General features: G+C 36.1%; 11 protein-coding genes, 2 long non-coding RNA genes and 2 other non-coding genes across 19 annotated transcripts; 7 read left to right on the plus strand and 8 right to left on the minus strand.

Annotated features, from left to right (window-relative positions):
- Nucleotides 1-2,499: 2,499 nt before the first annotated feature.
- On the plus strand, nucleotides 2,500-3,443 carry LOC149650938 (uncharacterized). Its single transcript, XR_016370860.1, has 3 exons — nucleotides 2,500-2,586; nucleotides 2,771-2,919; nucleotides 3,015-3,443. It is a non-coding gene; the product is annotated as an uncharacterized LOC149650938 (long non-coding RNA).
- Nucleotides 3,444-19,476: 16,033 nt separating this feature from the next.
- Nucleotides 19,477-20,223, plus strand: LOC149650939 (uncharacterized). Its single transcript, XR_016370861.1, has 4 exons — nucleotides 19,477-19,637; nucleotides 19,756-19,953; nucleotides 20,019-20,066; nucleotides 20,147-20,223. It is a non-coding gene; the product is annotated as an uncharacterized LOC149650939 (long non-coding RNA).
- Nucleotides 20,224-20,254: 31 nt separating this feature from the next.
- Nucleotides 20,255-21,877, minus strand: LOC149650940 (uncharacterized). The gene is made up of 6 exons (XM_089847081.1): nucleotides 21,414-21,877; nucleotides 21,242-21,348; nucleotides 20,841-20,897; nucleotides 20,738-20,770; nucleotides 20,530-20,574; nucleotides 20,255-20,458 (listed from the first exon to the last, which is right to left on the minus strand). The coding sequence occupies exons 1-6, from the start codon at nucleotides 21,496-21,498 to the stop codon at nucleotides 20,438-20,440; spliced, it is 348 nt and encodes a 115-aa protein (XP_089703207.1). The 5' UTR covers nucleotides 21,499-21,877; the 3' UTR covers nucleotides 20,255-20,437.
- A 7,139-nt stretch (nucleotides 21,878-29,016) lies between these two features.
- LOC149650941 (neuroguidin) lies at nucleotides 29,017-30,887 on the minus strand. Its single transcript, XM_089847676.1, has 9 exons — nucleotides 30,730-30,887; nucleotides 30,440-30,568; nucleotides 30,132-30,354; nucleotides 29,869-30,057; nucleotides 29,671-29,795; nucleotides 29,520-29,575; nucleotides 29,393-29,441; nucleotides 29,180-29,305; nucleotides 29,017-29,118 (listed from the first exon to the last, which is right to left on the minus strand). Exons 1-9 carry the CDS (start codon nucleotides 30,748-30,750, stop codon nucleotides 29,068-29,070), a joined length of 969 nt encoding a protein of 322 aa, XP_089703802.1. The 5' UTR covers nucleotides 30,751-30,887; the 3' UTR covers nucleotides 29,017-29,067.
- A 195-nt stretch (nucleotides 30,888-31,082) lies between these two features.
- On the minus strand, nucleotides 31,083-31,922 carry LOC149650942 (trafficking protein particle complex subunit 2-like protein). Its single transcript, XM_089847680.1, has 6 exons — nucleotides 31,904-31,922; nucleotides 31,760-31,826; nucleotides 31,521-31,693; nucleotides 31,365-31,452; nucleotides 31,228-31,307; nucleotides 31,083-31,173 (listed from the first exon to the last, which is right to left on the minus strand). The coding sequence occupies exons 2-6, from the start codon at nucleotides 31,790-31,792 to the stop codon at nucleotides 31,131-31,133; spliced, it is 417 nt and encodes a 138-aa protein (XP_089703806.1). The 5' UTR covers nucleotides 31,793-31,826; nucleotides 31,904-31,922; the 3' UTR covers nucleotides 31,083-31,130.
- Nucleotides 31,923-32,222: 300 nt separating this feature from the next.
- Nucleotides 32,223-33,655, plus strand: LOC149650943 (twisted gastrulation protein homolog 1-A-like). 2 transcript variants are annotated; one of them, XM_089847678.1, is made up of 4 exons: nucleotides 32,223-32,356; nucleotides 32,601-32,801; nucleotides 32,903-33,101; nucleotides 33,187-33,655. In XM_089847678.1, the coding sequence occupies exons 2-4, from the start codon at nucleotides 32,603-32,605 to the stop codon at nucleotides 33,368-33,370; spliced, it is 582 nt and encodes a 193-aa protein (XP_089703804.1). In that variant the 5' UTR covers nucleotides 32,223-32,356; nucleotides 32,601-32,602; the 3' UTR covers nucleotides 33,371-33,655. The 2 variants fall into 2 exon arrangements, with proteins under 2 accessions (XP_089703804.1, XP_089703803.1); XM_089847677.1 differs by having other exon boundaries at nucleotides 32,290-32,515.
- On the minus strand, nucleotides 33,639-53,919 carry LOC149650944 (uncharacterized). Of its 2 annotated transcripts, none has more exons than XM_089847672.1 (8): nucleotides 53,781-53,919; nucleotides 39,674-39,917; nucleotides 39,331-39,600; nucleotides 38,726-39,254; nucleotides 38,171-38,669; nucleotides 37,954-38,100; nucleotides 37,085-37,181; nucleotides 33,639-37,012 (listed from the first exon to the last, which is right to left on the minus strand). In XM_089847672.1, the coding sequence occupies exons 2-8, from the start codon at nucleotides 39,854-39,856 to the stop codon at nucleotides 36,698-36,700; spliced, it is 2,040 nt and encodes a 679-aa protein (XP_089703798.1). In that variant the 5' UTR covers nucleotides 39,857-39,917; nucleotides 53,781-53,919; the 3' UTR covers nucleotides 33,639-36,697. The 2 variants fall into 2 exon arrangements, with proteins under 2 accessions (XP_089703798.1, XP_089703797.1); XM_089847671.1 differs by lacking the exon at nucleotides 53,781-53,919 and adding an exon at nucleotides 40,147-40,397.
- LOC149650945 (cadherin-23-like) lies at nucleotides 45,416-53,672 on the plus strand. The gene is made up of 30 exons (XM_089847670.1): nucleotides 45,416-45,735; nucleotides 45,801-45,897; nucleotides 46,153-46,265; nucleotides 46,323-46,532; nucleotides 46,610-46,789; nucleotides 46,849-47,007; nucleotides 47,062-47,141; nucleotides 47,207-47,462; nucleotides 47,526-47,801; nucleotides 47,874-47,946; nucleotides 48,012-48,411; nucleotides 48,476-48,690; nucleotides 48,764-49,009; nucleotides 49,074-49,396; nucleotides 49,481-49,597; nucleotides 49,672-49,852; nucleotides 49,912-50,044; nucleotides 50,103-50,394; nucleotides 50,446-50,562; nucleotides 50,627-51,049; nucleotides 51,116-51,352; nucleotides 51,411-51,592; nucleotides 51,671-51,739; nucleotides 51,799-51,868; nucleotides 51,939-52,072; nucleotides 52,145-52,185; nucleotides 52,253-52,325; nucleotides 52,847-52,912; nucleotides 52,995-53,253; nucleotides 53,318-53,672. Exons 1-30 carry the CDS (start codon nucleotides 45,706-45,708, stop codon nucleotides 53,435-53,437), a joined length of 5,172 nt encoding a protein of 1,723 aa, XP_089703796.1. The 5' UTR covers nucleotides 45,416-45,705; the 3' UTR covers nucleotides 53,438-53,672.
- Nucleotides 53,920-54,383: 464 nt separating the features above from the next.
- CkIIalpha (casein kinase II subunit alpha) lies at nucleotides 54,384-61,259 on the minus strand. 3 transcript variants are annotated; one of them, XM_089847674.1, is made up of 10 exons: nucleotides 61,110-61,259; nucleotides 60,179-60,381; nucleotides 59,961-60,072; nucleotides 59,726-59,878; nucleotides 58,621-58,680; nucleotides 58,258-58,554; nucleotides 58,087-58,187; nucleotides 57,842-57,990; nucleotides 57,663-57,758; nucleotides 54,384-56,263 (listed from the first exon to the last, which is right to left on the minus strand). In XM_089847674.1, exons 2-10 carry the CDS (start codon nucleotides 60,274-60,276, stop codon nucleotides 56,151-56,153), a joined length of 1,179 nt encoding a protein of 392 aa, XP_089703800.1. In that variant the 5' UTR covers nucleotides 60,277-60,381; nucleotides 61,110-61,259; the 3' UTR covers nucleotides 54,384-56,150. The 3 variants fall into 3 exon arrangements, with proteins under 3 accessions (XP_089703800.1, XP_089703799.1, XP_089703801.1); XM_089847673.1 differs by having other exon boundaries at nucleotides 61,028-61,195; XM_089847675.1 differs by having other exon boundaries at nucleotides 54,384-56,254; nucleotides 61,028-61,191.
- Nucleotides 61,260-61,461: 202 nt separating this feature from the next.
- On the plus strand, nucleotides 61,462-62,711 carry LOC149650947 (mitotic spindle assembly checkpoint protein MAD2A-like). Its single transcript, XM_089847679.1, has 5 exons — nucleotides 61,462-61,588; nucleotides 61,659-61,803; nucleotides 61,880-62,026; nucleotides 62,088-62,309; nucleotides 62,378-62,711. The coding sequence occupies exons 2-5, from the start codon at nucleotides 61,734-61,736 to the stop codon at nucleotides 62,542-62,544; spliced, it is 606 nt and encodes a 201-aa protein (XP_089703805.1). The 5' UTR covers nucleotides 61,462-61,588; nucleotides 61,659-61,733; the 3' UTR covers nucleotides 62,545-62,711.
- Nucleotides 62,712-65,828: 3,117 nt separating this feature from the next.
- On the minus strand, nucleotides 65,829-66,761 carry LOC149650948 (uncharacterized). Its single transcript, XM_089847082.1, has one exon. It carries the CDS (start codon nucleotides 66,559-66,561, stop codon nucleotides 65,938-65,940), a length of 624 nt encoding a protein of 207 aa, XP_089703208.1. The 5' UTR covers nucleotides 66,562-66,761; the 3' UTR covers nucleotides 65,829-65,937.
- A 7,398-nt stretch (nucleotides 66,762-74,159) lies between these two features.
- Nucleotides 74,160-74,231, minus strand: TRNAW-CCA (transfer RNA tryptophan (anticodon CCA)). Its single transcript has one exon. It is a non-coding gene; the product is annotated as a tRNA-Trp (tRNA).
- A 286-nt stretch (nucleotides 74,232-74,517) lies between these two features.
- TRNAW-CCA (transfer RNA tryptophan (anticodon CCA)) lies at nucleotides 74,518-74,589 on the plus strand. Its single transcript has one exon. It is a non-coding gene; the product is annotated as a tRNA-Trp (tRNA).
- Nucleotides 74,590-82,848: 8,259 nt separating this feature from the next.
- On the minus strand, nucleotides 82,849-84,946 carry LOC149650951 (uncharacterized). Its single transcript, XM_089847083.1, has 2 exons — nucleotides 84,076-84,946; nucleotides 82,849-83,861 (listed from the first exon to the last, which is right to left on the minus strand). Exon 2 carries the CDS (start codon nucleotides 83,827-83,829, stop codon nucleotides 83,248-83,250), a length of 582 nt encoding a protein of 193 aa, XP_089703209.1. The 5' UTR covers nucleotides 83,830-83,861; nucleotides 84,076-84,946; the 3' UTR covers nucleotides 82,849-83,247.
- Nucleotides 84,947-114,208: 29,262 nt separating this feature from the next.
- Nucleotides 114,209-115,725, plus strand: LOC149650952 (uncharacterized). Its single transcript, XM_089847681.1, has one exon. It carries the CDS (start codon nucleotides 114,519-114,521, stop codon nucleotides 115,293-115,295), a length of 777 nt encoding a protein of 258 aa, XP_089703807.1. The 5' UTR covers nucleotides 114,209-114,518; the 3' UTR covers nucleotides 115,296-115,725.
- The last annotated feature ends 3,549 nt before the right edge of the window (nucleotides 115,726-119,274 follow it).

Raw genomic sequence — 119,274 nt, forward strand, 5'->3', positions numbered from 1 at the left:
TCTTCCCCGTCTAGGTGAGGCAATGATAAAAAAAATTCAAAAACTGGATTCTTTATATACATAATGTTGTAAAGATCTTTCAAGATCCGTTATATTGTCGTAGGTCTCTTTTGTGCGCGGTCCGGTTCTTGCACCTAAACGTTTTCAAGTACCGTTAGGATGTTTAGTATCATAGGATGTCCATTTTTTTGGGATGTGTCAATGACTTTACAAGGTTTTTATATTTTCTTTAAGAAAAGAGTTATCTAATACTATTTCAATTGCTCGAGGAGGTTTTTTATGCAAATTAATAATTATAGTGGGTTGACGCTATAACTGGCTATGAAGATTAAAATATACAACTCAAAATCTAATTAATTCGTTTGATTATTTGAAATAGTATTGATTGTTGTGTGATGTGATATTAAGGGATATAATTAGTATCAATGAAGTTAGAACAACCCGAAATTTCACATCCTCAAGTCCATATCTGTTTGTTAATATGTAAAAGTTGTCCTTACAAAATTTGTCAATGAAATTGAGCACTTTTCTGTTTACAACTTTCCTGAATAGTTTTAGATAATACCACTAGAAAGTTCAACTTAAAATATAGTTAAACTAGAGCAACCCTTTACCATGCACCGATGGAAAGTTTTCGAAATTATTTGGCTATAGCATAGGCATATTGACAAAGGTTAATTTGTTATCAGTCTGCAAAATGTTGGGATATTCCCGTTCCTCAACGCTATAAGTATAAACCCATTGTTAAACTCAAAACCAATCGAAATAGCGCATGGAGCCCGCGATCAAAACGACTGTTCCTGTGTACTGTACAACCCTATTCTTCTCAAAAGCAGTCTAGCTAGGCCTTTGCATCCACATCTCTTATCAGGATGGAACACTACAGCACTCCATATACCATCGTCGGCGGCCGCAGCGGTTTATACTTTCCAACAAACTACACTCTCTCTCTCTCTCGCTCGCTCTCTTTTGGGGTCTAGCTCGAGGTTCGGTTCGGAGCTTCGATATTGGGGTCCCCACCCCCACGTTATAGAGAGAAATTTCGATCTAATAGGTAAGGGTCAAAATGGGCTTTTTTTATATCATCGCAGATGTGGATTAAAAGAGACCTTCCTCGCGCAACTGTCGTACTAGGGCAGATGCCAAACCAGCTGTAGAAAATGCCCCCTAGCTCCGACACGACCCCGGTGAAACCCAGTCTCCCTCGCACCCCTCTCTCTAGACCCGGAAAGCTACGCGACAATCGAAACGAAATGAAACGTCAGAAAGACGAAAGTTCGACTGAAAGTTTTCATTTTTTTAATCGGGGAAACCCCCTGTTCATATCCCAGATTAGAGGGGTACAATCTCACCGCCAGTGTTCAGTAGGTTTAAAGGTAACTTAAGCGATACTCGAAACCTAAGGCGTATAGCCTTCCTTCTGATGAATTTTCAAACTGCGTCCTGATTGTGAATTTCGATACAGATCAATGTTATTCCGAGGGAGTATAAATATTTCTATTGAATTCTCATACTGACTGGGATGCCCTCAGACGTTCCGCGCCTGGTTTTCCTCTCTTTGTACTTACGGTTGGTTGTTGTAGTTCATTGTTAAATCGTCTTAAGTTGTAACGCGTGTTTTTACGCTGTAATGAAAGCCATCTCGTGTTAAATAACGCAGCTGAGACGTACGTACTTCAAAATTCAATAATGTGGAATATGATTATGCATGAATTTTTGTGTATAAATCAATATACCCAAGCGTATTTTTTTTTTAAAAAAATCATTTTCCTATAGATAAATTTGCATAAATTAAGTGAAGTTTAAAGATATATTCTGAAAATAGACATTTAGACCTACTTAATTACAAGTAAACTTATTTTTATATAATTTAGGGACTTTTAGCTATTGCTATTTCTGCATAATAACATTGTACTCTTTATTACAAAGAAAAAGTTAAATTAAAGCATAATTTTAAAGTTTTTTCAGCCCTGCTTTTAATATCCAACATACGAAAAAGTTTAGAGCACCCGTATCCAACTCAAAATTATTTTCATTTTCATAAAAAATTTCAGGATTCCAATATTAGAAATCATCCACATATACATAGTCTGATATACATATAACAAAGACTGATTCGATTTTCCTTATATATATATATTAAGAATCCAGGCCTGAAAAACTTTTTCTGTTTTTCCAATTTCACATATACATATATTTATATATAGTTTTTTTTTCATTTTAGACTTTAGTGTAGGAGTACCTAAATTTTCTAGCGTCAGATAATTTTTTTCTTTGGCATGCGGCTAAGCTATTCTCTCATCTCGGCACGAGGGGTTCGTTTCAAAACTCATCTGTCAGCCACATGTGGTGCATTTTCTAAAAAAAAGTTGAGTGACAAAAGTCTCCTAACCATGGACAGCCGACTGACACACAAAAAGTATACTACATCAAACATCATACGCTTCTGCGTTTAAAAACTGTATGTATATATATATTTCAGATTGATGATATTTGCAGTATATATATATATAGTTATATTTAATGTGTAAAAACGCTAGACCGTATGACTGTATAGAGAACAGTAGGTCACGTGAGAAATTGCGGGTAAGTGCACGTGTTTCTAATGTTTTGAAATCTTATACGCGTCTTTTTCTTGATTCATTTCATATACGAGAAGACTGCTACGCTCGTTATTTATTCCATTTGAACATATGTTCATTTAGAACTTGGTTAGATCATGCGCAATGTAATATCTCTTAAAATAATTTTGTTATCATTATATTATTAGGTAACCAATTCCACCCTAATCTTATTGAAATATCTCGCGAAAAAAGGTGGCAAATTCTCAATAGAAAACTATAATACGACGGAAGGTCAGAGGTCATCCAGGGCTCTGTATCTGACAGGCTGTAACACCATTAACGACATGGCGTTATGGTACAACTCCTCCATTTATCTCCTACAAGATCAGTTAAAAGACCATCCCCATCCGGGAATATTAACTCGATATAAAACAATCTTCGTTTGACCAGGACCAAGGAACGACCCACGCCGGACAATTTAGAAGAGGATATGTGATGACAAAAACAGTAGTAGTCGATGAATCTCGGTCCGCGTGGACGCGAATCATCTTGATCTCGTTTGACCTTCTGAGCTTCAGTTACCCATGGATACCCAAGCGATCGAGTTGGGCTATAGTTTAGGGGGGGAATTGGGAATTAGTTGCAGATGAGAGCCATGCCATGGAGAAGGGAAAAAGCCAGACCAGTAATCACTGACAAAAACAGGCGACTCTGGTTAAAGGTTTTGACAACAGAAAGGGGGTAATTTGGTACAGACAAAAATGACGTTGCGAAAAAACAAAATTTTTATATTATTAATGAATAGCATTAAATTAATCGGTTTCGTAGTTAATTATACCAACATATTATTTAGAAGTTAATTCTACTGTATCGTAATTTGTCCCACATGTATTTAATGAATCTAAATTGCAATTAAACATTATGTACTAAAATCGGTTATAAATAATCCGATTTTTGATTAAAAAAATATATATATATAACTTTAAAGTGTACTTTAAGTATCTAAAACTTAATTTTAATTTGATTAAAAAATTAATTACTTGCGATTAAAAATTATTCGAAAACAAAATTTCATTTTAAGCAGTACGTTTGGTTCTCCTTGACTATTATTGCGCAGCAGTTGAGAAACTTATACAGGGGCTACTAGCTCACCTCGTTTCTAGGCCTATATGGGACCTTAGAAAACAGTTCTTTTGTATTTTAGTAGCTACTTACGTCGCAAATACGTTTTCCTATAATGAAATTAGGATCACGAAGACTCTAATCAGTCTTAGACTAACAAAACCAGCCAATTTTCTTTAAGAAAAGAAAAAAAAACCACCTAAGATAATTTAAATGACACGGGATAAAAAAATCTTGGCAAAAAATCGTCCCATCATACATTATTCTTTTGGGTGCGTTTCTTTCTGGCGACATTGGGTTAATATTAGCGCGGGAGCGAGCTGCTCGCGGAGGAGCTTTACTGGGAAGCTGTCAGCTGCCAAAGGCGGCCCTCCTAAGGGGCCGTTAAGCGATTGAAGACTATTGCAGCAGCGAGGCTTAAGACGTTACAGAAAAGAGAAGGGAAGAGAAGATAGAAAATATCTATGGAAGACGTTAAGTGGCAAAAGAAGAGTTTCAGAGAAACAGGTGCCTCTTTCTCATTGCTAGTAACGTTCAACCGAAACCTTTTCTCCATCTTCGATATACACTTTTAAAGGGATAATAAAACGCCCGCTCATAACGTCCCGCTCAAAGTAAAGGGTCAGTTTAGAACTGTGCATATCCAACATTAAATAAGACAGGTCAGGTATTATACCATAGGTTTAAAATATATGTTCCCTAAGTATGACACACTTACTGAGAGCTATGACTACACTCGGTTTTGCAGTCCATCTAGTCCTATTTAGTCTGTAGTAAGCCTTTGACAGCGCCTCACCAGGCGTCTTCGCTTTACCTCAAATCTATAACGTACGTTGTCACTTCATGACAAGCTCCAGTTTGTAACCAGTGACAAACTTATGGTGAACATATCTTATGAACTTATAGGTAGTCGTCAAATATAATTTTATACCCCAACGTCATTTGCCTAATTCACAAATAGGCCTAATGGGCCACAACTTTTAATATTGTAGTTATCACCGTTTAAATATTCAATATTTTAATCCGTTTCGTATAAACAACTTCAGTACGACCCTTAAATTTCTTTCCCAGACAACCATGAGCTGAACTTCCCTCAAAGTTTTCTATATTGTGAAAAGATGCAGTTTTGTAACATGGCCGTTGACTTACTGAGTCAACCCACCTCCCAACTTCACGCTCTCTTTAAACAAAGCAATGTTATTACGGACGGCTTCAGTTTAAGTTATTCCAAGCGCCTGTAAGAAAGCACAGCCTCAAATACAGGCTCATCCTCGCTAGATCCAACCTGAATTTCTTATCGACAATGATCAATTCGCGCCCGCGCTTGGGTCAGTACGTATTCTACCACGTATATGCGTTGTATAGCGAAAGTGCGATGCAGTTCCAAAGACCAAACCATTAAATGTTCCGTTACGGAAGTGGTGGGAATGTTAACAGCTTCGCGTCGTTAGAAGCACACGCCCAGGGCTAACCTCCTCAAACACTTCAAGGCCTAACTACAATTTTTTGGACAGGGTGAATTCCCAGCGGGAAAGAGAAAAACAACGGGGAAAACTTCAAAAAAAACCTGCTTAGTTTTAGAGAAAGTAGATTTACGGATAAAAATTCGAACTTGGAGTTGAATAATAATTATAATACCAACAATTTTGTACGTAAATTGTAATTTTAATGATAGTTGAAGTAACTCCCTGACTGTCTTGTTTCGCTTGTGCTGTTTAGTTCAAGGTGCGTAATAGATTGAACCAATAGTTTACAAGAATAAATTCAAGACCTACGTTCTGAATACCACCACAATTTAATTCACAAGGTTCACTATCGTAGACAGTTAACTTCCTCTACTTCCTAACTAAGTATATCCTCCTTGTATCTCTCAAAGTTTCTAAATAATTGCTGAGAGGGTGTGTAGGTTTTTAGGTCCATGCAATTTGGTCCATCCTATCCTCCTAACATCAAACCGTTCCTCCTGTCCCCTACTCCTCTTATTTCTTCTGGTAATACGTTAAGATGTGTACCCAAGGATTATAGAAACTAAAGTCTTGGGTATGTCTCTCGAAAGCGTCGAGAGGTTATTTGTTTTAGCCTTTAAAAAAGGGGGCTAACCGGAGAAGCGAAAACCAAAAAGGAAAAAAAGAGGAAGACAGGAATAAGAGGTACGTGGGGAGATAGAGGAGAATGGAGGGGATGGGGTGTTAATCGCTTCTAGTTTCTCCTCAGTTTCCAGAGAACCACTTATTTTCATCCGTAGGACAAGTGGCAATATTCCCATAGAAGTATTAGGTACAAACGTGGTAGAAATTTTACTTTTTTTCCTCTCTCTCAACCTCCCTCTCTCTACATCAACCTCTTCCCTCAGTGGCCTTGTTCTAAAGCTTCAGGATAAATAGGAAATTTTCTTAAAAACTAACATAACGAAGATAAAAGTTCCAATTTTTCTTATTCACGTATTGGTTGACAAGTTTAGCGGTTTGCAATAAATTGTTAATGAATGTTAAGTGTGTTATTTAAGGTTCCTAATTATGTTTATAGTGTTTTTAACGTTGCGAATAACCAAAGGTCCGTACCATAGATTTGTTGTAATTGTCAACCCATGGAAGTCGGTATAGGTACCACCATAAGTTTATAAGATATGTTTTATAAGTTTGTCACTGGTTACAAACTGGAGCTTGTCATGAAGTGAGTGAGGTAGGTCATAGATTCGAGGTAAAGCGATGCCTGGTGAGGGGCTGACAAAGGCTTAGTACAGACTAAGTTGGAGGATGGACTAGTGTAGCTCTCTGTAAGGCTCTAGCATTACAAAGAATAGGTATTGTCATACTTTTGGAACATATCTAATAAACTTATGGTCCGATTTAAATTTAAACGTAGGAGTTTTCACAGCTAGCATATGTTCGTAAAAATCCAATTACTATATGTCACAATTTGCGACACCTACCACGGTGTACAAAATATTATTTTGTCAATATTGGTGTCACACAAAAAGGACTCGAAAAATTATAAAAAAAAAATATGAAATTTCATTTGCATTTTTTCTTTATCAATACTGATTAGAGATAAAACTAAAAAAATAAAAAATAAACTTAGTAATGGTCCAAGTTTATAATTTCCCAAGAGGAGTGAAATGATTCTGGGATAAATATACTGTATACAGTATACACGAGGAATGAATTTGCTAAATTATAGAAGAAATGTGTTAGGAAGTCCTCAGGAACTAGTTGTCGGAATGGCAGATGTCAATATACATGAGAACCTCCCCCTGTTGCGGAAAAAAGGGGTCTGGTGATAAGGAAATACATACACACGTCCCGCGCTATGAGGCCACACAACAACATAATGAACATAATGCGATGAGAGAGAGAGAGAGAGAGAGAGAGAGAGAGAGAGAGAGAGAGAGAGAGAGAGAGAGAGAGACCGAGGGAGAGAAAAAAATCAGAGCATTGATAACTAAAGACAGACAGCAGCCTGAACATCTTTTACTACTTCCTCTATTGGAACCTAAATATTTTGTTTTTTTGGTGTTTCTCCTAACTTCTTTATCTTGGAAACATTTCCTACTTGTAATTATTCAGGTGGAATTTAAACGTTTGATAATTTATGTTTATAACAATGTTTTTTTTTTAAATTGTTTATTATTTTTTTCTCTAATACTTAATTATCAAAATTTATAGGGACTATTTGAGGTATTTAGAAAAATCCGTAGTTATTGTATCTTGACAAGATATTGTTATTAATAATTTAAGTATTTTCTTTTTGAGCCCAAACCCGACCCAGAAATTATAGAAGTGACACATAGGAACCTTATTATGATAATCTTGTAATATTTCCCTTTATTTAAGTCAACAAAACCCAATTTTTGCGCATGGCTATTATATGGAATGGCAGCTCGCATAGCAAAAAAATTTTTAGGCATCAGTGAAGTATTGGGGAAGATTTTCCACTGTCACCTCTATAGTTATGGGTTTAAAACTTAACTACAAAATTAAAACCATTCCATTCAATATTGAACCGATGTTAAAAGAATAACATTCAATTCGTGTAAATAAAATTGTGTTGATTCGGACGTATACGATCAAAAACATGTCTCGTAAACATAAACAAGAACCCATAAAAGACTAGAGAACCTATGAATACATAATCAAGTTTTCCATGAGCTTATACTTTTAAGTTTTACAACTATGTAATTAATTATTTTTTATTTTCAACTTGCTCAGATTTCATATCGGTTTTTGACATTAACTTATTTTAAATGTTAATTTTTGAAGTGTATATATGTTTTTTCCATACGTTATTGACGCCTGGCATGTGAGATAAAAAGAGTGTATATACCGTGTACATGAAAACGTGACCAATTTTGATTCAAGATAGAAAAGTTGAACGAAATTGTGTCATATACCTATTCCACTACGGTATAATATAAAAGCTGGTGTCGCACCTGTTAATTCTACGTATAAAAGTTAATACAGTATTCAGAACGTGATATAGGTGTAGAATTGCAACGACGAAAAACCCACCTATAGAAACACAAAATTGGAAATGGAAAAATGTATTTCGTTTATAACTAAAATATCAAAGTTCACGTGATGTACATTTACACAATTGATGCGTAACGCCATGATCAAAGGCTTATAAATGCACAATTATACAGAGTGTTTCTGATAATTCTGCTATAAACTAACTAACGAATTTGAGTCTAAAATGTAATTTCTATCTCCATTTTGATTGTCCTAAGTGACACAGTTTTCGAGTTAAGATTGTCCAAAGTATTTTACGGATGACCCCTTAAATTTAATTAAGAAACTGATTAAGACAACGATTTTCAATTTAACTAATTAAGGGGTCATCCCTAAAACACCCATCAAATCATAGCTCGAAAACAGTGTCCCCTTAGGGCAAACAAAATGGAGATAGAAGTTACATTTTCGACTCGAAATCGATTTCCCAAAGAACATCCCCCTTAATTTATCAAACACACCCTGTATGTTTTTATAAAAACAAGAGACACGTAATATAAAAGGATATTTTTTCTAGCATTTTAAAAAGAAAGCCTCAATTCTTACTAAGAAATAAAATTAAACCAAATGAAGCGATTTAATTGTAAAATTTGCACCCATTTGCAATGCAACGTTGCATTGCCCACCACCCATTTGTGTTTTTGGAGCCTCTTTGAGGAGATACCACTTAATTTACTAACGATCTTAATGCAAGGCCCCCAGTTTAACCTCGCGATAAATTCTTCCTATCTCTTTAAAGAAATAAATAAAAAGAAAATCGACTCAGAAAGATCGTTCTAAGATCTTTTTGTACTTTTTTTTCAGTTTCCCTGAGTGAAAAGATGCACCTGCGAGTTCGACTAACTAGCCATACATCAGAGACAAAGGTTGAAGAGCTAGAAGAGAAAACGGAAAAGTACTTTGGCGCTTAGTTCTCCTTTCTCTGTAATTTGCTTATTGCGGAAAAGATAAAAAAGCTCGAATTTTATACGCTACGTCAATTTTGCTAACTCTAGACCCCCCCCTAAAACAAATTACATTATCTAGATGCTAGATTTTTTTTCTTTGGTTTCTGAATAAGGTGTACAAATTAAAACTTTCGATTACTTTTAATTGAGATTTTCACGTGTTTCGATGTTATGATCATCTTTTATCTTTTTAATTTTTTTGGAGTGCAAAAAATTATTACTCTGGTACTAAATGGCTGGCTGGCAGTCAGTTTTTTTAGAGTAAAAATTGTTATAATATCTATGAAGGTTTTGGTAATAGGTTCTGGTCCTACTTATCCCAATTAATATTTCAGTTATTCTAAAAAGAATTTATACGTAAAGGCATCTAAACTATATACACGCTATGAAAAGGTTTAAATCTATACCAACTACCCATCCAATTTCATCATTCCAAACAATCCTTTTGATACGTGCTACGAAATTTAAACACCCAAAAATTTGTCGATAATAAAAAAGTTAAAAACCCCGATTGGTATTACGGAAATGAAAAGTACCACCACGGACGGAGACTTTAGAAAAATAAGAGGGTAAAAAGCTAGAGGGAGACGTAAGCCTATTATGAAAAGTCGTCCATGTATCGCCCCTCTCCTCTCTCCTCTCTCAGCTATCGTTTTGTACGTAGTCTCGCGGAATAGTTGAGGTTGGCTCTAGGACTGTACGAAAGGTTTTGACTGAGAGAGAGAGAGAGAGAACCGCGATAGATGGGAGCTCTAGAGTTAGGAGAAAGGCGGGAAGCCCAATGAGCGGGAGAGACTGAACTGAAGGGGGCTCCCAAAAGAGGCACAGCTGGTCTGGCCTAGTGTTGCCTAATATACATGTAGAATAAAACAAGCTAACACCAGCTGGGGTTTGCGCCCTACCATCCCCCATCTCTCCATCTTTTCCAATCTTAAAGGGCCCGTTAACCCCCTATACCCCCCTCTCTCTATTACTAGATTTCTCCGCTGGTATTGAAGAATTCTTGCCTAGATTCTACACGCACTTCTACGGCCCGTTTCTCTTAAAATGTCCGTGAAGCGTTTCTGGGCTCCATGCTAGATGTTATAGGCGCGTGCGTCGAGACCTCTACCCCTCACCCCTCATTGCATGAGTTAATTTGATTCTTCGACGAATATGGAAGCGTTAACCCCTGAAGACCCATTGCTTTTCCATCGTTCCATCGTCTAACGCCGACCCATCCATTGTCTCTCTGTACAGTTTGACCATTTCTTGCAGTTATTAGTCCGTTATCGTCAAAATCTGTGTAATCTAGTCGACTTTTGTTCTATTCACACTCAGCTAACAGTCAAGAAATTAATAAATAATGCATCAGCTTAAATGGGTATCGTACAACATTCCTGGTCAAATTTTATAAGCTCTTGATCATGGTATGGTATAAGGCAGAGGTCTCGAAAGGGGAAACTTTGGGGAACACCTTGACTGAGGCGAAATTAATCCGATCTGGGGATAAGGGGGAGTGGGGAAACAGCCCCCTATAAATAGAGCTACACAACGTTTATTTCAAAAGTACCCCTTTTGCAAACCCTGTTTAGGTATTGGTCTACTTCATATCCTTTTGTAGCACTCCAGTGGAAGAAACCGTGCAGGAACGGGGTGAAATGATTGAATTAGGCTTAACCACTCTTATACTATACCGTTATTACTCTATTTGGTTACATATCGGTAAGAGCTTCTCAACGTTAAGGTATTAATGTTCGAGGGAACATTACGGGGGGAAGAAATGGTCGCTCCAACGGTTTCTGCGCATTAAAGACGTTAAGAAGATTTGTAATACGGATAAGTTCAAGTTCCCCTATAACTTCCTGACAGGCGGGTTCTTTTTTTAAAAGCGAAAAACTGGGTGTCCAGGTCACGAGTTCAAGCCTTAAGCCTACTTTTTCATAGAGGATGATGAAAAAACCTTGATGATATCATAAAGGTTCCGGTTGGTCCCGGAGGAAGGGATAACATTGAGGAAGAGGTACAGTTAAATCTGCTTTTACAAGTTCAATGTTCGATGTCAGGGTCAAAAAAGGGTTGTAGACAACTGGTGCGCCCTGAAATGCGAATTTCTACTGAACTCTACGTAAATTATTCTCTAAATGTTTTAGGCCTAATTATTGATCCAACACCACCCTGAAACATTAGGCCTACGAAAAACTAAAGAATTTTTTTAATAAAAAACGATTAAGAACCAAAATGTGTCAAAAACGTCACGGTGTTCGCGTCAAAAATCCCTTTCGATGGCTCTCTCTCTCTCTCTCGCTCCTCTCGTTTTGAAATATAAATTAAAGGTATGAGATGAAGGAAATTAATCAGTTGGAAGGCGGACGGGAATATAGGGTATATCCTGAACCCAAAGCAATGGGAAGAGACAGCGGCTAGTTGAAGGGAGAGAGAAAAAATCAATTTATCAAGTTAGGGATTGTCGCGCACCTGAGCTATAATTATAAGAGATTGAAGTATAGAGGGCAGAGGAGAGAAGCGAGGATGCAGACTGCGGAGAGTGCATGGCCGGATAAGGGACGCTGAGGAGTAAGATTGGGCCTGCCGAGGAAAAGAGAGAGTATAGGAGAAGCGAGCGGGCTTAAGTGGGGGTAGAAGTCCATGGAAGTGTTAACACACGGATGAGAGAATAGGCGAGAGTGGTGATTACTGCCACCTGTCGTCAGCACACGCGGTTATAGGTATAGCTAGCGAAAAAGCATACACCTCGATACACCCGCACTCTCTAGATGCTGACACCCCTTTTTCTCTGAACTAAAGACATAGCCTAAACTGAACCAAAATGTAGCCTGGATTTTTCAACTGTTCAACGGCTTTGAATTACCCGGAAAACTGTCCAATATGTGGAATTTTTATATTTACCACTACATATTTTATAAGTATTTGTGACCCACGTATCAAACCTATTTTATTTAATATTTAGAAACGAATTTAACGATTTAAATATGAAAATTTAAATAATTACGTCAAAGTAAAGGTAATATATTGATATTAATTAACTGTAATGGTTTGGTATTGGAAAATATGTTCCAGTTTACCCAACCAATCCAATAGAGACTTGGCAGTATTACATCATGCAACCTCACTCTAGCTTATACTGTAATTAGAAAAGATACCAAGTTGGGGATCGGAATGGGGCTGAAATACCTTCTACCCTACAAATTACAAAAATAGGAATACCAAAATCGTGGCAAGAGGCGGAGCTACGCTCGAACTTCCAAGTATTAATGGTAAAATCAAATGCTCATTCACGTTACTAAGAATATGAGACCTTAGTTTAAGCTTCTAGAAAATTTAGATGGTTAATCACAAAGTAAAGTAAATATATATGGAACATATAACAATAATTTCTTAAATTAAAATAAACTTACGAGCTTTACTCAAGGGCACCTTAAAGTAATTCAGCCATTTGTTAACTATCTCGCTATCTTTCGAACTAATCATATTTTAGCCGCAAATAATTTCAAAACAGTATATACGCGTATACAGAGCGAAACACACTGGTTTCTGTATGGAACAAAACACATGAATTTTCAAACCACTACCAGAAATTAAACCAACGCTTGATGAAATTATATTAAAGCGGGAAAACTCACGTGGATAAAGCGTTTTGTACAGTTGAAAGCACCTGCAAAATCGCGGTTTCAACGTGTGTACTAAACTTGCTAAGAGAAAATAGTAAACAAGACAACTAACTATACAGACAGCTGCAGCGAAAGAGAACTGCAAAAGTATATTTTAACACGAGACGGTATGCTCCTTTTACACCTGCTTTACGCGATAAAGTTGAATTAACAGGTGAAATCACCTATTTTCTATATTTATCTATTTATTTATATATATATGTATAGGAAAACTTAACAAGAGCGAAGAAATATCAGATCCTTCTTGTTAAGTTTATCAAATATTTAACAACCTTTACCTATTTTATTGGCTAAATAAATTATTCACAAAGCTACCTACAATTAGAGGCATATAATACTTCTCTTCGAGGGAAGTGTATACAACCACAAAGCGGCGTGGTAATTGTATCATGATTCTTTCCAACATCATTTTACATTTATTATAGCAATGTTACTAAACCGAATCACATACGCGATAAATAATTTCCTATCATTACTCTATAAGCGCTTAACTATTTGCCAAGGCGCTTAGAAAAATGAAATTTGAAGTGCACGTCAAAAGTTTTTTCGCCCATTCATCTCTTTAGTTTTAAATTTAATTAAAATACAGTTTAAGGACAAATAATATAGATCTAGTACAGATTTGTTGTATTACGCATTTGATTCATCATTAGAATCAATATTAAATTAGTCTAGATGTCAAAACAAATTGCATCCTACTTTGATTCGTATAAATTATTCCGGAGAAATGTCAAATTTACTTTGACAAGTTAATATGGAACAGATTGCGATCGAAAACAACAATTCATTAAATAAGCCGGCGACGAGAGTATCAGATTACCTACGAACCTGGAGCGAGCAATACGTATTTGAATATGTACGCTCTCAAACCCATAACAGCGGTCCTAATCTTCTTTGGTTTAAGAAACAACCTTGAAAAAGGATTACCAAAGAGGCTATGGATGCTTATAGCATTTCTTCACGTGTATTTTATCCACTGCTTTTCATACACGATGTATAATGTCGTTGTGTCCTTGCAAGTCAAGACAATTTACGTATCGGTCGTAACCGTAGTGTACCATTTCACTTGCTTATGTACTTTGGACTATTTCGTACTTAAAAAGCAAACCATCTTCAAAATCATAGAGGAAATAAACAATTTCGGTGGCGCAAATCATCCGAGATTATATTTACCCCAATTAAAACGCGAGAAAATAATTAGTTTGATCCTGGTCACCTTGTGCATTCTGGTTTGTATCTATCGTGTATTATTTGTTCAATTTTTTTTGAACTTTGACATGAATGAGGCCAAGGAATTTCTAAAAGTGTACGTATATGGTTGCGAATATCTTATGAACAGCGGAATCTTGCGATTGGTCAGTGTGGTTGACGAACTAGCTAGGACTCTATCTACCCTATTGAAAGTAAACATCACGTGGCTACTCGTTCTCGCAACTCGACTTTTGAAAATCAGGATCGACTTATTTATCGACACCATTCCCACGGCTAGTTTATCCAAAATTCGTCACATTCACACTGAGTTGTTCTACCTAACTAGACGCCTGGAAACTCACGTTGACTTTTGCTACACGGTATGGGCCCTACAATGGAGCATCTCCCCAATTATTCTGTTACCAAAATTGGTACAAATGGCTTACACGTCTCGAAATACCTGGATGATTTTTCATTTATTTTCCGACTCGTTGATAAACTTTGTAATGTTTGTTGGAGTATCTATGACCTTCGCTTGTATTTACGACACAAATTGTCGTATAATGATCGCTATTCATAAAAGAATTGCTAAAAGTAAGCGTCAACAGGCATTCTCCAATCAAATGTTGCTTAGTATTGTAACTTCGGGGATCATGCAATTAAAAGTTTGTAAGAGTATCGTCTTGACGAGATATTTTATTCTCAATTTTTATTCAATCATTTTAACCTTCGTGGTATCGGCTCTTCAGAGAACATTATCATCTTTAAATCTAACAGCTTAAATTAAATTAAACTTAACCATCTATAAACTGATCCTAAGCTTTTATGAATAACCCAAAAATTTAACTACAGTTCGGCCCTCATTTATAAACTCTTAATATAATGAACTATATGAAATGTTACAAAGCTGTCACAGTATATTGACCCCAGGCACATTTTATGTAAAAACTACAGTGAAACGTTTTTGGTATATACATGTGGCTTTTTTTGTAACTTATAACAGCCTGTTTTGATGTAACACGTGTAAACTGTATTGATGAATTAATAAAATTATATTTAAACAAGTTTCGTATCTTTCTAATTAAAAAATTAATAATAATAATCCATGCATGCATGGTTAGATATTAATTTAAGAGCTGTACCATAAAACCGCAGATACCCATTTATTCCAAAAACCATTTCACTCATCCCATCATGCAATAACTATAACAAACACTCACTGGGAACTATACTCTGAGGCAACAGTATTTTACAAAGTTTCAGCAACGTTACATTTAAATATCCAGCAAAAAAAGGAGGGAGGGTGGGTTTGAAGGAGGTAGCAATTTAAAGCGCATTAATTTGTCCTGGAGGAAAAGACGTAGGCTGGTAAGACAGGGTGGGCAACGGCCCAACCGCCGGTCGCCCGGGCGTTATACCGGAAACTTTAGATCCGAGTTTAGAAAGTGCAAATGTTAGTAAGACTGCGAAATGATGTGAGAGAGGTGGCACCTGGAGCCCGTAGCCCGCCTCCTGAGAACCGATCGAACTCGGAGCACGTGTCGTCGCCCCCTTTAAGGTCTACTATACTACGTCTTTAAGTATCGTAAAGCTCCCCCCCCCTCTCTCTCCAATTCTGAACTGAAGAGCTTGTGCTAGCACTGCACCGAGAATGTCCCGAATTAACCCAAGAAAATTCAGCAACAATATACAGTTTATTTAATTGACTTTCAATAGACCTTTTCCACGTAAAAAAGGGCATGGTAGGCAACTATCAGCATTGGGACATACAAGGGGGTTGATACATTGCCATCCGTCTCTGCGCATGCACTAGCTCTCATGATACAAAAAGACTCCAGCGCAGGCGCCAAAAAGCGACATCTATGGAAGGCAAAGTTTTACCGCCATGTCTTACCAACTTAGTTACATCGAAATGGTCTAATAGACGAATCGACCTAGTTCAAATCGTTTCCACCATGGTGTAGGCCTACCAAGTTCTGAACTAAAACAGCGTAAACTTCATTACCAAATTGGCTTACGGGGGGAAGAAACCCACGTTAAACGTTCGCGGGTCTTACCTTTGTTCTTTATGACGTTCGACTCTCAATATTGAGGGAAGAATTAAATATACTCATATAGTTTTCCCGAGGTTGGGCGGGAATAATACCCTTTTTCCGCAATGCCCCCTTTACGTTATACCTTTTATAATCGCTCGTTCAACTTAAGTTTGGCGAGTGAGCTCGCTTCATTCTCGAGTTCAGTTAGTAAGGTTTTTGCTGGACGGTATTCGCGTGGGAAAAATGTGCCTGGTTAACGGGAAAATGGACAGAAGGTGCCGAATGATTAGTTAGCGATAATTTATTGTTTTTTTCTCCACTATCGTTCGTTTCCCCTGTCTTAATGGTATACTTCAAGCTAGTAGAAACGTTTTTTTTTAGCACTTTTTTCTTCTTTCTCGATGGGTTGACCCCTAAACCTCCAACCCGCGAGTTTTGGAATAATTTCCATGGATGGGGTAGTGCATGGCACTAATTTATTCAAAAGGCAGAATATTTTATTTATTAAGGTATACTGAACTATATAGTTTCATAATTTAGACTCTCTTAATTGGAAGTTCGTTTAAATATGAGAAGATATCCGTTCATATGATTAAATTGGCATATATTTGAAAAGTGTATTTCTAATTATCAAAGCAAAGTTTCCATTTCAATTTATTGGCTACTAGTACCATTTATTTGCAATATAATGGGAATAAGTGAATTTGTATACGCTCTTTGAACTTGCATTTAAAGATAATGATTCCTTGTGTCACTTTTACTTTGCTTGATACAGACCCAAGGTCAAGACCGAATGAATCAAACTGTGAATTTGAATAACGGCATAATTACAACAAGACTTATCTTACTAACACACTAATCCATTTTAAAAATACTTTAAAATTCTAATTCATAATACCCTATACGTGAATTTCATCTTAAATCTTAATCAGTTTATAAATTCAAAAAGCGTTATCATCACCAATAAAAAGATTTGCCTAAAGGTGAATGCCACAAGGTTTATGCACGCGCTATCAGCAATCGCGTAATAATCGTTAACAATTAAAGGGGTGTTAGCCCTAAATTAGACCCACCACAAATCATTCGAGATTATTTCGAAAGGGGAGTTAAAGGAAACCTAGCAATTGAGCGACAATTTAAACTCTTTTCGACTCCCCAAATCTCGCCTCAAAAGAGGGAAAAAAGAGAGGTTTAAAGAAGCAGACGAGAGAGAGAGAAAGAGAGAAGGGGAATCTGATGTAGCAGGTGATAGATTATAAAAATTTTCAGGTAAAAGGGAAAAGATGGGGAAAGATTCTAATACAAAAAGGGATGAGACGGCACGGCAGCAGTTGGTGGTGGTGGTGGTAAAATACTTTCAAATATTTTTACTTCCTTCCTGGGCTATCCCTCCCCTTGCACGAAAGGCGTGAAAAACGCTTAAACTTATTTCCCTACCTACCTATAAGGGATGACGAATCATTATTTATTTCTTATTGCTATGTTATAATTAAAAATAAACCACACTTAATTGATTTAAAATCAGTTTAATCATATTAAGAAAGACCCTGCATGCCAACCCCATTAACTCGTACAGCGTTTATCTTAATTGCAAAACGATAACTTAAACCCCAAGTAATTAAATTCGATTTTAAATTACAGTGAACATGTGACCCGCCGCTCAGTAGCCAGGGCTACATCTATGACGTAGAATAAAGCAAAGATCACTTAGTTACATGATGGACTAAGTTGCTAATTTTAAGGGGTTCTTTTTTCCCCTAGGATAACAATCAAATTATTTTGTTATCCCTTTGAACTTGAATAATAAGACAGTTGCTTTATAGAAAAGGCTTATTTACATCCCGGGAGAAAAGATGATCACCTGCATCCTCGAGACTATACATTTCTTTCAAAAAAGGCTTAGCTCAATTCCCCAGCTTTTTTTTCACCATGACATTCGACCATGACTTTGGTTCGGACTTAGTAAACTCGACTTCCGGTCGTTAACAGGAAATTAGGGAGGAAGAGGGGTCTGTTTTGCAATATTGTAACTATTATTGCGCCCAAATTTAATCGCTGCACGAAGACAAACGGACCGGAAAATTTGAGAGGCACCTCTATTCCAATATAAGTGTTGAAAAGGGGAGAGCTAAGCCAAGCTTGACTGAAGTAAAATTGTTTTTCCTGCACTTTTGCTCGAAAACACCACCAAAAATAAAAATTATATAAACAATTTTAAAAGCGTAAATTTTCAATAATATCCAAAGGCTAAACTGCCGATATGGTGCTTTTACAAGTTTGGAAAAGGGAGCCAATGTTAATTGGCATTCCAGAGAATTTCTCCTCTATGTTTTCCCCCCAAATTTTAGTGCTTTTCCCCCGTTCAAGCTGCTATCGCAGTTCTTTTCTATCGTTTAGGGTTTTAGGCCTTTGCTGAGTCGACAGCAGACGTCTGTGTCAGGGAACATGGGCTCTCGCCCACCCGTGCTGCTGCTGCTGCACCATCTCGTTTCGATGCCTTTCCAGCTCTTAACTCATTTCATTTTGGGCTGCTGAGAGGTCGCCCCTCCTACATACCCTAAAACTTTTAGCTCGATACTACCCACCCGTACCCTTTCAAGCAACTAAATAAGTGAAGGACCCAGAATAGGTCCACAAAAATCTGGTTAATAATCGATTTCCGTACCTACAAAACCGAGAATTTTAGACCATTTCTTTGTGTTATTGTCATTTCTACTAAGTTTTCTTGGTTTTTGATATAAGAAAGCGCCTTAAAGTCATGCACAAACAACAAAAACATGTTGTTCAGTAGTTTAAAAATATAGTGCATGGCTACCCAATAGTTGCACATATTTACAGATAGTAATTATGACGTAACTGGGCATATTTCTGTACCCTAATTTTTCTGCATAATTACTCCAACTTCGATTCTCGCATAGATTATAAATCGTATCGTACAGTTGGGGTTAATGGACGTAAGTCGTGTCGAACAATGTTAGCTCATTCGGTGTAATTCGTATTTTTGAATGGGAAAACAAATTAAAAAACTCCCAGCTCTGTCAAACCAAAGCTATTAACAAAAGTAACACTGGTATTTCACCTGTTCATTGTTATTACTAAATGCATACTTGTAATAATAATCTACCGAAGAAATTGCGTCTAAAGCGATATTACCTTCTATAAATCACTGAACTAAAAACACTCCAATTTGATACTGAGTCAATATTAGAAACTAAATTACAGGATATCTCCAAAAAACAACCAGGATATCCAGGTATATAAATAGCCACAAACCTTTCTGGATCATAAGACACAAGTCATAACAAGTACACGTAACTATAACTTACCGTCCGGTGAAAATCTGTGGTTTGGCTCGCAACCCAACGATGAAGTCCTTTGTGTTGTCCAGTTTGCTAGTCCTGATTGTCGTCATCGAGGTTAACTGCGTTGTTCAACATACGGTTCAACTTCTTCTTGGTATGTATCTTAGGTTGACGTTGTGGTCCGTATAGTTTACAAGTGGTTGGCATGTCATGATGAACTATTTTGTGACGTAGCTGGTGACGACTGTGTTCCAAAGGACTTGAAGAACACCATAAAGCACTGCTGGACCAAACAGGTAATTTTTAACTTAATCAGTACCTGTTTGAAATAAAAGTTTAAAAAAAAAAATATAAATTTTGGTTAAATCGAAAACAATCTATCTATTAAGTGACAAGGAAATTAATTAATCACAGGGTCAACAAATATGGGATTCATGTAGCCCTAACACCGGAAGTTCAAATAACAGAGGCCGGGGTCAAATGGAGGTCAGTTACGAAGCTATGGAAGCTGTTTCCGCCTGTATTGGAAGTTCCCTACTGAATCTTACCGATATGAACGCCAAAGAAATGGTCGAACTTGGAAATAACATGTTGTCGAAAGACGGTTTAAACGTAAGCATTTAATTAAGCACAATTAAGTACATTAAACAATTATTTAATTCATTGAACGCTTTCAGAAATGCGCTGGTAAAAGTATCACTCTAACCATGTTGCTCTGCTCGAGGGTACGTAATTCTAAAATATCACTCTCTCTTTTTTAAATCGACCTTGGCACTCAAACACGTTTCGTTTTTACTTTTTTTAGCCTAAAATTATGGCTACTCAATACGGAGACTACCCATTAAGCCCAAGAATTTATTTTGACTAATGATATATTTCGCGCTATTTTATTTTTTCAAAATTAAATAAAGTAAAATAAACAATCAATTTTGAATGCAAACGTAAATTTATTTAAACACAAACTTAACCAATATAAAAAAAATTAACAACAAATCTTAGACTTTAGTCTGATACAAAGAATTATTAGAAAACTATAACATGAATATTCAAAATTTTGTCGTTTTCAGCTTGTATATCCTGGTTTTCCCAAAGGATTTTACAAACTCATGACACAACCCTAATATGCAAATTATAATTAATGACAGTATGTGATTAGAATTAAATTATAAACACATTAATTATACTTACAACCAAACTTTCCATTGATTTCATATCAGCATCTGTCATTTGGATCTTTAGGATTAAAAAAAAAGTGTTTTATTAATTAAAAACAAAATAACGTTTCAATAGACGCAGTTTTTGAAGCCATCTCAATTCCTCATTAAAATCAGGTTTCTCCATAACAATTTGATGGTTTCAAAGACTGTAACGGACTATATGTAATTTCATAGCTTACATTTCCAAGCTTAGCTACTTGGCATTGAGTCCACTGTAAGAAAACACTCAAAAGTTTAAATACTTATCTATTAAATTTAAGTAATAATTATACAAATAATTACCTGGGTTAAAAGTGATCGGTCAGCGCAAGCCGAAATCACAAATTCCATAATATCACCCTAATACAATAATAATTATTATCTATCCAGTAATCTATTAGCATAAGTTTATAAGATATGTTCCATAAGTATGACACTATCTATACTTCGCAATGCTAGAGAATTACTGCTCGGGCTAGTTCTAGCAGAACGACAAGCGAGAATTGACTACACAAGGTTAATTTTGCAGTCCATCTTCCTATTTAGTCTATATACTAAGCCTTTGACAGTGCCTCACCAGGCGTCGCTTTACCTAGAATCTATGACCTACGTCACTCACTTCATGACAAGCTCCAGTTTGTAACCAGTGACAAACTTATGGTAGGAACATATCTTATGAACTTAAGTTAACTTAAGTAACTTACAGGTCTGACTTCTTGCTGGCATTCCATCATGAAACCCAACATATTAGCCGGTACAAAATCAGTTAAACATTTCATGAATGATGGTACATTGGCGGCGTTAATTTTGGCTATCATAAATAAAATTTTCAAAATTTGGTCTAAAAATTTAGAGTTTAAATAATTTCCAACTTACTGCAAAAAGGCGCGAAATCTTGCGCAGATATTTGTTGTACTAAGACCAAAGCCACCAAAGTTGCCAATATAACTCGGGAATTCATCTTAAAAATTTTTGGTTAGGCGAAGTACTTGAACTTGTACGATCAAAAAGCGAACTGATATCCCATCGAAGGGAACCCGATCTTTTATACCAAATTCGGAGAGAATTTGACATTGAATTTGTATTATATTTTAATTCCATAATGCGAATTTAATATAAATTTGCATGAGAATGGAATCCCCTTAAATACAGTGATTATGGTTTCCGTTTGGTCCGTTGATATTCATAAAAACGGAAGACGAACCTATGGTTAACACCTTTCACTCAATACAGAAACAATAGAGATTACCGTTTATACTGTATAAATGTGGCGAAAGTGGTGGCAATTTCACGAAATTTAAACGCCTTCACGCGCGATTTAAAGTAGAATAATGGACATAAGAGCTGCTAAAAGTATGACCTTGGCAAACTTTCCCGTATTTATTATGTAAATATACTCTAAATATTTCACTAAGTTAATGGGTTTTTTGTTCATTCAAAATTTTAAATTATAATGGAGTGTAAAAGAACTGAGAATTTAAGGACAATTTGTTTTAAAATTAGTATATAGAATACTGTAGATTTAATATATATATATAATTGCATCATATCGCGATTAAGCGTGAAATTATTTACATATATAATTAAATTTTAGCGGTTTGTAATTGTAACACATTTGTTTTTTTTATTATTAAAAACCTACTTTTTTTTTGTCAATTTTGAAAAGTTACAAACTTCCCAACCCAAAGACAATTAATATGAAAGAAATCAGTATGCCAAATTCAAGAGAGATTATAGCAAGAAGCTAAGGTGTCTCTATATTCGGTTTCTACTTCCGAGAAAAACCGGATGTAGTCTTTAAAAAGTCGGAAGTAATTTTTATAATATCTTATAGGAATGGATATATAGTTTGATATAATTTTTTTACCTTAAAAAAATATACCGATATCACCAATCAAATGTGTACTTAACTATGATATCACCTATTAATTGAGACTGAAATTAATTATACAATTAAACGTGGTATATATTATATATTTGTAAACTCATTCTTCTTGAGATGAATTCTTAGAAAACAGATAGACCGGAAACACGGAAGAAAAACCAATGCTTCCGTTCAGGTGTTATATATTATAAAATTTATACAACGATATAAAATAAATTTGAAACAAGTCGAACTAGGGTCTAGGGTGTATCATGCAGAGGAGATCATAATATAATCTAAGTTACCTATAACCCATGTGGTGGTGGTATAGTAGCTTCTAAGAAACATTCGCTATAGACACCAAAATCACCTGCTCTAGAAAGAAATTTCAGACTGTCTCAGAGCGCCACGCTATAGTCGCTACACATCCAGTCACCTGGTGCCCGAATTTACCCAAAAATCTTTGATCGCCCTCTCCTTCTCTCCCTTAACCGAATTTAGACATTGAAGGAATGAATCAATGAAAGACTTCTGGCATTCATGCTTTAAATTTACAATTTAAGCAGATTTACTACGGCGCGGCACAATACATCTGCTCTTGGGAAGCCAAAACCCTATCACACTTAAAAAGTAATTGAGCCAAACGTCCATATGTTGATTAAAACGTTTCAGACCTCCCCTCTCTAATTTATCATTTATTTTCATCTATGTATTTAGTAAGATATAAAACGATTACTGATCATATCAATTTAGCTTAAAGGGTATTATAGTACTTAAAGGGGTAATTTTGAGAAATAAAGAAGATAACTGGGTAATCAGTTCAATAGGACTATGGTTAAATGAATGAAGAATTCGTGATCTAAATTCTTAATAAAAGAAGATTACAAATTTAGTTCCGTTTATACCTCAATACATCAAGACATGGGTGTAATCTTTATGTGTGGTACCAAAAGGTGGTACTGTAAATTTTACCTTAAACACAATTAAAGAGTTTTTTTCAGGGCTTTAAACATTTGTGATTATTTCGTAGTGGTATTTGGATTGTCAAATTAAATAAACAAATAAATAAATTAAATCACAAAAAAGGTATAGACCTAATTTTTTTCAAGGACTTGACTGACTTCATATCATAATTACAAGATACCTGAGCTCACACAAACTTCAGTGCAATTTAATTACTCGAGTTTCAAGTGATTTGAATGATTTTATAGAACAAAACTGACTTGAATTTTGAACCTAATTTGACCTAATTCTGTTTCAAACACTTCATTGACTTCAAATCACAATTACGAGATTTAGATTTCTTATCTCACACAAACTTCAGTGTAATTAAATGGACTTTCAAATGATTTGAAAGATTTTAAAGGACACAACTGATGACTTGAATTTTGAACACCTGATTTCACGAGTGCTTTGATTTCTCCTTGAGAAAACAATTTCGCGCTTTCTTCCTTCTAGACAGACCTTTCTTTCATTCAAGGTTAACCCGTGCTCCAACCAAACCAAGTTACCAAGGTGAAGCTTAAGTATAGTTCGTATTAATTTCACACTTGATGCAAAAGTATTATTACATGGCATAAACTTGGGGATAAAAAAATGTTTTTCCAACTCTAAAACTAATATGATCCGGGGATCTGAGAGATTCAGCCAACCCTATCTAAAAGTTTGACATTATTTCGAGCTCGAATACCCTCTATTTTCTTTCGCGGAGGGATATTTCTTTTTTTTTCTTTAGTATATGAAGAAAATGGGCATTTTTGGTCCGAGAGATGAGAGCCTCTCCACCTGTTGTGCCCTGAAGCAATCAGAAAAATATCTTTACTTCGCTCGCTTTTCGTGAACGGCGGGTGCGAGTTGGGTAGGGTAGCGGAGAGAGCTAGGTCTTTCCAAGGGGCTAAAAGAAGAGGATCTATAGAGTTCGTCCCGTTTATGAGCCTACCGTAGAGTTAATACTACATTTAAGGTGAATTTAACATCGAAACACGCTGTAAACTCCGACTCGGACGGTATATGGTGCACGAAATGAAAGCAGGAATTATGGTCGGTCTTTATTTACCATTCTGTGGGACGATGACCATTTGTTACACTCCCTATTGGTATACACGCTCGTATGTCTCTCGAGTTATATAAATAGACCAATGGCATTTCGTATTATTTTTCCATAGAAAATGCTACTGTCTAAGATGAAGAGTTGCCAATACTAATTTTAAAGAGACTCGGATTTTTTTTTTTTTTGATTTCCGTATTTTTGTATTTTTTGGATTAGGAAAATGACAGATACAATCGAAAAATATTTATTGGTTTCGTGCCATGAATTTGATTGAAGGGTTTCTATAGTTGTACTTTTAGATCACTTTAAATGCAGTGATTGTTTCATACCGAATTCATATTTGATATCATGGAAACAAATATTTCCTTCAAGCATCTGAACATGAAAGAGCAAATTTTCAAGAAACTAATGCTAGGATACAGGGGGCCCAGAGAGGACAAACAACTGTGCAACATGGGTCAGACTATCAGAACTCTGCCAAACTAAACGGCAATTTGAAACCATCTCCTCGGTGTTGGATAAATTTGTTCTCTTTGCAAAGATAAACAAGTATTTGGGTATAAGTTAAACCTACACATAAGAAGTTCCTGGCGTCTGCACTGCATAGTTTCCTAAATTTAAATCATATGCCACACGCTTATCCTTTTAAAATCAATTTAGGAAAACACATGGGATAAAAAACGTGAATTAAAAAAAATTATCTACCCTACAATACTTTGAAAATTCTAAGAAGCAGCTAGGCCTCTCCTAGGGGTGGTTCAATTATAGCTTAAATTATGCAAATAAATTGATTCATTATTAATGTGAAACTAGAAGGGCTGGGTAGGAGTGTAGGGGAATGGCATGGGTCTCAAATTTCTGTTCTGTATATCTTTCTCTGACAAGGCAAAATAAATATTCCTCAAGGAAGAGTTACCCCTCACCTTCCATACCATACCTCAGTAACCAATCTTGGTTCGCAGCTTTTCACGAGGTGGTCATGCAGACCCCGGGCCGGGTAAGGTGAGAGCAGAGCGCGCATCCAGAGAACGCTGTCAAATTGGAGCCAGCTTATTGGCCAAGTATGTAAGGGAAATTCTGATATAAGTGTTGGACGGACTAGTCGTATAAGAGGTGGAGAAAGAAGGCTATTTCTTTATTACAACCGACTGCGGCGCTGCTGGCCTTACGTTGGCTCTCACCTCATTCATCTTTTTCGGTTGCTAGTAACACCTGGCGCTATTTTCATCCCCGCCAACTAGAAAACTCATCCAGCCTCTCAACGGAATCCGAGCTAACTCGCTCCTACTCCTGGTACCTAGGAGAAATAATACCAACTATCCCTAGGAGTGACTGAACGACGTGATGTGTGAAGAGGAAGTACTTAGAAGGACATATCAACTGAACCACAGTGGAAACCCTACGCTGTGAACTAAGACCTATCAGGGAGTCGAACCCGAGACCCATGGCTGAAACAGTTATATTGAAAACCTTAACTAAACCTAGAAAGATGCCTAAGCAGGATCAGTACGTAGAAAGGCAAGAAAGTCCTAAACCTTCGATCAATTTTGCAATCTAATTTTCTTAAAGTATTTCCAACGCAAAACATCTACACAAACACTTTGGGTTTGCAACTCCAAGGTACAATATCTCCTGTAAAGGCATCCAAAGCGCAGTGCAAGTTAGCTTCATCTCGGCCGATTGGTGAGCAACGCGCCGTGAGTTGAAATTTCTCCGGGTGCCCGAAACTTCGCGCCTTATATGTAGACATTTTTTTACCCCTGGCTGCTTTAAGGAAATGGTCTTAACCAAAACGTTCTCCCGAAAGATAGTTTTGTTACAGATGGTCACGGGTTTGTTTAAGGTGTACGAAAGAAGAAAAAGGGTAGGGGGGGGGGAGACAATGAGCCTATTGTTTCACAAAAGAGAATTCTACATTCTCCTATTCTTTTACACACGTGAGAGATTTCAAAGGGGATGGATATTAATTAAACATATCAAAAAATAAGACGACGTCACGTTAAGTCCGCTTAGACTTTTTCCATCATATTTCTGGTTTTTAATTCAACTCAGTGGACTTTGTTCTAATTAAATTATAGTTTTGTTAAGTTGAGAGGCCGTCCGAGTATAAAGCCACTTGTATCTTCACTTATACAGTCAGCTTACTGTCTGCTTTCCTCGTCCCACGAAGGACGTTCAGCGAAGTTATAAGTTGCAGCTCAGAGAGTAAACTTCGTTTTTACTTCATTAACAAATGAAACCTTGGTGAATAAGAGACTTCATTTAGAAATACCATAAAAAAATCACTATCTATTGTCCTTCATTGCAAGATAAATTATGCCAAACCATCGGTCAAACTCATAAATTAAGGGAAAAACATGACATATTAAACTATAGATAATTTTCACTGAAGGGGAATACATAAAATTCCCTCTCTATCAGTTGTGCAGTGTTACCAGACCCTCTGTGAGTCAAGTTTATCAAGAACTGCGTCAAACTGAACTGCTAACCTTTCTCTCCGCAATCTCTCGACTCACCAGCGGCCTGGCAACACTGGCTGATGGACAAACTAAGCGTACAAATCTTGAACTTCGTGAAAAGGACGATAAAAAGTTTAATTTCACTTCTTAATTACACGTACTGAGATTTATAATGTTTGTATAACCTTCTGTAAAGTTCTTATGACCCACTATATATTTTTCTGCCAACCATAAAAGGATTAAGTCGAAATCTAAGGAATCTTGGATTAACCGCCAGCAACAACAAGAAGATAAAATTAAGTTCAAGACTATTATTAGCGGATGTAAACAACGCTTTTGGGTCTAGGGTAAGACCGTGCGTAGGCCAAGCCGCCAAAACTCTTTTTGGTATCATTATTAAAAGGCCATAAAGGAGCTTAAGGTCCAAGTTTTCGTCTCTGAAAACGCCTCGGGGGTTTGCGGCCTTACGGAACTTATAGCTGGCACAATTGAAGGATGAAGGCCTGGGATAAATCTCAACAAGGGTGCATAGGGCAGATAAGGGTTATCGGTAAAAGTCAGGGGTGGGTTGACTCTCTCATCGCCTTAAAACGTTCCTGAGGCGGCGGCGGCGGCCCACCCCAAATTTATCGCCCCCCCCCCCTCCCTTTTTTGTAGCCCTCCGCCGCGTCTCACGATATCTCGCGACCCAAAGACCAAATCCTGTTTCAAAAATATTACTCAAAAAGCTTCTGCTTTCGACCCACCTCCTTCCTGTTATACACCCGGTAGCCCACCCACTCACCCACTGACTGCCCTGGTCCTACACATCCTAGAAAATGTTCGATCAGGAAAACTTGAGCCGCGGAGATTTGCATATTTGAGAGGGATTTTTAAGAGGCTGCACGCGCTATTCCTTCTCTTGAGAAGAAAAGAACGACATAACAGGTGTAACTCGCTGATAATAGTTTTAAGTTTAATAAAATGCCTTTGCCTAAAAATTTACCCTTTACAACCAACGACCGCTTTCATTATTCTAAATATATATAAAGGTTTTACGGCCGCATCGCTCAAGTACTTAAAAATATAAGACTGCATTTTAAAATAAAAACATTTCCTTATACATCATACCGGCGTATTTTAAACTATATTTCATAAAAATTAATCTTAAGACCAAATATAGAGCTATCTCAAAAGCCTTAATGTGACGTCAATCATGCTATTTGCCCTTTGAACCCGAGGGGGCAGACGGTATAGATCTCTGTGTACACCTGAGTTCAAAAGAGTTCAGCTTTGACAGTGCATCGAGTTCAAATCCTTCGGAACTCAGAGTTCAGCTTTGACAGTACATTGAGTTCAAGTCATATTGTACACCTGAGTTCTCAAGTGTCTTCCCCCTCGTTTGAACCACAGTGGTAACAAACATGGCCGCCCACTACCAAAGCGAAGCCCGTTACGTTTTACGTAACAACTGGGATGGATGTATTGGGCGACTTTTCACGATTTGAGTCTAATACTGCCAGAAAATTATATAGGAAACGCACAAACCTTAAATAATTTTCATTTTAAGAACTCCAGTGGTTGCACTTGCCAGTCACGTGTTAAACGGGCATCGTCCGTCGTCTCAAGCGATTTAAAAGAATGACTAATTCCATCGTATTGGTCTATTAAAGTCCAAAATCAAAGAGGGCCGACGCGCAATCTTCATTATAGTTCAGGGACGATTATAGTTCACGCAAAAGACAATAATTAGACTTAATCCATATAGAAATATAAATATCATGGCTATTTTAGGCATAAAATAACTATAATAACCATCACGCGTAGAAGTAGCACAAAATGAAGTGAAAAAAATTATTACAGATGAAATTACGCAGTACCAGCGCGAGTAATTACTGTTAAATTAACTACAAATAAAAATTCAACGGCAAGCACACGTGGCGGGCTCGTTCAAGTTTTTGACGTGCCACGTGGTCGCGCCCCTTCACCTTTTTTTGGCCCGATAGTGGAACCTATACCGCCATCTATCCATTATAAAAATTATTTTAACACGACGCATGCGCGGTTTTCGCGCCGAGATTTAAACCCTTCCAAGTTACACAGCGCATTTTAAAGAAATAAATAACATTTTGTACTGAAATAAAATTCTTTATTGCAAATTTTATAAATAACAACAGTTTATTTCCATTTTCTTTTGCGGAATCCACCTTTTTTACCTTTCTTGATTGGCTAATTTAAGAAATAAAGGTTATTAAGCCTTGCACCATTTATTGGGTGCCATTTTGGGTACCTTCTTTGACATTTTTTTCTTTTTAACCGCCTGAAAATCGGAAACATCGGCATCCAAAGCGGATATATCCTCAAAACGAGTTATGTCACCTAAACTTGACATGGTAGCAACTTGACGAGACTTATGCTAATATAAATTGAAATTGACATAACCAAGGCTTAAGAATATAACCTTAACCTTAACAAAGTATAAGTAATGAGTTAACACACTCACTTTTTCCTGTTTTGTTATTGGCAAACGCATAAAGTATTCTTCCTCATATCTTAATAAAAATAATTAGTAGTTAATTACTATAATTAGTAATCCTTAATTATAGAGTGTGAGAAATTAATTATCTTACTCAGTTTTTCTCTGAGATTGTTTATCATCTTTTAGTCTTTGAAGATCTTTAGATTCCTGTAATTAAACCATATTTTAATATTTTAAAATAATTTTAATTAACTTATAGAAAGAAAGAAATTAATTAATTAATTAATTATAATATTATTTACCCTAATTTCTTCAGGACCTTCATCATATTCTCTTCTTAATTCTTGCATAATACTAGAACTTAAAGCTCGTTTCTTGGCACGGTCTAAGAGTTTCTGTTTTTGATCCAAAACTGTTTCATCTCCGCCTTTATAATTAAAAAAATTATAATTAAAATAATTTTTCAAACTTAATTAGCAGTTTATAAAATAAAACTTTACTGTAATGCATTGCTGTTAGTTTTGGTGGTACATAAACTTTGCTGGATTTAAATCGGTCATCTCTAGAACCCTTATTATAACGTGTATCCTGTTCATCATCTTCTTCTTCTTCTTCTGAGTCTTCAGCATCATCTGTTTTGCTCAGCAAATTTTCTGGGTTTGCCTTAAACCTTAGAGGATCATCAGCATCTTTTAGAAATAATATTTGATTAATATTAATTATTAACATTAACTAAAAGTGATAATTATTAAAATTAGCTCACTTATGTTTCCAGTTGTAGCTGATGTTAACAGTTTATCAATTTGATATTTCAATTTCTGGTCAATGGGTCGCATTTTTTCCAAAACTGTACGAGTTTCAACTAATCTGTCAATAGTTGAATCACCTTGTATCTTTCTGCCATTTATTTTTTGATACATCAAATAACCTAAATTGGTTATGTAACTTAGAAGCATTTGATTTTTAACTTCAAGGAAGCTTAAACCCTACAATAATTTAAATTAAATTAAATAATTTCAGTTTTAAATGGTGAAATGAAAAGTGTGTTATAATTATAACAAAGTTTACAACCTTTGTAGACTGAAAATTTCCATCTTTAACACGTTTACTGAGGGTTTTAACTGATTGGTTAATATCCAAGACTTGTTTCTGGAGTTCTTCTACAATATTTATCGCTTCTGGAACGTCTTTTTGAATTTCCTGTTAAAGAAAAAGCGTAAAATACTATTGTTTTCATCTCTATATACTTCTGATATTATCAATATCATGCCATAAATTGACAAAGGCTTAACAAATAAAACTTATAATCAAATAATGAAAACATTCCGGAGGTCCATACTATCATTAAAATATGTACACACCTTTATTGTAGCTGCTTCCATATTTTTATTTAATTTTTACTCGTTAATTCTATTAAAATTCATTAAACTTTCATGGTTAAATGCACTACATAGTCATTAAAAAGAGCAGACGCACATGTTCTGGTTGGACTAAAGGACATTTGAAATTTTCGGCCTATTAGACAAACTGATAATTGAAGTTTTGGGCCAGTTGAACAAACCGCCGTATAGGTTTTGACACTGGTTGCACTAAAAACTGTTGGAGAAATGGGTCATTCCCGCGCGTATGACGTCACACGTGACCTTTTTCAATATAAAGGTTCAAAAAATTGGCGCTTTCTTGAAAATTACGTATAAATTAAAATTTAAAGAGATACAGATACAAATACATATTTATTTAAATGTAGTTATATACAAATGGATTAGTTTAGCGACATAATACTTTTCACCACAGTTTTAAAGCTCCTGGAAAATAATAATCATTATAGTTCATGATTAAATAAAGTAAGAAATTTTTACTTTGAATTTATAGGATCTCCCGGAATGTAGAAAGGGTTACATAGCATATCTGTATAAGCAGCGTGAAGTCTCCTAAACATCTTTAAAAACAAAAAATTATGTTAATACACTACACATTACTTATAAACTGAGCTTACTTGACGAATATCATTATCTCTAATCTGATTATTAGCCGAGTCCACAATAACAATAAATTTAATTTTGGTGTTAGTTACATAACCATATCTATAAAACCATAACAGACACCCAATTTCAATTTAAGTCACAAATTGTGACCCTTAATTAGAACTAACACTTTAAAATCCTCTGTAGGATAAAGTAGACCCAAATAGAGTTCCCTTATATCTGAACCACTTTTCCCTGCAACTGAAACCTTTTCTTCTACTACATCTAACGATGTATGAATTATGTAGAGGTATCTCAGGTCATCAGTTGGGTGCACAGTTTGCACATAAAGAGGGTGATTCTGTGTAACATTAATATAGATGGTAATTTGTGGTATTGTAATTAATATCCATGATAAACCACCAACCTCTTTCCCAATTACTGCGGTTGCAATTGCCATTTTTAACTTGCAAGTGCAACACAGATAGCTATAACTGTACCAGCATTAAAAGTAAACACAGTAATTAAGACGTCTTTAGACGTACGTAATTGTTCTGTGAAAATCACTGACCATCCCTCACCGCCATTTACAAATTATTGATGTCACTAAAAACGTGAAAGTTACTTAATCCTGCCATCTATCTGTTATTACCCACAAATTTACACGGAATGTGAAATTGTGAAATAATATGTGAAAAAACAAGGCTTAAAATTAGACCTTGGACAATACCTTGAAATTTCAGAAATTATAATTATATTTAATCATATTTTTTATCAAATTATTACTTGAAAAGTTAAAATATTTAAAATTACAGGCCAAGCTACTTAATTTTAATTAATATTTGAAAAAATTCACTTTAAAATAAATTGTACATCTACATGATCTACATCGCCCATAGCGGCCACAATATGTTGTCATAATCGAACTTCCAAGAAATAAATAAATATCGATCGATCATGGCGATGTTTACGCGTCCAGTCAACATGTTTTCATTTTTTGTTTTATTATTTGTACTGACTGAATGTAAGGGTTTATTAAATTGTAACGAAGCCGTATGCGCGTCAATTGTTAGTAAATGTATGTTAACCCAGTCATGTAAATGTGATGCAAAAAACTCAACATGCAGTAGAGACTGTTATCACTGTTTAGATTACCTGTTCTCCGAATGTTGTTCATGCGTTGGCAAGTCCCGTTTTGTTTTTTAATATGCATGCGCCTATCGGTATAAAGTAGAAAAATAAGGTAATAACGTGAGAATATTACGCAGAAATGTGCAAAAATGATGAAGAAACGGATGAAAAATTGTCTAGCAAGTCTCACGTTGAACTTTTAAGCGAACCAATTGACCAACTTTTTAATGCCTTAACTGAAGCTGAGGATTCTAAAAAACGATGGGTTTCATACACTTTCCCCTCTAGGACCACTTTCATTACACATTCTAATGATAAAGAAATCAAAATTACCGCGTGTAAGCAAGCTGCATTGCAAATTGGTCGCAAGCTGTTAAAAAAAATATTTCGTCTAACTCCACGTTACGTTACGTTACGTTGTTTTTTTTTCAAATTATAGCCACAGTTGACAATAATAACCCATTATTGGAAGACATTCAACTTAATTGCTCCGTTCTTTTCATGACCCAATGTCTCCCTTACGAAAAATGTAAAGGAACGTGTCAATCAACGGGTGCAACAAGTTACAGATGGTTTCACGATGGATGTTGCGAATGTATTGGTTCCAATTGTTTAAATTTTGGAATCCAAACAAGCAGGTTCGAATACACCCCCCCCCCCAAAAAAATAAGATGACGTCTTTGAAAGTTCTAATTCCAAAATTTTTAAATAAAAAAAAAATAGTTGCGAAAATTGTCCACCTAAAGAAACAGTACTGGAAACGGACAACGATGAAGTTTCATCAAATACTGCAATAGATGAAGATGAGGAAACAATACAGTTATCAAATTCCAAAGATATATTGGAACATCCAAAAGAAGGAATTGAAAACTCCGCAGTTATTGATAATTTGCAAAGTGTTGATTAAAAAAAAAAAAAAAAAAAACCCTGAAGAGAAAAAAAAAAAAACCTGAAGAGAAAAAAAAACCCTGAAGAGAAAAAAAAAAAAAAAAACCCTGAAGAGAAAAAAAAAAAAAAACCCTGAAGAGAAAAAAAAACCCTGAAGAGAAAAAAAAACCCTGAAGAGAAAAAAAAAACCCTGAAGAGAAAAAAAAACCCTGAAGAGAAAAAAAAAACCCCCTGAAGAGAAAAAAAAAAAAAAAAACCCTGAAGAGAAAAAAAAAACCCTGAAGAGAGAAAAAAAAAAACATATATTTTTTAATGGTGCTATAAGTTATGTGACAAAACGAAATATTAATTTTACTTACGTCTAAATTTATGTTGCATTTAATATATATATAAATAAGCAAACTTTTCGAATTATAATTTTGCGTTTTTTGCAGCTGCAGCTGCAGCGTCATCAGAATATTTTTTGAAGTGCCAATTTTTGTTTTTTTTTTAAATATAATATTAAATATAGCATTCCATTTAATTTCTGTATAGATATTAATTAATTAGTTTTTTGTAATCTCCGCAGCAAAAAAAAAAAATGCTTAAGAAAAGAAATTACAATTACAATAAAATCTTTATTTTTTACTTTTTTTTAAACAACGTCGTTGCGTTTGTTTGTTTGTTTGTCTGTTTTTTTACTTTGATATTATTATTTTCTTTAATACAATTTCTTCTTTATTTTAATTCAATTCAATTCAATTCAAATTTTTTCAAAAAAAGGGATTTGAAAAAATTTAATTAATTATATTATAAAAACCTGGGGAGGACATTTAAATTTATTTAATAATAAATCTGGCATAATGACAAGAATTTTTCCATTTAAAAAAAAAAAAAGAAGAAAACTTTAAAAAGCACATTGTTGGCACACACAAGTGAAGTAAAAAACATTTTATCTACGTTCACTACATTTCTAAACTCAAAAAAAAAAAAAAAAATCGGTGCTAGCGTATATATGTCACTTGGCCAGCAAGAGGGTTGTTGTTATTTATATTTAAATTCAGTTCAGTTCAGAACACAACCAGTGCGTTCCACTAAGCCCAAAAAAAATGCTAAAAATTCATTGTTTACTTGGTTTTTAGTTTTTTACTTTAAAATAAAACTATAGGCACTAATTCAATATTTTTAAGGCACTTTCGAAGACTTTTATATAATATGAATTGAAATTTCATTCACTTCAAAAAAAAAAAAAAAAAAAAAAATCATTTCTTTGGATATTTAATTTTCAATTAACGATTTAGTTTCATAATTATACGAATTTAACTATATATATATCTGAGGCCTAATTCATGCTTATTAATTAAGATACGCAGCATTAATTAATCATGTTTAACTAATTATTCTAAGGCAGCAGCCTACTTAAGGAGTTCTTTGCCTTGCGTAGACTCCTTTGTCAAATCAAGGATAATGGGGCGAGCATGCGTAATCTGATTTTAGGGAAATCGGGGCACAGTGTGGAACGACAAAGACACGGTGGGACGCTAGAAAATGGGGGAGGAATACTCGGAAAACAGCGGGCGGTCTCGTCAGATGAATCATCAAGACCCCCCCCCCCGCCATTTTCTAGCGTTCCACCGTCCCTGAGCCGTTCCACAGAGGGGGGGCAATTTTTCAGGGATTACGCATCCCCCAATCAACCAGGGACACTAGAAAATGGGGGAGGGATACTCGGAAAACAGCAGGCGGTCTAGTCAGACAATCATCAAGACCGCCCGCCATTTTCTAGCGTCCCACCAGACCTGAGCCGTTCCACAGAAGAGGGGGGGGGCGATTTTTCAGGGATTACGCATCCCCCAATCAACCTGGGACGCTAAAAATGGGGGAGGAATACTCGGAAAACAGCGGGCGGTCTCGTCAGCCGAATCATCAAGACCCCCCCCCCCCGCCATTTTCTAGCGTTCCACCATCCCTGAGCCGTTCCACAGAGGGGGGGGGCGATTTTTCAGGGATTACGCATCCCCCAATCAACCTGGGAGGCTAGAAAATGGGGGAGGAATACTTGGAAAACGGCGGGCGGTCTCGTCAGATGAATCATCAAGACCGCCCGCCATTTTCTAGCGTCCCACCCGTGTCTTTGTCGTTCCACAGGGGGGGGGGGCGATTTTTCAGGGATTACGCATCCCCCAATCAACCTGGACCGCTAGAAAATGGGGGAGGAATACTTGGAAAACAGCGGGCGGTCTCGAGAGTCAGATGAATCATCAAGACCACCCGCCATTTTCTAGCGTCCCACCCCGTGTCTTTGTCCTTCCACAGGGGGGCAATTTTTCAGGGATTACGCATGCTCCCCCAATTAACCTTAGTCATCAAATTAAAGAGTTTTCTTTTAAGAAATGGACCGAACTTGCGAAATTAATACTATTTCAGTTCAGTTCAGTTTCATAAAACTCTATTAACAGATGGGACTGAGAGATACAATTTCTGTGAATTTAGATAGAAACACAGCTATAAGGGGACCGATGATAATATAGGTACTAATTACTAAACTACTGATATTTAAAATGAGTTAGCTAGCGATATATTTTATATATAAACTAAGAATTCCTACTTAAAAAATGTAAAAATACATGGGGGATTAAAAAATACTGGATTTGAGCGAAACGTCGTACACTTCCTTTCATAAATTATTGCTTATTTTACCGGAAAGGAAGTTTCATTCATTTTGTTTTTGTTTCGTGTTTGATCTAATACTGGACTATAAAATAGTTTAATAATTAATTAATCCGATTAGTTGTAGCAATTATTTTAGGCGAGATTGATATCTTATCTAAAAGAACTAATAAATCTACCAGTAACTTGTGAAATATAATAGAGTGCTGTCAGAAGCGCCGCTGTGACGTCACCCATGCTGTTTTCCCATAAAGAAAAACCGTAACTGTCATGGCCACCCATTGCTAAAGGCAGACTCGTGACGTTTAACCTTGGATCTGACGTCACAACTGACAGCACTCTATTATTGTTAAGTAACAGAAAAAAGGGGTTACGTAATGTGTTAATAATCTACCACATACTAAAAAAAAAAAAAAAACAACCTAAAATAAGCACCATAGAAAAAAAGGTTAATTATTAATTAATGATAATCGGTATTAAATTAATTTGTAGTTTAGTTATCAGCATTTTATTTGGTTAAAATTTAATTAGTTAATTACTCTTTTAAAAAATTTAGGTATTCATATCTTGATATATAGTAAGTAAAGGTTTGTTTAAAAACTTGTAAAACATCTAACGTAACTTGAAAATTTTAAATTTACGTTGTAAGTCTTATTAGGTTCCGAGGGGGTGTGGCTTAACTTAATTAATTAATTAATTAAGATAGTTGTCCAAAAAGTGTGTATTTTTTTTGCTCATCTTTGTTTTTGTCGCTCTGAGTACACATTCCCCCTCCCCAACGCTCGACTAATGACGCGACTCTTAAACAGCCCTCGTTATTATCGCATAAATCGGATCTATCTAACATTTTGGATCTTTCCGCGACAATTGGAGGTTGACTTAATGGAAGAGGAGGAGTGGGGGATGATGTTGGGTTCATATTACCCAATAATAGACCTTCTAGGCCTAAACGAGAGTTGACATTTTGTTTCAATGGCCAGGTTGAAGTTTTAACAGTTTTAGTTCCATCTTGCTATTTACAAAAATAGAAATAATTCGTCTACAAACCTTTCTTTCGGATAGATGAAAGCCCTTAACAACTTACCCAAGGAAGGGCAGTGTTGAGCTGCTTCTCAACAGGAGTTTCCAAGAGTGGTAAATTATTACACCCATCTGGTAATCCATCATTACTACTATGACGTCTTTAATATAAATAATAAAAGCGCCAAACGGTAATTATTACCAAGGATGATGGCGGAGGATGGTAATCTGAGGGAAATCGGCAAGCTAACTGTGGAACCATAGAAATGGGGGAGTAATACTCGGAAAAATGGCGGATGGTCTATCAGGAAGACCGCCCGCCCAGGGTTCGTACAAAATTTTCGAAATTAAATTCCTAGCTGACTTTTCCAGGTTTTCCCTGACAAAATTCCCCAAATTTCCCTGACCATTTGCAATAACGTACATGGCGAACACATATGAAAACCAATCTAAATTCACTCGAATCATTTTTGCACGAGTTGTCACTGTTATAAAGATAAGCCAATGATTGTGTTTAAATGTAACTCTATCAAAGTAATAACTGGAGCGAACGAAGCGAGCTCCGCGAATTTGGGGCTCTGGTCAAATCTCAGACAACACATTTTCTGGTCACCCTTGTACTGCTATCCAGGCTTTAAATTTCCCTCCAATATATTTTTCCCTGACATTTCCCTGACTTTTTAGGTCCATTTTCAATTTCCCTGACTTTTCCCTGACATTTTAGGTCCATTTTCAATTTCCCTGACATTTTAGGCCCATTTTCAATTTCCCTGACTTTTCCAGGATTTCCAGGTCGTGTACGAACCCTGCCGCCATTTTTCCGAGCATTCCTCCCCCATTTCATAGCGTCCCCCGGACCTAAGTCGTTCCACAGTTAGCTAGCTTACCGATTTCCTTGAGATTATATAAACTTCCTCGCGTTTTAAAGTTCACCTTTGTCTATTTCCTAAGGTATTAGGCGGTATAACAATATCGGTATAACCCAAACTACCCAAAGGATAGAACACTTCATTATCTTGACCATTATTAGAGTTGGAACCGTCGTCACTAGAGCTATTATCAGCTTGTCCAGAACTCCACCTATGATTGAATCACGCGGTATACTTAAGAACAATCTATGGGATAAAATGATAAGCTAATCTAATCTAACCCGTTAGATCCATTGCCTCCAGCGGTGGTGGAACACCAATTGACCATATTCCCCTTATGACTAGACTGATGTGCCAGAATATTAGCACTTCCACCCTGATTAGAAGCCATTGAGCTAGACTGAACATTATTGCGTTCCGGGTGACCCCAAGCCCATCCTCCCAGAGGAAAAGTGGACTGTTCTTCGGCACCCATTCGTGGCCAAGTCCTTTTCCCTTCGTAAGAAACTCTCTGATAAGGGAAACCGGTATGGATAGCCGAATCACTTCCGGTTGATAGTTCTTTGGGGTTATCGACACACCAGGGTACCGACTGTAAGCTCAAACTCCCAGAAACAAGTGGTAAGTTGTTCAAGAAGGAATTCTTATCATTCGCGTTTAGAGAAGGTGGAGTTTGAGGTGGTGGCGGTGGTGGTGGTTCATTGGGTTGACAAGAAAGAAGGTTTAAAACTTCTTCTAACTCGCTAGATACCGAACCACCATCTTTGTTTGAGTTGATGTCTATGGAAGAATAAAATTAGCTTCCATCAGCGGGTTACCATTACCAATTTTTTTACCACCAGATGTTGAGGACACCCTAGTCTTTTGAGGAATTTTACCATACGAACTAGGGGCAGATATAGAAGTGTGTAATGAATGATGATGGACCCAACGGTTAGACGATGGAGGTGGAAGTCCTTGTTGGCTTCTAAAAACCATGGCATTTGGGGAAGTTACTCCACTCGCTTGCTGTGGTGTTTGTGGTTTTGATATCAGAGATTCGTTGTTTTCGCAATAATTTGAGTACATTGTAGGTGCAGGCGGCTGATTAGAGGCTGCATTAACGTTGGGCATTGTATTTTGCAACACCTGGCTAAAATACTTTCGGATGGATACAACCAAATCGTTCGGGGCTCTAATTAGGGCTGAGGTATTTGACGGATCAAAACCAGCGCCTCCATGGCCTGAAGGATCTTGAAATTCTCGCGGGAGACAAAAGAATATCAAAGATTCCGAGTTTTTCGAGATTTGAGAGAGAGATTTCCAGCATGATAGTGAGAACTGAGCCTGCAGCTCTACATATGATAATAAACACGATCCCACTGCCTGTTTTGTATAGATTGGAAGCGTATTAGAGATTCAAAGGTTTTTTCTTTTCACCAGAAACCCAAGTGGTAAGTACCTTAATGTTATCCATAACAGACTTATTGTGGACGGAGCCTTTGGAGCCATTTATTGTTGAATTCTCTTCTTCTAGTCTATTGAGAACCTCTTGTAAAGCCATTAAAGTCTCGGTTTTAACTCCAGAGCTAGCCCCGGCTGTAGCTTTACTCATTTCCTCCCATGTTGTAACAAATTGTTCAGCTAAGTCTCGGTAAGGTGGCAGTTCTTGGAAGACTTGTAGAAGACTGTGAGCCAGCACAGTTCCAGCTGCGCATAATGAATTTAGTGCCTATAATATGTACGCTTTAATATTCCTAAATCTATCACCTAAATAAATGAATTGTATTGTTTTAAAAAAATACTTGTATATAGGCGGAGCAAGAGTCTAAACAACTGCATATGTTGTTCATAAATGCTGTTCTGTCCAGGGCGGGTTTACCACCAAAAGGACTATCTCCACCTAAGAGTGTATGGTTTTGTTTGTCCATATTTCTCAGGAAATCTATTTTTTTAGCGAACGATAAATGCTGTCCGATTCTTGGCATGTGTGTGCACGTTAATATGTTTCCTCATAATATATTTATGGATTACTTCAACAATATTACACTAGAAAACATTCAAAGAAAATAGATTCTAAATAAGTGCTAACGAAAAAGGATAGATTTAGGTGGTAACTAATAACTATAGTACATGGCTATGGCTACATAAGGTACTATGAACTTCCCAGTTGGGAACAGACCCTGGCTGAGTGAGGTATGAGTCATACGGAAAAAATTAACCAAGGCTTACAATGTTTAGTGTGTTTACAAAATAGTTAATAAATTTTAGTTTCTACCTAAATAAGAGAAGTTCTGTACTGATGAATTTTTACGAATTTAAATTCATTGTCTTTTAAAACGACCCGGTATTGGTGACCTCTATTATGCAAATAATTTCTATAAGAAAGGTATTATAAACTCCGCAAAAACATGATTGTTACGAAAATCACACAGTGCAGTAGGGTTGCCAGCCCACGGCGCTATTTCTCCCGCGAAATCAAAGCACAATTAGACAAACCCGCAAAAATTAAAGAAACCAGAAATAATGTGAAAAAAAGGCGCTGGACGTAATTATGAGCTAGTAATTACTCTGGAAGTAAATTCCACTGAACTTTTGGTTTTATCTCGTGTAAACCATAATAAAAACTAGCGAAAGACACTTCAAAAACCGCTTACCCGCGAAAATAATATATTTCCCGCCAACAGCAAATTAAAAGCGCGGGACAGAAACCCTGTAATCTCAAATACGGAGATATTAAGACAATAGATGGTTTATACAAAAATAAAACAAGCCTGTCATGTACGATATAAGGGGCTGCACTGAACACATGAACAAGTTGGGAAAACCAAAATATTACCTCTCCGAGTCAAGAGGTGTACTACTACAAACTTATTTACCTAGAAGTAAAAATTTACGAAATATTGAAGCAGTATTCCAAACATAGCGAATGTACAGTAAAGCAGACGACATTTTACATCCAATAAGGATAAATCTTGGACACATGGAAATCAGTCAATGGGGAAAAGAACAGGAAATGAAGTCTACGCTTCAGCTGATTACCCTATATTCTGATATCTACATTCACAACTGGTTTGCAGTGTAAACTCTATCGTCTCGTCTCACCTCAACAATATTCTTGGTGTTAACGTTAAATAACACCAAAGCTAAATTGTAGCTAGACGCACTAATAGTCAATGCGCACCATAAAGAGAATAATAAGTCTGTCTGTAGCTACTACCCGTTTACCATTAGCCCCTTTACTAATCTAATTGCCAACATGATCTTTTCTTCCATTATAAAATCTTAACCTGATTATTCAAGAGTGTATTTAACTTTCGGCTCACTCTGAACCGTTGATGTCTCTTCATTTCAGACACGAAAATCAAAGCCAAAAGTTTAATTCACCCCAGGCCTCAATTATTTACTCTTTGTTTCACTAAGCCTATTGCGCATAATACTTGTTATACCCGCCGGAGTCTAGGTCTTAGTTTTCTTCATGAAACCACTAAACCAAGGATTATTCTATATACAGATGTAGTATAGCTTAAGCAATATATAAACAGCCATTTCAAATAACAATATTAAAAAAAATCTTTGGAATATCAAAATGAAACAGAGCTTTAAAGCTACAAAAGTACTAAATGAATTATAATTACGAAAAATGCTTCCACATATTCACTTTATATTATGGAAAAAGAGAATATTAAGGTTCTGTATGATTTCTTAACACATCAACACAAGGCTAACTGCTAACGCGACGCACTAGTGTAACAATGGACGGACACACACAGACAAAAACATAGACTGCTTTTTAACTCTTTCCGTATTAATTTTGAGTTGAGAAACAAGATTATCTTAAATATTAAAATAAATATAATTAATATTAAATATTTTCTTCGTCACTTGTTTGCCTTATTGAGCGTTACATCGTTTTGATAAAGAACAATTAAACATTCTTGAGAGATTTGACTAATATTGGCGTTTGAAATGAAGCATACGCCGGTTGCTTCGCCTTACCCAAATAGGTAGTATATAAGGGTGTCGAACTACAGCTAAAAGCAAGAACAACCGCAATTGCGAAAACCTTTGGTGGACAACCCACCCTAGGGAGGCTAGACGTTTCTCGTAACCCTAGCTGATCGCCGCGAATGTCTTAACCAAACGATGAAGATGGAGTTAGAAGCCAATGAGACAGATTGGTGTCTATGTGGAAGTGGAATCAGGGTTGGCAACTACCTATCCAGTCCGGTTTAAACCACCTGGTTTTATCCGGATTAATCCACTTAAAAAAATCCACCTAAAATATCCGGCTTAATTATGAATGGGGAAAAATCAATTTTGTGCCCTAAAAATAATTAAAATACAACCAGAAACAAGGCAAAAATATATGAAGCGATAACTAAAGATTACTTATTATAAATGATAAAACTAATAGTTATGTTAGCAGTTACTATCCAGCTACAGCTTACACGAACTTAAAGCATAGCGTCGGCTGCGTGGTTCCAGTGGATTCCCTACAAGTTGACTTTCCTTACGAACTCCAGTTTTGGCTTGGGAAAGCTAGAGGCATTTGTGGGCGAGATTTATACGTGCATGTATAAATCCCGCCCACTAGCCTTTGCCAAGCCAAACCCGGAGTTTAGAAGGAAAGTCCCCTTGTAAGGGATCCACTGGAGCCGCGCTAGTGTTAGGCTCGTGCACTCAGGAAAGAAATAGATTTCATGAAAACATTTTAGCAGTTAAACTAGAAGACGATTTTGTATTGGAAGCGGGACTAGGGGTCGGGGAGTGCCCCAGAGCTCAAATAAGAGCTAAACAGAAGTACTTTGCCTTCAAAAAAACCTAAAATGACTCGTTTTTAAAAAATCCGGATAAATCCAATATAATCCGGTTTAATCCAATAAAAACCACTGGTCTGGATTTTATTCAAATTATCCGGATTTTTGCCAACCCTGTGTGGAATAGACGGAAGACCAGTAGATGGTGGTGTTTAGAACCCAGTATGTACAGACTGGTGTCCAAGTGGGATGGATGAAGACCAGAAGATGGTGGTGATTAGAAGCCAGTATGTACGGACTGGTGTCCAAGTGGAATGGACGAAGACCAGAAGATGGTGGTGATTAGAAGCCAGTATATACAGACTGGTGTCCATGTGGGATGGACGAAGACAGAAAGATGGTGGTGATTAGAAGCCAGTAAGTACAGACTGGTGTCCGTGTGGGATGGACAAAGACCAGAAGATGGTGGTGTGAAAACTCAAGTACAGGAGCCATTTCCGTGACTGTGAAAGCAGTTCGGAAATGGCGAACACGTTTGCTCCGATTTGGAAACTGCGAACGCGGTCACGTGGGTGTAACAACAGACACACACACAAACACACACACCAACACACACACAAACACACACACAAACAGACACACACGATCGTTACAGAACCTCTCCGTGACATACGTCACTCGGAGAGGTAAAAACGATTGTCAAACCCTAATGTAAAACAAACACTATAAGCTTATTGAAGATGTACAAAAATTATCAAGATGCTGTAACCAAAATAATAAATGGAAAACATTACATATGCATAGAAACAATTCATTCCATATCCTAAACCTTTGCTCCTTAGATAAGATAAAAAATATTTTTTGAAAGCTCCGATAATATCAATAATGCGGAACTATAGAGTATAGTTTGAACTTTGAAGTTGCTAATCAAGCATTTTGAAACATAAATTGCATCGTAGTCAAAGGTGATAGTGTAGATAATGTAATGGTATTTGCAAAAGCATATCTATATGCTTTTGGTATTTGCATAAGTTAATAATGCCTCTAAGTACACAAATACGGGTTAAAACTGGGCATCTTCTGCAGGCTTCTGTGACGTCAGAACTCGTATAGCGCTAAGATCCGAAGAGAGAAAATTTTGAAATTTCTGTCGCGGTGCAGCCACCAAGCGGTCGAGACGAAAAAAAATCATCCAGTGGAATAAAGGAAATTTTTACGTTTCGTATAGGCAGGCACTGGGGGGGAACGAATTTTACTTGAGCAACCCCAAAATCCCTCTCTCTCGTGAGATAGAGGCGGTTTCAGTCCTGAAACATTCTAAAAGGGATAAAAGAAACGCTAGGCTAGGCGGTACAATTTTGTATTGAAGTTGAGGTGATAAATGATACGGAGAGAGTATAGGGTTTCATTAAAGGGAGCCAGACAAACACTATTGCCATAGAAGTGGAAGCGATTTGTGTACTTAGAGGCATAATTAACTTATGGTATTTGGTATAGTCATAGATAGGTCAGTTTTAAATGACGTTCTTGAAAACTGCAGATATTATGATTGATTGGAAATGTCTCTATGAACCAACACAGAGAACACTTAATTAATTGTAACATGATTAAACTAAATAAAATCTTTATTTCGTCCGATAAGATAAGAGAACCAATTATAATAAATGTCATAGGGTTACGAAAATTTATTACGGCAATAATTCCTATCGGGAGTCATTTTGTTATAGAATAAAGGTGTTTTTGTGTCCGGTATTTGTGCGGATTGAAGTCCATAAATTTACTTATATCCGATTTTAGATGGTGTTCATTAACAGAGGGAAGTTTAAATAATGTATAAGCTGGGAATTACGCGCATTTTATTGGTGATATTATTTAGTATAAACATATCCTTGGCTCAACAGCAACCAAGTTGGGAGTTTGATGGTGTCACAGGTGAAAGTTCTAAAGCCGTTTACGAAGATGAGGATTTTAGTAGAGAGTCAACCGTCGGTCCGCTTACCCATATTAGGTGGAACGATGTGGCGACAAAGTGTCAAAGTTTCGATTTAAAACTTAAGGACCATCCTCAGATGAAAGACATATTTGATTACTCAGATTATAAACCAAAAGGGAAGGAAGTAAAAATATACTTGAACGATTTATTCATGAATAAACCGGAAGTAAGTTTTCTATAAATTGCCAATTCCTTATAAAACTGGTAGCTTTTATTATCTTAAAACCAATGAATTATTAAAACCAATTGTAGATTGATTTAATAAGCAATCGGGTGGTGATTATATACTTCAGTTTAACAGATTGTACTGACGGCCCACGTAACTATGAGGTAAGATTTCAACATCTTAGAGAAGGACATTTGATCGGAAATAATTTCTCTTAATTTAATGCTTAAATAGAAAGTTTTCGGAATTAGAGTCAAACCAGTTAACCGTTACCCGCCAACTATAATGAGGAACTCGCAAAAGAAAATTCAAATTCAAGAGGTAATTAACGCGAACAAACGTACGTGTGTAACGGATAATTAACTTTAATTTAAATTAAGGACGAACTGGTAACGGATATCTTAGAAACCTTTACGGTTAAAGGTAAGATAATTCAATTGAATGACTCTACGAGTATAAAATGCCACTATAAAACTCATTTTTAGACCGGGACATGACCAGAGGAGACGAAATGAAAACCCTGGACATCGTCCTCGATAGCGTAAAGAAAACCAATCGCTCAAACACATACGGCAAACATAATGAACATTTTTCATCGTTAACATAGAATGACCAAAGCGTTAAAGAAAATTTTCGATTGGAGATCGAATTTAAGAGTATAAATGATGGATACGAAGTCAATGTGTACCTGAACAAAGCTCTGAACTATGACATTCAAAATGCCTACATGTTGGACATCAAAGTGACGGCAAGTATACTTATTTATTACGAACGATGACAAGAAACTGACCACTATTCCTTCAGGACAAATCGGAAAATAGACTTAACGCGACACCACCAAAAACAGCAATATCTAGTTTGTTCATCGATGTTTTAGACGTACATAACCGTGCTCCCAGGTTCCTGAAAGGTTGCGGAATGACTGATGTTAATGAAGAAACTCCTATTGTAATTCCTGGACCACGAACTTTCGTAAAAGAGTCAAAAATAAAGTATGTTGTTTCCTGTTTTAGGGGACAGTAATAGCGGAAGTTAACGCTATTGACGGTGACACGGGAGTTAGCCCACAGGGTCAAATTAAATACGAGATAAATGGAGACGTAACGCCGGGTATGTAAAATGAACGAAGAAAATTGGATTTATTACTACATAAGCTTATAAGTTATGTTCCATAAGTATAACACTTCCTATACTTCGTAATGCTACAGACTTACTGTGAGCTAGTTCGAGAGAATCTATAACCTACGTCACTTCATGACAAGCTCTCAGTAACCAGTGACAAACTTATAGAACATATCTTCTTATGAACCTATGGTTGCTATCATCACATTTTCCAAGAGAGATTTACTATATAAAATCTTGTAGTTACGATGTATTTCCAAGTGGATAAAGAAAATGGAAAACTTTCCGTTATAAAACCACCAAATTTAAAAGACCCCGCTTTAAAAAATCAACTTATGCTTAGCTTCGACATAATGGTAAAAATAAATGATAAAAGTTTCAATATGTTAGTGTGAAAATCGGAATTTTCGCAGGCTAAGGAATATAATGGTAAGACGGGTAAACTGGAAGAAACGTACAACAACGAGAGAACCACGTGTATCTTGACAATAAAGGACATCGATAACTCACCACCGTTATTCAAACAGAAACAATACAAGGCGACCATACCGGAGCATTCTTTCAAAGAGACCTCAGTTAAAGTGGATGACGTAAATGCCTTGTCTATCATCGACGAGGATATGGTATAATTATCTTACGAGGCGACTTATCAACGTAAATAAAGGCTTTGCATCTTAATCAATCTCAAATTTTCGAACAGGGGAAGAACGCCGAATACACGATTGAACTGGATGTGTCCAGAAAAATAGATAAGGACATGTTTCAAGTGATTCCCGTTAATGGTGTCGGTGAAACTATCTTCTCAGTTAGGGTTAAAGACAACGAGAATTTGGAGTACGATGATGACCGGCTTGGTTCCGATAAAAAAGTGGTTCTCACTGTATGTTATTCCATGACGTGTTACTAAAAAATATCACCACTTATTCCGTCATTTTGTAGTTGGTAGCAAAGGGAACTTTAAACTCTAGCATGACCGACACGGCGACCTTTACCATACAAGTTACCGACGAAAACGACAATCCCCCAAACATAACGAGCGAACTAACCGCGGAAATTATGGAAAATTCCGCTGCAGGGACTGTCCTAATGAAAGTTGAAGTACGAACGAATTAATTCAATAATTTACCCCAATTAACTTTAATATTTTCAAAGGCAACTGATAAGGACAGTGGCTTATACGGTGTAGATGGTCTAGTATTCAGCATCCCACCTTCATCTTCATTTACGGAAAGGTAATCAACTATGAACTATAGGTTAGTTAGTAAGTCGCGTCCTAAAGTCGAACGACATCCAACAGTTTCGAAATCAACAAGAAAACTGGTGAAATTACGCTAAAAGCCGGCAACAAAGTTGACAGAGAGGTTCAAGAGATTCTGTACTTGCAAATTGAAGTTATGGACAATGAAGGAAACAGCCCTTCTAACAGAGTTACGACGCAATTACAAATAACCGTTCTGGATGACAACGATAACGCTCCAATCTTCCAAGTGGAAAAATTCAGCACAATTTTAAACGAAAATGACGATGACTTTCAAGGATCAATTAAACTTGAGGTACACTTACATCATAATTTTTTCTAATTGCACGTAAAGCTAATTAATTCATTCAATTTGTAGGCGAAAGATAACGATAAACCGAACACCGATAACTCTAAAGTTGAATATCATCTTAACGATTACGAGAACTTCTTCGAAGTGGATAAAGATACGGGAGATTTTAAATTAAAAACGAAATTAGATTTTGAGGCTGACGAACCACTTTATCCTAAACACGAAATCAATCCTAAATCTAAAATTGCCAGTCGCCTATTTAATTTCACAGCCTATGCCAACGATTGCGGAGTGCCCATGCAATATTCAAAACCTAATGCAACAATTTCAGTGCAATTTATGGTCAGAACAAAGTTACAAAGTCCTTAAAAGGACTGTACCATAAAAGATACTAACAATCAATTTCAAATTTAGGACACAAACGATAATTCACCAATATTCGTCAATAAGACGTTCGAAACCGAAATTGAAGAAATAGAGCCACCAAGTAAGGCGAATCAATAAACAACCCTAATTTCTTAACACAGCAACTAATTGAATATATATATTTAGGAAAGCCAATCAACGTCACAGTTGAAGCTATAGACGCTGATATATCACCAGCGTACAATAAAGTGTACTACAGTTTGACCGAAGACTCATCCAGTAACTTCCTAGTGGGCAGAACAACTGGCGAAATCACGGTGGCACCGGGAGCCAAGTTAGCTCCGGAAGAAAACAACGATGAGAGTGTTTTCACATTGACCGTACTCGCCACGGACGGACTGTCCGATAATGATAACGAAGATCCCTGCCTTGTTACAGTCAACGTAATAGACGTCAATAACCAAAAACCAATATTTAATGAAAATGACCAACAAGTACTCCTAACTGAATTTGAAGAGGAAAATAAAGACCCAGTGACGTTGGCCATATTTCTAGCGAAAGATGTTGATAAAACTCACAAGATTGAGTATAAACTTTCGAAATGTTTAGCCTGTGAATTAACTCTTGACTGACTAACTTTATCTAATTAGGTACAAAATAAACTATGAGGAGAGTAGGGCAGAAACACCTCAATTTTCCACAGTTGGTGATGATTACAAATGGAAGGAAGTCTTTAAGTTGGATAAAACCAGCGGCGTATTAACTGCCACCAAAGCCGACCGAGAAAAAATGAAAAAAGCCACTTTGGTCATTGAAGCGGAAGATATAGCGGCGGACTACCGATTTCCAAATCAAATTGTTAAAAGTAATAACTTTAAGACAGCGTCTATGCATGCCTTGTTCCTATTCACTAACTCTATATTATAATATCACTTCAGTTCAAAGACAGTTTATAGTACTGGATATAAACGATCACGACCCTGAGTTCGTCAACAACAACGGAATGGATAAGGGTCCTAAGGGTGTCCAACCAGTCTACAAAACTGAAGTACTTGAACACGAAGAGCGTAATAACCTCTTTAAGATCGAGGCCACGGATCAAGACGAGAATAACACTATCACCTACAAGTTGTTACCTTACAACAGTGATTCCTTGACGTACTTTACCATCAATGCAACTACTGGTAATGCAACCTTAATTAACCGTTTGCGCATACAGAAAATATATATGTTTTGGGGACGAACTAGGTGTTGTATCAATGAAGGGAGTCGATTACGACGCTGGTTTTCATTGGATGAATGTCACCGTACAAGCGACGGATAATGGAGTACCTTCCAGGAGTTCCTTCGCTTACGTCACCGTGGAAATAATCGATAAAAATGACAACGCGCCCGTTTTCAACACCAGCATTAATTACACTGTTTCCATGAAGGAAAATGAGCCAATCGACACCTTGATAATTACACTGCACGCGACTGACATAGACGAGAAGGATGAATACGGCCTGGTACATTATCGGTTTCATAAGGACGAAAAGGACAGTAACATGTTCACCTTAAAGGCTGACACTGTAAATATTACTTAGTCTTGTCTTCGGTAAAAAGTCTTAACTCCATAAAGAGTTTCTAAAACTATGTAATGATATCAATTAAAGGGCGAGTTCAAAAACCGTGAAATCCTGGATTATGAAGAAAGGCCAGAGTTCAAAATATCAGTGGAAGCTTTCGACAACCCAAATAACCCTGGGAATTCCAACGCCGAACAAAAATACGTAAGATTACTCTGGCAAAAATATATTTACATTAATAAGATTGACTTCGACAATAATGTCCTTGGGTTTGGCAGGTCATACTGAACTTGATAGACGTTAATGATAACGCTCCAGAATTTGATAAACGTGACAAATGCTTATGGTGTCAAGAGGACTACACTGATGGTAGAATAGTGGACACTATCACCGCGAAAGACAGAGACTCTCCTGGACCGAACTCAGAAATTGAATACCTCATGGAGCCGGATGACCATGGTAAAGAACTCCACCTGATAACGGCATCCGTTCACTGACATGCAATTTCTTGTACGCAGGATTTTTTACCATCGATCTTAACGGTGTTATACGCGTGAATAAAAACTTGACGAACCATCCTGGATTGTATAATATCACCATTACCGCCAGGGACAAAGGCGTCGATCCTGGTCCACTCAACACCACCAAAACGTACGATCAATGTTTGATAATATAAGGTATTTAACTTAAATATAAAATATCGTATCAGGTTCTGTATCGAAATCGCCGACATCAACAATAACAGACCCGAATTCGTCACTAAAAATCAACTCCTTTTCTTGGAGGAAGCCACAATAGGCGAGAGTTTGGAGAAGAAGGAATTAATTACGGTTGAAGCATTTGACATCGATTTAGGTGACAACGGACGAGTTACTTATATGATAACGGTCAGAGACAAATCGAACAACAAGGAGATATCAAACGCATTCATTATTAACAAAGACACGGGTCTAATTGTCGTCACTAGTGATCTTAAAAAGAAGGATGTGGCCATTTACACTGTACGTACAATTTAAGAACTCGCTGAAAATGACTGACGTAAATCATTTCAGATTGAAGTAAATGCCAAAGATAACGGCACACCCGCGAATTACGCTGACCCGCCACTGCAACTGGAAGTCGAGATTATCAGCGAAGAAGATTATTTACCGCATTTCAATAAGAATGACGTAAGACACTTACTACCTAACACGTTCCAAAGACTAAACATTAACCTAGAGACACTTCAAACAGGCCAATTACCCGTTAAACTTCACGGAGAACGAACCAAAAGGGAGTGAATACCAAACCATACCAGAAGCAAATTATCGCGAAGTTAGATCCAACAATAAACCTACGGCCGAAATATGCTACATGATAATCGGTGGAGACGCGAATGACTTTCACTTGGACGAAAAAACCAGAAATTTAACAGTGGCACGACCTTTGGATAGAGAGACCCACGCTTATCATCATATAATTGTTCAAGCTAAGGCATGCAACACGGTCAACTACCATTCCCCCAACTACGACGCTTTGCTAGACAACCCCGACGTGATTAACATAACCATTAGAGTCATAGATGTCAACGACAATCCACCTAAGTTCATTTTGAACCCATTCACTTCCGGCGTTTCGACAAGTACCAAAGAAGATCGTAAAATTATAACAGTCAAAGTAATAAACGACTATAAGGCTTAAAAAGTTTATAAAAATAAAACTGCATCGCCTTTCATTTATTAGGCTATCGATCCAGATGAAGGTGAAAACGCAGTTGTCCATTATAGAATTTATGGAGATATACAGATGCAAGGAACGGAAAACGTCAACATTAACAGCGGAGATCCGCCTTTTGTCATTGACAAACTTACTGGAGACATATCCGTGACATTTCCAATTGCCAAAAACATGAAAGGACATTTTCAATTCACGGTTCTAGCGGAGGACAAAGATTTTCTGAACGATACCGCTCAAGTCCTGGTTAGAATTATTTAACAATGATAGTAACCTTTCATTGAGAAATTTGTATCGTACGCAGATATATTTCTTCCGAGATGATCAACAAATAATCTTAACCGTGGATAAACCGTTGAATGAAATAACGGAGGATGTTAAACTACAACTAACTGGAGTTTTGAACGACATTACGAAACATTTTTGTAGCGTGTTGGCTGTCAAACAGTATGAAGCGGATACAATAAGTCCGATACAAAAATACTAGTAAGAGTTATAAGAGTAAGATTGGAAATAATTTTCTCAAGAAATTAACAAACTATTCCCGCATTTCGATTCAAACAGCTCAAACGTTTACGTGCTCTTTGTTAATAACGAAACCCAAACTGTTTTGGAACCAGCGGATGCATTGACGTAAGTCTTTACGTAACCTAATTACGATATAAACTTTGAATATAATTTAAAATATACAGAATAATTCATCAGTTCAATACGGACATAGCGAACGCTCTACCGAATGATCTAAGACTAGTTGACGCGAGGGTAAGTTTAAAATTAGCTCATTAAAGCTACCTTGATATAATTTTTCCATTCTATTTTAATTTAAACACAGCCTGCAGAATTAGTTTCTGAAAAGTCAACTGGATTAACGGATGAACAGTTATCGTATATTCTAATGGGAATATCAGCAGTTTTGTTCTTGGCACTTATAGTTGCAATGACACTTTTCTGTCTACGAATTAATTCGTAAGTATATACGGGACACATTCTTACAAAACATTTCTCAATCAGAATTTATGTAAAAACATATATTTTTAGTTTGAAACGAAACTTGAAAGCAGCAAGTGCCACGGCATTTGGTAATAATTAAGTCGAACAAAAATCGATTTATAAACATTCCGCGTATTAAAATTTAACTAAATTTAGGCTCCCAAGAATCAGGATTGAACAGAATAGGTGTAAAATCAGCACCAAATACCAATCAACATACAGTTGAAGGGTAAATTATGACGGTATAGGGTCTTTGCGCGTGACGTCAAGTTACCTACCCCCTTTCCTCTCCCCTTGCCGGCTGCCCGCTCTGGCCACGTTAGGACGCCATGTTGACATCCCCTGAAAACCGGTTTTCGCCCCCTATTTCTTCTCCCTTTTTACTCTCGCGCAAACACCCTATATAGAGTAGTGTCGGTAGAGAGGGGAGTAGACTGTTTATCCCTCCCTCTAGGCGCGCTTTTGTAAGAGGGGATACTGTACGCGCCTGGTAGGGGGGATGACACTAAGAGATAGAATAATGTCAGTTCTACGTATGCAAACGTCATATCCTTCTATCTCTTAGCTAAGTGTCATCTCCCCTACCAGGCGCGTACAGTATCCCCTCTTACAAAAGCGCGCCTAGAGGGAGGGATACACAGTCTACTCCCCCCTCTACCGACACTGCTCTATGGTATGACGTTTGCATAGTAGAACTGACATTACTCTATTCTGAACATTTAAATGAAATAAAACCTAATTCATTCGCAGATCAAACCCTGTATGGAATCACAAGGATGAAATTGTTTATAACGACGATAGGTCCATATATGGAAGGTATAGGCATATTACTATATACAAAAAATTGTCCCGCCTAAAAATGTAGTGACAAATATTTTGATGTGACACCAATTTCTAGTGAAACAGCTAGTATGAAATCTGACGATGATGATGTTGAAGTCGGATTAGATGATACAATAGAACAACCTAACGAATCTAAAATTAATCCGGCTTTTGAAGATCACGAATATGAAACAGAGAATGGCACAACATTCACTGGTGAACAAGCATCAGATGAAGGAAACAAGGAAGATGAAAAAATGAGTAAAATGTACAAAAAGAACACCATTAATACTCTAAGGCAGATTGACAGCGACTGGAGACGCAGAAATACAGAGGTTAGAGTCGATTATCGTGACTTTTAAGAGTGCCGCCTATTTATAATTATTTTAATATTAACAGGGAGAACTGCAGATAGATTCGATTAGGTCAAAAAAGAATAGCATGATGAATATATTTGACCTTCCTGATCGAAGAAGACCGAGTACTTTTATCGCGCCAATTCCAACTTCAGAATTATAATTGTTATTTAGGTGATAGTACTTATTTTAAAATACAAAGGGTACTTTAACTATCTTAGTCTGTGATCAAAATTAATATACTAGATGCACCATGAAAATAAGCCCAAATATTTATGTAGTAAAGTGAGAAAATATTTTGAATTAATTTTACACTTCGCGCACTTTTTATATAATGGAATTGTACAAAAAGGGGGTAAATATGTTATTAAATAAAGTATTATGGGCCTTTTCCTAAATTATTGTTCTGAATAGACCAAGGCCTAACATTTCCCGCCATTTTCTTAAACCGTCCCCAAAACATGCATACAACATTTATTATTTAAATATGAAACATTTAAACTTACCATACTTGGTGGTTTTAACTGTCGCTGTACACTTCTACCTTATTAGTTTCTCGATTAAACTAATTAATTTCATTTTAGTCACCGATAATTAATCCGACACTTCTACTAAAAAAACCGCCTAGAAAACTGCAAGTCCGCAACAGACTTAGAAATAGCACACGTCCACTGGTCCAAAACCAGTTTATTAATTGCTTGGACTAGTTTTTTAATTCAAAAAGTGGGGGTTACTGGTCCTCGGGACCAGTTTATTAATTGCAAATCTATAGGAGAACAAAGGCTGGGACCACTCCGGAGACCAGTTTATTATTTAGGACACTAGGGGGGTCACTGGTCCCAATGACTAGTTTAAAAATTATCCTTATTTCTAAGTCTGGTCCGCAACCGACAAAATCGGACAAAGAAAAAACTGTAGCAGGCGACGTTTAAGGTTTAGAAAAGGCGCGAATCCTAAAAGAGGGCTGGAAATAAGTATTTTTCTTTTACCCACACATAGCCCACTCGATCACGCACAAGCTGATCTACGCCAAGAGTAAATTACAAGAAGTGTGCAGCATCCCCTAAAATACATAAATCGAAGTTAAATATTATGATAACGATTAATAATTCTTTAATAATCATTTATCGCTTTATTTTTTTTTCGGTACCAACTGAGTTTTTTTTAAGCTTCTACGCGAAACAAAGGTTTATACAACAGTAGCCAATTAAAAAATAACCTAATACAGTAGGAATATTAATTTGTTTTAATGTTGTTTTTTTTTGTTTTTACTTTTTGTAAATTTCTCACGCTAAATAATTAGCGTAGCGTTTACAGCAATTTCACTGATTCTTTTTTTATTTCATTTTATTCGCTGCCCAAAAGCCGCAGCCGACAAGTAAATTATTAAGAGATCGGTTTCTGTTTTTTCTTTCTTAATAAAGAAAATTAAACCAAAAACAGAGCAAAATCAAAATATAGCAGGAAAAACCCAGTTATAGTAAGAGCAAAAAAAACAGAACTTTTTTTGCCAATATTAAATAAAGAAAAATGCGACTTTTTTTTTTTTTTTTACCAAGGAGTATATATACTAACCTGGATGTAATTTAACACAATTTCTTCAACTATAAGCGATTTTTTTCAACAGTTTGGGGCTAATACCGTTTTTTTTTTTAAAAGACGTTAAAAATTAGTTATTTTATAATTATAACCAAGTTTTAACTTCCGTTATCGTTATCGCTTACAGATAAAGAAAAAGGTGAAAAATATATCCATGGCGATGGCGCGCTTAATATACATGATCCATGTGACATTTTAATCCGTATTGCATTGCCAATTAACATTATTTTCTTTACTAAGGCAGCAAACAAAAAAACAATTAATTTTTTTAATTAAATACAAAAGTTAAAATAACTGAAAGGTTTTTTTTCTTTCTTTCTTTTTTTTTTCACTATAACATAATTAATTAATTAATATTCTTTATTAATTACCAGGGGGGGGGCGGGGCTATTTTGCTCGTTTTTTTTTTTAAATAATAAAGTAAATAAACCAATTAGTGTGATTTTTTTAAATTGGATTAAAAAAAAAATCACATTTACACACAAACACGTTCGTATATATTTTAATTTTTATTTCCCTAGAAATAGAAATAGAACGAAGAACGAAGACCGAAGAACGAGAGAAACAGGATTTTAATTTTTTTCTTTTTAAGTTTTCCCATCCCAGTTTTCTTCATATTTAATTATCTTTTTTTTTTAATAATTAATTAATAATTAATTAATTAAGGAGGGGGGAAGAAGATGAGGGGCGGGGGCGGGTGTTGGGGGGGGGGGGAATTTTTGTAGAGTAGTATTTAGTCACCAGTGTAGCGAAATTTGTACACACATTGAATCCCGTTATAGAATTGAACATATTATAGATGGAAGAAGCGAGGGGGGGGGGGATCGGGGGTATTTTTGTTTTTTTTTTTAAAAGATTTCTGGGGGTATTTTCTTTTTTTTTAGGGGGATAATTAATTTCAATTTCATTAAGTGTGGGCAAATTTTTAGGCGGTTTGTTTGTTTGTTTACGAATTCATTTTATTTACTTTACCTGACCTGTTTCTTCAATTTATTTTAAACCGTCTTCGAAAAAGGGGTCTAAAGGAAGTTCGTAAATTTTTTTTTAAACTTTTTTTTATAATATAAGTCTCTGGTTTGTTTGTTTGTTTGTTTGTTTGTTTTTTAAACGCTTGATAATTGTTGCATTGATGTTTATTTTTTTTTTATTTATTTATTTCTGTAGGCTCGCGATTTAATTTCTCTTCGTTAATGAAAAAACCAAAAAAACACTTGATGTTGTGTTAATTTCATTTTCTATTTTTTTTTTCTTTTTTTTTACGTTTTTTTTATTAACTTTTAAGACTGAGCGGACGTAGTGTTAGGTATGTTAATGACGTTGGGCGAGTTAACGGGAGACATGGTCATACCGGCAATGCTATTTGAGCTCAATACTGTCGAGCCTTTATCAACAATTTTTAAAAGAAAAAGAAAGGAAAAAAAAGTAAATTGGAACAAAATTATTCAGTCTGTCTTAATTAATTTTGAATGTTGTTAAGCAGTGGTGTGAGAGTACTCGGGGGGGGGGGGACGAGACGGGCCCCGAAAACGGGGGAAAACCGGACGAGACTGGGCCCGAAAACGGGTGAAAAACGGGACGAGATGGGGCCCGAAAACGGGTGAAAAATTTGACGAGACTGGGCCCGAAACCGGGTTAAAAACGGTACGAGACGGGCCCGAAAACGGGGAAAAACGGGACGCGACGGGCCCCGAAAACGGGTTAAAAACGGGACGAGACGGGCCCCGAAAACGGGGAAAAACGGGACGCGACGGGCCCCGAAAACGGGGAAAAACGGGACGCGACGGGCCCCGAAAACGGGTTAAAAACGGGACGAGACGGGCCCCGAAAACGGGGAAAAACGGGACGCGACGGGCCCCGAAAACGGGGAAAAACGGGACGCGACGGGCCCCGAAAACGGGTTAAAAACGGGACGAGACGGGGCCCGAACACGGGTGAAAAATTTGACGAGACGGGGCCCGAAACCAGGTTAAAAACGGAACGATACGGGACGCGACGGCGCCCGAAAACGGGTTAAAAACGGGGCCCGAAAACGGGTTAAAAACGAGACGAGACGGGGCCCGAACACGGGTGAAAAATTTGACGAGACGGGGCCCGAAACCAGGTTAAAAACGGGACGATACGGGACGCGACGGCGCCCGAAAACGGGTTAAAAACGGGACGAGACGGGGCCCGAAACCAGGTTAAAAACGGGACGATACGGGACGCGACGGCGCCCGAAAACGGGTTAAAAACGGGACGAGACGGCGCCCGAAAACGGGTTAAAAACGGGACGAGACGGGGCCCGAAAACGGGTTAAAAACGGGACGATACGGGGCCCGAAACCGGGTTAAAAACGGGACGATACGGGGCCCGAAACCGGGTTAAAAACGGGACGATACGGGGCCCGAAACCGGGTTAAAAACGGGACGATACGGGACGCGACGGCGCCCGAAAACGGGTGAAAAACGGGGCCCGAAACCGGGTGAAAAACGGGCCGATACGGGGCCCGAAAACAGGTTAAAAACGGGACGAGACGGGGCCCGAAAACAGGTTAAAAACGGGACGAGACGGGGCCCGAAAACGGGTGGAAAGCGGGACGAGACGGGGCCCGAAAACGGGTGAAAAACGGGACGATAAGGGGCCCGAAAACGGGTGAAAAACGGGACGATATGGGGCCCGAAAACGGGTGAAAAACGGGACTAGACGGGGCCCGAAAACGGCGGGAAACGAGACGATACGGGGCCCGAAAACGGGACTCTGACACCACTGTCTGTTGTAAAGACGCTTTTTACGGTGGATTTAAAACTTACCAACACTACCGGCAGTCACTGGTGGCGGAGAATTACTGTGTCCAGTCATTCTTTGAGCCTCCACAAAACGAGCCTGCTGTCCTTTAACTATGGGATCTTTGTATTTGGGGAAAAAAAAAAAAAACCATTAACATCGTATAAATAAATCTCTATGATTATCAAGATCACAGTATACATACAGAAATAGGGGTGATCCATGGCCTCTCTGGCAGTCAGCCTTTCCTGATGGTCATACCGTAATAACTTATCCAAAAAATCCAACGCTTCTGGACTGACAAGATGTTGATTTTCACTGTGTACAAACCTCTCCCATCTTTTTCTAGAATGCCTACGATAAAGAGAAAACGGAGAAATGAAAATTAATGGCTTGATGCGGCCTTAATTACCAATAACATTTGTCCACGTCGTTAAATACTTTATTTACCTTCCAAGAATGTCATTGAATCTTGGATCTAATTGGACCTGGTATTTTTCGAGGTATTCAAACAGTTCTTCCGTACCCAATACTTTGGCAATTCTTACAAGCTGTAAATAAAGATGTAAGAACGAACGCGTTGACTCTCGAAGATCAGGATGAAGAGTGAACATTAATTACCTGATCGTAATTATCGTGCCCATGGAAAAAGGGTTCCTTTCTAAAGATCATGCTAGCTAACATACATCCCAGACTCCACATATCCAAGGAATAATCGTACATCTGATAGTCAACGAGCAGTTCTGGACCCTTAAAGTAACGGGAGGCCACTCGAACATTGTACTCTTGTCCAGGATGATAAAACTCCGCTAACCCCCAATCAATCAAACGGAGTTTCTTAATTTCATGATCTATCATGACATTGTGAGGTTTCACATCTCGATGCATAATTCCCATGCTGTGACTGTAGTCTAGCGCCTGCAAATTTGTAATTTCGTATCAACCTCTAAATTACATTACTCGGAATCAAGATCACGATCGTACTTTGAGTAATTCATAAAGATAGAATCTTATGTCGTAGTCTGTTAAAGTTTGGTACAGTTGCTACGTGAAAAGAATATTAAATTTATTTATTTTAATTTGGTAAGATACACTTTCTGAGGATGGCAGGGTTCGTACAAAATTTTTGGAATGAAATTCCTAGCTGACTTTTCCAGGTTTTCCCTGACAAAATTCCACAAATTTCCCTGACCATTTTCAATAATGTACATGGCGAACGTATATGAAAACCAATCTAAATTCACTAGAGTCATTTTTGCATGAATTATTGTTTTAAATAACTAGAGCGAGCGAAGCGAGCTAGCTCCGCAAATTTGGGGCTCTGCTCAAGTCTCAGAAGGCCACCCTACTGTTATCCAGACTTTAAATTTCCTCCAATAAATTTTTCCCTGACTTTTAAGGTCCATTTTTAATTTCCCTGACTTTTCCCTGACATTTTAGACCCATTTTTAATTTCCCTGACTTTTCCCTGACATTTTAGGCCCATTTTTAATTTCCCTGACTTTTCCCTGACATTTTATTCCCATTTTTAATTTCCCTGACTTTTCCCTGACATTTTATTCCCATTTTTAATTTCCCTGACATTTTAGGCCCATTTTTAATTTCCCTGACTTTTCCCTGACATTTTAGGCCCATTTTTAATTTCCCTGACTTTTCCCTGACATTTTAGGCCCATTTTTAATTTCCCTGACATTTTAGGCCCATTTTTAATTTCCCTGACATTTTAGGCCCATTTTTAATTTCCCTGACTTTTCCCTGACATTTTAGGCCCATTTTTAATTTCCCTGACTTTTCCCTGACATTTTAGGCCCATTTTTAATTTCCCTGACTTTTCCCTGACATTTTAGGCCCATTTTTAATTTCCCTGACTTTTAAGGTCCATTTTTAATTTTCCTGACTTTTCCCTGACATTTTAGGCCCATTTTTAATTTCCCTGACTTTTCCCTGACATTTTAGGCCCATTTTTAATTTCCCTGACTTTTCCCTGACATTTTAGGCCCATTTTCAACTTCCCTGACTTTTCCAGGTTTTCCAGGTATTCCAGGTCGTGTACGAACCCTGGCATGGGGAATAAGATAAGAGATTATACTTTGAAGTCTGTGTTGTTCACGTGCTCAAATATTAAGGCCGGAGTCCGTGACACTGGGTCTTTCACGACTGCCTGCAGTGTGATGATATTGGGACCTCCTCTTAGGTTTTCCAAGATCTTTATTTCACGTTTGATTTTCTTTTTCTTAACAGGCTATATTTATGGTTGTACAATGTACAATATACAAATAATCAGTTTCTCCGCTAATAACCTTGGTATACAAGGTTTTCTATACCTTAAGAATCTTAACAACACATTTTTCATTGTTGATTATGTTAATAGCTTCAAATACTTCACTGTATTTTCCACGGCCTAATTTTCTAACAAGCTGGTAATCATCTTGATTACTGTGTGTTGTAGAGTAATTTAAGTAATAATAAGTAAGGTGGCTTAGGAGTTACGGATGGAAAAAGGGGGAATAAAAGGGTTTAAGAGCGTTAAAGACGTTCTTACCCCCATTCAACTACATGAGCTTCGTAATCCCAATAGTCTCTGGGTCTATGTGAGTTTACATCGGCGTACACACGTGCTCTGCTGGGTAGGGATGCCATATTTAGGCGGCTGTGATGGGCAAAACAAAAGGAAGAGGAGAGGAAGCTAACGTAAGCTAGCCAGGCTGCTCCGAGACGAGGCAGCAACAATGCTACAGTTTAGATCTGAAATATTACGTTTTCTTTATGGATTAATAAGACAAAATTATACATTTGTAATAACAAACTTAAAACTACGCCCTATTATATCATTCATTATGACTAATTAGCATTGCATGAATAATGGGAATGACAGATATATCACAAAATTACATGTATAATAAAACTTATGCTTAATTAGGGGCTTATAAACACGCAAATTATATTAAACAACATTAACATCTGTTTTATAGTCAAAATTTTCAAGCAACATTAATTTATGAAAGTCCGCATTCTTTTGTTCAAGGCCTATGAAACAAGCATGGTTCAAACCTGTTTCAAGCTAAGTACTGTCAAATTTAAGGTAATACTCTTGCCTTAAATAGTTTAATAGATTAATAAACAACGAATACATCTACTCCGTGGGTGTATTTTCACAAAACAATTTTAAGATTAAAGATATGGATGGATGTGGTGTGGTTCATAGTCGAAACATAAAAAAATTTAAGCCAAGGCTTCGGTGTTACCGAAAGCCGGCTCCCCTGTTCGTAGCTAGGCTCAGCCGCTTATCAAAACCCCCGTACAAAATTGCAGGCAAACCCAAGACCATTTTTTTCTCGAGACTATATAGCCGAGGCCAAATCGAAAAACAGTTATGAAAATTCATTCTTACGCTCAAGTTAGATCATCCCTCGGTAATTAGATATCTGAGTATATTAATTAGGTATTCACTATCACTGGGTTTAAATACATACGTTAAATAACGACAAAGAAATGTACGGACGATTGACCACGTAGTAGTACCAAAAAAGCTCTCATCGAAGCTCCAACAAAATGGCCGATACTTAGTTCCATCACCGCCCGCGCTAGAAGCTGGCGCCTTGGCCACTCCCAAACAACTTAGACGATCGTTTCATGGTCCCCGGGAATATTTTATTAATTAATTGAAGTCACAAACTCCCTTAGAGCCCAAGAAAAATAAATAAAATATAAATAATAGTATTTATTGTTGTACGTTATGTAAAGCATAAATTAGGCCTAATTCTAACGTGCTTAACGTGACTGGCAAATGGCAACTAGTGGCAGGCCACGGATTGTCATATGGCCATGAAATGATGAGATCGGATCGACAGATCACGCACGTTCTATGAAGTTTGCTGAGCAAGCGCTTGGCTGTTTTTTCGTGGGACGGACAGAATCAACCAGATTTTAACCGTTAATTCTTTTCCATTTTGTACGAAGTTATTAAATTTGAGTGTTAAATTGCATTTAAATTTCCCGCCTAATGGATGGAGTCTATTTAGAGACTGAAGTGAACCGAACTATTTCATCCCCGCCAATCCTGCAAACCATCGTCTGCTTTTCTGATAACTTGAAAAATGGCGGCAACCAGTCAACGGTCTTCCATTACTTTAAAAGGTTCTGTGGATATAATTACCGAATTTTTTGGTAAGATGATAATAATAAATATGCAATAAACAATTTAGCATATTTCGGCACCTTATTTTATAACGATTATTTACAGATTACGCTATAAACAGCATTTTGTATCAAAGAGGTATATATCCACCAGAATCTTTCACTCATAATCAACATTATGGTTTAACAATACTTAAAACTGACAACGAGGAATTAAAAACTTTTCTCGCGACTGTTTTAAGCCAAATTAAAGGTAAGTTTATCTCTCAAAATATGTATTCCATATGAAAAATTATTGACACGTCTTCTCAAAGAATGGATTTTGGAGAAACATCTTAAACGGTTAGTGATTGTGATTGTAAGTAATGAATCAAAGGAAACCTTGGAACGGTGGGAATTTAAATTAGAATGTGAAGACCTTGAACCTGATGGAACTCAAAAACAAAAGGAGTTAAAAGAAATACAGGCTGAAATTAGGAATGTAATTAGACAAATAACAGCCAGTGTAACATTTCTTCCCTTAATTGAAACTTCATGTAAGTAGTTTGAATATATTCAAAGCCCTTTATTATTACTGTTTAAAGTTAGAGAGTTTTCCATACAGGTTCATTTGATATACTGATGTACACAAACAAAGATTTTGAAGCTCCCGAAAATTGGGATGATACTACATCCCATATTATTGCTAACCCTGAAGAGGTTTCATTAAGATCATTTTCAACCACAATTCATAAAGTTTCAACATCAGTTTATTATAAGAAACAAGAATAAAAAAATTAGAAATCCCATCCCAAAAATATACTCTGTTAATTTAAAATGTCTTTATTTTTGTTTTTCCATTTATCATCATTAACATACAAATATCTGTAACTCAATTTTTTTCAAAGAATCAAGAACTTTTTACAATTATAATAAAATAAAACATATTATTTTCAAAACTTGTCTCAAAGAATAATTATTTACTTATGATACAAACTGCCACGCCCCCTCAACGCTTTTCCCTATCCCTACTCTCCTAAGTTGGTTAGTAGCGCCATCTATGAATATAATTTTATTAACTACAAAGCTTATTTTCACAACCCTTTTGTTCTTTAATATTCATTAATTTTAATAATATTGATAAGAAATTGTTTATTAATTAACAGGTATCAGAAAAATTAAAAGTGTTGTTTAGTAGCGTTGTCAGATGTCGCTGTATGCTTATAGGATTGTTGCAACTTTTAGGCGCGTTATGAGCAGGCTGGGAAATAAGGATATTTTTTAAACTAGTCCTTTGGGCCAGTGACCCCCTAGTGTCTGAAATCATTTACTGGTCTCCGGACTGGTCCCAGCCTTTGCTCTCCAATAGATTTGCAATTAATAAACTGGTCCCGAGGACCAGTAACCCCCACTTCTTGAATTAAAAAACTAGTCCAAGCAATTAATAAACTGGTTTTGGACCAGAGGAAGTGTGCTATTTCCCAGCCTGGTTATAAGCCTACTTTTCAAAATAACTTAACTTTAGACACAACAGATCTTTGCGGGAAAATAAAGCGTGTAAATAAACATATTCCACGCTAAGAGGGTATTGAATTACCCTTTTTAAAGGTCACCTATGATTGACATAATCCTTTGTTCAATGTTTCTCAGATGGTCAACAAAAACATAAACTTACAAACAAGATACTACTTATCACATGCAGTCCCAATCTTTATCTTATAACTCAATCATATTGGGTTGTTGTTGACAACATGTAGAAAATGTAAACCATTATCAAGTCTAGCGCATCTTTCAGTTTCAGTAAAAAAATGCTTTGAAATACGATACTGTTTTTCATGGAAGCGAAGCAAAACAGTAAACACCACAATCATTTTCAAAAAGAAAGAAAAAAAAAATCTTCAAGGATTTATCAGGATAAAAAGGGTTGACTAGAATGTTTTTCAATCTTGATATTGTTAGTTTCCTCCTATTTTTTACCATAGTATTTCCATTATTCAATATTTTATCAGTGAAAGTTGACTTATGTCCCATTCCAATTGGTCCTTTGGGGCCCCAATTTGTATTCGAAATAAAGGTGGATGAGAAACCACTTGTGTGGGCCCATTCTTATCATAAAAATTATTATCACGTTTTCCATTCATAACTTCGTTTTTTGTTTGTACAAATGTCAAGTTTTTATAAGAATTTATAATTTGAACTTAAACTATTTTCAAATAAAAGTTAGGATTTTCGCGGTTCGTTAAGGTTAAGTTGGGTCACGGATTTTGATAGCGTGTTTTCTTTGGTTAAGTTAAACCGTATTTAAGTCGATTTTAATCTCCCAAATTTTATAATATAATCGCATTAGTCGCGCTTCTCGATTCAATTCTTAGGAATATTGGATGTCAAGTCACTGACCTTGCGTAAGACATGACCTCAAAGGTCATAGTTTTCTTTTGAATTTTTACTGCTACTGCTTTTCAAGCGCAGTTAGCAAAACATTGAAATCCGTGGCGCGTTGATACTTCATGTTTAATCGGTAATCTTACGATGGTAAACTGCGAAGGTCATTTAGATCTTAGACCTTGAAATTGAAGACCACCTTTTTCGGACCCCACCTTATCACGTATCCTTGATTAAATTAGTCCAGTTTAATCTCAAGAGGATCTAATAAGTTTTATATCAAACGCGTATGGTGTTTATACAAAAAATTAATCAAATAATAGGAATTTTCAAGGTGCGTTATCAAATCTTTTCAAGTTGAAGGCCGACCCAACATCAACCAAAGTGAATTAAAACAAACTTTATCTGACACGATCTTCCCTATTGTCAAACTTTGAAGTAGATCTTTTCAATTAAAAATACAACCCTCCTTCGGTACACGCTCCAGAATGAATCCAGATTGGCAGACACCCGTTCCTTTACCCCTCAACACAACGTACGCCAAGGTACTTTTGCTTTGAGAACCCATCATCTTCATGAACTTGTTTAAATATCCCAAGAATGTGTGGTTCAAATTAGATTGATAGAGAAAAGCTTTATGAGATAATAACTTATTTATAAATCATGTTACAAACTACCATGACCGTTACCTTCAACTTGCAAAACTATTGGGAGAATAGAATAAATTCTCGTTATCAAATAAGAGGATTTAAAAGTTTTTAACAAAATATTAGGCAATGTTAACATGACAGGAACCCTTGAAGCTTGCTTGTAGTTGTAAAGATGAGCCGGCACGTGTATCTCTTGAAGCAACGTTGTTACTTGGATTAAGCCTATTTAGGCTTCATTCTGATCCCCGTTGTGTTTGACTTTCTCACGATGGAGGGATAGGATGGGATACTAGTTAATCCCCTATCTAAACCGTTGTCGAAATGCCTTAATCCTAATCCTAGTTATGTTACCCCGAAGGTTTGAAATGGGAATGAAAACTTCAGTGAATTTTTCTGTACCAATTTGAAGGTTCAATTTATATCAACGTATCACCCCGCTATCTATAACAGAGTCGACTTTTGTTTACCTACGAATTTACTGATTATTTACGATGGGATGGAGTGCCACAATTGCGCGGGATAAAATTGCTCTATATCAGTTCTGATCTATTCTATAATACTTATCCGACCGTTACCTTTTGATTGCGTGATGGTGACAATCGTTGACATACTGTATTCCCAAACGGGCTTCAATACCGACCCAATAACCTTTGTTTTAACCTTTTTCTCTTTGCATTTATAACAGAAATCGCACCTGGCTTGTAGGTAACAGGTGATATTCGAATTTTTAGTTTTTATTTCAAATGTCTGTGGAATTGTGGGTGTCTGATTTGATCCTTGACCTCTTATATTGCTAAGCCGAGTTAGGATGACCTTTTAACATTGACAGTTACAGGGAGTTTATGAAGCTGGACGTAATAAATTAACTTTAATTAACTATCCATAAAATTAGAAGTATCTATAGTGTCAAAAGTATGACGTTAAAATACTAATTTTAATAGAGGATCTACCCTATAAATTAACTCTATGAGATAGTTTAAACGTCACAGACTTTGGGTATAATTATGGAACGTATAGGCTTATGATTACTTGAAAACAAATTAATTTGTGAAAATATTTTTATTCATCATACCACACAATGGCACAAAATTAAACTTTACAAAATTTATTTACAACTAATATAATTAAAATTTCATTCCACTTAATCTCTCAATCAATGTAGTAAATCTTTAAGCGCAATTATGTAAGTTTGAGCCATTTGTAAAGTTTCATATTTTGACAGTTTTTGATCCTCCCCGATGGAAGGGACAACTTGTCTCAATTTATCGAAAGCCAAATTCAAACTTTTCATTCGTCTCCTTTCCCGAGCATTTGCAGCTAACCTCCTCTTCTTTAAAACAATCGTGGCTGGTTTCTGATCTATTTTCGGTGACCTTCGACCTCCTAGGCCTATTTCGCTTTCGAAAGTTGAGGATGACGTAGAGGAAGTTCGCGTTCTAGTGTAGCACGTGGGACACCTCGTTTCTGGCATTGAAACAGGGGGGTTGAAGTTCGTATCAATCTCGAAATTGGAAGAATGAGTCATCATAGGCCACGAATAAGATTTGTCCGAAACACTAGGCGCGTTTTCTCCCACGTGGTCGCTCGAGAAATTAAAGTCTTCATAAAGTCGGCGCGTTTTAGTCCCGGTTTCCATAAACGGTTCAACTTTTAGTCGAGAAAAATCAATCTGATTTTCCTGAAATTCACTATTTCTCGTGAGTTCGAATACAGGTAATATATTAACGTTATCGTTTTGATAATTTTGTTGTAGTCGATATTCATTAGGCGAATACATTCTTTAAATTAATTATTAAGGTTAGTTTGAATAAATGTTAAGCCTGATACGTCCTCACTGGCATCACCAGCGACTTTGGCCTCTCCCTTACGAGATTCTGAACTATTCTGATCCACAGAACCCCCGTTGGGATCCTTTTATATGCCAAAGTACCACGGGAGTACTGGCCAGGCTAGAGTATAGACGACATAGAAGAATCCGTGCGTTAAATTAGGGGGTGTTATGTCTCCCATTTTGAATGAGGTAAGCCAGCTAGCTATACTAGAGAGGAGTGTAGGTGATTATTTTTCAAGTGGTACACTAAACGTAAAACCCCCTTTCGTTTCCCCATTGGGATTGGGATTGGGTCCAGAGAACCGAGGAACTTATTACCATAAAGATTTTTAGTCCACTAAAATTTCACGTTTATCAATTGAAATTAGATTTTGGTTTAATGTTGATCAAGTAAAACTAACGTTTACAATTATATTCTGCATGTGATTGTTTCAAATGGGTCCCAGGAAAGTGCTCATGCAAATCCGTGCCTCTAGCAGTCCCAGGTTATATGAATGATGAATGCAGTTGTCGAAAAGTCTTTCACGGTCATACATTCGTATCAGATTGAATGTGTTTCGCTGGTGGGGTTATATGGGAGGTAAAATCTAGCTATGTGCCTACATTCGTATTTTGGACTGGGAAACATTGACCATGGGAACTGAATTGATTGGGGGTATTACGTGGGAATTGTGTTTATATCTAGGTTTCCTGTAACATTTTAATTTAAGTTGCAAGGTCGTTTATGCTATTTTATAGCATAAACCTACTGGGGGTAGGTTATAGTGTCTGGGGCAATAAACCACCTGATTTATGATTTACCAACTCGAATAGACCAAATTTAACATTATTAGATGATTGAGGAATTTCATTAACCTAAATTTAAACATACTTATTAAAATTAAGTTTAGTTATATATGAATTTATATTTTATTTTTGAACTATAACCTGGAAGGAATATTGTACGTCTTTAAAGCGGCTATCTTGTAAATGCTTCGTAAGGGGGTAGGAAAACTGGGTGCTTTGGCGCTACAAAAGCTGAGTCACGAGGTTGGAAAAAGGGGGGGGGGTGGAATCTAGTACAAAGGTCACAAACTGTTAAATTGAACCTTTCCATGTAAGAAAAGGGGGTAGGAAACCTCAGTATAATGGCATACAAGGGGGTTAATTGCCGTCTCGGCGGACTCGATTAAAAGTTGGATGAAAGCCAAAGTTTTATCCCGGTGTCTTTCCCTCTTAGCTACATCGAAGTGGTCTATTATATTTGGCGCGGGGGTGATGGCTTTTTTCGTCCTCTTTATACGAAGTCCGTGGTAAAATTCACTCCTTAAAATAATCTAATATTTTTAAAAATGAAGCAAATTTTTGGTGATAGTTATAATTTAACCTTTCTCTAAGTAAAGTCGTGGTGTTCTTTAGGAAAATGTGAGATTAACTGATTAGTTATTCATAATTAAACTAAGGCACTAAATGCTTAAACTAACCATTTTTACTTTTTGCTTTTTATTTCATATGGGTTTCGTGTTATTAGGAGAATAATTGAAGACAGTCGCGATTGAACGGGAAGCTTGCAAGATTATCTTGGAACATTTTGCGCAGCTCTGAAAGCTCCACTTTGCCATTGGTTCAAAGACATTTGTGACGCGTGACTAAAGTATGGAACAGAAATTTAACGGTGTATTTAATAACAAACGAAGACAATCGCGAAACATGAACACTGGACGGCCTAATAACCTACTTGAACCCTGATCAGGGCATGGATAATTACTTCGTAGTTTCGAACCACATTTGGATTGAAACTGATGACGTGGGTAAGCTCAGCGTTTCACTTTTAAGCATGCTATCAACTGATTTATTTAAATAAAATATATTATGAGTGTTTTGAATTGTTATTTCGGGTTACAAAATAAGGACCCATAATTTCGTCCTACATGCAATTTGTACCAATGTACCGTTAGGCATCACATGGTCATCATATTTTGCATATCCAAACGAAGACCATGGTAAACTTAAACGCCGGTCCGCATTAACCTCTTCAATCGTACCACGGCGTCTGTTAGGTGGTACTTTAGCTATAAGTAGCTCCAAAATGCGCGGATAACGGTCCCCAGGAACCGATACTTATGTCATACTTCCTAAACAGTGTAAATCCTAAAAATAAACCCCCCTGTTGAACATTTTCAATAGAACTATTATACCCTTACTATTCGTTTCAATCAGAGAAAATGTATCAAGAGGAATAGAAAGTTAGCAATTGAGTAAAAACCGAAATGATCCTCTCTAACTCTGGCTTCTACTATACTCTTGCTATATTATCTCTTCTTCAAACCTTCTAGAGGTCTTTTAGTGGGTTCGTGGACTTCAAATGCACTTGAAAGAGGCGGGAGACCATGTATGATTCGGGGGAACCCAAGAGGATCCATTTGAAAAACCTCTTTGAATTTTTAAATTCTAACCCTGGCCAGGCCTAAACCAATATTCATCACGTGCGGAATATGTAGGCTGCTAAGCCTAATAGATTCATTTGAAACGTTTCACGCTAACACACTCTCTCACGGGAATTGGAAAGCGATACGTCCCTCCGACAACCCCAGGTGGACATTGTCTAAACTCTAGCGCTATTTCGCTCTCTTAATTTTATTATATTATGAACGAGATACAATCGCGGAGCTTTATTAAATTTTCCATTCATTTTATTCGAGTTAAATGGGGATTTACTCTACCGTTAAATAGTTTTAGATTGTCACACGCCAGTTTTCCCCCTTCGCTTTATTTACTGGAAACGAAAAATCTTCGACGTGTCATGTCCGAACCCGGATCAACAATGATTCATTAATTTTTCGTGCTATACCATGTCACGGCTTGTTGCTCTACAGTTTTATACGCCCACTATAGTTATTCGGTATCAATGAGTAAAGTTGTAACTTGAAACTTCACGAGAAACTTTTCACATCATTGTAATTAACTTTAAATTGTGCACTATACTGTATAAATTCACGTGTTTTTGGCGCCAAAACCAGCAAAGAAGTACCATTTACCAATGGCGATTCTATAGGAATGGGTAGTGGTTCTTCCACGTGCTGTTTTGGCGCCAAAATCTACCTGCGAATTTTGGCGGGAAATACCTAAACACCCACGCTTGGCGTAACATAAGCATCTATTTTCCTGGATGAGTCAGGAGATGCTCATCACTGGTATAGGACCTTCGTTGTTTGTCCATCTACAGAGGCAGGTGATCACCCAGGGGTTGTGACCGAGACCCGTGACCGACCCACGTGGCATCCAACCCCGAACTCTAGGTATCCCAAAATTTGGAAATAAAAACACAAAAGTATCCCTTCTTAACTAGTAATAGCGAAGCCCCATCGCGTACGCATGGTTGAATTGAATATTATTACCATAGGTATAACTTATTGCGTAAAAGGAACCCCTAGTTATCCCCAACTGGGCAGAACACCGTGAGATCTGTTGATGAGTAAGGGTATTTTGTTCTAAGCACGCCATGGAGGATATGCCTCGACTATCTCCTGGTATGTTACGGGCGCGTGCTGTCGCGATGCGCCACGTGCCATACAATAACTTTATTGTTTTTTAAATTTTTGCGCGAGGCAGACAGACATCAGATATATATTTTGGCGGGAAAATGGATAATGATGTTTCGAGCCTTCCATGTAATTAGTTATCGACGAGTTCCAGCAGAGCGTCGGTATCCAAAAGGGCTTGAAATTAATGGACTATCAAATCAACATCCCAAATTCAAGAATATTATAATGAATCCATGTCAACGTCGGCTTCTAAAGAAACAATTTGAAACTTCTTAGTCAGATAACTTGATTTCGGGATTAACACATTGAATCTCAAAGTTTAACTAAGTTTTTCGGTAAATAGGCCTTAAATAATTAGCTAAGAGTATGTATGTTGGGTAGAGGCACCCAAACTATATTTTGAAAATTCTTTTATGAAGAATTTTGTAACGGGGCTCCTGCAAGCTATAGTCTCTCATCTATATTAAAATAACTTCAATGAGGGTGTTGAACATGTAAGAGAATGGATAGATATATATTTTTAAAGAGAAAAAGATGGAAGGGGAACCCTGAAAGTTCCGGACCAACGGATTCACCTGCCAGGGGTTTTTTAAGTGCTAGCTGTGCGGGGCTATTCAAAAATGCGCGATGGGTCCGCGACTCCGCGTGTACATTCATGGGATAGAGCTTAACATTTACAACGTCACGTGACATGTGTATTGGAGTATCTATAGAGCGGGAAAATTGTGTTTAACAATAGCGGTTTCATTTTACGACATACTAAAAGAAACACCGTTTCTGAAGAGACCAAAATGCATGCAAGTACTCTTTAAATAAGGTAGTAAGGAAAACCCTAAGTGTGGAGGATCCACGAAAATGGTTTTTAATGTTAGGGTAACCACTAGCAGCACTACTGGGGTTCATCATATTTAAATTGAAAATGATGTAAAAACTTATTTACAAGAAGAAATAATTATGGTGTTAGCAGACAAGCTGCAGTCATAACATCGTAACTACAAACTAGAGGGTGCTAATACACTCATTTTAAAGTAGAAATAATTCAACTTAATTTTTTCCATAAATTTTCCAGCTATTTACATGTAAACTTTCTTAAAACTTGTTTCTAAGTTAATAATTATTGGCGCGGTAAGGGCGCTTTTAAGTTCACACGTGTTAGGAGCTAGTATCTTCTCAAACGAGCGTGTAGTTTGTATTAAAATTTCGCTGCTACAAGTGTATATAAACTTTGTTTGAAAAATGGTTAAAATATTCGATAAATTAGCTTCTCTTAATCTGTTGAATTCACGCGAAGTTAAACTTTATGGGCGCAAGAACGCAACGCGGTAGCTATAACCTTTCCATCACCTTTTAAAACTAAGTGTAATTTTATTCCAAAATCTCTTCGGAATGAGTTTCTCACGGTTTCTAAACTTTCTCTTATACCTGTTTGTAACAGTAGCGAAGCAAAAGAATAATTTTTTTTCAAGATAGTCTGCTCTGAGAGGTAGACTTAATTTAAGCATGGAGGAATAATAGATGGAGAGGAAAAGATTGGGCTCTTTCTCTACCCATTGAGACAGTCCTAATACTCCATAAGTGAGAGAATTGAATGGCACTCAGAGGGGAGGAGCTACGGGAACGTGACGTCAGTATTGGTATGGTCTAAATTGTATGGCCGGAATTGACGATTTCCAATATGGCGGGCTAAACCACGGTAAGAGCTGGGAGGGTGTGACGTCACCAGGTAGTTCGTGGTAGCAGACTATGTTCCGGTAAACATTCGAGCTTTACTAGTCACGTGACTATCAGTATGCGAACAATAAATTTCCAACCCACCTCACCGCTGTTGGAGGTTGGCTTCATAAGCCTGGTAGAACCGGTTCGGTCTTTTCATCTCCTTTCAATTTTCCTCCTCCTCCATGATTCAAGTAATGGTTCGGCGCATGCTTGAGGGATAAGGTTGTTTACGCGCGCGTCTTGTTTTCTTTGTTGTTTTCAAAAAAGGTTTTAAAAGGGTAATTAGCTAAGGTCGAGGTTTTTTTTCTCCGTTTTAACTTTCCTGTAATGTTTTTCAAACGTCAATTAACTTTGTTTATTTTTGTTTTCAATTCGTTCTGCTATATTGAATGATATTAGACTTTCTGAATTTAAATTAGAATTAGCGAGAGTTTAATTAGCATAAATAGAATTTTAAAAGATAAACAAAATAACGAAGTAGATGGGTTTTGTTTTTGTTTTATTTGAAAAAGGCAAAAATCAACGGAGAAAAGTCTTGTTTTCATCCAAAAAAATCTGGAAAGTATGAAGTTTAATAACAGATATTATTAATGTTTCAAGTCTGCTGCAGTAGTCTGGAATTTACTATGGTGTCAAAAACGATTGGGGTTAGAGTTATTTGAACGCTTTTTTTCCTTTCTACCATTTGGACATCGATTGATAATAATAAATAAGTCTAGAGCCTATAACTTCAAAAGAATCCGACAAAACTTTTCAAGTATAGGGGTTCCACAAGCAGAGGAGGCTCTATTGTTCGGATTTGTAGTAAAAAGGGTTATACATTTACTTCAACAGTAAAAGAAAAGGTAAAATAAAAATAACTCGTTAGCAAGATGATAGATCGGTTTTTGAATGATGGTTTGAGCTTCTGTGTTTTTGGACTCTTGGGAGAACACGCTCTCATTCTCTTTTTTGACCACCTTCAATTCTCACCCTCAATGCAATTAATATTGCAAGCATATTTTTACGACGCCTTGGCCCCCAAACTGTAATGAATAGGTATTAGTATATATGAAAAGAAAACTAATATTTAGTATGTGGGTGAAAATTAGATTTGGTGCAGACCGCGAGGTATTTTTGCTATAGGTGTTGAACGTTAAAATACCATTAGTTTCTCAATCTCCTTGTTTAGGATGAAGCGGTTTCTGTGTACTTTCTAGATTTATTTATAATAATAGGTAATTTTAATACAGCGACGTGGCGCATGGCGTTTGTAAACATCTTGGGGTTGTTTTGGCATCACCTCAGTTTTGACCGTTGATTTTTGTTGAAGATTAGAATAGTTTTCTTTCAACATGGATGTTTTTAAAGCGCAGTTTCCCCATTCAATACGCTAAAAACTTTAAAAGTTTATAAACAAAATAGCTAGCAAACATTGTGATATAAACTACATAGTTTACACTTAAGGGGGTTCCCCCAGTGTTACCAGGCCGTTCGTGAGTGCAGAATTTGCGGAGAGAAAGGCTAGCAGTTCAGTTTGAATTATTACTTTACTCAAAGAGGGTCTGACAACACTGCAATGAAGTTTACGCTGGGAGAGGATAGAGTGAAAACTATCTATTGGGTTATTTACATCAAAAACATCACTGAAGTCTCCCATTTCTTTCTTTTCAATACAATAAATCAATTTCTAATATTTTCCCCCAAGTAACCGGTAACCCCAAAACTTCATTACAACATATTAGTTAACTCATTAACCTCTGTAAAAATGTTATAGATCTCAATTTTTTTTCCTTAGTATATTGTTAGTGAGAGGCTTTAACTAATAAGACAAGATATTTAAGTCACTCAATCATGTACCTAAACGTTTTTGTTAACGGGAAACACTCTTGACCCTGTGAGGTCTTTTCTGGAAGATATGGATGTGGAACTTAGCAGTCCACATAATTCGTTAACGTCATATTTCATAGATAAGATATTTCCTTGAACTTCAGAACAATGCTTACAATTCCTCCTGGGAGGTCTTAAGGGGTGGAGCACAGTTATGTTGTTACTAATACATTTTAGCATAAGTTAAACATTTTTCTCGTGATATGAAACATTTTTATTTAAACTTTTAGAACCATAAAAATAATTAATACCATAAAAATAATTAAAATGTGTGCTATATAATAAATGTATTTAAGATGTTTCATTTCAAGTATTGTCTTTGAGCGGCTTGGTTTGCCCGAATTTATGGAGGCCAAATTGCTCAAACTTTACAAATAGCACCTTCCTAGTTCGTCGCATAAGTTTGTTTTAACCTTTACCAAAAAATGTCACTCTTGACCCGGACGTGATTCGAACACGCAGCCTTCTGATCTGGAGTCAGACGCGCTACCATTGCGCCACCGAGTCTGGCAGAAGGGGGGGAACTCAATTGATAAGGCGCGTAAATGGTTTTCCCGCCATTACTAAGTTTGTGCTGCCATCTATAAAGGTTTCTATAAACTAATTTTTTATAATTAACTTTATGCTTTAATCAAATTTAACTTACAAAAAATTATAATATAGTTTATTCATTTTTATTGTACTATAATATAATTTAATCGTTATGGTTTTAGATCTAATAATTTTACTTATTAGGGTGGTGTTACTGGTTAGAAGTTGGGATTCGTCAATGTTTAGAAGCTTGACATAGTATGACTCGGTGGCGCAATGGTAGCGCGTCTGACTCCAGATCAGAAGGCTGCGTGTTCGAATCACGTCCGGGTCATGAGTTCACTTTTTTAATAATTATTTTAACTTAAATTTCAGAAACTTAATTATAGCGTATATTAAACAACATTTTTGAATTTTACGTACGTTACTAAATTAAAATTCATCTTTAAAAAATAAAATTAAATATAATTTTGACTATTTTACCATAAAAACGTAGAATTAATTTTCCAAAAGATATTTAATTATAAGTAATCAATTTAAGTTAAAAAATTTGGAGTTCCGGCAGTTTTCCTGAACATTCTAGACTTCTCACTGTACAAGAAACAGGTGTATTTCATGGTCTAGCGTTGAAAAATATGACTAATATATCAAAACAACACTCAAAATTTTTAACACTGGGCTATTTTTCAACAGACGAAAGAAATATTTTTAACGACTTCCTGAAATGTCATTATAAATTAGAAAATATCTCAAAAACTTCTTTTTTAAGTACTCGTAGTTCTCAAATTTGCAGCATCTTAGAGGGTCTTCATACTTTGCAAATTAATTTCTTCTATCAGTCCAAGGGAGGGTGGGGCAAGCTTTGGTGTCAGTTTTATAGGTGTGAATGCCCACCTTTGAGACGTTCAAGAACCCGCCAGATCGAGGTACTTGATAACCTATATATCTTATAAAAACTTATAAACTGTCTCCTAGAAAATATGAGGCCTGAAACAAGTCACCTTTTAAAAGTTTATTAGAAGCTAAAATATATATATATTTCTTTACTTTCAATTTATAATCTTAAAGCGTTGCTAATTTGGCCCTATCTCATTTTTGAAGATGTTCTCTAACGCCAATTTGACAATAAATTTTTACGTAAGAAAAGTTTTTGGCGTTTTTTATTTTTTTTTTGGGGGATATTATCGCAAAAACCTAATAATTTTCCTTGACCTATATATTGGTAAATGAAAATATCCGATAATAATCTAAATTATTTTTTCTGTTCACTTTTTCTCTCTCTAGTTTTATGGTAGTTAAAGTTAAGTAGGGATTTTGTCTCTTCTTAAGGTTTCAGAGAGGTGGTATTATGTAATTTCAAGACACGTGGGACCTCGTAAAGGCTGGTTAATTATGTAATTGGTTTTCTAATTACAAAACAGTTATGGAAAGAATTTAATTCAGGACTAAATATAGTGAATTAAGTTGGCCTAATTGCCTCTGGACTTAAGTTCTTAATTAGGTAGTTAACAGGTAGATCATATATTTGTTGCATAGCTGATAAAATGTACATTAAATAATATCATAAGTTTATAAGATATGTTCAATAAGTATGACACTACATATACTTAGTAACGCTAGGATAGACTTACAGCTCGAGCTTGTTCGAGAACGACAAGCGAGAATTGAAGACTATACTCGGTTAGTTTTGCAGACCATCTTCCTAATTAGTCTGTACCAAGCCTTTGACAGCGCCTCACCAGGCCTCCCTCGCTTTACCTCGAATCAATGACCTCCGTTGTTGTCACTTCATGACAATCTCTCGGTAACCAGTGACAGACTTATGGAACGTATCTTATGAACATATGATTATATGCTATGGTCTAAATTAAAACTATTTTAGAATATCTTCAGTATATTGACAGAACTTAATTTGAGACATTACCAGCAGGAAACTGAGCCTCGCAAATACGCTGGCCTTAGGCTTGCTTTACCTTTGATCACGGCTGTATCGTGAGAGTTACGGAGCCCTTGATGTCTCACTTGCCCAATTCCAAGCATGCCTATTTGAAAATTGTCCCTGCAGTACTTTAGGTAGAGGTTTGCCTCTTAGATCTCAGAAATGTCTTCTTGAAACTCGACCAACCCCATGAGCTTAAAACCTTTAATCAAAGATAGCTAGCCCCCTTATTTACTTCCGCGCCTCTTACCTTTTAGACTTAACGAGACCACCGAGGTGTGAATAAATAGGTATTTCTCAACTGGTTATTCCTGCTCGCTCCAAGTTCGAGTTGATACTTGATATGCTTAGTCTATGTGTTCATTCAGAGTAAGAGACATTCATAATCGGCGAATTTTGAAGTTTTGATGAGGGACTTAGGGAAGTTCCCTTCTAAGGAGGTCTTCGTCGGTATCTTCTCTTCTCGTAATTATTGGCTATTTCACCGACAACGTTTTAAGACCGAAAACTAGCAATTTGACACTTCCGAATTGCGGGTTTTTACTAGAACCTTGTTGACAGACCACCGCATAGATTGTAATTTTCTTTAAAATTTTATTTTATTCTTTTATTTTGATTAGAATTGACTAGTTCCTTGTTTTGAGTCATATTTCGGATATAATTTAAGCTGGTTTCCGGTTAAATCTAATCTACCACATGGAGATACAGTGCCCACTATAAGTTCATAAGTTATGTTCCATAAGTTTGTCACTGTCATGAAGTGACGTAGGTCATAGATTTGAGGTAAAGCGAGGGAGGCCTGGTGAGGCGCTGTCAAAGGCTTAGTACAGACTAAATAGGAATCAATGGACTGCAAAACTAACCGAGTGTAGGACTTCAATTCTCGCTTGTCGTTCTCGAACTAGCTCGAGCTGTAAGTCTCTCTCAGTAGCATTACGAAGTATAAGTAGCGTCATACTTATCTTATAAACTTATATTTCTACTAGTACCAGAAGTGAGATGAGACTAGAAGTGAAGGGCTCTAGCATTGATAGTAGATCCTGGCACTAGTGAACAAATTTGAGGATTTTATGCCGCTTCCCACGCGCCTACACTACTGAGAAAAAAATTGGTCGAGTTCCAAAAACATTTCCTACCCCCTTCCCCTCAACCTAAAGCGGCGGAACACGGACGCGGGTGCTTGAATCTAGTTCGGCCGTCTACCGCCACGAGCGTCTCACGTTTTGGAGGGAAAACTCAGAAACCGCTACCAGAGGGCCAACCGTTGGTGTGTTATCAAGAATATTCACTTTCGCCGAGTGAAGAATTTGGTTAGCTCAGTACTTCTAGTCTCATCTCACTTCTGCTAGTACTTAGAGAGAATACTATAGTGTTATGGTAGGTAACACAGTAGCCAATCGGAATGTCTCTAGGGCCTAAAATAAAACAACGGTATCTTAACTATTAAATTTACACTTCCCAGAAGTTAACTAGCTTCTCCATTGATGTTGAAAACATAATACCCGTAATTTGTTTCTCCTATATATAGGAAATGAAACAAACTATAACATTAAAGGTGTTTTTGGAAAACGAAGTGATATTGTTTAATGAGAATTTCTCCCAATGTATCCTCTCCACCAATTAGATTGATGCTTACGGGAATTCGTTGATGCTTTTTACCATTAATCATTTTCTCACTTTGGTTTGAAAGAATGGAAAAGGAGTGCAGTGCACGCTTTTAAGTATAAGGTCTTAATCAAGAAATTGACAGCTATACCCTTTAAAAGGTTTTTTGAACCAGAATTTATATTCCTTCGCAAAGGCCACCTTAACCACGCCCACGGATCTCTTCAAAAGGGCGCACCGCTTTTTAGAAATTTATTTTTAGAAGCTGAAATTCGCTACTTGAATTGCACTTAATTTAGTTTATAGGTTTCTTACTAAGCTATATGCTGAACTCGAAACTGTTTTGGTCAAATACCTGGTCTGAAACATAGCGTGCCTAAAGGCGATTACTTTTAAATATTAGACGTATGCTTTTAAATATTAGAATATACACCTACTAGGAACTTTACCAGTCATTGCTCTAATCTTGGTGGTTTTACGGGTGTTTACGGTTAAAACATGGAGTATTTTTCATGGAGATTCGAGTAAGGGATAAGGAATATGTGAAAATGTCTCAAGAACGCATTGACCCTGAAAACTGTTTTGTAAATATGTTAATAGTACTAGATGCTAACTTAGAAAAATTTTAAGCGACGTCCATTTTGGAAAATGGTGACCAAATAAGGTACTAAAACTTTAAAACGTTCTGTTTACACAGTTAAATGTAAACACAAGAAAGCGCCAATTAAGTTATTTGTTTATAATTTGCATTAGTTTAAGACTTTATACTAAAAAATTAAGATACATAATTGGTATTAAGTCTAATCGAACAATATATATGTATATTTTAGGGTATGTACACTCCATGTTTTAAATTAATATTTCTAAACAACTATCTACACCGGCAGCGCAAGCAGTCGTGTGAAACTCGCGTTAAAAACAATGTTTACCATCATTTGAAGCTTAAGTTACATCATATGGTTTCAAAGTTTATTTTGCTAATATATTATGGCCTTTAATAATATCCAATTTTATACTTCGCAGGTGTTTTGTACGGGAATAGTTTTTTAAGGGCTCCTGTAGCTTACTTAACTTTACACGTACGTAACTTTTTAAATGTTAAAAAAAGGGGGCTGGCCGAGTGACCTTTCCCATATATGACCCCCCGTATTCCGTAAAGCTTGGGGACCCCAATTGCCAGACTAAACGTAAATCAGACAAGTTTCTTACAAAAGAGTTTTTCGATATTTGCATAAGTTTTTCTCTTTTTTTATATCTTACGTTCATAATGTATTTTTGCTTTTCTTCTTCTAACATTTGCATATGGTGAGATAAAAATTTACTTCTCGTTGCTTACGTTAACTATAAGGATAGACGGGTTGACCTTGTTTTTAAACCAACAGAACTGCAGCTTTCGAATATGGGCAAACCTGCCCTATTTTTGGGGTCGTGGGACCTATCTCTTTTACCTTTTGTGACGTACGTTTGTGTTGCATGAAGATATTGTCTTCAACATATCTCAGTTATAGAATTAGGCTTAGTAATCAAGTCAATTGTCGCTTGGATAAGACCAAGACAGCTGGCCCTAATGCAAATTTGAAATTAACCCACAATAATGTCTCCAAACTTTCAGAGAAAAATGTCTAATTTAAGCCTAAATTCGCCATAATTCCATTCTAGACTAGTTACCTTTTGTGACGAGCGTGAGCGCTTGAAGGTTTGGTTGGGTTGAGTAGAATTAGGCTTAGTAATTAAGTCGATTGTCGGTTGGATGAGATACCCCTATTGTGTCTACGCAGATTTAAAATTAACACACAATATTGTCTCCAAACTTGGAGAGAACGGGTCTAATTTAAGCCAAATTCCACCCAAAATCCCGTCTCTGGCAAACGTTGATTATAGGTCATACTTGTAGAGCTGCTCGATTGATGGCTTAATTATTCAATCAAATCAGCCAGGCGTCGTTTATCCGATAAAACGGTTGTAAGTCTTCTCTTACGCTCTCGTCGAAGTGCTTTAGCTTGATCCTCTCTCGTTACGACGCGACGAAACACTTGCTACACACCGTAAAATGATAAAATAGTCGTCACCACGGACGACGGTATCAGTAGGACCACCTTTTTTGACTATCCGGTTGCGAAAACCGGGATTATCTCACTATATAGTCTCGACCTAATCTCGATTGACGCCTTTTTAGAGTTTTAATATTTATTAAGTTGATGAACCATACACTTTGCGTTGCGTTCGTCTACATTATAACTAAGGCATTCAGTCTCGCTTTACACTATAGCCTAGTAGGCCTACCCAAGGGAAATACGGTTCACTGTGTTGCTAATAACGTAAGATTGGATGAGATCCTGGAATAACTATACAAACATACGTTTATGACCAAAGACTACATATTGTAATGAATTATGGAACGATATTATAAAAGGGACACGGGGAATCTTTATGACGTTTAGAAATGATTTACCCAAATAAGTACTTGATATGTTTTTTAAATTACAGGCCCGTAAATAGAGGTAACACTGGGAATAATTATATCTTAGTTTGCACATGAAACTTCGCGATGTGGTCAAGTACTTAGTAAGATCTTGGGTTATGTTGATGTCAATTAAAAAAGTTTAAAAAGGGATATGATACACAACAATATGAATTGAGGAACTTACTTTTGCGACGACAAAGCAAATTATTTATAAGGACTTATCATGATGAGCTTATGTTATAATCTTCATACGCAATCTACGGAGCTGTCCCTGAATTTCCCCCTCATTGGCCTAATTAGACATTTAATACTTAGATGCTGCGTGAGACAAGAGTAGAGAACTAGACTTGATGACAATTTTTAAGTACATCGAGGAGGGAATAAAACTTGAGATCTTTATCTCCTTTTGTCTCTTCAGTTTGTTTAAGAGACATTTTTTTTGTTTCATTTTCTTCTCTTGGTGGGGTACGCTTTGACCTGACAGGTTAGACCACCACCAGTTCGTGGCATCGAAGATCCTAGTAATTTGATCCGCCTACTGGTCTTAGATAATCTAGTCTCTTTTGTCTTGAGACATTTTGGCTCCTCGTGCCTCTCGCATGTCAGAGGACATGAGAAAATTGGGTTCCGAGACTGTTCCCTCGTTTCCGTTGTGGAATGTTTTGTATTTTTTATAAGATCTTGAAATTTTAACAAAAGTTGAATGGGTACTACAAGTCTGTAGTAGATAAAATCAGGTGTTGTCTGTAGTAGGAGTTGGTTGAATGCAACTTTAGGGTTGAACTAGTAAGATTCCAGCCCATATACGTGGCTATGAACAGAATAAACCTTGTTATTCAATTAATATTGGATTTTTACCGAAAAAAATATGACCTACAACGGCTAGAGGTGACGATTTAGTTGGACTAACTGAAAGTGTAACTTCGAATTAACTAGAAGCTATCATTGCATTGATGTTTCAAGATTGAAACAAGCCTTCTCTCATTCTCGGGATTCGAATCCACTATTCTTACAATACTTATCAACGTGATGTAAATAATTTGCTATAAAATTAAACATTCCAACAGGGTCATTTACCCCAAGGAATTTCTTAAAAAGAAAATGACTAGAGTATATTCAAATTTACCCTTGAAGTATGGCACGCAGGTATTTGGCTAAAAGTGTATATATATGTATATTGCATGGGTCTCATCTGGTCCCTATTAGTCCAACTTCTCACGTACTGCCGGTAATCGTCCCTCTTTGTTGAGAAATACTTCCGTAATTAGACGTGCTTACTCCGTTAGACGATCCTAGAGTAGAACTATATCCCGTTATATTTGCTTTCATCTGGATTAACCGTTTGACCGTTAACCCCAGCGATTCCATGACGCCACGCGATCAACGCGTGCCATCGGGTCTAGTCGAGTCGTTAACCAACAAAGTCACGGACCACATAACATTTTACTCTTCTTTTTCTTTTTTCAAAATATAAATGCCACGGAAAAATATCATATTTTTAACCTCGTCTCTTTCTAAAGTCAAATATTAAACGGGGATCAGGAGCGCGCGTGCGTCATGTGTTAGCTGTGGTCATCCATGCATGCTGAGTTTAACTTTTCGGTTTTTGGCGCGTGCTGCCCACATAAACGTTTGTTTTTTGACTCCTATGGGTTCTAAATACTATAAACAATTCGCTATTGTATAGTAATATTATGACATCGATATGCTGGTGAATTAACGGTGTTGATTATGAATAACTTTGGATGAATTTCGGATATTTCTTATTCTGGGAATATTGGGTTTTCTGCAAAGAGCAGTTTGCAAATTAGGTAAATCTTAAGATAATTAATTTAAGCGATAATTAAGGCAGTGTAAGGTTAATAAATATACGCATAAAACATAGATCCGTCGAATAACTGGCAAACTTGTTGGTAGACTAAAAGGCAATTCCAAAATGCCTTGGACCGTTTTTTAAAATTTTCTGAAATAGAGTTATTTTGAAAAGATGGTTTTTGTACACCCAAACAATAATTATTTCCTAGTATTTTACTATGTAATTTAAATTAATAACCGTTATTTTTTAACCCTTTTATCTGTTATTTGACTGTCACGTTGAACTTTTATTGCCAAGTAAAAAAACTTGCTTCTGGAATTTACCTCCCTAATAGAGACAAAACGTTCCTTATTTTCGTTCCACTTTATTAACTGCTACTGTGCCAGGACCTCATCCCCACTGAAATTCACATTTTACCACTGGGATCAATGTAAACTTCATTTCCCGTTCATTTAATGAGAGTCTTAGGTACCCGCACGGGTCCAAACGAGTAAACATCACTTTAAGGTGTCTCGACTGAAGTTATGGCGGGTTTTCTTAAGGTAATGACAGGGTTAGAGAATTTTATTGGTGTTCGGAAATTAGAAATATAACGCCTCACAACCTAATGGTTTGATTCCCATGTCTAATGGTTGTAATTTTAATTTTAATGGCTGATTTTAAATTACTAAATTAAAATTAAAGACCTACAGGGGAAATTATTTAAATGAGTTAATTTATTTTTATTCAATTTGTGCGGTTAAAATTTGGTCACACTGTCTGATGTATTTTAATTAAATTTTAATTTCATATAGTTACATTTTACGAACAGGTTTTTCTCGACTTTATCTCCGTTTTATTTATCAATAGTTAAGAAATTATTATTGTTATTATGGAATTTAACATAAATTACTTTGCAGAATACAATAAATTTTGTAATAATAAAAATAAGAACACTAGAAAGCGTGCTTATTAATTGTTGTAGAAACGACTTTTGAATCGTTTGGTTTTGAAAATATATACGTTTATATCTTAATTTAAATAACTTATGTTTTGATGGCAAACTTAGAGAAAAGGAACTCGTGTAAAAATTCTAACTTGACCCTTTACTTTCATGCAGATACTTGCGAGATTGTCGAAACTGTAGAACCTTGCTTGATTTTAATTGTGGGTTATTAACACGACTTAATTAACTGTCATTCTTTAAGAGTTCACTTAGCGCCGTAATGTAACTTTGAGCCATTTGTAATGTCTCGTATTTAGAAAGTTTCCGATCATTCCCGATTGAAGGTACCACGTTTCGAAGTCTGTCAAACGCTACGTTTAAACTGTCCATTCTTCGACGTTCTCTGGCGTTAGCTGCCATTCTACGTCTCTTTAAGACAGTCGGTGAAGGTGGGCTACTTTTGCTTCTAGTTGAGGATCTGTGGTGGCTGCTCTTGTAGAACGGACTGTCCCGGGTCTGGTAGGATGGCGTTTCTTTGTCGTTTCGAAAGTAGTTCGTTCCGGTGTCCCATGGGTTGACATCCAACCTGCTTGGGTAACCTGGTGGATAGCTTATAGGAGCTGGTAGACTTGAAGACGTTACTTCCGCGTACGTCACTGGGTATTCCTGTTGAATTGAGGATGGGATATTTGAGGGTCCAGCGTAGCTATGGTGGAATTGTTGAAGAGGCAGGTTATGGTAAGCGTCGGATGAACTTGAGACGCTGAATGGTACCACCTCATCTTTGAGAAATTTTGTAGAAGGTTGGTGATGGTAGCGTTCCATCTTGGCTACATTATGACATTATGTCCAGTAACCTATGAATTCGTAGATGAAACTTGCACATATCATCTAATTCTTATCCAATTTTTTGAGCAATTTGAAAATTCGCTATCTGTAGCTTTTACTTATAGGTAGATTTTTAAACACAAGTCGGCATTGACAACAGTTTTAATTATTGAACAATCGAAGCAATTTCACAAACTTTCAATGCACATTAAGTCAAATTAATAATTAAAATTACAAACTTACCTTTAACCCATACTTATTGAGTGTTCTACTTGATGCCATCCATTCAAAACATCATGATACCTTTCGAAGTTGGAACAAAATGAAACATCCATATTCGAGCTAGACCAACGAATGCTCATTTGCCAATATCGTTAAAAAAAAAACAGAATTCGAAAATAAAAGAGCTAATACTTCGCACGTGCCACTCTCATCCCGCGACAATAGGCTTTTTGTATGGTTGTATAGGTAACTATTAATTCGGTGGCTTCTGCGGCGGGGGTCAACCATTGGCGCGTGCACGGGGCTAGACCGCCACCACCACGCCACCCTGTCCTGTATAGAGTAACTCCCTTTTTCAGTTTTCACCCACAAGCTTGTTGAATGAGTGTAAAAACATTGGCGCGAGCTTTTCCACGAGCTGCAACAGACGGTCAGCGATGCTTCTCTTTCAGTGACACGATATGCCTTTTCCTATATACTCACTCTCACTCCCTGCATCATGTGTACGATCTCTGGCACCCTCTCCACGTATATACTATACTGGCTTCTTCATTTTGGTCTGTGCCCTTTGGCGGTTTATTCATAACGGCCCGAGTGAGCTTTAAAAATAATATTAATGGTTTTAAAAATACAACTTTTGTTGCGTTTAATTTATAAATATTTGATGATAAACTTCATTTTGATTTCGAAATTTAATAAGTTTAGGCTTAGATAAAAGATTGTGTTTCTTAGCTCTCAGTCTTCCACTATCTCCAAATTTACACTGGCTACATTCTGAGCCATTTTACGAGACATGTTACCAACCATAAGTTTATAAGATATGATCCATAAGTATATGGTAGAGAATTGCTGAGAGCTAGTTCGAGAACGACACGAGAATTGACTACACTCGGTTAGCGCCTCACCTGGCGTTGCTTCACAAGAATCTATGATCTACGTTGTCACTTCATGTCAAGCTCTCAGTAACCAGTGACAAACTCATGGAACACGTCTTATGAACGTATGGTGTCACCTACATACAGATCTCTGAGTAAACAATGGCAGATAAACCTTTTGAATATATAATTAGCACTTTATCTTACACAAATGAATATTACTGCATGCATTAAGATGAAATAATTGATTTAAAAACAATGGAGTACTTAAAGTTCAGAACTTAACTTACATTTACAAAGTTTTCAAATTAGTGTACAATTTAAACCGGATCTAAATCTTTTTTATTTTACCAAAAACATTACTCGTTTAAATTGTTTAAGGTAGTTCACTTTGTATGTAGCAAATCATCAGTGTTCGAAAACTCGAAATGCATCTCGTTTTGCTGGAACTAATGGGGTGTTTTTTTCTTAATTATTATTAAGTCAAAATGACGCTAAGATATCACGTAACATCCCAGTCACGTGTAACGTGTTTAGACTTAAGAATACCCCGAAAATCTTTCAAAAAATAGTTTTAAAATGACTTTGAACCTTTAATGGTCACCCAGCTTTGATTCTTTGACGCCGTAATTCGCCATAAAAAGAGACCACCCCCGCTGCACGCGTACCAAAATCAAGCTAGCGGAAAGAGAAAATCATCAAAACTTGTTGAAAAGTCAAAAATTACCTAACTTTAAGTGTAATGTTCTGCTTGCTTGAGCTGGATTTCAACTTCAATTTTAGAAAATCACGTACATGGCTAATTTGAGCATTGAGAGATTCCGAGAAATTTCGGTGTAGTGACTAGTTTCGGGATTTATTACCAAATTATATGCCTGGTGAAGATTGTTCAAATCGCCCATCACGTAGGCCTAATTTAGCGTGATACCTGAAGTGTATAATACTTCTCTTCGAAAGAAGTGTACAACCCAAAGCGGAGTAATTTGTAACATGATTCTTCCCAACATCATTTTACATCTTGTTTACATTTGTAGCAAGGTTACAAAATCGCGATAAATAGTTCCCTCATCATTAATCTATTAGTGCTTAATTATTTGCCAATGCGCATGCGCGTGTGGATTTTTGTCCCACCTAAAGACAATCAAGGTTTGTGGGTTGATTGCTGAGGATTTAGTACCACGAAACAATTATAGAATTTACCTTGCATGGTGCGATGCCCATCTGAATTTTAATGAGCGGGAGAGCAAATAAAAAGGGTACTGCGAGCCTGGGAAGAATCATGTTACGTAACTAAAGTATTAAGAGGATACAGAGTGTCATCCTTCTTCTATTATCCCCTTCTGGTAATATGTAGTGGATAATCTACTTTAACCTGTTTTATTGGTTTACTCGTCAACCATTTTGGAGGTACAAACTGCTAGCACTAAGAACAACCATATTTATAGTGTTTCCCAGTATCAAAATATTTTAATAACAACTTTGGCATTTGCTTCACGCTGCAAACATGTTTAATGGTTTTCAGTTATCCAAAGTATTTATTTCTTTATTTCTTTTTCAATTACTGGTCCAAGATCTCTGGTTCTAATTCAAAATGTAACAAAATCGGTATCAAATTACACAAACACTATTTAATATTAATAGCATCTCATTTGTAACTCACTAACCTCTTAGAGCAGTTCTCGAACGAACTTTGACCCTAAACAAAATTGGGTAAGAGAAAAAAAATTATTGGACTTAAAAACCTAATCAATCTTGGATAATATCAACGTCAGAGAAAATCGGTTTATTTTAAATTGACCCAGATTCCATTAATAAGCTAATAACGATAAGTGCGCGTGTCTCTTTTTATTCTATTTTTCTATTTTAAATTCAGTATATGAAAATTAAACGCCTACAGTTATCAATTTTTATTTTATCTGTCTAAATCGTTCACGCGTAGAATATTAAATACGCGTTCAATTTAGAGACATTTCCAAGGCTAAGGTTTAAATATTTGTAAAATATAATTGTCCATTTTTATCTAAGGTATTTAATCTATACGAGGCTAGGCTCGGGACCAAATATGTTTTACACCTAATTATTTAAGAATTTCTTAGAAACTAAAAATTTATTGATGTTTTTTTTTCTACTTCTATTTTTCGTCTACGTTTCTTAATGACAAGGGAATTAACCCATTGAAGCTTCGAAGAAGTTTTATTTCATTATGGTTTTAAAAGAGACTTCATTTCTTGAATTAGTCTTAAGTGACATATTTTTGAAATGTGTGTATATATGGATTTTGTTCGAAAATGATTAATATCTTTCTAATGGGCAAATTAAGTCGTTCATGAAAGAAATCTATATACACCCTAAAATTGAGGAGATTTATTGGTTTAAATTTGGCATCTCTTGGTGGTCTTTTTAAATGTTTCAAGGTTTTTCAAAGTATTAAAGTTAATAACTGTATTTGAGAAAGACCTTTGAAGTAGGATTAAGGAGTTAATTTCACCCGTTTTCCGATATATAATGTTCAATTTCTTTAAGTTAATCATCTGTTAGTTGCACGTGTCGTAATGTCTACTTAGTCTAGTTATAAGTACAGTAATTTAGGGAATTTATAAATAATTCATTAAGAGCTTTTCTCTTTACTGAAATTAACGAAAAATATAAGAGAAAAAGTGGTTTTTATTCTATAAAATGTGATGAAAACAGTTCATACTTTTAATATGTAGTTACAATTCACTCCATAAAATGATGATAATATTATTTCAAAAGCTGGCCCTAACAGCGTGAAACACAATTAAATATATTTGAAGTTAATTAACTCAATTTCAGCTGAGGTTATAGTATTTTGTTAGCAAAAGTTAAAATAGATAAAAAAGAAAGTATACTTCGTCCAGAGTTCCCAGCGTTTGGCTGCCATGAGAAGCAAACCTAGGCCCTCCTCTCAATCGTTATAAACAAACCAACCAATGAGAGAATAGCTTTATAGAAAATAGTGCTTTATGTTGGCGATTAAAACGTTAATTCTTGGTACTATATTGAACCTATTCACGCATGTTCCCTGTGCTACGGTCGTGAAGGTAATCATACCCAGGGGGGTCGACACTAGCCTAAGAGATACAGGAGGGTCGACAGTAGTCTGAGAGATAAAAGGGGCGTTTCTAATATTACACGGTGCGAGCCGAATTCAACGAAGTATACTTTTTGTTTTAATGCATGAACCTTTGCTGATATAGCTTAAATTGAAAAGTTTACATGACAAAACCTGAAGAATCGCTCCACATATTGACCTTTTTCGTATTGAAATTATCTAACCAAAACATTGTATTTAACCTCACAAACAAAAAAATCACAAAAATATCCAAAAATTAGGCTAGAACCAATTTTTTTTTAAATAAACATTTTTATAAATACAGTCCGCGTATAAAAAAAAATAAATAAAAATCAATTATATGGAAATAAATCGTGATCAGTAGATTTACGATGTAGGTTTTATAGAATATCCCTTATTAAAACGACGTATTTTATCCAAAAAAGAAGAAAATATATCAAAATTTCTCAACGTGACCCTTGGAAGGAAGAAATACTTCTTGAACGAACCAAGCTAAATTAACTTCCTAATGTAGTTAAGAAACTTCACGTCTCTATAGAGCTTAAATTTCTTAAGGGAATAATTGCAGGTTGTTTTTTTTTATTTTAAATCGATTACGTTATATAGTTCATTTTAATTTAATCGAAGCCTAGCTTGTTCGGAGGAGGTATCGTATAACCGCCAATTTTATTTTTATTGCGATTTCACTTGACATCTCGGCGTATTAATACATGCCCCTTAATAAGTGGCTCTAGAAGGAAAGAAATCATCTCATTGAAGCGAAAACCGTTATTAAATCAACCATGCGTACGTAACGCGCCCACCAAACGCTCTACGTAAGCTTACAATTACAAATTATATACCTTTATTTTTGGCCCTCCTTATCTTATAGTAATTTTTCTATATGTCTAGAAAAATATTAAATTAATTTTTGGCCTGTATTTTCTTGGGCATTATCAAGAAGTGATATCTAGTTTATTAGGGAGAAGGTATAAGATGCCTGCCTAAGTATTCGCTCGCCATAGTCCCAGTCCCCCTTTCAAAATACAAGGGGGGACGTAAAAGGAGCCGGGCTATTTCGCCTCTCGTCATTCGCGTCGAGCTGACGTGAGCTTTCAAGAACCAATGAGATGCTGGTTGTAATTTAGAGGACGGGATTAACACCGGACCTAGGTATGAACTGGAGATAAAGCTAGAAATGTAGTGAATTTATACCTTCACCCTAATAAACGAGATATTACTTCTTGGTATTATCCTTGGGTGTAAATATGTTCTCCAGGATTCAATTTAATTATTTCATTATTAATTCGACTTTCTTTAGCTTAAGTGTAATTACAATTACACCAGTTTTATCTCTATTTTGCATTTAATTAACGCCTGGAGGCGTGTTAATTGTAGTTTGGAAAAACGGCTTTAACCTTACCTTCTTAAGCTCATTTCCAAGACACTAGCGTCTAAAAGATTATTAGGGCGATGTTAATTATACAAAATTAGACGGGGTTAATACACCTAATTTAAATATAGCATATTTTAATCTCCCATGCTGACTTTTCGAAATTTTTCCAGTAAATAAAGCAATTTATTGGACCGTGTAATAACTGATCTAATTTTTAACTTTATAAGCCTATTTAGGCGTAAATTGCTTCTGTGTCTTTGATTTTATCTACAACTCGCGTGAGCTGTCTCAAAATCCATTAATTTTAGGCCTAACGAGATTGAAAATTCGGGAAAAGTAAAAGTAAGGTTTCTTATATACCTGACCATCCAATCGAATAAAAATATTATGTAATATTTTTTCGATCATCTGTTAAACTTTCTGTATACCTTTCAAGATTCAAAAGTCGAGCTCCTTAAGTCATACCTTACGATGACAGGATCGGTCCGTTTTATCGGCATTCAATCTTAAATAAGAAATACCAGATTATCATCCCCTCAATCCAATCCAATTCAATTCGCCATTGATATTTTTATAAATTAGTTTTGACTGATTTACAATTGACCTATTCGTGGGTTAGACGTTTTATCATTTTGCTATATTTCTTATTTTTATTTTGAATGTCTTTATCACGATTTTACGATGTATCTTTTATATTTGGGCTTACGTAATACAGAGAGAGAGAGAGTTCTTAGAAAATAATATTTATGTATTTGGTATTGTTATTATTATTACGACAACAATGCGTAACAAATTTTATAAAATTATTTTAACTTTTTATTTTTTGTTCAACTTTAGTTTTCTGATTTGCAATTTCGTTAGTTATTGTAAAATATTAAATTATGGAATTTTGGCACTATAGGTAATCCACGATTTTCATTTAAACCGATTTCTAGGTTTTCTTTTTGTTCCCTTAACGCGCTTAGGGGGTCCGTTATTCAATTATTGTTCAAAGTTAAGGACACCGTTGGGCACCCATGATTCCGTAATTTCCGTTGTCGGCATCTTTGATGCGTGTAAAATGTTATAAACGCGAGGAAATTGAACGGATTAAGATTTATATTAGACGAAAAACGATGTAACTATCGCTTAACCTATTAACTATTAAAAAATCAATGCGAATTTGCATTTATTTATACAAATTTTTCACATAAAACATTTTACAATTGAGGTAACATTTCTGACAAAGATAAATGGATTTTGATAACACGGGAAATGTTCTTAAACTGAATGATTGGCAAAAGATTTTCTTTAACATAAAAAATAGCGCATTTTGAGCAACATTTTAAATAATAAACACCACCCTCTCTCTCTCTCTCTCTCTCTCTCGCTCTCTCTCTCTCTCTCTCTCTCTCTCTCTCTCTCTCTCTCTCTCTCTCTCTCTCTCAATTGCTTCAATTGGTATTTACAAGTGCGAGATCTTAGACCACCTAAAGAACCTACCTGAAACGTTATAACTTGGGAATTTAATCCGTACAAGAACCGAACACTTCTACCCTTTCATTTAGTGTCAAGTTAAATTGGAATTCGTTTGAACTATGATCACTTTAAAAGCCACATCCAATATGCATCTATTCTAGTGTGAAGTTTAGAATATTCTTTGGTTCAGAGTTCAATTGATTCAATTTTGTTTACCACTTTGATTCGGGGTAAGTATGGGTTCAGTACATCCCGGGCAATTTCAATGGGTGCCCCTTTTTAAGACCACCGACTGGTGTTAATAGAGGGTTATTTTTCCTAATATGGGAATTAACTCTATGGGTGAATTATTTGTCGCTACAAAGAGGCCGGCGGAATAATCGTAGACTCAAGAAATAGGTATTATTGTACCCGCATAATACAAAATTGTATTGGTATGGATTTTGTTTCAGCAGACACGCGCCGTTCTAGACTAAAAGGATGTTTTTTTTACTGAAAATTGTAAGAAATAACGGGATTTTTAGGGGTTTTAAAGGGTATTCTTCCGAATAACAGTGATTTACCTGAAGTAAAGCACCACCCATAGTTTTTCTGAAAGAAAAAGAACTTCAAATATTTTAAAAATGTATTAAAAACAAAAACTTTGCGCACGTTGAAATGTTCTGGTTTTTGGTTTGAAATACATTTTTAAAAGTTTGAAGTTGCTTATACAAGATCACCAATAACTGTGTTATAATTGAAGTAAAACATATCTTGGCATAAATTAAATGTAATTGATTGAAAATTAATACTTATTTAATTAAATTACACTTATGTTCTAAGACTGACATAAAGCACAATTCCAGGAACTAAGTTTACCTAATATTAACTAATCTTCCTCATGAAACCACAAATTTTATCCATCCGTCTTTGTCTGATTTAAAGTTTGTTAGGGTCAAAAACAGGTGACCTTTCTTGTACATAGTATGTATCTATGTACCTGTTACAGAGATCACAAACAAAACTGCGAACCAACTATATCAAAGAAAAAAAAACGTAACAATTTTAGCTACCATGTCGTGTGTTACCCAAATCGGGTATGTCAGCCTGTAATTTTCTCATCCACTCAAATTATCGTCAAAAAAGCGATATTCCTTGTCCAAATTCTTTTTCTTCCCAATATCGTGAGTCTGAATTTTTCCATTGTAACATACCGGAGACCACTTAACTAAACCGAGGCTAAATCGAAATTACACCGTTTTCAAATACAAACAAACGATTAGCCCAAACCCAAACCCTAGTACCCAAGTAGATCTTCGATTCACTCAGTATATAGTGAATTTGTGGTTATAGACCAAGAATGATACCTAAGCCTAATACCGGATTTAGGCCTTGTAGTTCAAACCTACTAAACTTAATTGATGTTTCTGTAAATTCGAGACAAATTAAATTGAAAGTTGGGTAGCTTCTAATCTTAATGGGTAAAGTTGGTATAGTGTTTTTGGAAGGTTAATTTGATGTTTGATTCAAATTACATAAGGGTATTTTAACTAATAGCTCTCCAGTTGGGATTATCACGATATGTTGTAATTTGACCCATGGATCTCCCAAGAGGAGAGAAGAAGCTAAGGCAGAGGTTGAAATAGCCGTTGGTGGTCTTTGGAAGGCGACACTCCCCGCGCTTCTAGCGTATGATTAGCGGTGTCTAGCGGCGCCTGAGAACGTCACGAGCAGCGCCAAAATGGACAGCCGCCATTAGAGGTTTGCTACATATATTTTAGACAAATTATATTTCCACTAAATGCCATCCTCTCCCTCTCTCTCTGGAAAAGAGAGTTATAGAAACTCGAAATCGAAGGTTCAAGGGATAGTGAAAATTATTACGTACCCTCAGGAAAGAGAACTTTCATCCATAGAAAACATATTAAGAAAGTTACCAAAATATCTGATTCTTAGATCCAGAACTGACATATTACTGCAGATTTTAAAAACGTGTACAGCAACGTGTAACACCTATTACTCTAAATTTTCTCAAATATCAATATATGTCTGTACTAAGCCTTTGACAGCGCCTCACTAGGTGTCGCTTTACGAGAATCTATGACCTACGTCACACAAGTTTGTAACCAGTGACAAACTTATGGAACACACCTTATGAAATTATGGTGTTGAGCCTAATTTTAATATGAAAACGTTTGAATTTTCTCGCGCCCAAACTCGAAGATAGATCTCGACAGGCACATATTTTCCAAACACTCTATGGTAGCTGTTTCTGGTATCTTTAAATAACAAATTACGATACAGTTCATCGTCTCTTTATTTGAATTGATGTTAATACCATTTTGAAATAGTTATAGTTGACGAATTCCATTATAACTTATTACGGAAATGGGTCGTCTCTTACGTAGCTCGTGTGGGACACTCTTTTTTATTCTGATATATATTTTTTTATTGAAAAATATGTTTTCGCGGCTACAGAGGGAGGTTTTATCGACTGGGAGAGTAGATTAAATCGTGACTTGAATCACTATGTTGGAATATGTATAATTTTCTATCCATGTTTCAGGTTTTTTTTACTTTACTTCTTATCGTTAGAAATTAAACAGGATTATATTATATACCTTAGGCTAAATATCAGTTTTTTTTGTAATACTTCAAACCCCGGGGTTTAACCTTTTAAATTTTTTTTCAACGTGTCGATCGACCCCGGAATTAATTTATAATTCTTGTTCTCTCGATGGGCTGCAGTCTTCGGAATGTTAGATGTTACTTACACCTTAGGTATAGTTTGAATGCATCCTTCTTGGGTGCATAAAAATAAAGAAAGAAGCTATAAAACACGTCACGAATTGAATAAAAGTTGTTAGTTTCAAACACTAGTAGTATAGTCGTTAAGACTAATCACTTCACCTCTAACATTTTAAATATAATTACCTATAGTTTATGGCGAATTCTCTAACTGCGTACAGTTCGAAATACAAAAAGATGCAGCTTCAAATGGAATATGTGCAAAGTACTCCCTTAGGGATAGATTTAATTTTAGAAGTAGGAATGGAGAACGGTTAGTATTTGCTTCAGTCCGACTCATAGACCACCCAGTATAGAGCCCCTCCCTCCAACACGTAACGAAAAGTTTAAATTATCTTATTGGCTCACTTAAACTACGTTTTGGTGACGTTGCTGACGGGGACGGCGAAAAATACGCAATTCCGTTTTACCTCTGTCGCTATGACCCGCCTCTTCTTTCATTCCCCCCCTCCGTCCCGTGGAAGGGGGTCCGGGACTTTGACGCGCGCCCACATTACTCTGTTCTCCATTCCTACTTCTAAAATTAAATCTATCCCTGACTCTCTCTATTAGGGATACACGCAAAACCACAACAAAATCACAAATAATACAGGAAAGAGAGGCATATTTTGAACCTTACATTTATTTTTAAAAACAGAACTGCCGAAAATAGAAAGTTCTTCAACATTTTTTACACTGAAACTTTTCCCATGATCATGGAATCAATTCTGGTCTAATCTTGGCCATCAGTAAAGAAAGTACAGTTTTTTAGCTCCAGGCTTTTCCGGCGAAAGTAGCCCTGCCCGTCACTGTCTCCGTTGGCCGTTCCCATGCGTAGATCATGATTGTGAAGTAAAGCTCCCCATCTCTAAACTATAGTTCCCATCGCAAGTTTTGATTCCTCGTATGCCCCTTGACCATCTAAGCCTAACTTCCCACCAAGAAAGAACTATTAAAATTAATGTCCGAGCAATAACTAATCTCCTCCTATTTCTCACTGTACTGTACAATTTGACGCGTGAAACCATCAATGTTAGGCTAAGCTATCAATATCACTTTCGTTTCTTTTTTTTTTTCATTGGCCGAAATGTTGACGGTCATTTGCCCATTTAGACACGGACAATAAAATTTCAAGGACTATAACATTAGCTATTGTTCGTTTTTATGGTTATTGCTGTTTACCGCCAAATTCAATTTTTATAGACAATGATCTCTCAGATCATGTAAGAATTTATGGAAATACCTTTTGATTATAGGGCATGGGTGCAAATAATTTTTGAAGGTAATGGCCGATTTAGAACTTGGACTGTAGACGTAAATTTTTAATTCAATTTAGAATTACAGGTGCTTTTACGTGTGGTGTTTAATGGGGCAAAGAATAGCTTTTAATTTAAATTATCCTCTATTAATTTATACATTTAAACATATTTATTTTGGGTTAGAACTATATATTGTGTCCACTAAAATGGCAAGAATATGTCTTTCCACAGTTTCTTAACTTTAACCTCTGTTCATGGTTGCCAGTAGTTTGTTATTAGAGCATCTCTGGCAGTTTTGGAACTGAATGATTACTGAATTGAACAGAGCCACCATCTTTTCAGTTTTTTGTATGTAGATAGCGGTTTAACTGCACTAACTATAATTACTGGCAAGTGGCAATACTTGTCTGTACACTAGCTATTGGAAGAAAATCTAGAAAACTTCGCTACTTGAAAATATATTCGAAGAACTCGGTCCTAGAAAATGAAACAAATTTTTTAAGAATCAAATAAAAGTCTCGAATTTCGTTTAATTTAATGGCGCGTTCATTGAAAAGCCAATTGGGCGGCGATCTTGGTAACAGTAATACGTGTTGGAGGGTGAGCTTGAATGAACAAGAATTACATTACAACGAACGAATCGGAGAATCAAGAAACGTTAGGGGCCCCCAATTTGTCACGGTGTTTCAATTCGAGGCCTTTTTTTCCTTTCCCAAAAGAATATCTTGCGGGCTCTACGCTATAAGACCGTGACAAGTTGTCATCGCTACTCAAAAAAGAAAGCCCCGCATCGGCTTCTGTATTTATCAACAGAATCAGAGAGAATCTTAACACTAGAAATATTAATTTTTTGGCGGGAAGAGTCTGAAGCCCGTATCGAATTTAGACGGACTATAAAAGGCGTGTTGAGTGCAATAGACTCATAGTTTTTACGTAAGACGTTGCGGTTTCAGAAATCTTTTCCTATAAGATTGGTGTAGGTTTTAATATAGACCATTTCGATGTGTAAAACTTTGCCTTCCATCTCGTTTCTTGGCGCCTGCGCTGTAGTCATTTTGTATCATGATAGAGCATGCGCAGAGACGGATGGCAATGTATCAACCCCTTGTACGTGCCAATACTGATAGTTGTCTAACCCATTTTCTTAGGTCGAAAAGGTCTATAGGGAGTGGGTTAAAGGGGTGAAAATCTCCCCTACTATGCGTCAGACCCTCACTTAGCCAATCAGGAGCCTTCCCCCACTAGCCCGTCACTCTGTGAAGTTTGCCGCCATTTTGGTGGAAAGGAGAGGAGCCATTTTAAGCCACACCTCTCTGGCAGCTCCCTATTGCAAACTTTAAGAACAGTTATGACTTGGTTCAGTTTTTAAACCCAAACTTTGAAATAACTCCTTATTATTACTAAATTTTAGGAAACACAATTGATAAATATCTAGGGGTATTTTCTTGTACGATAAACTTTTACTCTTCACACAAAAGCCGCCGTGTTTTTGGTTTTTAAAACATTCATTCATTATTTCCTGCTAAAACGTTGTAACTTCTATTGAAATAACCTTAATATTTACCATATTTTGAATGGAAACTTTAACAAGACAAAGATTGAACTTTGTGGCATGACAAGGTACATAGCAGTACGCGAGACAATTTACATGTCAGTACCTCGTCACATGCGGCTTTACTTTTTATCGCCAATGTCAATCTTTCAACTCTCGAAAGTGCTTTGCTCTCTACACTTAAGGTACAACCGAAACAGAGGCTTCGAAGAAGTTTGTTTACAAATAGGCATTAACCCTAAAAGGGTTATCTTTAAGGCGGGATCGACAAACATGTTTTTCCTAAAGTTTTTTCTTTCTGAAAGCTTGTCTTTCACTTTTTCTTTTACCAAAGCACAATGAAGGCAAAAATGTCGCTAATTATGTATGCGTTAGGAGGAATATTTTTGGGGTGAAGTACTTGTAACTGTTTTGATGAAGTATCTAATAGTTTACTTTAGAAAAATTCTGTATATAGTAAAGTTACTATAAACTATATTTGCCTTAAATATGCCATTAAAACTACATTTTTTGATGCAATATAAAAATAATTTGTTATAGTCAAGGTTAACTAAATCTTATAAAATCTAAATAAGAAAAATTAAGTAATACCAGCCCACATTAGGCCTTAACCTTAATACCTAAAACGTATGTTAGACGAATATTTTACAACCGTTCATGCGGTGGTTTTTTTTCTTGTTTTTTTATTTCACTTTGAATCTTTTTTAATTAAGAAAATATTTAAATCTATATCTTTTAAATAAACCTTAAAGATATACTGTATCTTTTAAACGACGATAAGTTACTATAGAAAAATAAAAATAAAGAAAACTTCCTAACTCACAAATTACGTGAGCCGCTATTTGGGGTACAGTTTAATCTTTAATATTGAAGAAAGGGGTCTAGCTTACTAATTTAAATTAAGTCTGTCCTTTTGTTAATTTATTAATTAATTAAAAACCTTATTACTTCAAAAAATGCATGGAAAATGTAACACGGTACATGGAATTTAACTGCATGCTAGCGTTGAGCAACAACATTCTAGTTAATTAGCGTTATTAAGTTAATTAAGAGTTAGTTTTATATTATATTATATTATATTATATTATATTATATTATATTATATTATAACGTGTGTGTATATTCTAGTGAACTATCTGTAGTTTTTTATATACACATTAAAAACCAATTTCATTTCATTTCATTTCATTATATTATATTATATTATATTATATTATATTATATTATATTATATTATATTATATTATATTTAATACATCGTATGTATAGTCTTGTTTCTTCAATGGCGGAAGCCTAGTCTGGTATTTTTATGTCCCTACCTACTGTAAAGCGTTTTTAAGTTAGAGGTCCATTTTTCGGAGTCCAGTCACGCAAAAAAGTTGCCAACCGAATATAAAAAAATCTTCTGACCTTGTCGTTTTATACGTTTTTCTTACGAACTTATCGGTTTTTGTCTAGAATTTTAACACGAATCTGTTCTTTTTTGTCTTTTTTCGCCACGTTATCTGTACCAATGTAAAGTTACAATTGGCCCTAAGGTGACATGGTTTAAAGGGTGTTTAAAATATCAATATTGAACCTATTTTACTTATACGATATTTCGTCCAATTTAATTGATTTCACCGTCCCTTTACCGCATAGCTACCATCTTTAAAATGATAACCCATTGCAACTTAAATGTGCTACCGACTATGTCACGTTTAACCTATTACAAGTAATGCATTGAAGGGTGGGAAAGGGATTTGACCTGGTTGCGGGTGCTTAGGAAACCACCCCTTTGAGCTATTTTATCTTATTAGTTCAAATTAATTAGAATTAAGTTAAGCGCGTGGCAGCACCCGTGGCCATGGCAAGCAACCAAGCAGGCACACGCCGTCGATAACTGATAACGACTTTCTAATTAACTCCTAGGTATACCTTAGAAAATATTTTAAATTTAGGTCTAAAACCTCTAGGCGGAAATTTAACGTACTGTACATATGCTACAAATACTAAAGAGCTTTTTTGAGATTAACGGTTTTAAACTGTACCCTATAACGAAAACGAAAAAGTGTATATACTGTCACCAAGGTCGGGAATTTTATTCTTGTTATGTAGTTTTTTGGGCCCCACGATTTGCAAGTATTAACCGAAGATAGTTATATAAAGTAAATAATAACTATTCTAAAGACCCGAAGAGTGATATTCAAATTTAGGATTTATAGACGTAGGTTGAAAATTCTTGACCCAATAATATCCGTATTTTTGGTCAAAATGGTATGAAATTTTAAACATGTGTACACTATATATTCTTCAATACATGTTTATATTTTGGTATTGATTGATTCACGCATTGTACTACAAATTAAAATTATATTAAAATTTATCAATTATATATTTAGGTTGGAACTTCTTGAACAAATAACATCCGTAGTTTTCATCAAAATGCTATGAAATTTTAAACATAGGTACACCATATATTCTTCAATACATGTTTAAATTTTGGTATTTATCCATAGACGCATTGTGCTACAAATTAAAATTTACCAAAGCTTTATATACATTTATTTACATCCAAAAATTATTCACTCTCTTAAAGTTTCTGCGAACAATTGATCTAAATTTTACTAATATTTCAAATTAACTAACACTCTTTATCGAATTGGTTATATTACTTTAAAATGGATAGGCGTCTTGTCTTGAGTAGTTGGAATTAAGATTACCATAAAGCGTGACAAATTCGAGTTGTTATAAGGAGTGAGGTGCCCGCATTTATACCGGCATAAAAAATATAATTCTTTCAAAATCTTCTTAAGTTGAAAAGGAAGGAATATCGCTTCAAAATAAAAGACCGACAATCATCAGAGCACTGAACTCGCTCTTTTAAAACTCATCAATTATACTCCTCTAAAATCTAGTATAGTATCAGCAGTATTACACTTTGTGAAAGGGATTATACGAGGTGAAAGGAATTTAGTGCCGTTTCTTTCAATGTAGAGCTTGAAAGCAAAGAAAAATCGTATTTCTTTTTTTGTTTAAAAAAGTTTAATTTAGCGTCTGGAAAAATTATTTCCAATATTAACACTGGTTGTAAATTTATATGTTGGGTGTTTTTAAACTTGATAGTATCGCGATAATTATCGGAACAATAGGCGATTGCGATAAAGAATTTTTTCAATGTAGAGCTTGAAAGCAAAGAAAAATCGTATTTCTTTTTTTGTTTAAAAAAGTTTAATTTAGCATCTGGAAAAATTATTTCCAATATTAACACTGGTTGTAAATTTATATGTTGGGTGTTTTTAAACTTGATAGTATCGCGATAATTATCGGAACAATAGGCGATTGCGATAAAGAATTTTTTTAACTAATTTCTAATGTGAATTGATTAGCAATTTATCGGTCTATAAATTTTCTTATAATTGACTTTATAAGAAATGTTTTTAATAACTAACGCAGTACTGATCAAAAGAAATATGTAGATATTTCCGATCCATTACTTTTATTAGTTTTTAATTTAAATAAAGTGTAATTTAAATACGAATTAAGTCTACATAACTCATCGACTCTATTGAGTACAGATTGAAAAACTTTTGCAGACTCTCAAAGGCCGTTTCAAAAAAACTTTTTCGCGACTTGGGTTTTTTTTTAATTTTTTAAAGGATTCAAATTTACTTCGCAATTATTGTCTGGCTTAAGGCAAATATTTCCCATACATGTGTCGTTATAAAATAAATTAAAATTAAAATTTACATTAAATTATTGTAGGCCTATAACCACTCAAAATGTTATCACTCGTTTTGAATACAAAATATGAAAATTTAAATAAATAACGGTAAGATGAAATTCTTATGGGATTGGTTAATTATTTATTGGCTTATAAAACTAATTATAATAATATTTAATTGTAACTTGGATACTTTAAAACTATTATTTAATCGTTTCGTACGTCATTAGTCTCGTCTATGTCATGTTTTACGAGATGTTATTATTACTTTAATTAGTATTTAATAAACATTAAATAAATTAACAAGTAATATATGGCGTCACTATTCTCGAGGTCATTTTGACCATTGACGCCCAATTTTGTTGCTTTCCAAGCACGTTCTAATACGCAAATCGGATATATTGAAATTAGATTTATTTTATGAAGTAAATTGTTGAAGATTCATTTAGATTCGCGTCTTGTTTTGTGGGGAAATTTAAGCAAAATTTTCAAGAGTTTGTATTCAGTTGGCGCCTATTTTGACCACAGGGCTAAACTAAATGCCGATCTTTCTACTGTCGTATTTTTTTCAGCATTTTCCCTAAACGTCATTGGGTCTACCGTCTTTTTGCAACCACAATAAAAAGAGATCCTTGAATGTTTTCCAAGATTTTCTGAATCGCCAAAAGATGTTTTTAAAGTTCGTTCGTTACATTTGGTATTAAATATTTTAATTACGACAATACTAATTTCAATTTAGCAATTGCAATAGGCTTATTTTGTAAATTTGCAATAGGCATATTTTGTAGTTAAACAGTTGGCGTATTTTGTAAATTAGCTATAGGCATATCCTATAATTAAGCAATTAACATAATTTATGTTAATATACTTCGCCAATTTCAATCGAAAAGGAAAAACTATTCAGATCAAGTCATTATAATACTCTATTCAAATCGACCTTATTATTTAAGCGTGACAATTTATGTCAATTCATTTTTGCCACCATTTCTTTTTTAAAAGGAAGGAAATCAAATTTAAATATTATTCTTTTAAATAAATTAAGGAATGGCATTGGCGCACGCCAGATCCGCACGCGCATATCGTTTTTTTGATTACAATAAAAAAATTTAATAACAAGGTCGATTTGTTTTTCAGTATTAAAATATTCTACAAATCTGTTTTTAATAATTATCATTATTAAAATGCAATGTTCCAATAGTCATTAAATCTGTCAAACAATTTAACAAAGGTATGTACCACGGTACTCTGGAATTAGAATTTAATTTGAATATGTAAAATATGTATTATAATTATTCCAGATTTGTCACTACATATTCGTATTAAAATTTCTATTTAAGATTTAAATGACGAATGTTAGTGATTTGTAATTTCAACGTAGTCATCAATTATTTTCAATGTTTTCTTTAATTGCACGTTGCTTTGAGCGTCACATGTGTGAAGTTATTAATTATATAACATTAAATCAAGGTTAATTATGACAACACGCTTATTCGAATGATGATATACGTCATAATAGCGTGATATTGTGAATGTTTTTAAATTTGGAGATTTGGTTTTTAAGGTTCCTTACAATTGTGTGGTTAATTATTTTTTGTGAATAATTTAAGTGTATACTTTGAGACTGAAATTTGAAGAGAAAGTTAATTCATCTATCCGCTCAAAATTTATTGTGAAATTTACAAACTGACTGTCCACTCACTTCTGGACATGGTAGCCTAACTTCTCTAAGTACAATTTTTACTATTTATTACCTATGTTTACGGAAGTTTAACAGGTAGCCTTAAAGGTATATATATATTTAAAATTCGAATAAATGTTTTTCTTATATTTCATATTAAAATTATTCAAAATTAAATCAAAAATAACTGCACGTTACGGTCCCGTCCGAATCGCGAGTAGTTAGTTATATTGTATAAACCTCTTTAAAACATTACCAGTTGAATACTTATTAACTAAGCAACACATCTCACACATCGATGAAGTATGAAAAACCACGGAATTATGAATGTATCAAAATGAAACGTGAGACCACGTTTCAAAAGATACAAAAAAGAGATGGTAAAAATAAGAAAAAACCATAAAATCTAAAGAAAATATGAAAGCCTCGATATAATAAATAAGAGAAAAAATTATTAGAATATTCTAAACCATTCACGTATATAGAAATAAATTTAAAATAAAATAAGCGTGCCAATTATATTAATATTAATACAGTTAATTCGCGTTTAATACTCGAATTAAATATGGAAACGTGGAATAAATATATCAAAATACATTCAAATATAACGCGTGCCAAAGAAATCATTAAATGAAACACTTAAGGATTGAAAAAAAGGAAGGTAAAATATATCAAAAAGTCTTTAATCAATCGACCTTTCGATATTTAATTACTATTTAAAACAGTTAATGATTGCCTTTAACAGTACAAAAATATGATAAGAAATTTAATTACATTTATGGGCTGGTACATTATTAAAGTCCCAGCTCGTGGCGAACAGAATTCATCGTTGAAACAACCCGAATACATTAATATTTCCAAAAAAATTCGATTAACGACAATTATATACGGTATAGTGTTACGGGAGAATATGGATAACAATCCGTGTTCTTAGAACTAGACGCCTAAACTACCTCGAGGACATTAAAAGGGGCCTATCCAAAGTAAATACGTCTATAACAAATATTACTTCGAATTTTCCGTTTTATAACAATTTAATAACCATTTAATAAAAAATATATATTTATTCTGTGTACGAGACCCCAGAAGGCTCTGCTTAAAAAGTCGTAAAATTGGTTCTAGTTAAGACCAATTTTTCTGTTGAATATGTAAACGTCGCGTATTATCGTGTTCTCTCTTCGACTGAATACTCGTGTTAGTTCTAAAATCATTATTAGTCGTTCGTTAATTTAAAATACTTTTATTGTCATTAAGACTAAGTCAGGATTAGTATTTAAAATTGTGATTGTTCATACATAAGCGTTACAACCGTACTCCATAAACCGAACTCCAAACGATACTAACTAACCTCCATACATTTACGTTAGAGGAAACCTCTTATCAGTAGACTAATCTATTTTTTTATGAGTTAATCATTGTCTAAATTGGCCTATTAATTTATTTTTTTACATGTTTAGACTTTCTATTATTTTAACGCTTACATTCGGCCATTCTGATGAAATTTATCCCCTGATATAATTATTACACATTGCTAAATTATTATTTTTTTTAACATAACCTTCCAAATTTAAATTTACCATTATTATAGCTTAGACTAAATTAATCCACTTATCGCGTTCATAACTAACTCGTTTAACATTTCTTGATGGTCTACGTGGTTGGTTACCGGAATCGTCTCCTTGGTCCGTAATTTGTCTCGCTGGTGGTCCAATGTCATCGTTTGGCAACGTCAGGGACAACCCAACGTAGTTTTTTCCAGAGTCGTGTTCCTCAAGTCGTCGAATAGGTCTCTCTTGTTTCATTGCGTAGTCTTCGTGAATTCGAATTTCCTTCTTTGTCAGGATAGGGCTGGCGTACGGTGACGTTGACTCTTCAATGATCTTTGACTCCAGTAATTCCGAAGTTCTAAGTCGAACTTTATCCCTTTCGTAGTGCGAACGTCGGTATGGTCTGTAAGTTACTGGTTCTGTTGTAGTAAGTTCGATCTCCATCGTATCGTGGTTCATCCTACCCAACTCAGCAAAGCACTCGTGATATTCGTTGAAACTTTGATGTAGTTTGTCCTTGCAATTTTTGGTTACTCGTAGTCCCGTGTTCCTTTCGCCAATATCTGTTGGTCCTAGCGCCTTTTGGAATATGTGGCAAACATTTCCGTGACGTTTTTCCAGTTCCGCTTGACATTTATCAGCTCGTAAGATCTTCTGTCCGGTTTTAATTTCAAGTTTGCTTTGGGAGAGGTTTACGACTGGAACACGTGCATATCCTTCTCGGCCAATAGCGATGATGCCTCCCGGAGTATTATATTCATTCCTGGGTTGTATTCGAATTTGTCTATCCATGGATAGATCTTCTTCTTGGTCGGTATTATTCTTCGTAATCAGGTCCATATATCCCACGTAGTTTGCCGGAATTACTGACGCTTCCTTGGCCCAATCGTTTATAGTTCGTGGAGGTAATTCTGGAATCTGAATATCTCGCAAACAATCGTCTGCAGCATTAGATTTATTATTTTCTTCAAACAACCGGATGGAATTTTTACGTTTCACCACCGTTATATTAGGCAGTTCCGTGAGCGGTTGTCCAACGAGTAGGGGAATTTCTTGGGCTTCGTCTCGTACCACGATAATCTCTACTTCCGCGCTGGCTTGATCGATTCTGACTATTGCTTTCGTAACTCCCAAAGGTATAATTCGTGTCCCTCCTCCATAGCCTCTGATGGAGATATCCTCGATTGGTTTCTTATACGCTAATCCGAGATCAACCGCGTTGCTTTGCCGTAAGGTGACACATTTGCTTCCCATGTCCAGGTACGCTTTAATCGGTTTATCGTTGATAAATGCATCCATAAAATATTTCACATTACCATCGTCTTTGCTGTTGTCGCTTTCCACGTGCATAGTTACTCGGTCTGTATTTGTTGTTGTTACCCGACAGACCTTAGTTTCATGATTCGTTCGATTGCATACTTCGCACCGTTTCCTTCGCTGTGGTTTTGGACAATGTCTCGAAAAGTGTCCGTACTCGTTGCAGTTAAAGCACAGTACTTCATCTCTGTCGTTGAGCCTGGCCTTCTTCATCCTTGTTTCGTTAGTCGTTGAAAGTGAATCGTTGTCGCCACGTTGTTGTAATCCACTCAAAAAGCCTTTTGATTTCTCGTACGTTGTTCTTGACTCAGACGTAGTGGCTGTATCGTTGGTTATCGTCAACCTTCCCTCAAGTTGTTTAATGCATTTCAATAATTCCGATGGCGTCTCAAAGTCTCGCATGGTTAGTGCCGAGATTAATTCCTTGTCATTTAGTCCCGTGATTAGATACTCTATCATGGCTTTGTCGTTTAGCCCACAGAGTCTCGCTTTAACTACCTTTTCGTGGTAGTATTTTTCCACTGTTTCTCCCGGACATCGTAGACGCCGTTCCATTTCTTGATGCATTCGTTGGGTATTCTTTGAAGTTGGAAACCACTCGACTAACTTGGCTTGCCATTCTTCCCATGAGTGTACGCTCGTTTCCAATCCCTCAAACCATGTCTTCGCTGAACCCTTGAGTTTCGACAAGGCATTGTTCAGGATCAGTCGTTCGTGCCATCCATACGCTTGGGCTACGTCGTTGACTTTCTTGATCCACATTTTAACCGTCTGATGTGGTGCGTTCTCAGGATCGAAGTCCGGTAGTATGTGACTTGTCTCGCCGTAATGATAGTATGCGTTCCCGCGATTATTCATACCGTCAGCTGCATGGTTTTCTAAGTTTGCAGCTTGATGATTTACGTTGGGCATTCGGTTAGCGTTGTTAGCGTTCATTGCTGCCATGGTTTCTTGCACAGCGGTTGATACTGCTGCTTTAATGGCTTGTTGAAAAATGTCCATGGGGATGAATCCCGGTGTTGCTCCCGCCGATCCTTCGTTCTGATTACTCGCGTTAGGCATTACGTTACGTCGTGGATTGTTCGTTCACTTATCGTCTCTTCACTTCGTACACTTTGCTCGAGACCGTCACCGTGACTTTCTTCGTAGTAGTCTGAATTACTTTCGTTAGAGTCTTCGTTGCCCGAACTAAGTTCGTTTCGGTTTTCGTAGTCGTAATCGTTGACTTCCGAGTCCGTATCGTAAGTGTCCGTGCTTAATAAGTCTTTCTTATCTCGTAGGTTTAGCGTTACCGTTTCGTTTCGTGGGGTTTAGCGTTACCGTTTCGTTTCGTGGGGTTTAGCGTTACCGTTTCGTTTCGTGGGGTTAAACGTTCGTTGCGGTTAGTAATAGCACCCGCGATACTTTCGTTACCGTATACGTTCGCGTTACTTTTACACGTGTTGCATCGTTCCACCCGTAGCTTCGTTGAATATACCGATCTCACTCTTTCGCTGTATCGTACGTGAGGGCAATTCGTCTGTTCTTGCATACGGTTACCGTGTGGACTTATCGTGATCGTGGCACGTAAGGTTTCGGAACATTCGCGTTTCTTAAGAGCGTGTTGACTGGGCAAGTCCGAACTATGGACTAGATACCGAGTATCCCACTTCTGAGATGTAAACGTCGCGTATTATCGTGTTCTCTCTTCGACTGAATACTCGTGTTAGTTCTAAAATCATTATTAGTCGTTCGTTAATTTAAAATACTTTTATTGCCATTAAGACTAAGTCAGGATTAGTATTTAAAATTGTGATTGTTCATACATAAGCGTTACAACCGTACTCCATAAACCGAACTCCAAACGATACTAACTAACCTCCATACATTTACGTTAGAGGAAACCTCTTATCAGTAGACTAATCTATTTTTTTATGAGTTAATCATTGTCTAAATTGGCCTATTAATTTATTTTTTTACATGTTTAGACTTTCTATTATTTTAACGCTTACAAATATGAGATTAGTTTGGATTAGGGCCTCATTCTCTACACTGAATTGTGATTTGTTGCGTAGTGTTACAAGTTATAGACTAGTTTCACAGTTCCAACACACAATTTTTAATGTTATATGAAGAAATAACTTATGATCAGCGTAATTTTCGCATTTAAATTACTCTCGTTGTTACTACTAGCAGAAGGGGATAATAGAAGAAGTATGACACTCTGTATCGTCTAATGTAACATGGTTCTTCCTATGCTTACCCCTTTTTGTTTGCTCTCCTTCTCATCAAACTTCAGATGGGCATCGCACCGTGCTAGGGTGAATTCTATAACTGTTTGGTATTTACTAAATCCTCAGCAATCAACCCACAAACCTCATCTTGACGCGGGACAAAAATCCAGAAGCGTGCTAAGCTTGTACTGGACCGTTATAAGTTTGACGTAATGTCACGGTGACGTCAGGGAATAAGACTTAAAACATGGCGGATACCACGAAGTACCCGGTGAAAATAGTCAATTTGTAAAAAAAAAAAATAAAATAATAAAACATATCGGGATGCAAAAATCCTTGAAAAATGGGTCGTACCAAATATATCGAGGAGTATAAAATTGAAGCTAATTGCGATCGTTTTTGAGATTTTTGACAATCAATCCCTTGTAAATTATCTAGGTATATCCTTCGTATTTTCGTCTGGTCGGGACGAGATATTATTATTATATGAAATATTCATGAACACGCCGTCGCTGTTGCTAAAATCATTTATTTCTTATGGCGTTATATAGCTACTTAAGAATATATGTATTCGAGCGTCGCCCCAATTAACGAGATACAACGCATTAATTGATGTATTTTTATTTGATCCTCCCTGTTAATAAAGATTGTGGGTGATTAAGGTTTGAGAAATCGAATTTGCCCAGGGCCAACAATTCGGGTGATTTATTTGTTGCCCAATTAGAACCCTATGTGAGGGGTGGTGGTCCAATTACAGTACTGTACCAAATCAAGTGCATGACTAAACCGATTTACTTATTGGACCATTTATATTGGAAAAGAGATTTGTTTTAATTTCAAATAGCGTGCTGGTGGATTTTTTCCCATGTCAAGACAATCAAGGTTTGTGGGTTGATTGCTAAGGATTTAGTACCAAACAGTTATGGAATCCACCCCAGCACGGTGCGATGCCCATCTGAAGTTTGATGAGCAGGAGAGCAAACAAAAGGTGGATAAGCCTGGTTAAGATCATGTTAGATAACTAAAGTATTAAGAGGATACAGAGTGTCATCCTTCTTCTAGTATCACCTTCTGGTATTACTTATGAACAGCCATGCATAATGGCCCATATGTTCAATTTGAAGAAAAACACAAAGGGTGTAGTTACTATGTTCATTTCTCTTTAACGTATTAGCCAATCATCGGAGCAGATATCACGTCAGCAAAATGAAGTCTCTAAGAGCGTAAACCCACCCACAATGCCTTCCATCATTTGCATGAATCCCTGGTTAACATTGGTGCGTTCATGAAATCCTTCTAATAACATGCTTTTTTTTTTGAATGAACAAGGTCTTACTCTTTAAGAAAACGAATTCAGTTATTTAGAACTGATAGATTTAAGGCTAGAAACATCGTAAATCTAAAAATCCTGATTCATTTGACCGTTTCTTAATTAGAGAAAAGGTTTTAAAACTGTCAATCAACTGATAACAGACCACCTTACACGTGCAATAACTTTAAAAACCGATTATAAACTATGAACACACGCCTACCTATTTCTTTTACAAACTCGATCCTGTATGGCGCGTGTCGATCGATTTAATTAAAAATTTAACAGATTTTAGAGACGATTGTGATCAATTAATTCCAGTCTTTACGTAAACGTTTCGTCTGATAAGGCGTTCCTTAACGTAACCCATATGCTATCCCTTACCCCTGGAGTAATTTGCATAAATTAAAATGGAATAACATAAAAGGAAAATTCGCGCTCCAGTTAAATCACATAGTGTTTAATATTTAACACTTTTTAATGTTTAAAAAAATAATGCACTTTCAAGGTTATAATGTAAACTATACCGGAAAACATTCAACTGATATTTAAACAAGTTGGGAAAACCAAAATATTACCTCTCCGTGTCAAGAAGTCAATGCGCTCCATAACAAGAATAAAACTTCAAAGCTATAACCCGATTACGATTAGCCCTTTCTTTGTGATCTAATTTCTACCATGATGCTTTCTTCTATTATAAAATTTAAACCTGATTATTTAAACGTGTATTTAACTTTCGGCTCACTCTGAACCGTTAATGTCCTTCATTACAGACACGAACATCAAAACCCAAAGTTTACTACACCTCAGGTCACAATTATTTACTCTTTGGTTCACTACGCCTATAGCGGATAATACTTGATTTACCCGACAGAGTCCAGACCTTAGCCTTCTTCACGAAATCATTAGATCAAGGATTATTCTATATACAGATGTAGTATAGCTCAAGTAATATATAAACAGCCATTTCAAATAATAATATTAAAAACTATCCTTGGAATATCTAAATGAAACAGAGCTTTAAAGCTACAAAACTACAAAATGCATCATAATTACGAAAAATATTTCCACATATTCACTTTATATTATGGATAAAGGGAATATTATAGTTCTGTAGGATGACTTTACACATCAAAACAAAACGAACGTATTACTCCTACGTAAAATATTAATAGACAGGCAAGGATTCATACCATTAAAGAAGGAGCGCAATATTATCCATATTTTCAATTCATATACAGAGAAAAGAAATTATTATGTTTCTGAGAGGAGCTTCCCATTTTGGTTGTTGTTTTGAAAAATATATCGCAATGCACGGGCCTTGATAAATATAGGAGGCAATGAAGGAAATATATCGCATTCACGGGCCTTGGTAGATATTGGAGGCAATGATTTAATCTCTCTCTCTTTGCACGAGAGGTTTATCTTTAATATTTAAATAAATATAATTATTTTTAATTATTTTAATCTTCAATAATTAACATTAATAATAGTTACATCGTTTAAAATAAAGTTATACCTATTATTATCTCATACTTTGCTAATATTGACGTTTAAAGTGAAAAGTACCCCTCCTGCCCGCTTCCTTCAGATTTTGGGGTATATATACTATTCGTTTCCATTATAATAGTAAGGAAAAAGCGCAATTGCGAAAACCTTTGGTGGCGATCCCACCTTAGGGAGGCTAGACGTTTCTCGTAACCCTAGCTGATCGCCGCGTATATCCTAAAACCAAACGATGATAATGGAGTAGAAGCCAATGATACAGATTGGTGTCTATGTGGAATAGACGGAAGACCAGTGGATGGTGGTGTTAGTAGCCAGTGTAAGTGCAGACTGGTGTCAATGTGGGATTGACAAAGAACAGAAGATGGTGGTGATTAGAAGCCAGTATGTACAGACTGGTGCCCAAGTCGAATGGACGAAGACCAAGAAGATGGTGGTGATTAGAAGCCAGTAAGAACAGACTGGTGTCCAAGTGGAATGGACAAAGACCAGAAGATGGTGGTATGAGAACTCAAGTAGAGGAGCCATTTCCGTGACTGTGAAAGCAGTTCGGAAATGGCGAACACGTTTGCTCCGATACGCAAACTGCGAACGCGGTCACGTGGGTGTAACAACAGACAGACACACAGACACACAGACACACAGACACACAGACAGACACACAGACAGACACACAGACACGGCCGTTACAGAACCTCTCCTGGACTACGTCACACGGAGAGGTAAAAACCCCCTTTACCGTAGGGTGTTATTTTTTATGCTGGTCGAGGAATTAACGTATTGGACTTGACATCATTGGGAATACGAGAAAAAATTGGAATTTGTTAATTAGCTTTAGAATTCTCGGGTTCCAGTTAGAAGCGATTCGGATATAGGATGTACTAGGAAGACAGAATGTTCTTCTAGAGCTCCTCGTGTCTTTACACTAATCTCCTCGCAATCTATTCCGTCAATTAACCTTGGGCTGATATTTAGGAAATTAAAACCGGCGGTGAAAAAAGGGAGTCGAGTCGGATCGAGGGGAGAGATTTAAAAGAAAAAGAAAGAAGTAAAAAAAAGTGAAACTTTTTATTCACCGTCTCTTTCAGTTTGCCTCCCATTTTTAACAGACTTATTTCCTATATTAGGAATACATACAGCTAATGAGAATTATTTCCTCAAGTTATGTTCCATAGATATGGCACTACAATCGTAATGCTACTGAGAGACTTACAGCTCGAGCTAGTTCGAGAAGGAGAATGACGGAAGCGAGAATTGCAGACTACACTCGGTGGTGGTTAATTTTGCAGGACTTCCATCTAGTCCTATTTAGTCTGTACTTACTAAGCCTTTGACAGCGCCTCACTAGGCGTATTCGCTATACCTCGAATCTATGACATACGTTGTCACTTCCAGTTTGTAACCAGTGACAAACTTATGGAACGTAACTTATGAACTGATGCGGAGAGTAAGTTCTCAGGCCCGGCCCACAAAATCCGCATAGAAATTAAGATTGGAGATATTAGTACACAATGTTTCCTAGAATCTGTATATATTCCTACCTATATCTAAAAGTGTTTTTTTTTTTCGCCTGTGATTGCCGTAGACTGGCGTTAGCATGCGACACTATAGTAGGAAGAAACTTTTTCTATAGACATCTAAGACATAAGCGCGTGCATTTTTTTCCACCGAACTTTTTAACGTCCTTGTTATTTTTGTTTCTCTGTAGTTTTATAGGTCCTGTTCGCAGTTATTCACATGGTTATGGACCCAATTCGAGACCAAAACTAATCTAATAATTATAGCCTGTACATGCAGGGACTCTAATATTATTAAATTAGATACACCAGAAATCGTTGTTTATCTTTGTTTTTAGCTGAAATGCAAATTTACACTATGATGTAAGTCTTTGAAGTAATTTCACCAATTTCTGAAAGGGTTTCTGAGTTGGAAAGTTGGTACTTATAATTCATTAGTTTCCAATGTCTATATGGTCTAATTTACAAAAGGCAGGTATTGATTTAATTCATTAGTTTATAATGGCTATTTTAGCTAAATTACAAAGGTAGGCATTCAAAATATAAACTAGAAAGTGTTGTTTACCTTCATATTGAAATGTCAGATAGGTGAATATTTTGACAAATAGGTTCAGTTCACCCCTAGTGTCAAATTGTAAGTACTTAATGAGATAGTATATACGTAAGCAAGTACTATAAATACTAGTGCAAGCCACGAAGAAAAAAAGGCAATTGTAATGCAAACAAAACCTATATATTTTCCAATATCACCTGCAGCAATGTATATCCACAAGGAGAGACAAATCACAGCCTCGTTGAGGTGTACCTGTTCCCCCCTCCCTACCATTAAATCATTTAAGACCTTTTTTTTCTCTCAATATATATATACATATCTGTTTCAAGAATCTTATATAGCCTCCCCCTCGTATAGTTAACTAGTAGTAATAAGACTATAATAATGACGGGGGGAGGTTTAAATGTCCCCCTTGCGATATCTTCGAAGTTTTTTCTTCTTCTTCTGTGGGGACTCGTGCCGTAGATCTTAAGGTCGCGTGGCCCCAGCGCGCATAGCACGCGACACAATGTAATTAGTATGTAGGACTCAATCCCGCTATTTTTTCTCTCTTTCTCTCTCTCTCTCTCTCACTCTCACTCTCTCTCCATACTTGTTAATGTCGAAGGAAAAAAATGAGGGAGAGAAACTTGGGGTGGTGGGTTTTAACTTATAAGAAATAGATAGGGAGTAACGGTTCACCCTAGGGTATTAAAAAAAGCGACAGTTATGGTATGGTGTAGTTAAAGCTAGTTATACCTTGGAAAAAAAGTTTGAAACTACCTAGTATAGGCCTAGATGATATTATAATCTACACCCCTAAAGATATCTAAGCAGCTCGTGCCAAAATGTCGCGAAGGATGTCATTTTCTTTTTCAGTATTTTGGCTTCTGAAATGCTTCCGCATATGGTTAAGGTTTTCTTTTCTTTTTTATACAAGGTGTTTTTTCTTACCTACTTAATTTTGGTTCATTTTATTGGATGGAACTAATTGATTTAGGATTGTTAAGGTTTCTAATGGAGCTTATATCAAAGTAGATTTAGTGTTTGATAGCTTTATAAGTGTATAATAAATTTAATATGTATCAGAATTCGCACCATTTTTGGGTCAATTATCTTAACCAAAACGAATTGATTTTTATTTATTTTTGTTTAGTATTGAAGTGTTTTTTACCTTCTGATGTAAAGAATGTTTGGGGAGTGGTTGAGATAATTAAAGATGTTTCCTGAATGCTGGAATAATTAGTTAATAAAAAAACAAGCGATGGAATTTGATATTTTCACTAATTCTATTTCCACTAATTCTATTTCTATACGTTAATTACAGTTCTTTGTGTTTTAATGACAAATCGCGATTGAAAAACATCTGTAATTATAAGAAACTGTTTTTCAAAAGAATGTGACATCAATAGAAAGATTCCCTAATAACATAAACTGCCTGTATTGGGTGACAAAACTCGAAGGAAAATGTTTAATCCCCATACACAGCTAAATGAAACATCTTATTTGAACGACATCTCGTGTATTTAAACTTACAAACTCAATTATAAATCAATGTCAATAAAGTCTAGTGTCAAGGTGTAGCCCCCTATAGAAATCTCACGACTTCCTCGCAAAGATTTACCGTTTATAGGGGTCTTAAGTTAAAAAACCCAGAGGCTAAACGAGTCAATCCTCTTATAAGCTTGCATGGGGATCCATGATTTTAAACTTCTCAATTATAAAGTTGAAATAAAATTGTCCCTTTCAAAAGAAGCCGAACAAATTTTATTTAAAGGAATTATACTGGCGGAAAATCGCCTGTCACCTATTAAATTTTAAATCTCTTAGCCTTATAGTCCATCGCGAGTTCATTATAAAATCAATAAAACAAGTTTTACAGCCCTAAACCGTCCATCAATCAATATGTACAAAGTCTTCTTCTTCCGAAGGATGGTCTCGACTAAGTTTTGACGAGACTTTCTGGATGGAAAGATTTATATTCTTTCTTAAATAATTAAGACTGGTTTCTCTTTCTTACCCCTCACGTCCGGCATTTACAGTAGCTCACGATTCGCGTCTAAAAAGTAAAAACCTGTGGATAGTTATAGTTAAGGACTGAACCAAGTGAAAACAGTGGCGCCCCCGCGTGGATAAAACACCGCAACATGCCACCTTACCACCTTACTACCTGAGAACCCACAGAGTCCGGTGGAAGTTGGTTCTTCATAGACAACGAGAGAGAGAAAGATAGGTTAAAAAATTACCCATAACTTAGAAAAGTTCTGGATGGCCCAAGGGTACTTAAAAAACAGGGGATGAAATGGTTTCCCTGGGCTTGTGGATTGGATACTATAGTCAGAAGACAGTGACGGAAATGTACTATAGTAACTAACATCACAGAGGCTCTTTGGCGCCCGGGGGAGCGACAGACAAATTTGGGGGTCGAAGAGAGAGAGAGAGAGAGAGAGAGAGTGAGATCTGTTATAGTAGGACTATAGCTATAGGTAGCTTAAAATACAGATAGGGTATTCCCTATCAGAGGGAAGGTATAAGAGAGGCAGAGGCTCTCCGAATAAGATCATTTCTTTAGTCAACGCTTCATAGAACGGTTGTTCAGGTTGTTCACTAGTTCAACCTTCATAGACTCTCTCACTCTCAAGTTTATGATCAAGACACTAGAACTTCTTCTTTAATTCAGAGTTGTGTAACGCTATTTATTTTTTAATTAAAAGTATTCAAAAGTACATGGAATATTTCCATAACTGAAGTTTAAACCGAAGAATGATTAGAGTAGCTGATTTCCCAGCATTTACTATGCGCGGCATGGATGACTTTACGTTTCCGCAATCAAAAACGACTTGCAACAACGAAGCCAAAGATGATGGGTTATACTTCGGATCCTACCCTGGCGTACCAGACATTTACTATACGCCGTCCAGCAGTCCTAAAAGTTACGGTTCCTCAGCGTCTTCCCCGGGTTTTCCCACGATGTCCCAATACGGGGACAACAAACCCGATGGTAATTACCACCATTTGAAGATGGCAGAGTCATTCGGCATCTATTTTTGCGCCGATTCACCTCCAATTGGGACCAGTTGTACTCCTCCGGACACGGATGTTGGTGGTGACCAGTCGGACGCGAAGACCTACCAGGAGTTGACTGTGGATAGACGGGTTCCCGAAACGGACAGCGGCGATGATGTCCAAGATGAAAATGAGTATTGCGAGACGCGTGGTGATGAAAATTCCCCGACGAGTACGACAACCTCTAGTAAGAAAAGGGGTGCGAGGGCTTCCGGAAACAAAAAGAGCGCCAAGAGTAGTAAGAAATCTTCGACGGAGAAGGGGACCACCAGTTCTCCCGTTATCTTGAAGAAGAGGAGATTAGCGGCAAATGCGCGCGAGAGACGAAGAATGCTTAGTTTGAATGTGGCGTTCGATCGATTAAGGAATGTGGTACCTTCTATCGGTGAGGATAGACAACTGTCCAAGTACGAGACTTTACAAATGGCTCAAAGTTACATACAAGCCTTGAGCGAACTGTTACATCGAGATTAAAATTCCTGACTTAATTGTAAATAACTGAAAGCTCAATTTAAATATTTTGCATAATGTTTGTAAATTATTTCGTTCCTAATATTTTGTATTGAAAAATCATGCTAAACATTGAACACTAGTCTATAATTATGAACGATAATGTGTTTTTATATTTTTTTTCTCGAGAAACGGCCGGCCGTATCTGATATTTTTGCCCCCATTTACTTTTATTATTACGTACATTACAGGTATCGATTCATTTTGACTGATAATTTGCGCAAAATTTTATACTATGTAATATTAATTAATTAACGACGAATTAATGTTAATTAAGAAAAAATGCCATTGGAGAAGTTCCTGTTGAAAAACATTGTGCCATCATTTTTAATTAATCTACTATATGAATTGTATAAGTATTTTTATACTTGTGAATAAATTTATAAATAAATAATGAACTGTTTTATGTTTTGAGTTTAATTAAGCTTACACTGTGTATAATTAGTGTTTTTGCTCTTAACAAAGGATTTATTCAGATTTTAATAATTTTAAAATAGTATTAGGCCTAATTTAATTTTTCAGGCTTAATAGACATCAAATAGGCCTAATTTAAGAATGTTTTAGGAATAAAAGGCATCGATTAGGCCTAAATTAAGAATGATGCAGGCGTAAAGAGCTACAGTTAGGCCTACTTTTCAAATGTTTTAGGCTTAACAGGGATCAATTAGGTCTAATGTATGAATGTTTTAGGCATAAAGGGCATCAATTAGACCTAATTTAAGAATGTTTTAGGCATAATAGGCCTAATTTAAAAATATTTCTGGCATAAAGAGCGTCAATTAGGCCTAATTTAAGAATATTTCAGGCATAAAGAGCATCAGTTTGGCCCAATTTTGATTTCAAATTCATTATTAAGAAATTTTAATCACAGAAGACTATACTATTTGAGTGGCTTAGGTTGTAAAGAAAATAATTCGCTTGGTTTCTAAGCATCTCATAGACAATATAACTCAGGAATTCATGATATTTCTTGAATCAATTTTGATTAAATGAAATATCAGGTTACTACTCAGACAAAGGCGCGTGCAAATTTATTTCTTGATCTACATTTTATTTTAAAACTTTATCTCCAACTCGAGTATGAATAGACAACAGAAGGCATGTGGAAAAATAAACGCCACCACCTCCATGCACCCCTTATTACAAGATTTCATTAAATCGACGTTAAAATTTGGTCCCTTTTTAGACGTAAATAATGAATGAGACATGTATTTAAAACCGTAACGCGTGTTTCGATATTAGAAAACCATCTGCGGACTCTCTTTAGATTCCAAGGTCTGCAAGGCCCGTTTCCGTTCCAGTACATACATACACCATCATCATAACCATATAAGAAATCCATCCATATTACCGTATTTTCTTATACTTAGGCGTTTTCTTTGTTTTTCTTATATGTTCTTTGCATATTATAACGGTCCTGATATAAAAAAAATGGTCCGTTATCTCCTTATGTAAACTTCGTAAATATTACAGAAGTCTACAGGGAAAGAAATTTGAATATTCTTTATTTCAGTGTCTGGAACACAAACCTCTCAATTTCAGGGTCTAGCCCCGACTATTATGGCTTAGATAAAATAATTCTCTCACTTCTGGTGTGGTGGTGTTGTGGTTAAGAGCCTTAGAGATTACGTATCATACAGGTTCTTAATTATTCTAGAATATTTTTGTGTTTAATACGGAGTGTTTAGAATGATGCGAAAATTGAATTTGATAAAACCAAAATATAGAAGCAAATTCGAGTTTCATAAAGATGTTGGTGATTGTAGTTACTAATTGAGATAAAACCGAGGAGTTAATCACTCTCAGTGTAATGATTTTAGCAATGTAATGGGTAGAAGTTTCAAAGGTACGTGTATACACCGGTTTCGCAGAGTGATTGGTCTCTCGTTTGAGAATATTAAAACCTACCAAAATTTATAAACTTTGGTAGCTTCCAAAACCGTTTAAATATATTTTCGGTGCATGCTAAATTAACCGTACCATAAGTTTATAACATATGTTCCATAAGTATATCACTTCCGAGTACTTCGTTATGCTATAGACTTACTGAGAGCAAGTTCGAATGAGAACGACGCGAGAATGGACTAACCACTCGGTTTTGCAGTCCATCTTCCTATTTAGTCTGTACTAAGCCTTCGACAGCGCCTCACCAGGCCTCCCTCGCTTTACCTCGAATTTATGACCTACGTCACTTCATGACAAGCTCTCATCAGTAACCATTGACAAACTTATGGAGCAGATTTTATCAACTTATGACTGCATTAATTAGAAAGTTCCAATTTTTATTTAAAACTAAACTAATTAAATATTGTCCTGTATCAAAGCCTTATAACAAAGGGAGGGGAAAAACAAAACAAGATGGTTAGTTTATAGATTCTGTTGCCTTAGGCATTCGGAAGCGATATGATTGAGGGGAGGCCATCAGCTCCCCATCTCTAAAAACTATAACTTCCGGTTGAAGCTCATCTTCAATGAACATTGAAAATGCAGGCAGCTATGGGCACGCTTAGAGTTAAAACTATATGCTCTAGATAATGGAAAATACACCTTTTCAAACCATGGGGGAAGTTGAAAAATATACACACCGAAAACCACCTAACCATGACCACCCCAAGTTTGGTCGGTACAATACCATATGCGAGTTATTTCTCCCCGAAGGATACCTAAATATTTTGGGCTGGAAAAACAAAATTCGGATTATTTTATTTAAATGAAATGAACGTAGGCAGATCAAGGGATATCAAAAGGAATTAATGGGAGAAGGGTTAAACGCCTACTTTTGAATGATAATGAGTCTAAAAATATTTTATATCCATATTTATGTTTGTACATATAAATAGTATATAGCCTTTATGTATTAAAATAATATCTGGAAACTAGAAACGCTATCTTTACGACAGGTATGACCTCCTGACCTTAATTAAGCCTAATTTATGATGTAATAGAGAGTTCGTCTAGCGCTGTAGAAGTAGAATATTTTAGGTTTTGCACGAGAAAATCGCTCGTGCTTTTAAATAAATTTTAAAAACAAATTAGGCCTAACTCGTCCCAAGTTCTGGTGATATTTAAACTTCATTAAGGTAGCAATTAGCAAACTGCGTGCAAACTCCTACGCGTTTTCTTAAACCTTTTAAAATATTTTATTACGACTCTACAATTCAATGATATTAATCGTTCAATCATTATCGAAATATGCTAAAATTTAGGGGCGTATCTCTTAATAATTATCGTATAATTGCTACATTGGCACTTTGTGAGTCGTTAGGCGTGGCAATCAAATCCTTGTTTGTTCTAAGACGGCGACCTTCTTAGCGACACGCGCCTACTTTGACTTTTGACGTGTGACGCCATGTGCACGACTGTAAGTTGTAGTCTGTATCAGTGTTTTTTTATTTAATAACTTAGGGTGCCCTTTAAATTAGCATTAGAGAATACATTTATATTTTTTCTTCGATTTCGCTTAATTAAACAGTTGTCAGTCACTTCAAATAATTACATTTTCGTACAATATTTTCCTTTAACTAGCTACTGTACAGGGTGTTTTTGATAAGTTTAACATAAACTAAGGGGTTCATGTTTTAATTAAATTGGCATTCTCTTCCAAAGTCTTAAGGGCTCATGAGTAAAATAATCCAATCTTAACTTGAAATCAGTAGCCAGGACGGCAAAATGTAAATAGAAGTTACATTTTCAAAATCGCATTTTTTTTATGACAGACTTATCAAAAACACCCTGTACAAAAAAGCTCGTGTTTTACTCGTCACAACATGTCACACCCGACCTTCGAAAAGAGCGCGAAGTATTTTAATTTATCAAAATCAAAACAGACATAAGCAAACATATGATTAAAATATTTAGTATTCAAATTAGAAACTAGTTGTAGATAAGTAAGTACTATATACTTAATCAACGTCATAAGTATGCAGTATTTTTTGTATTATTT

Source organism: Phalangium opilio, unplaced genomic scaffold (assembly GCF_054372755.1).
Source record: "Phalangium opilio isolate 3A_F unplaced genomic scaffold, DU_Popi_V2 ptg000082l_1, whole genome shotgun sequence".
Classification (NCBI taxonomy): Eukaryota; Metazoa; Arthropoda; class Arachnida; order Opiliones; family Phalangiidae; genus Phalangium; species Phalangium opilio.

What these genes read in the sequence shown, in the direction of transcription:
- LOC149650952 (XM_089847681.1), top strand. Translation starts at nt 114,519, where the DNA reads ATGATTAGAGTAGCTGATTTCCCAGCATTTACTATGCGCGGCATGGAT.
- LOC149650951 (XM_089847083.1), bottom strand. Translation starts at nt 83,829, where the DNA reads ATGGAACGCTACCATCACCAACCTTCTACAAAATTTCTCAAAGATGAG.
- LOC149650948 (XM_089847082.1), bottom strand. Translation starts at nt 66,561, where the DNA reads ATGTATTCGCCTAATGAATATCGACTACAACAAAATTATCAAAACGAT.
- LOC149650941 (XM_089847676.1), bottom strand. Translation starts at nt 30,750, where the DNA reads ATGGAAGCAGCTACAATAAAG. An exon ending in GAAATTTTCAGTCTACAAAG is followed by an intron (nt 30,355 to 30,439) that starts GTTGTAAACTTT and finishes AAATTATTGTAG; the next exon opens with GGTTTAAGCTTCCTTGAAGT. An exon ending in AGAAAAAAATGTCAAAGAAG is followed by an intron (nt 29,119 to 29,179) that starts GTACCCAAAATG and finishes TTCTTAAATTAG; the next exon opens with CCAATCAAGAAAGGTAAAAA.
- CkIIalpha (XM_089847674.1), bottom strand. Translation starts at nt 60,276, where the DNA reads ATGGCATCCCTACCCAGCAGAGCACGTGTGTACGCCGATGTAAACTCA. An exon ending in GCTCATGTAGTTGAATGGGG is followed by an intron (nt 60,073 to 60,178) that starts GTAAGAACGTCT and finishes TACAACACACAG; the next exon opens with TAATCAAGATGATTACCAGC. An exon ending in GTGTTGTTAAGATTCTTAAG is followed by an intron (nt 59,879 to 59,960) that starts GTATAGAAAACC and finishes CCATAAATATAG; the next exon opens with CCTGTTAAGAAAAAGAAAAT.
- LOC149650944 (XM_089847672.1), bottom strand. Translation starts at nt 39,856, where the DNA reads ATGCCAAGAATCGGACAGCATTTATCGTTCGCTAAAAAAATAGATTTC. An exon ending in CTGTTATGGATAACATTAAG is followed by an intron (nt 39,255 to 39,330) that starts GTACTTACCACT and finishes TATACAAAACAG; the next exon opens with GCAGTGGGATCGTGTTTATT. An exon ending in ACCTTAGGAAATAGACAAAG is followed by an intron (nt 37,182 to 37,953) that starts GTGAACTTTAAA and finishes TTTATATTAAAG; the next exon opens with ACGTCATAGTAGTAATGATG.
- LOC149650940 (XM_089847081.1), bottom strand. Translation starts at nt 21,498, where the DNA reads ATGAATTCCCGAGTTATATTGGCAACTTTGGTGGCTTTGGTCTTAGTA. An exon ending in GCCAGCAAGAAGTCAGACCT is followed by an intron (nt 20,898 to 21,241) that starts GTAAGTTACTTA and finishes TTATTGTATTAG; the next exon opens with GGTGATATTATGGAATTTGT. An exon ending in AAGTAGCTAAGCTTGGAAAT is followed by an intron (nt 20,575 to 20,737) that starts GTAAGCTATGAA and finishes TTAATCCTAAAG; the next exon opens with ATCCAAATGACAGATGCTGA.
- LOC149650945 (XM_089847670.1), top strand. Translation starts at nt 45,706, where the DNA reads ATGACTGATGTTAATGAAGAAACTCCTATT. An exon ending in CTATCATCGACGAGGATATG is followed by an intron (nt 46,533 to 46,609) that starts GTATAATTATCT and finishes ATTTTCGAACAG; the next exon opens with GGGAAGAACGCCGAATACAC. An exon ending in GGAGACGCAGAAATACAGAG is followed by an intron (nt 53,254 to 53,317) that starts GTTAGAGTCGAT and finishes TAATATTAACAG; the next exon opens with GGAGAACTGCAGATAGATTC.
- LOC149650947 (XM_089847679.1), top strand. Translation starts at nt 61,734, where the DNA reads ATGGCGGCAACCAGTCAACGGTCTTCCATTACTTTAAAAGGTTCTGTG. An exon ending in TATAATTACCGAATTTTTTG is followed by an intron (nt 61,804 to 61,879) that starts GTAAGATGATAA and finishes GATTATTTACAG; the next exon opens with ATTACGCTATAAACAGCATT. An exon ending in TGTTTTAAGCCAAATTAAAG is followed by an intron (nt 62,027 to 62,087) that starts GTAAGTTTATCT and finishes GTCTTCTCAAAG; the next exon opens with AATGGATTTTGGAGAAACAT.
- LOC149650943 (XM_089847677.1), top strand. Translation starts at nt 32,290, where the DNA reads ATGGCGATGTTTACGCGTCCAGTCAACATGTTTTCATTTTTTGTTTTA. An exon ending in CGAATGTTGTTCATGCGTTG is followed by an intron (nt 32,516 to 32,600) that starts GCAAGTCCCGTT and finishes AATATTACGCAG; the next exon opens with AAATGTGCAAAAATGATGAA. An exon ending in TTTGGAATCCAAACAAGCAG is followed by an intron (nt 33,102 to 33,186) that starts GTTCGAATACAC and finishes AAAAAAAAATAG; the next exon opens with TTGCGAAAATTGTCCACCTA.
- LOC149650942 (XM_089847680.1), bottom strand. Translation starts at nt 31,792, where the DNA reads ATGGCAATTGCAACCGCAGTAATTGGGAAAGAG. An exon ending in CCGCAGTAATTGGGAAAGAG is followed by an intron (nt 31,694 to 31,759) that starts GTTGGTGGTTTA and finishes AATGTTACACAG; the next exon opens with AATCACCCTCTTTATGTGCA. An exon ending in CCTACAGAGGATTTTAAAGT is followed by an intron (nt 31,453 to 31,520) that starts GTTAGTTCTAAT and finishes ATGGTTTTATAG; the next exon opens with ATATGGTTATGTAACTAACA.